General features: G+C 50.0%; 1 protein-coding gene, 2 long non-coding RNA genes and 1 pseudogene across 5 annotated transcripts; 2 read left to right on the forward strand and 2 right to left on the reverse strand.

Moving 5' to 3' along the window:
• Positions 1–211: 211 nt before the first annotated feature.
• On the reverse strand, positions 212–318 carry LOC121831975 (U4 spliceosomal RNA; annotated as a pseudogene).
• A 6181-nt stretch (positions 319–6499) lies between these two features.
• Positions 6500–69123, reverse strand: Cacng4 (calcium voltage-gated channel auxiliary subunit gamma 4). 3 transcript variants are annotated; one of them, XM_006970476.4, is made up of 4 exons: positions 68808–69123; positions 17163–17246; positions 10766–10906; positions 6500–9352 (listed from the first exon to the last, which is right to left on the reverse strand). In XM_006970476.4, exons 1-4 carry the CDS (start codon positions 69025–69027, stop codon positions 8814–8816), a joined length of 984 nt encoding a protein of 327 aa, XP_006970538.1. In that variant the 5' UTR covers positions 69028–69123; the 3' UTR covers positions 6500–8813. The 3 variants fall into 3 exon arrangements, with proteins under 3 accessions (XP_006970538.1, XP_042138943.1, XP_042138944.1); XM_042283009.2 differs by lacking the exon at positions 68808–69123 and adding an exon at positions 37141–37434; XM_042283010.2 differs by lacking the exons at positions 17163–17246; positions 68808–69123 and adding an exon at positions 14914–17024.
• On the forward strand, positions 18420–20949 carry LOC121831493 (uncharacterized). Its single transcript, XR_006074971.2, has 4 exons — positions 18420–18527; positions 18895–18999; positions 19456–19539; positions 20640–20949. It is a non-coding gene; the product is annotated as an uncharacterized LOC121831493 (long non-coding RNA).
• Positions 37444–52761, forward strand: LOC121831492 (uncharacterized). The gene is made up of 5 exons (XR_013041933.1): positions 37444–38436; positions 42644–42724; positions 44211–44277; positions 47104–47262; positions 52269–52761. It is a non-coding gene; the product is annotated as an uncharacterized LOC121831492 (long non-coding RNA).
• Positions 69124–143051: the final 73928 nt, after the last annotated feature.

The following is a 143051-nucleotide window of genomic DNA, read 5'->3' on the forward strand; positions in this document are numbered from 1 at the left end:
TCCACCAAATATATTATGAGAATCCTGGTTCTTGGTGCCACTCAGGTGTCATCCTCTGGCAAGCAAATAGCCATGTCCAGCAATAGGACACCGCTCAAATACTGTCTCTCTATTGTTGGTGGCCACTAAACTTTGGTGTTGAGTTGAGCCCATAGCTTAGCGGTAAAGCTCCTTCGTTCATGTTGAGCGTGCTTGAGGCTCTGGGTTTTATTCCCAGCACAGCAAAACAAAAATAGATTTTTGGGGAAAGTTTTCAGTTAGCAATAATCACGCCTCAGATAAACCTCGTTGGCTATGATACTGCCACTGTGCAAAGCTGCAAAAATCCATTTTTAAAGAATACTTGGGGGGGGGGCTGAGCATACGGCTCAGTTGGTAGAACACTCACATAGCATGCATGAAGCCTTGAGTTCAATGCCCCCTGCGTTATATAAACTGGATGTGGTGGTATATACCTGTATAGCCAACATTTGAGAGGTGGAGGCAGGAGAATCCGAAGTTTGAAGTGATCCTCAGCTATGGCTACATTGTAAGTTTCCAGGCCAGCCAGGGACACATGAAACCTTGTTTAAAAAAACAAACAAACAAACAAACCTGTAAGAAGAGTGTCATGATCAAAATCAGCAAATAGAAAAAGAGACAGCACCTGGAGCTGAGCTCCCCAGTCCCTTTTATAGGTGCTGAAATGTCAACTGCTTTGTTCTGGGGTAAAAGGACTTTCGACTGATACTTTTTCTTCTTTAAAATTCTCTCTCTCTCTGTTTTATCTCTTTGTATGGTGTATTTGTGTATGTGTGCGCACACATGCGTATGCACGCACAAGTATGTACACATGTGTACGCATGCAGAAACCAGAGGTCAGCCCTGCGTGTCTTCCTCTACCGCTCTTCATCTTTGTTTGAGACAAGGTCTCTTGCTGAACTTGGAGCTCACTGATTGAGCCAGACCGGCTGGCTGGCTGTCAAGCCACAAGGATCTACCTGTCTCAGCCCATCTCAGCCTTGAGGTGACAGGTACGTGCTGCCACACCTGGCTTTTTTTTTTTTTACATGGGTTTTGGGGATCCTAAAACTCAGGTCTCTTGACAGGTCAATCCCTTACAATTTTCTATTTTTTAAAGGTAAATGTATTAACTATAGAATTTTGAAAACAGAAGTATACTGTTGGTTTTTAGATGGACGTATCTATTGCAATTTTACTTGTAGGTTCTGGGCGTCCCAGGAGCCAAGGCCGGGCAGGACAAGCCCCTCCCCTGCAGACATAAGCACGTGGTGGTAACTCTCCTGGACTGCAGACTTCGGCTTCTGAGGTCGCTTCAGCAGTTTTGTTGAAAGCTGCAAGTTTAAAAATATCTCTACCCAAGAGTATCTACTCTACCTCCCCTCTGGATCCATCTTGGGAGCAGAGAAGCCAGGTGCTGTATCTGGGACCTGCAACAGGGACCTGAAGTCGAGTGTTTCATTCTGGGCTCTCCTCCCTCCCTAGAAGCCAGCTCTAGTGACTCCACTTGGGTGACACAGGACAGGTACGCTCCTGGTAAAGCTACCCTTCGGCCACTGCTGGGCTTTTTCAGCCACGTGTGAGATTTATAAAGCCAGAAGTTCCCCCATGGGATCACAGAAGTTTATGGACGGGCCCTGCAAGTCCCCTAGTCATTACAACCCCAGAGTCTCAGGGACATGGAAGTTGAACTAGGTATTTGTCCGTGGAACTGGCCACAGGAGGACTCAGCCAGATGCAGGCACACTGTCTAAGAGTTGGTGTGCACCTGCTGCTCTGGTCCTCAGACGCTCCCCCTCCAGAGCTGTTCTAGAACAACCCGACACTGGAAACTCTATGGCAGCTGTCAGTGAAGCCTCGTTTTATTTATTTATTTGTTTGTTTATTATTTTATGTGCATTGGTGCATGTATGTCTATGTGAGGGCATCAGATCCCCTGGAACTGGAGCCACAGACAGCTGTGAATTGGCATGTGGGTGTTGAGACTTGAACCCTGGTCCTCTGGAAGAGCAGCCAGTGCTCTTAACCACTGAGCCATCTCTCTAGTCCCCTCAGTGAACACTTTTTTTTTAATTTAAGAAATATTTTTATTCATTTTACACACCAACCACAGATCTCCCTGTCATCCCTCTTCCCATCCCCTCCAGCCACCCCCCTCATCTCCTCCTTTAAAAGAGTAAGGCCTCTCCCATGGGGAGTCAGCAAAGCCTGGTACATTAAGTCGAGGCAGGACCAAACCCCTCCACCCTACCCCCACCACACACATCAAGGCTGAACAAAGTGTCCCACTATAGGTAATGAGCTCCCAAAAGGCAGCTCATGCAGGAGGGATGGATCCTGATCCTACTGCCAGGGGCCCCTCAATCAGGGATGGATCCTGATCCTGCTGCCAGGGGCCCCTCAAACAGGGATTGATTCTGATCCCACTGCCAGGGGCCCCTCAAACAGGGATTGATACTGATCCCACTGCCAGGGGCCCCTCAGACAGGGATGGATCCTGATCCCACTGCCAGGGGCCCCTCAGACAGGGATAGATCCTGATCCTGCTGCCAGGGGCCCCTCAGACAGACCAAGCCACACAACTGTTGCTCATATGCAGAAGGCCTAGTCTGGTCCCATTCAGTGAACACTCTTGAGGGTTCAAATGCAGTCTTTTAAAAAATGATTTGGTTTATTATTTTAACTATGTGTAGATGTTTGTGTCTGTGGGTGGGTATGTGCACATGAGTGTAGGAGTTTGCAGAGGCCAGGGGCATCTATCCGATCTCCTGGCGCTGGAATTACAGGTTGTGAACCACCTTATGTGGATGCTGGGAACTGAACTCAGGTCCTCAACACAACAGTACATGCTCTTAACCATTGTGCCATCCTTCCAGACCCTCAGATGAAGTGTTTCAACTGGGTACTTTACAGCATTTCCTTGTTTAAAATCTAAGTCATTCTCTCAAAGGAAGGTCCTGTGGCAACCTCTTCCTTGGATGGTGGGAATAATGGGGGGCTGTGAGCTGCTCTTTGCTGCTGCCCCAGGGGGAAGGCAGGAGGACCTGAGGTCTTATTGGGATCTTTCCTGGCCTTTGGCCACATCACTGCAGCTGCTGGATGTGGGCAGAGGAGGAAGACACCGCCGTGCAGTGTGCCCATGTGTCATGCTGGGCTTGTTCAATTCTAACATTCTGTTCCTAAAATCCAGGGACAAAGACTTCAAGGAGGCTCTCCATCCTTCACCCACGATGGACCATTTTCCCATGTCCTTCCTCAACTCCCAATTTCTATTTTGGAAATGTATGGCTCAACAATGATGCAGAAATCCTAACGTGGTAGGAAAAAGGGACTTGAAGAATTAAAAAAAAAAGTGTGTGTGTGTGTGTGTGTGTGTGTGTGTGTGTGTGTGTGTGTGTGTTTTGTATTTTTCAAGACTCTAGAGATTCTCTGACAGTTCTGGCTGTTCTGGAACTTGCTTTGTAGACCAGGCTGGCCTCGAACTCAAAGAGATTTACCTGTTTCTGCCTCTGGAGTGCTGGAATTAAAGGTGTGCACCACCACTGCCCAGCTAAAGAATGTTTTATGTTCATGGTCTAGACTAGACACAAGTACCCCAAAGCTGCTGTGTCATCTTGTGTGGTGATCACCCCTTTCTGTGCCTTGGATTTCCGCCCTGAAGTTGGGCTTGCATGGGGCTCTTGGTCTTGGGTTTACTGATGTTTAAAACAGACCATTCTGAGGGCTGAGAGGCTATTCTGGGCACTGTACAAGATTTAGAAGCATCCCTGGTCACTCCCAGAAGACCCAAACACATCTGCTTCAAGCAGAAATGTCTCCAGACATTGGCAAGTGTCCCATGCAGTACAGAATCTCTTCTCCCATTGGGCAGGTGATGTGTCTCCCTTTTAATAGTTATGAAATTTAAAAGAATGCCTTCCCTTTATTTCTTCCACATTCTCTCTCTCTCTCTCTCCATCTTTGAACTTGATTCTTCTATGATGAGCAGGTGGGATGAGGTGAGGTCAGGCCTTCTGGTCATGTGTTCAATGGTGGTGTGCTCTTGTGTGATAAAGGCCTGAGCTCAAACCTATTCCTCACTTGGGAAGAGGGTGATACAGGCTCATTTTATACAAAGGACATCTGGAGCTGAAATGAGGCCAGATACTATGTAGGATCCCAAGAAGGGGCTTGGGACACATAGAGGTTGGTACTGTCACAAAAATTTTACTTCTAAGTGAGCATGCCTCAAAAAGTTTGGGAGTAGGAAGGCAGACCAGGGGCAGAGACTGGTCAGCTGTTCCCCAAACTCTTTTCTCCTCCTATAGATTACATTCCTACTGTGGTAGTTTAAATGAAAATGCCCCCCCCTCATAGGGAGCGGCATTATTGAAGGTGTGGCCTTGTTGGAGTGGGTGTGGACCTGTTGGAGGAAGCATGTCACAGGGGATGGGCTTTGAGATTTCAGAAGCTCAAGCCAAGCCCAATGTCACTCTCTCTTCCTGCTGCCTACCAATCCAGATGTAGAACTCTCAGCTACCTCTCCAGCACGTCTGTCTGCATGCTGCTGTGCTTCCCACTATGACAATGGACTAGACCTCTGAAACTGTAAGCAAGCCCCAGTTAAATGTTTTCCTTTATAAGAGTGCTGGTGGTGGTGGCGCAGCCTTTAATCCCAGCACTCAGGAGGCAGAGGCAGGTAGATCTCTGAGTTCAAGGCCAGATTCCAGGACAGCCAGGACCACACAGAGAAACCCTGTCTCCAAAACCCAAAAAACAAAAGTCCCCCCCCCCAAAAAAAAATAAAGGAAAAAGAAAAAAGAAAAAAAAGAGTTGCTGTGGTCATGGCATCTATTCACAGCAGTAACCCTAAGACAACTACTTTCTCTTGGATGTACCGATGGTGTTATTGAGTTCTGGATGACGGAGTGTAGAGAGCAGGTCACGACTTCCTGGTCCAATAAGACTCAAATTATCTACTCTCACCTTCCACCTGCCACAGGGGAACCTCCACAGCCTGGGCCTCTGAGTGTCTGTCTACACTGACAGCGTAGACCAGGGCCTGCTCCGCACTCCACTGGGTGCACTTAGTATGAGAAATGACGTTCTTTCATCTTCAGCATTTACACTCGGGGCTGTTGAGTGTGTGGTCGGCCTACTCTTAAGTAACAGCAAAGGCTAAAATGGTGGCCTACAGCTAGGCTATGAGTGTTTACTTTTCCTTCTTTTATAAATAAATGTCTGTGTGTGGGAGTGGGGGTTTACATGTGTGAGCGTATGCATGGAGACCATCTGCGGGAACCCTGTCCTCCTCCTCTGAGACGTGGTCATTGACCTTGGAGGTCACCTGATCAGCCAGACAGAGCACCAGAGATCCTCCTGTCTCTGCCTTCCCAACACTGAGATTGTCAGTGCCCCCCACCTTAGACTTGGGGTTTTTAAGTGGGTGCTGAGGATCGAACTCAGGTCCTCACACTTGCAAAGCACGCGCTTTACTGACTGAGCCATCCCCCTACCTGCACCTCTGGAGCTTATTTTCATTAAGGAACTACAACATTGATTTCTGTGTTGGTTCTAACAGACCTAGCTCTGCAAGTTATCGGAGGCAGCGATTTTAGCTGAACTAAACACGTGACCACGTGACTGTGGGAGGTGGTGGCAGGTCCCTAAATGCAGCCTGGCACGAGAGTCGGCCCAGGAGGGCTGGACAGCTTCTGCTGAGCCAGGGTTTCCTCCAGGCTAAGAATAAACCGTAGACACGGGCCTTTTGGCACAAGGTGCCAGCTCCAGGCAGAACTGGCTCCAGGCTGGCAGCACAGCTGCTCTTCAGCCTGGTCACTGGTGGCAGCCAGCAAAAGCCCGAGCTCCCCAGGCTGTGGGTCCTGGTGGCTCAGCAGACCTGGGGACATGCTTTTGAAAGAGGACTGAGAAGCCAGAACACAGTGCTGCCCCACACCTCTGTCCCAGCTTGTCTAAACTCACTGCCCTGGTTTCTTAGCCTTCTTTCTTCTGCCTTAGAAGGGTGCCTGGGGCCGGGCGTTGGTGGCGCACGCCTTTAATCCCAGCACTCGGGAGGCAGAGCCAGGCGGATCTCTGTGAGTTCGAGGCCAGCCTGGGCTACCAAGTGAGCTCCAGGAAAGGCGCAAAGCTACACAGAGAAACCCTGTCTCGAAAAACCAAAAAAAAAAAAAAAAAAAAAGAAGGGTGCCTGGGAAAACATGTGTCTCTGGGTTTGCTGAGTTCCCACGGCTCAGGGAGTTCAGGCTTTTGCCGAGTCCCACCAGCGTCTTGCTCAGCTGCTCCCAGCTTATCCATGGAAAAGCATCTTAGCGGTACCTTCGCCAGAGGTCAAAGCCCAACCTGGTCCTCAGAGTCAAGCCAGAGTCTTGTCCACACGGTGTCCGCCCTTACCCTGTCACCCTCCTTCTCTTGGAGGCCCCACACAATTCCTACACCTGGGATACCAGATCCCTGTAAGGACCCCAGGGAAGCACTCCCCCGCCTACCATATCAAAAAGAGAACATTTTAAAAATGTTTTTATTTAATTAAAAAAAAGAGAGAGAGACAGAACTAAGAACCCCAAATCACTGGTGGGTACAGGATCACAGGGGCTTAACTGGTGAAAGACACAGGGGAGGAGACGGGACAGAGGAGGGGTGGGAAGATGGGCTCAGGCCTCATGTCCCTTCAGAGAAGGAGCGGGACCCGAGCCTGTCAGCGGTACAGTCCAGCTCTGCTCCCTTTCCCACAGGAAGGGCAAGCCAGTGACCAGGGTCCCCGGAGTGAGGCCAACAGTCAGCGGGAGAAAGGCTGTGGGGGCCGGGCAGCTGAGGCTTTTCTCCGTGTTCTACCCTGCCTCTCCTTCCTTTTCCTTCCGGCTCTCTCCTGTCCCCGGAGTGGGCCTGTGTACTCTGCCTAGGACTGGACAAGAGGTAGGAGTCATCGGAACACAGCTTTCTCATGTGGAACCGTGGAAACTTCTGGAACTACACTTGGGAAGGTGGCTTGTGTGGAAGTTTACCATAGGCTGCTTTATTTCCAGAAGAGACATGAGTCTTGGTCTCCCTGGGGGTCCGGGGCTTCCTTCAGCCTCCAAAGATGTTGATGGTGGTAGAGGCGAGGTGGGGGAGGTGGGCAGGGTGAGGGCCTGCTGCAGGGATAGACCACACATCTGGACACTGGCGCTCACTCACTGCTGTGCGTGCTTTGACACACGCCGAGGAGCCCGCCTGGCCAGGAGGGGATGGTTCTGAGCAAGAACGAAGGAGCCCCGACATGCTCACATCTCAGCTCACCAGCTCATGGGCAGTTGGCTTTAGCTATGACATAGGATGTCTTGAGAGAGAGAGAGAGAGAGAGAGAGAGAGAGAGTGTCTTGGGGGGGGGGATGAAGGGCAGGCAGGGAAGGACAAATGGACCTGGGTCTGAACTCCGAGTCAGCCTAGGGGCTCCATGAGCAGGTGACTGAGGTAAGAACTGGCTTGTCACTTCTCGGTGAGAGTTACTGGGGTCACAGAAGACTGTTCAAGATTGGATTAAGAAGTCTCAAAAAGTAAGAAACAATTGATCCTTAGAAAGCACGCGTGTTATAGAAAAGGGGGTAAGTTCCACTTTCTGGAGAGTTCTTTCTAATCTGGACACACTCACACGGTGTTTGCTCACCTCGAGAGGGAAAGGGGATGGCTGGACAAACTGTAAAACACAGACCTCATCCTCAGATTCAGTCAAAGTGAGAAAACCCAGGACGGCCCCTTGAGTCAAATGTCCCCAGAGTCCTTTGGGTGTCGGCAGAATAAATTAGGACAGGAGTCGGGGGAGACGCCATTGCTGCTTTTTAGGATGAGGAGTTGAGTGTGGCTTGTTCTGCTGCTGTTGATTCTCAGTACGTCACCATTCAGAACCACTTGGAAACGGACGCTCTTTCTTTGTTCTTTGTCGTCTCCGCTCACCCTCCGGTTCCCCTTTCTCATACTGAAGTCTGTACACCAGTTTGGAAGTGGGAGTATGGCTCCGCCCCTAGCAGGGTCCCCTGTGGCTCAGGGGACAGCGTGGTTCCTCAGGCAAGTGGGGAAGAACACAGCAAGTGCCCACCTTTCCTCAGACCCATGGAATCCTCCAGATCTCCAAGTTTAGTGAGTACGTCCTGTCCATTCCGAGCTCGGCAGAGACTTCCGGAAGCAGGTAGGAAAGCCTACAGACTCTGCCTTTGCCCTGGATTCCTGGTCTCCTGAGGTGGAGAGACGCCGGCCACAGGACAGCTCAAGGCCGAAGCACCAGTTAGCCATAGAGCTTTCTCTTTAGGACGGATGATGTTTACAACCACAGGCTCCACCAGGCTGCCAGACAGAGGCTGAGAGAGGGAGGCAGAGGGGAGTGGAGTGAGATCCGGCTCATTCTGGGCTCCAGGACACAGGAACTTCTGGGTGGGAATCAGCTGATGGGAGCCCAGAGGTCCCAGTTCTGGAAGAAGCCTTCCTGTGGCCCTGTGCCCAGGGAAGGGGAAAAAGTTTGACATCTTCTGGCATGACTGGTTTCCTGGTTTCCAAGAGGCAGGCTGATGCAGCTTCTAGAAAATTCTTGGGCCTCCTGGGAAATTTCAGGAGGACAGCAATACACCCTGTCTTGGGAGAAAGTTAGCCTTCAGTTTCTACCCTATCCCTGATTCCAGTCTCCAGGCTTCCTTCACTCTTAGCCAGCCCATGGCATCTTTTGGAGGCCAGGGAGGGTTGCCCTTGGCTCTCCAGTTCACTGTCTATTATCTTAAGGGTCACCCTGTTGTGTGTCACACAAACAGCCACTCTGGGGGAGGCCGGTGCCGAGACAGGTGGGCAGGTCACACGGGAGTCGTCCGCCGGTTCAGCATGCTGACGTGGAAACCCTCCTTTAGGTCCTGTTGGAAGAAGTCGTGCATCTGCAGGAAGCCAGCATCCTGGTCCGGGCTGTAGCTGGCAGCCGTGGTTACCTTCAGGGGTTCCCTGGACAGCGTGTACATGGACAGCTCACCCATAGGAATGGCCCCGGTGATCTTCAGGCCCACGGGAGACGCATCCCTGGAGGGCGAGGCCTCGGTGGACCTTGAACTGGACCTGGACCGCCGTCGCCGGTACCTGTAGCTCGGCATCCTGGCGTAAGGAGAGGAGGAAGAAGGCTTAAGGAATTCCCGCTTGGTCTTAAACCTCAACTCTTTATTTTTCTCAATGTAAATGTTTACGGCCAGGACGCCCACGGTCTCGGCCACAATGAATGACAGGGCTCCAAAGTAAAAGGACCAGCCGTAGTTGTAATGGTTCTTTTTGTCTTCGTCACGCTTGTCACTGGGGTCGCCTGTGTTGCTGGAGATGTAGACGATGATGCCGATGATGTTACTGAGGCCTGAAAGGGAGGTGGGGCGGGGAGAGACTAAAGGTCAGACTCACAGAATGAATGACAGGACAGAGGACAGGCTGCTGAACGCGGGATGGTGGCCGGTCTTCTCCCTGATATCTATTAATTATGGTAACACTTTTATTTTTCAAGAAAAAGTCTAATGCAGCCTAAGCTTGTCCTGAGCCGAGGTAACTGAGGATGACCTTGAACTTCCAATTGATTCTCCACCTCCCAAGGGCTGGGATGACAGGCATGCACTACCACCCCTAGCTTGGTAACTAATTTTCCTTCTTTCTACCCTCCTTTCATCCCTCCTTCCCTCCCTCCTTTTTCCCTTCCTCTCTTTCCTTTTGATTGGGTCTCATATAACCCAGGCTGGCTTTGAATTCCTGATCCTCATTTAGAAAAATTATTTTGTGTATATGTGTATTGGTGTACTGCATGCATGTATGTCTGTGCACCGTGTGTCTGCCTGTAAAGGCCAGAAGAGGGCATCAGATCCTCTGGAAGAGGAGTTACAGATGGTTGTGAGCCACCATGTGTGTGCTGGCCATCAAAGGCCAGTTCTCTGCAAGAGCAGCCAGTACGCCTAACCATGGCGCCATCTGTCCCAGTCCGGAACTCCTGATTCTTTTGCCTCCACCTCCCAGCTGGGATTGAGCTGTGTACCACCACAGCCAGCTTGGTGGCTACTTTTCCCTCAAGTCCTGTCCCACCCCCACCCCCTCCCCGGGTGTCTGTGAGAGATAAGTTCTACATTTCCCAGCAGAACCAGAAATCAGTGATGACCACGTCTCTTAGAACATTGCAGCATTTACCTATAACCCACCCAACCCCCAATATACTTCAGTTCATCTCTAGCTAGCTTGTAACAGCCAACACAATCCTACGCTAAGTAAATGGATGTTATTCTGTCTTTCTACTCCAGCCCCTCACCCCGTCTTTACATGACAAACTCCCTTGGGATTTGGCATCCCGGGAATCTCCAGGTTCTTTCCTGACATCCACCAACTCAGCCAGCTTCCGACCCTGTTACAGGTTTGGAAAGCACCAGAACCTAGTGCTTTGGTTGTACTTCACATACCCGACTGTCTGAGATGAGGTGAAATTGGCACACTATCAAAATAACCTTTCTGAAGGACACAATCCAGTGGCATCTAGTGCACTTGCAATGTGTGCAACCCTTCACAATGTGTGAAATCCCCTTTGTCACACTGTCATCTCCTCCAAAGGAAACCCCATTAAGCAGTCACTCCCCATCCCCCGCCTCAGTCTTACACGTCTGTCCTCTTAATGGTAACCATGCACTGGTTTCGGACTGCCCTCCCACCAGGGTGCACACTCCTGGCAGTGTGTACACATGCTCAGGTGTGCCACTGTCGCCTCCGCTCATGTCCCCAAGGGGTAGCCCCCACTTACCTGCGGCCACAAAGAGGATGCCTGCACTGAGGACAATGTTGTTCTTGCGGCTGTAGATCCTCCCAGCGCCGATGCAGAGCCCTCCAAGCAGGAGCAGAATGGTGCTGAGGATGGGGAAGACACTGGAGGCTCGCACGATGCCTAGGCCAGGGTAGAAAAGAAGCAGAGAGGGCAGTGAGTCCAGCCACCCTCCCTGCCATGGCCATGGGGGTCTCTCCCAGGAGTCCTGCTGCCCGCCCTGGGCGCACGATGGCTCTAGGCTGGCTATTTACTCTTTCAGAAGAAGCCAAATGAACTATGGTCACACCTGCCTGCAGGTCACTGGGCCTCCTTCTAGGTGTAGGTAACACTTCTTTCAGGTGAGAGGGATTGGAGTCCCTCAGTGTCACTGGAGAGGCCACACTAACAGTCACTAATGTTCTGGATGGCATGACATTCATGCAACAGCTCACAGCCCACTAAGTTCTCTCCTGAATGGTCCCATAGGTTCACCAGAAGGCTGGGAATGGTGTGCCCAAGAGCCAGCTTGGATCAAGGGTCGGAGGAACAGGCTTTAGCACATTAAATGGGACTGGGTGTCATCCTGCTCTGTGGCATGCTGCGTTTTCTTAGACAACTTGCTTCACTCTTCAAAAACTCACTTTCCCCACTTGTAACACATGGTTTAATAACTCAGCATCTCCTCATCTGTGAGGAGGTACATTCTAAGTACCCATAAGGACCCTGTGTTTTCCTATACATATACACCCATGATAAAATTAACATTTAAAATATGACCTTATAATTCTCTGGATTTCCTCAATGTCTTTTGTTATGTCCCCCTTTTCATTTCTGATTTTGTTGATTTGGATTCTCTCTCTCTGGCTTTTGGTTAGTTTGGATAAGGGCTTGTCTATCTTGTTGATTTTCTCAAAGAACCAACTCTTTGTCTCATTAATTTTTTGTATTATTCTCTTAGTTTCTAATTTATTAATTTCACCTCTCACTTTGATAATTTCCTGGTGTCTATTCTTCCTGGGAGACTTTGCTTCTTCTTGTTCTAGAGCTTTCAGGTGTGCTGTTAAGTCACTAGTGTGGGATTTCTCCAACTTCTTTATGTGGGCATTTAGTGCTATGAATGGAAGCACATGAACTATGAACCACAGGCTGAGGGGCCCCCAACTGGATCAGGCCCTCTGAATGGGTGAGACAGTCGATTGGCTTGATCTGTTTGGGAGGCATCTGGGCGGTGGTGCCTGGTCCTGGGCTCGTTGCATGAGTTGGCTGTTTGAATCCTGGGACTTATGCAGGGACGCTTGGCTCGGTCTGGGAGAGGGGACTGGAACTGCCTGGACTGAGTCTATCAGGTCGATCCTGGTCCTCAGGGAAGACCTTGATCTGGAGGAGGTGGGAATGGGGGGTGGGCTGGGGGGAGGGGGAGAGGGGCGGGGGGAGAGCAGGGGAATCTGTGGCTATTATGTGGAACTGAATGGTGTTATAAAATAAAAAAAATTAACATTTAAAATTTTCATTTATTATTGTTGTCATGTGGGTGCATGTGCCACAGCCTCATGTGTGGAGGTCAGAGAACAATTCTGTGAACTTGGTTCTCTCCTTTCTTTATGTGGGCTCCACGACAGAAGTCAGGTCACCAGGCTTGCACACACAGCAAGAACCTTCATCAGGAGCCTTCTTGCCAGTCCGCCGTGATAAAATTTAATTGACAAATCAAATATATAGAAAGGGACTGATAGTGGCTAATAATAAAATAGAACCACTGGAACACACTATACTGTAATAAAAGTTACTTTTAAAGCCTATGGCTCCTTTATTTCTGGCACTTTACATTTCATGAGTTTGAACTGTTGTTGACTGAAATCCCACAAAGTAAAGCCATGAATGACTAAAATCTCACAAATTAAGACCATGGGTTAGTGGGGCCCACTGTGCTGTGGTTGGTTTTTGTCTCTGTGAAGTGATAAGCACAAGGCCAGCTGCACCACGCACTTTCTAAGTGACTAGTTATGTCCAGCAAATCACCGCTGTGCCTACAGATGAAGACATCCAGGCTCACAACACGTGCAAGCCACAGAAGGGGCAGCAGGGCACTGTGAGACACTGTCTACCACGCTGGCCAGCAGAACCTTGTCTGAATCCTTGTCCTACCCACAACCAGCAGTGGGGGCAGGGCCAGGGAACCTCAATGACCACCCGAGTTCACTTTTTCATAACTTGGCCACAGTAGTGATACCACGCTGGAGGGCTTGGTTGTGTCCTCTCCCTGTGGATGTGGCCTTCTCTGGAAAAAGGTATTGCATATGTGTTTAGGGACCTTAGGGGCCTCAAGATGAGACCATCCTGAATGGACCAAGAGGTCCCCGAGTCCAGGGATAAGCATCTTAGACGACGGATAAGGTTATGAGGATGGAGTCAGAGGGCAGAGACATGGTCAGGAAATTCTGGTGCTCCCTAACTGCAGTAGCGTCAGAGAAAGAGTCTCACTCCCTGAGCATGCGGAGGGGCAGAGTCCTGCCAAACGTGTCCCCTTTCTGACTTCCAGCTGCCACCCAGGAGTCAATTTCTGTTGCTTTCAGTCGCATGGTTCATGACGGTTTGCATAGCCCCTTAGGAAGTGAACGCCCACCAGAGCACACGGCAGGCTTCCGGTCTCCACCCTGAGCATCTGGGTAGATGGCAAGGAGGTCAGAGGAAGAGAACAAAGACATGGGAGACGATGCTCAGAGCGTGGCCTTCTCCGTGTCCTCACAGCTCTAGAGAAATCCAGTTACATGGGCCTTGGTGGCGCCGGCAGAGGACTGTGAGTCAGGAAGTGCGGGTAGGTGCCCCTCCTGAGCCAGCTGACTGGCTTGGGGCCTTGAAGCCTCTGAAGGCTGTGTTTGTCTCCTTTCTGTGCCCCCACAGTGTGAGCCCTTGCTCCACAGAGAAGGGATTGTGTGGGGCATTAAATGAGACGCCTTTCCCCGGCACTTCCTCCCGACTCCTCTTGGCTTTCTTGTAGCGGCCGGCTCTGGGAGGAGGCTTCCTGTGTGCTTCTGAAACAGGCCTCTGAGCTGAGATGGCCAGACTCAGGTCAAGACCCTGCCCTGCCTTCTGAAGACCAGTCAGGTGGTCCAGAGAGAAGGGCGCTCCAGTTCCTTCAAAGACAATGGAGGCCTGTGGCTCGGAGCCCTCCATCCAGGAGAGTCCTCCAAATACCTGGCCCTTGAGTGCCTTGCTGAACACGTGTCTGAGGGACGAGAGGCTAGAGTCAGTCATACCACATGACCACATCAAGCCACGGGGATGATATGTATCTGTCTGGAGGATGGGCCCTATCTTTTAACGGACTCCAGGCTTCACTGTGAACTCACAGACACCAGCACTGTGGCTTGGCACAGGCACCCTCCATCTAACTGGAAATTCTGAACCTAGGAGGGAGGTGCCAGGCCTGGGGTGATGGAGATAAGACACTAGATAAGACTCTGTGGAGGGTGTGAAGTGGTGACTCCCTCAAACCCCACGCTGTGAATGTGCAATGCTGGGGGGTCCCCCAGGAATCCAGTGACAGTGATGTGACTCAAAATGCAAATCCAGCTTCTCTGGGAGGCTTAGGAACTTGAGGGTCAGGGGTGACTTGTTTCTTGAAGTTTCTAAAATAGGGTGAGAGCTGCCTAGCCTCGGCCCTCTGGGCTGCTGTCTCTGGAGGCCTTCCCTTGCCATAAACCTTCTGTGATCTCCAAACTCTCATGCTCTGCCACCAGATCAGCACCTGGAGGGCGGAGCTGTCTCCATGCCATGGTGCCCCACGTGCTCAAGATGGTGACAGGCACAAGATACAGCCACAAGTTTCCGTTAAATGAATGAAGACATAAATGAGGTCATCATATGGGCCCCTAGAGGCCACTCTCCTGGGCTTCTCTACAGTTTGGAAATAACAGTCTGGGCAGAGACCAGAGGCTGAATACTGAGAATCAGGGAGACACAGGCCCCGTGGCTACAGGGACTATGACCTTCACAGGTCTCAGAGTTGCGTATACAGCTGGCTTCAGGTTGCTCTATGTTCTGGGGAAATCAGTTTTCAGGCCCAAGTGCCCCTATCTCCACAGCCACTGAATGGACACACACTAGCTTATTAAGAAGTCACCTCTGCCTCCTACCTGCAAACTCACCATTAGCCAAAGCCTGCAGACCTGGGGGCCATCTGCCATTCTTTCCCTGGGCACCTCTGGGCTTGTTATGAACCAGCAGGTCGCCCTGGGGATCTGGTACATTTGAGAACATGTCCTTTGTGAGAGAGGCAACTGTCACACTGATACTATCACTCTAAGGCACTCCCAGTCCCCTGGGTACCAGGGGTCACTGCTGGAGGGAGACCTGTAGCATCAGGGCCGGAGCTTCTGGTCACATGCTTTGTGTGACTCCAGATCCTTACTCTGTCCTTCTCTATCCCATCCTGGACCCCAGGAGGCTGACTGTGTGGACCAGACCACCAAGGCTCCCAATTCTGGCTTTCGGGAGACAGTGCCACTGATGGAGTTCTTCCCAAGGCTTCTCTCTGCCAAGCTGCCAAGTGAAGCTGCTACATTCTGTCCTAAGGGTCACAGCTCTTGCCACTCAGCTCTGTCCTCCCAGCTCCCTGTCACGTGCTCTGCCTTGCGGAACCAGAAGGATGTCACTCACACCGTAATTTATACAAGCAGCAGTCTTTGAGTGGTACACTGGGCAACCTCCTTGGAGATCCACGGCCACTCTAAGGGGATCTCATTTACCTGGGAGAGTGTGGCCCCTAATATGTAGAATCAGGACAGGAAGACGAAAGAGGAGAAGATAAGGGAGGAGGATTGGAGGCAGGGCTCTGGCCATATTATTTCAGGTTCTGGGCCTGGCTGGAGCAGCCTGACATGGCCTCGGCTCCATGGGAACCGCACACTGTTCTATTTCATCAGATGACTCATAATCCAAATCCTTTCTTGTAGGGAAAAAAAAAAAGAGCCATAATCAGGTGCACAGTGAATTGTGCTCTCTCTAAGGACACACTGGTATCGATTCTCCATGTGTGAGGCTGAGCCTGAGCGCCAGGGGTGCTGCGGGAGGCAGCTCTTTGTGTCTTCTCGCTGATGGGCAAGGAGGAACGGCAGGCATTCTAGCATCTGTGTCTAGCCCCTCTCTGGCTGAGGCTCCCCGCGTTCTGGAGAAGAGGTGTTCAGAGGCGCAGAGGGGAACTCAGCATAGACTTCAGGAGCAGGGAAGTTCATCCTTTGGGGCTCAGCGTGTACTGTGGGTACCAACTGGGAGGCATCACTCAGTCACAGGATCAGCTGGGAGCAAGGGCTTAAGGGCAGAGCATAGGCAGAGGTAGTGGCCGCATTTGTCAGGGCTGAAGGGACTCAGGGCCACCTGTCAGGGCATACCCTGCCACCTCCATCACCATCTCTGGGATTTCTAGCCCCTCAGGAAGCTGTCTTGGCTGGTGAGTTAATCCCTGCATCGTGTGCTTCAGATGCTCGTCGGGCCTGGGCAGAGCTTTTTTTAGCTTTTTCAAGACTGGGCCTCATAGAACTCAGGCTGGCCTCAGATCCATTCCACAGCAGAGGAGGACCTTGGCCTCCTGATCCTCCTGCCTCTGCCTCCTGAGTGCTGTGATTATTGGTATGAACAATCATACTGGACTCAGAGAGCTCATATCTTTTCTTTCTTTCTTCCTTTTTTAAAAAAATTAACTTTATTTTATGTTCATTGGTGTGAGGGTGTCAGATCCCCTGGAACTGGAGTTACAGACAGTTGTGAGCTGCCACGTGGGTGCTGAGAAGCTGGGAATTGAACCCAGGTCCTCTGGAAGAGCAGCCAGTGCTCTTAGCCGCTGAGCCATCTCTTCAGCCCCATCTTTTCTTTTTAAAAACTGGAGACAGGGGCTCATGTAACCCAGCCTGGCCTCAAACTTACTATATAGCAGAGGGATGACCTCACATTCCTGACCCTCCCCACCTCACGAGTACTGAGATTACGACATGTGCCACCAAGCTGGGTTTTACCGGTGCTGGGAATGGAACCCAGAGCTCTGCACATGCTAGGCAACCAGTCTGTCAGCTGAGCCCCATCCCCAGGGGAAGTCCCCATCTGTAACTTCCCTTGCCCCACCAGAGGTCCCTTGAAGCTGCACCCCACTGCTCGGGCCTCACGGTTTGTGGACCTGCGGCCTTGGCCATCCATCTATCCTGTGTACCCATCCACACACAGGGCATCCACATGCCAGGGCACTGTTGGGCTAAACCCCATCTTCTGAGCTCAGGACTTCTGAATAAAAATGCTCACAGTCTCCAGGGCAAAGAGCTGGGGCCAAGTCCCCCGGGGCTCACCTCTCTAGCCCCTCCCTTCCTTTCCCCTCCTCATACAAAGAGCTGGGGTACTTGTCACTCACGGAGGAGGTACTCTGAGCTGTCATGGTCGTAATCATTGTCCTCCGGAAAGTGGTTGATCCTGAAACAGTGTCCTTTATAGATGCCTGGAAGAGACAAGGGAAAGCAGGCTGTGAGTGTCCTGTGGGTTCACAGAACTGTTCACTCCAGACATGGAAACCTTGGGCAGGTCACAGGGGCAGAGGGAAGAGAGGATACCCACACGGAGAACAGATGCACCTCAATCACAACCGGATCATTTCTGGTTGAGCCTTGACCCCCTCAAGAATGAAACAACACACCATTAGTCACTGTCGGACAGAAGGCTCCAAACAGCAGGTGAGATCCCCAGACTCAAGGGGATTCTAGAGTTGCAGCTTGAAACACGACCAGGAATTTGTTCCTGACGAATGGGCAGAGGGCCTTCCAGGCAGAACAAGACTCACAAAGGCAAAGGTGGTGCATATACAGTAGGGTGCGGATCCCTCACGCCGAATGCTGGGATGGACTCAAGACTCCACTCCCCTCCATCTGGTTGATGGTAGAGAGCTGAGAAACTTCCAGAAGGGCTAAAGGGGTGGAAGAGCGGGATTCCCGGTTTGTTCAGTAACTAACTACAGAGGACAGGGCAGGTCTCCCTTCCAGAATCTTCCATCCATTTTCTCCTAATCCTCTGCTGCCCTGTAGCCTGGGAATGCCCATCACTGAACACCCCAGCAGAGAGGGAGTCACATGAGGGAGGGAGGAGTCATGTCCCTTCGTGCCTGTGTCTGCCAACTCCTCATGCCCAGTCAGCCGCCTGACTCCTTCCGTCCGAGTTCTTCCTCCCCCACCCCATAACTGGTCGGAGCTGCTGGTCTATTTCCAGCGGTAGCCAGTGCCTCATCATCGTTGTCGTTTCTCGCAGCTGCTGCCAAGCATCCTGCTGGCCTCTAGCAGCCCAGCCTGACCCCACAGTGGGTGGGAGCAGTGCTGGAGGCTGGGTGTGTGCCAGAGGCACATCTGTCTTCCCGTGTGTCCAACCAAGGGCTCCCTGCTGAGCCTTCCGGAAGCATGCCCCTTTCCTACCTGGCTACAAATGAGGTGCTGTCCAGCTGTCCAGCACCAAGCTCTCCCTCTGTCTCCCTTCAGCTGCTCCTCCAAAGACCTGTAATGCCCTGTGGCACCCCAGGTCAGAGGTGCAGGGTCAGACAGACTGAGGGTCTCAGAGGTGATACCTTGGTGGGGTGTACTTTCACGGTATTTTCTGTGGGAACACAGTTAACCTGGAGTTTCCCCCACCTACACAGAGCCAACAACCTCAGCTCTCGCCTCCTAGGTCCCTTAGAACATGAGATGGTAGCGGCAAGGCACTGAGGTGGTTCTCGGCCTGTGGCGATGACTCAGAGGTATGCTGCCGCTGGCCTCAGAGTCTCCTGTCTTCTACCTCGTGTGTCCCCGAGTGGTTGTCGTGAACAAATGCAGGGGCTGGTGAAGGGAGGGACAGACAGCTAGAATGGGTTGGTTCCAGGATGTCTGAGGACTGGTAGCCTGGCAAAGATTCGAGTGGGCCAGCCACAGCCTTCACCTCATTCCCAGGACCTTCCACCTCAGATTAAAAAAATGTTCCCACAGGTCCAGAACCAGCCCTTTGGCCGGGGGGGGGGGGGGAATGAGTGGAGGGAGCAGCGTTCCCAAGGGCTGCCACTGCCCACCCCAACACGTCTCTGCTGCTTTTTTTTTTTTTTTTTTTTTTGCCACTTCACGGGTCTGAAGAAATCACCAAGTCACACCTGCTTGTTGGAACAAGTCAAATAATAAGAGGTTGGAAAAGAAGAAAATAAGCTCTTGAGAGCGACAATCCTGCGGCTGACTTCTCAGGTTTGTGGTCTGTCTTCCCACATCCTCCTACGCCCGTGCATACAGGTAGGGTTCTCCTCCAGTTTTAAGGGCTGCTGGGAGTTGATCCCAAGTCTTGCAAAGACAAAGCATATATTCTACTCCTGGACCCCAGTCTCTATTAAAAAAATCATACCTTATTTTGAATTGCTGTAGAGTCATATGCCCTTGCAAAACAAAAATAGAGAGGGGGCGGGGCAGGGTGGGGCGGGGGCGGGGCAGGGGGATGGCTCAGTACTTGCCACTCAGGTAGAGACCTGACTCTGAGTCCCCATACCCGTGTAGAAAGTCAGGTGTGGGGGTACTCTGTAACCTCAAGGTGTGGGCTGGGAAGGTGGGCAGGGAGAGGAAGATCCCGAGCACACCAGCCAACCAGCAAAGTCTAGACACAACCAGCAAGCTCCAGGCTCAGTGAGGAACCCTGTGTCAAAAAATAAGGTGGAGAAGGCTGGAGCGATGACCCAGCATGCAAGTGTGAGGACCAGAGTTCAGATCCCCAGAAGGGATGGAAAAGTCGGATAGGTAAGGAGACCGGCCTGGAATCCCAGGTGGGGTGTGCTTGGGAGGTGTGTGTGCGGGAGGGGTGGGGTGGGGGTGGGGTGGGGTGGGGTGGGGTGGGCAGATGCATGGGATTCAGAGCAGGTCAGTCAGACCAGCACAAAAGGTGAGATCTGGCTTCGGCTGGAGACGGCCTCAATACATTCGGTAAGAACATGAAGGGAGACCCAACAGTAACTCAGTGCACATATACACACATACATGTGCACTCACACACATGAACACACACACACACACACACACACACACACACACACACACACACACACACACGTAAGCATGAGAGTAACACAGTTGAGAGACATCTCAAAGTCAACTTCTGGCTTCCACACATGCCCATGCTGGTGAGCACTCACATGTACAACCACACCCCCACACAGCCACAGCCACAGCCACATAAAGAGGAAGAAGTAATAAAAAGACATGGGGTGTCCTTTACTCAGTCTCCTGACCAAACTAGCATGATGTCACATCTAGGATGGTGACACGGACTTCATGTGATACAGAACCTCCTTCCATCAGAAGGATCTCTCCAGTTGCTCCCCAACCCCCCTTTTTCAGTCACACACATTCCTGTCTACCCCAGTCTGTCTGGACCCCACAGCAGCCTCCACAGGGGTCCCAATCGTGGCAGTTTTGCCCTTTAAAAACTGTTCTACGTAAGGGATCTAAGGCACGCTATGGGAGCCTTTGGGGAGTGGCTTTTTGCACGCAGCACAATTCTCCTGAGGTTTATCTCCAGCTTATGTGTTGGTGGCTTGTGCCTTCCATGGCTGGCAGAGCTCCATGGCGTGGAAATCCCATCCTCTGCTGAATCATGACCCACTGAAGGATGTCTGCTGCTTCCAGCTGTTCCCAACAGGGCTGCTGTGGGTGTTCATGTTCAGGTCTTGGGAGAAGATATGTCTATTATCACTCTGGCACAAATGCCCAGGGGTGCAGTTGTTGGGTCAAGTGATAGCAACATGCTTAGTTTTAAGAGAGACTGTCAAACTGGGCTCCGGTATGGCTGTAGTGCCCTGTGTTTAATGGAATGTAAGTTGCTATCCATCCAAACGATGCAGGAAAAGTCCTAAGTGAAGACCCCAGGAATGAGAGGTGAAGGAGCCCCTCCCCCCAGCATCGAGGTCACCAAAGGAAAAGAGCTTCAGCCTACGTAAGGGTGTCGTGAATCTATGTTCAACCTGAAGACAAAGCCGGGCTTCCGGAACACTAACTGTACGCTCCCAGAAACATCTGCTCCAAGCATCCTTCGGACGTATTTCACTGTTCTCCACTCTACAGATAGAGCATTATTTAACTAAATGAATGAGTTGATTTTTGTGGCACTGGAGACTGAGCCTAGGGCCTTGAGCATGCTAAGCAAGTGCTCAGCCACTGAACTGTGTCCCAGGCCTTTTACTTATTTGTTGGTTTGTTTATTTATTTTATTATATATATTCTATATTTACTTACTTATTTATTGGTTTTTTGAGACAGGGTTTCTCTTTGCATCTTTCCTGGATCTCGCTCTGTAGACCAGGCTGGCCTTGAACTCACAGAGATCCACCTGTCTCTGCCTCCCAAGTGCTGGGATTAAAGGTGTGCGCCACCACCGCCCGGCTGTTAATTTTTTATTTCATAAAACTGTAAACAAGATCGTGTAGTCCATTTATTAGCTTTCATGGCTTTTGTTTTGAGACAGGGTCTCACTATGTAGCCCTGGATGGCCTGAACTTGCTATGTAGACCAGGCTGGCCTTGAATGCATGAGATTCACCTGTCTCTGTTTCCTAAGTGCTGGGATTAATACCACCAGGCCTGGCCTGTGGCCTTGGTTTCAAAGTGTTGGGAATGGAACACAAAGTCTTGTGAATTTTAGGCAAACACCCTGACACTAAGCAATATCCATAGCCTGTTAACTCATTCTCATTCTCTGTCTGTGTGTGTGTGTGTGTGTGTGTGTGTGTGTGTGTGTGTGTGTGTGTACACACATTGTGTAATGGGTACATGTGTACATGTGTGGAGGCCAGAAGTCAACTTTGGGTGTTCTTCCTCAAGGACGATTGACCTTGTTTTTTTTTTATTTATTTATTTATTTATTTATTTATTTATTTATTATTTATTTATTTATTTATTTATTTATTTATTTATTTATTTATTATACAGAAGAAGGGCACCAGATCCCATTACAGATGGTTGTGAGCCACCATGTGGGTGCTGGGAATTGAACTCAGGACCTCTGGAAGAGCAGTCAGTGCTCTTAACCTCTGAGCTATCTCTCCAGCCCCTGACCTTGTTTTTTGAGACACACTCTCTCACTATCCTGGAACTTGCCAAATGGTCTAGGCTGGCATCCAGAGACCTCTGCTTCTCCAGGGTGGGGACTGCAGGCACGTGCCAACACTCTTGGTTTCTGATGCAGGTGTTGGAGATCGAACTCAGGTCATTAGGCTTGCCTAGCATTTTACTGGCTGAACTATCTCCCCGGCATCTCATTCTTTGGCATGTTCTTTCCAGGGGCTGCATGAATGTCTACAGTTCCAGATACATGACTTCTGTTTCTTGGGGTCTCTGCGTACATGGTGGGTCCCACCCTTTGTGGGATAATGATCCAAGTGAGTCTGAATTCGCGTACTCTGCAAGAGCTTTTCTGGTCCTCCCTTGCCCTTTCCTCCTTCCCCCTGTTTTCTCACATACCTAGAGAAAAACTAGCCTAGACTAGAGATCAGCATCTCTGTGGCTAAGCTTTGCTGCCCTCAGGCATCTTGCAGCCTAACCGGCAGAAGCTGTGAAGGTGCCTATGCCAGTCAGCTGTCCATCCCTGTGACATGGCACAGGAGACAAAGAATGGCGAGAGGAAAGGCTCATTCTGGCTCCCAGTGTCTGACGTTCCAGCCTGTGGTTCTCCGAGCCTGTGGTCCAGGGTCTAGTTGTACATTGTAATGAAAGCGTAAGGCTGAGAAGCCCATTCACTTCCTGGTGGCTGGGAGCAAAGGAAAAAAAAGATGGAACTAGGGTCCCGATCTCCTTCATGGGCACCCCCCCCCCCAATAACTAAGCTTGCTCCAACCAGCCCCATCTCTTAAAGACTCCACTGCTGCCCAACAGAGCCAACAGCTGGGGGCCAACCTTTAAACCTGGGCCTCTGAGAGAACTTCTGGATCCCCAACATAGCAGGTCCTTATTTTGAAAAGAGGGTCTTGCAGATGAAAAAAAGTTATGATGAGGTCATTCAGGGTTTTGGTGAGCCTCCCCTAATTCACATGTGGGGAGCTAGACACACAGCAATCAATTGTACCCCATCCTAAGAAGGGAGTGGATGATGGAGCAGGTGGTTACCCATTGTTTTTGTCCCCACTGACCAGACAAAAAAAGATTCTGCCATGTCCCTGAAGCTAAGAATTTGAGGTATTTCCCTTAAATGTCCTGCTTGGTCAGACAGCTTCCACCCCCACCCCCACCCCCCACCCCCCACCCCCACCCCACCCCGTGGCTCCAAGAGCCTTCGCCATTCCCATTCTCTCCTCAGGGACAGTGGGAAACTCTGTGCCTTGAACATAGCACCTTGTAGCAAACCCAACATTCGGGGTGCACTCCCCTCCTTCTCTGCACCCCTTGCCTCTGGTGACGGGACCTAACATTCCTGTTGCCTCAGTTTCCTGGGAGTTTTTCCACAAGAGCTACCTCACCTCCCTCAACCTGTTTATGGGGAGCGCAACAGTTCCAGTCCTGAGGACTTCACATTTATCTCTGTCAAGTTTAATTTTGTTAGCATTGGCTTGAGGCATTTAACAGGGAGAAAATTAATGGCTGATGAGAGAAGGCGGGGAGAAAGCCATTTCCAACTCACTTGAGTTCTCTTTCAGCAAGACGGAACACTGGCTGTGTTACCTGCTAAGCGAGATTTAGGGTGGTTCATTTAGGGACCCTGGAGTGACCCCACTACAAGAATATGGGGCAGGGTGGTTACTGGCTTGTGCTCACAGAGACACAGCAGCCTTCAGGAAGATCAGGAAGCTAATCATGTGGACCCCGATGAGAAGCCAGAGGGAGGGGCTGCCCCTGCTTGTGACCCCATGGTCTCCTGTGGAGCAGATGTGCAGATGTGTCAGCCAGTCCAGCCATTCATTCTACCACAGCCACTTTCCTCAAGAGTAGATCTACCGGCGCAGGAAACATCTGGAAAGAAATTTCCCAGTGTATGTCCACTGTTTTATTTCTGGGCGATAGGATGATTAGTGAGTTAAGTGTGTGAATTTCTTTGTGTTTTCTGAATTTTCTGCCATGTCTTCAATTAAAAGAGGCTGGGTCCTTTAATTTTAAGAGAAAACACCGTGATGGAGGAGGCCTATTTGAAATGATTACAGATGCCTTCAGCCGTGGAAGCCAGGTAAGAACTGTGGTGGCGGAAATGTGGTGTGTGTGTGTGTGTGTGTGTGTGTGTGTGTGTGTGTGTGTGTGTGTGGTAGGATGGGGTAGCTTCCCCTTCCATGATCCTTTTGAAGGCTGTACCTCAGGGTTATGCCTCCAGAGAGCCTAAGTGACCAACCCCATGGACCCAAAGTATTCTGGCGAAAGACTTTCAATACGAAAGCTGGGGTAGTCAGTCACTCTTTGAGTCATTTCAAGGATGCTGGCATCTGACAGCAGTCTTGGTAAGAGGCACCTTAGCAGCCCATTCTAATTAAGGGAATCCTAAGGAAAAGAATGCCAGCTGCTGACTTCATAATAACAATGATCCTTTATCTCCTACATAGCCTTCCCAGAGTATTACACCACTTGAGCCCCACAAGCATTAATAGCAGCTAGGATCCCCTACCAGAAGCATACAGACACCCCCCAACACACACACACCTCACATCTGCAGCAGCCATCAGTCTTGTGCATATGTCCTCTGTCCATGCCTCAACTCAGCTGCACCAATTACTTCTTGCTTTTTGCTCACAGCAATGGGTAGGTTGCCTGGGGGAACAGTTCTGCAGGCATCCCTCCCTGGTCACCCACCCAGTAGACTTCCTGTAGGGGAGGATCGGATGGGAGCAGGTGGAGGAACATTTCCAGTCTCTGTCCCTTGGGCACACGTTCTGTGGTCCACTCTAAATTACCTCTTTGAAGTTGGGGCCAGGGCTTCCTTCTTCTCCAGGTCTGGTTCCCTAGGATGGCCACCTTTAGCACAAATACTATCTGTAGAGAAACCTGGGCCTGGGCTCAAGTCTGGTGTGCTTTAGGTACTCCATGCATCGACCTCCTATTGCATCTCTAAAATGAGGCTCCTTTGGAGATGGAGGGAGGACCCACTAACACAAGCCCGCCCACTACAGAGGGCCAAGGGCGGAGCACTAGGCATTTGCCCCATTCTGGAAAGTGAGGCCTGCTGTGTGCTTGGCCGAGCCATTGCACGAGTCTATGTGCATCCTTTTGCTGACTGTTGGCTGCCTGACAACTGCCCTTCCCTAACCCTGCAGCTGCCTCCATCTACAGGGAGGGCAGGCAGAGTGGGTACCGAGCTCGCTTAGGAGAGACGGCTTCCTGACTGTGAAGCTGGAGGTAATGGCAGTATCCAAGTCTTGAGATAACAGGTAGCTTCCTATCTGCCAGGGAGGGCGGGGCAGGGTCAAAGGAGCACTTCAGGGCTCAGTGTAGATGAGGAAGGGGCAAGGGGAGGAGGGTACTCTGTGGGACGTATCTGTTCATTCCCAAACCATTTGCTCATTCTCTCCTCAACATGAATTCATTCCTTCATTTCATTCATTCCTCAATGGTATTTTCATTGCTTGGTCATGACCCACTCATTCACTCCTCAGCTGGTGTGTGTGTGTGTGTGTGTGTGTGTGTGTGTGTGTATGAGAGTATGTTCGAAGGTGTATGTGTGGGTGTGCCTATCCTTAGCATACAGGCTAAAGGATGACATCTGGTATCCCGCTCTAGCACCCTTGGCCTTGTTCCCTTGAGACAAGGTCTCTTACTAACCTGGAGCTAGGCTTGGAGCCAGCAAGTGCCCCAGACCCTCCTGTTTCTGTCCCCCAGTACCTCTGGGGTTATAGGTGTCCAGGTGGCCACCTCTGGATTTTTACGAGGGTGCTGGTATCAAACTCAGGCCCTCATGCTTGTGTGGCAAGTGTTCTTACCCACTGAGCCACATTCCCAGCCTCCCCTGTTGTATTTCTGCTGAGTGTGTGAGGATTACCGAACACACTGAGAGGTGCTGGAGAGGAGGTGCCCTCACAGAACTCCTATTGTGAGAGTGAACTGAGACCCAAGAAGACAACGTGAACAGTTATCTGTATCATTTTCCATGTGATGTGAACAAGGAGACTGGTGGGAGAAGCAGACGCAGGAGGGGTTGAAGGTTTGAGCTGTGGGCCATTGTTTAGAAACTGAGGCTGACTTCAGGGCTGGGCGGTGGTGAAGGAACAGGGGCCAAATGCAGGGAAAGACCCCTGCAGAGGCTACTCACCTCCCGGGGTCAACTCAGGAATTGAGGAAAAGAGCCCCAGATGTCATCCCAAAGAAAGGGTAAGTGAGGTGACAGATATTCTAATCATGCAAATGTAAGCATTGTGCGTAAGCATGGCAACGTCACACTGTGCCCCATAAATCGGTACAGATGCACCACTACATACAGGAGAACATTTAGCTAGGTGCAGGGGCATAGCCTGTAAGCCCAGCATTCTAGAGGCTGGGCCATGAGGGCTCTGAGTTTAAGGCCAGCCTGGGCTACACAGGGAGATACTGTCTCAAAATTAGCAATCATGGGGAAATGCTTTGCAGGCCAGAGGACCTGAGTTTGGTCCCCAGCACCTACATAGAAAAGATGGGCATGGTGGCACACTTCTGTGACCCCAGCACTGGGAGGTGGAGTGAGATGCAGATCTCTGAAGTTTGCGGGGCAGCCACTCTACCTGGATCCCCCGAGCCCTGTCTTGAAAAGGTGGATGCAGGCCAGGGAGAGGCCGAGCAGTTGAAGCGCTTTCTGTGGAAGCATGAGGACCCACCCGATTTTGGACTCTCAGAACTCACACAGATGCTGGTGGGTCTGTAAGGCAGAGGCAGAGGATCTCAGAGTAAGCTGGCTATTGAGACCAACCCTATCTGCGAGCTCTGGGTCGGACTGAGAGCCCCTGCCTTAGCAAATAGGGTGGAGGAATGATCAAGGATGAGTCCCAACATCAGCCTTAGGCATCAATATGTATACACCTGCATACGTATGCATTCATACATGTGCAAACACACCTCCATACCACACACAAGTATGTAAAAATGGGGAGAAGGAAGATGGATGGCCCCTAATGAATGACACAAGGTTATCCTGTTACACACACACACACACACACACACACACAGAGAGAGAGAGAGAGAGAGAGAGAGAGAGAGAGAGAGAGAGAGAGAGAGAGAGAGAAGAGACAGAAAGACAGACAGAGAATGAGAATGAGAACAAAAAAAGATAATTGAAAAGAAAGAAAGAAAACAAGACCCAGGCCCAGCCCAGTGCTAAGAAAGGGTACAGGTAGAGAATGCCCAGACCAGCCGAGGCAAACGCAAAGACCACGCCCGGTTCAAGATTCTGCCACCTGTGTCTGAGTCATTTTACCAACTGCAAACTTTACATGTTATGAATATTGCAAATATGTCCTGTTTAGGCAATCTCCAAATTAGTCCAAATTAGAGAGTTCACTGGTGGAGCACTGAGATGGGGTGACAATGTGTGGCTCACAGCTCTGGTACAGGGACCAAATGGCAAGTCTTTATCTCAGAGCAGTGCATTCTGGGTCTCTTGCTCCCATCGACCACCACAACTTTCTAGAGTTGTTCACCCATGGGCTAGCTTCCATCCTATTCCCAGAGGGAAGGAAAGAAACAGTGTGGCACCCCTGGGCAGGTATTTCCATGTTTTAAATCACCTGGGCCAGGAGCAATCTGGGACTTTGTGGGCAGGGTAGAGATCTGAGAGGGTGGCCAGGCTTCAGCAGAGCTGAGGGCAGGAGGAGGTGGCAGGGTTTCCTCATGGCAGGGTTTCCCAGGAGTGAAACCCAGAGCATCACTCAGCTTCTATCATATGCTGGGCACTGCTTGAAGCACCCATACTTTATCAACACAGCCTTCATTCTAATCCCAGGATACCCAGGGGATGACCACCATCCTTTGCTGCTAAGGACCTACCTGGGATTTGATCCCAGACCAGGCTTTTATACCTCTGGTACAGAGGCAGCCCATGCTCAACACCGTGGCTTTATTCATCATGAGCACAAGCCACAGCAGGCTGGTAGAATCAAAGCACAACTTTCGGGGGTCACCTCTCTCTTTCCACCATGCGTGTTTGGTCCTGGGGATCACTCTCGGGGCATCAGGGTTGGCAGCAAGCACCTTACCTGCTGAGCCATCTTGCCAGCCCCTCGGATCGTGGGTGACCTTTCTAAAGACCGTATCTCCAAACAAGGTCACATACTGAGGTACTGGAGTGATGACGTCAATGCAAGATTTGGGGGCAAGATTTTAAGTCGCCTAACCTGGAACAGAGCTGGGAGTGGGCGCACTGGCCAGGCACTCAGGCCAATAAACCAGAGTGACCGATCTCTCATTAGGCTCCGTCTCCTGTCTCGCTCCCCACCTAGAGGTCCTCTTTATAACCCACTTCCACGCCCATCTCCAAAGAAACTTCCTAATGACTGTGATTTCCCAATTGGCATGCTCTGGTCTCCTGCGGGCTGGCTGTTCTCCAGTGGCAGTGAGGCTGGCTGCTGGGAAACCTTTCCCTGGGTTCCTACAGAGAAATGCCAGGCTCTGAAAAGCAGGGTGGGCTGGGCTGCACTCCAAGCAAGCGCTAGATTCTTGGCCTTCAGTGACGCCTCAAGACCCTGTGAGATAATCACAGACTTCACTTTCTTTGTGCAATTTATACTTCCTGAGTACCTGCTATTTTCTAGGTGATGGCGTCTGGAGATGTAGCAGAATATTTTCTCATTATACCTGTTTCCCTTTCACTGGGCACGTGGCTAGTGCGGACTTCCAACTTTTCCCGTGGAAATGGCCATGGGGTAGGTGACCGTGTTGTCCTCTGGACTGGGAGCAGAACTGATACATGCCATGCCTGAAGCAGGTTCTGGAGCAGGAAGTGTACCCATTTATCTCCATGCCCAAACAATGGAGGAACGACAAGACGCCAGAGTCACACTGTGGAGGATGGTCCTCGGCTAGGACCGGTCACTTCAGACTGCTAACTCCAGCAGGTGACCAGCTATTGTATTAGCTGCTCTCCACATCTCAGAGTATTTCTGCTGTGGCAAAAATCAATGATAAGAGAGATTATGACAGACATGGCCTCTGCCTTTCAGAGCTTTCTCTTGACAGTTCCTCAATGGTGAGGAAGGAAAGGCTCTACAGGAGAGTCCAGGGCCTCAGAGAATGTACGGCTGAGGAGCCTGGCCAAGGCTGTGGTGCTGAGCTCAGAGAAGCTGTTTCTTATCTCAATGTCACGAGGAGGAGGAGGACAGTTTTCAACTCCCTACATCTCAGGGTTGTCTTCAGCCTGGACTGTTTTCTGACTGGAGTTTGGTGAAGAGCTGTCCATGTCCTCTCCATGGACAGCTATGAGGGGTTCGGTGGAATATTATTTTAAGATGTGTTACATTTGTTTATGTTCTGGAACATTTGTTTAATGATGCAAAGATGTGTTGCATTCTTTTATGTTGCATTTGTTTAGCTCTGTGAGGCTGTGTTACTTTGCCTGTCTAAAATACCTGATGGTCTGAACAGCCAGTAGCAAGGTAGGAGGAAGGATAGGCCAGGCTGGCAGGTAGAGAGAATACATAGAAGGAGAAATCAGGGAGGAAAAGAAGAAAGAGCAAGAGAAGGAGAGGAGGATGCTAGGGGCCAGCCACACAGCCACACAGCCAGCCACAGAGTAAGAGTGAAAGTAAGATTTACAGAAGTGAGAAAAGGAAAAAGCCTAGAGACGAAATGTAGCCAGGATAATTTAAAGTTAAGAAAAGCTGGCTAGAAACAAGCCAGGCTAAGGCCAGGCATTTATAATTAAGAATAAGCCTCTGTGCGTAATTTATTTGGAAGCTGGGTGGCGGGCCCCTCAAAAGAGCAAAAACAACCAACAACATTTTGGCGTCCAACGAGGGGCTAGAGTAAAAGAAAATCTAGCAACAGGGTTCAGAGGTTGGAAAGTTTCCTCAGCCAAACAGCAAGCCTAACACTAACGCCTGAAGAAAGCCTCACACTGCTCTCCCTACTATTGTTTAATATTTTTTCGAGACAGGATTTCTCTGTAGCTTTGGAGTCTGTCCTGGAACTCGCTCTGTAGACCAGGCTGGCCTCAAACTCACCGAAATCCGCCTGTCTTTGCCTCCCGAGTGCTGGGATTAAAGGTGTGCACCACCACCGCCCGGCCCTATTATTTAATTTTTAAATTAAAGAAAAACATTTAAGACAGGGTCTCTATAGCCCAGGTTGACCTCAAACTCCCAAGGTCATCTGAGCATGACCTTGAATTTATGATTCTCCTATGTCCACCTCCAGAGTGCTGGGATTACAGGTGTACTCCACCACACTCAGTTTATGCAGTGCTGAGGATTGAACCCAGGGCTTTGTGCACACTAGGAAAGGGGTCTACCAAACAAACTACACCCCCAGCCCACAAGCTCTTCTGAAAGCCTTAACTCAGCACCTGGAAGGTCTTTGTCCTTCTATGATCTTTAGGGATTTCCTTTTAGATGCGTGCCTTAGTTAGGGTTTCTATTGCTTTGAAGAAACACCATGACCACGGCAACTCTTATAAAGGGCTCAATCCATTATCATCATGGTGGGGAGCATGGTGGCATGTAGGCAGACATGGTGCTGGCTACATCTTGATCAGAAGGCAACAGGAAGTAGACTCAGAACTGGGCAGTATCCTGAGCATAGGAAGCCTCAAAGCCTCCCCCCACAGTGACACACTTCCCCCAACAAGGCCATACCCACTCCAACAAAGCCACACCTCCTAATAGTGCCACTCCCTATGGCACTATGGTATAGAGACCAATTACATTTACACTACCACAATGTGGTTCACTCATTTGACCCTTTATCCATTCTTTTCTTTAATTCAGCATTCCTGTATTGATGCCAGGCCCCGTGGGAGTGAAAAGACACAGATCCTGTCTGGGAGAACAGACACCTCAGATGGGGAGGTGAGTGGACCTCCTACCCGAAACAATGAGGGAGGAGCAGGTATATGAGGGTTCAAAGAAGTTCAGTGCTGGATGGGGTATATGGAGAAGCTGCAGGGGGCTGTTCCCCTAAGCAGTGCTGGGCAAATGGCACCCCAGAAAGGAGGCCCAGAAGACCCCGAGATTTGGAAGAGAAAAAGCGGGGGACTAAGGCTTAAAAATGTAGGTGAGACTCAGTTACAAAGACAGCCTTAGGTTCCCTGTAAGGGGGCTGCATTTAATGCTACCTGCTCCAAGGTGCCACCAGGAAGGAGAGATCATATTGTGAGCCCAGAGAGTGATTGGCAGCTAGAAAAACCCCTCATGACTCATACGGTGAGTGCTGCTCTTTGGAGGCTCTGGATGTCTCTGATGCTATTCCCAGCCTGCCTGGGCATCATTTGGTCTGTTAGGTTTGCCCTACCCTAGGACTCTTGGGTGTCTGCCTCTGGTCCCAGAGGAGCTCAGCTGCCTGGGAGAAGGCAGGCTGTGCTTGCCCGGGACTAACAAGCTCTCTCCTCATCATGTATCTCACATTGGAACCCCTCTGTAAGGACACATTTAACCCTGGCTCTAGGTCAGCAGCTTCCTGCAGCCGCCTGAGGACCCTGGGCAGCCTCTTGCTGGCTGCCGTCAGAGAAAGGGGCAGGGAGTGGATGGGTAGGTGGGAGTGCCTTGGAATCAGCCCATCTTTCCCCTCACAGGCTGTCAGTCACAGGAAAGCACTGATGGGAGAGGTGTTGGACCACAGACCACACTGTTTGCAAACACATCACAAGAGGGGATCCAGGGCCTGGGGCCTGGGAAGAAGGCATCTTCTATAGGTTGGCTCCCACAGTCATGTGTTGGGAACTTTGTGTTCTGTACGGTGATGCTAAGAGGTGTTGGGCTAGCCAGGTATGGTGGAACGTGATTATAATCTCAGCACTCAGGACCTCGAGGAAGCAAGGTCACAGCAAACTGGGAAAAAAAAATAAATTCATTCAAAAGAAGAGAACCTGAATTGAGACTGCCACCAAAGAGGTTTCCCTGCTTCACAACTGCCTGGAGAGGGGGTTTCCTTAGGTTCAGCAGTCAAGGCACACAGCGCTCACTACAGCTGTGGAGGTGGGGGGGCCACACTACAGCTGTGGAGGTGGGGGGGCACACTACAGCTGTGGAGGTAGAGGGGGGCACACTACAGCTTCAGCTGGCTCCAGAACCTGGCTGTGTCATCCACATGGGGCTGGCCTTACAGGCATGCAAAAGCCAAGAGTTACCATGTCATAGAGGCTTGCATCCACGTTCCAGAAAACTGCTGAGGTCAGGTTTCCTGCAAGGAAGTCCTCAGAGGACAATTTCCCGGTGTGAGCATGAAGCATCAGTTGCAATAGCAACTTCAGGAGAGTGTTGGAGACACCAGGACCACAGGACATCTGTGGAGGCAAGATGGAGGCCTGGGGGCAGAGCCAGCCGGAGAGACAGTCTAGGCATGCTGCCAGAAACAGAACTGGGAGGTGGGGCTACTCAATGCCCTTTGTGCCTAGATGATGACACCACCAGTTCCAGATGCTGGACATGGAGCTGCAGTAGTTAGTGTTTTCCTGCTGGGTATCAGTCATACATTGGCCCGGTCTTTCCCTGACATTCTCCCCATCCTTCTCCTTTAAGACGGGAATATTTACTCTATGTCATCAAACACTGGAAGAATGTAACCGGTTTACTGATTTTACAGGGACTCAGATTGAAGAGACTGCTTTGAGTTTCAAAGGCGATTTTATGTTTCTGAACAGTGTTGAAACTGCTGGAGTTATGGGCAGTTTTGAAGTTGGAATAAATGCATTCTGCATCATGAGATGACCGTAAACCTACTGGGGCCAGGGGTAGAATGTGATGAACTTAAAAGGATGTGTTTGGGCGTCAGGCTGGCAAGGGGTGACTGTGTAACAGTTAATCTCGATGGTCACCTTGATGGGATTTAGAGTCCCCTACGAGATAAACTTCTGGCCATGTTTGTGAGGTCGTGAGAGAGGCTTTAAGTGAGGTGGTAGGAAGACCCATTGTGAGCTTGGATGGCACCAGCCCATGGGCTGGGGGTCTGGACTGAATAAAAAGAAGAGAGATGAATCATCACTCTCCGCTTCCCGACCGCAGACGCAACACGACCAGCTGCTTCCTGGTCCTACAGCCGCCTCTTGGTTGTGATGGACTCACCCTCAAAGTCTGAGCCAAATCGAACCTTCACTCCCTGAGGTTGCGTTTGTCGGGCATTTTGTCATAGTAACAAGAAAAGCAACGAATGCAGATACTCACCAGCCCCTTCCTTAGAAGTGGGAGGCTTTGAATCAATTTTTACCTCCAAACCGAGGCATCTCTTTAAGGTCTTATGCTATGGACACAAGGTCAAGAAGGAGGCGAGCCATGCCGTCCTTCTGGGGTGTGACTTCTTCCTCTGGGAATAAGGTCCTCATACAGAACCACCCACAGTGGCTATATTTCATGGTCTTGACCACCACCCCTCCCCAGGGACCCAGGCTGACCAATCAGACACTCCCCCATGAATACAGATTTGAGTTTAGCCAGAGGAGGCCCAGGAGATGCCGGGGAATTCATAAGTGGGGTATACTTGAGTGGTTTATGATGGAGGTCCCCCGCTTTTCTCTTTGGTCTTGGCTGTACCCTTCCCTACATTCCCTACACCCTTAAGGACACGTCCACAGTCTTCCACTAAAGTCATTATCTATGCTTGTAATCAAGAGGATCCCAGTTCCCAGGCAGCTGAACCTCTGCTTGGGGGAAGGATATCTGGTCCTGGCTGGCCTGGAAGGCTGGACTCCACTTTACTCCATGGGAAGTTTGGGAACACTGTTCTGAGATTTGAAAGTAAGTGTAGATTTCCAAGAGATCACAGACCTCAGGGGACAGAAAGGACCCACCTTATCAGAAGACATCAATATTGCACGCCTTCACGGGAGAAGCATATGGCACGTGCCTCCCAATCTCTTTAGGTCTCAGCCTCCTGGAAGTTAACCAGCCCTGAGGTACTATCTCTGAAATAGGGGTATCCATGAACCCCATGGAGTTGCCACAGAAGAAATGAGATGATATAAGACCAAGAGGGAGAGGGGCCTCACAAATGGCAGGTTCTCTTCTATCACTGATTAAAAAAAAAATACAAAAGCCCTTCTGCTCCCTCACAGCCTACAACGAAAGCCCTGGCAGTCTCCTTCCTCAGGGTTGCCTTTTCAGGAAACACAGACCTGCCTGGGCACCGTCTTAGTTTTGTTTCCTGTCGCAGGCAAAGGCAACTTAGGAGAGAGGGCATAGCTGACGATTCCAGTTACAGCCAGTCATTGCTAGGAAGTTACAGCAGCAGGAGCTTGGGAGAACTGGTCACATGACACCCACAGTCAGGAGCAGAGAGCAATGGACGCATGCGTGCTGGCTAGTGCTCGGCTGGCTCTCTCCTCTCCATTCAGTTCAGGGTCCAGCCCACAAAATGGTGCCTCCCCCATTCAGGGTGGGTTTTTCCCACTTCAATTAACCCAATTAACAAAATCCTTCCCCGGCATACCCGCAGGCCAGTCTAACTTAGATAATTCCTCATTGAGACTTTTGCAGCCCATTCTAGATTGTGCCAAGGTGACAGTTAAAACTAGCCATCACAGGGGCCATCCTGGGACCCGGGGCCTCTGGCTTTCTCCATCCCTTCTGGGCTCAGCGAGTCCTTGGAGGGCAGCACAACTGCAGCCTCACCTCCTCCAGTGCTGGTCTGCAGAACTGCCGGGATTTTCCAGGCTTCCTGCCGAGATTCATAATTGAACAGAGCCAGAGCGATTCCCCAACCAATAGCCATCTTCTCCCCCAGCACCGGGGAATGGTGTTCTCTGTGATTTCTCTACTTGTATCTGCTCCATAACTACTGCCTGGATGAAAGCTTGGTATTGAGGGCTGGGCTTTTTTCCTTTCCTCTTTGCCTCCTTCTTTCTTTTATAATGAGGAAGAAATATGGTGCTTGGAAGGGGCAAAACAGCTCTCTGCAGATTCCAGACTTTTCCATAGCCTCACTTCTGCAGATCTCTGGAAAGTTATACCCCAGTAACCTGAGCGTTTTAATTGGAAGGCCTGTGTGGGGGAGGGACAATCATAGTGGAGACACACAAACTTCTAAAAGGAGCCCTCGGGACTGACTCCTTCATCTCCATCACTTCACACATCAGGAACCCGAGGCCTGGAGAGGTGAAAGACCGTTTCCATGGTGACAGGTTAGCTGGTGGAACAGCCACCAAGCCTAGATCTCCAGTCTCCGGACTCCAGAGTTCAGCATTCTTTTGCTCACCCACGGCTGCCTGCTCTGTGTCAGGGCGCTCCACACGTGACTCTACCTCCCCAGTGTTCCTGATATCTGGTGGCCGAGGGCAGCGACACTGTCAAACATTTTCTAAGACACTGCCCTCCCACTCCAACAAACTCCAACTTAATCCTAAATGTCAGACGCGTCCTTGTTGATGATGAGTCAGGGGCCTGAGGCGAGTTAAGTGACCACCCCCACAGTAGACATTGCTAACCAATCGTGGTGGCTGAACAGCGTAGACGTGGGGGCTTCAGCACTCTCGGGGGGTGGTTGTCTGGGCTCTGCTGCCGCCCACCAGCTGTGTGACGTCGGTCCTAGCTAACCTCCCTGTGCCTCATTTTCCCCACCTGTAAAAAGGGGCTCTTACACAGGGGTAACTCAGAGGGACTTTTGAAGGCGGCACAACAGGGTTGTGAAAGGTCACGGAGCCTGGCATACAGTAAGCGCCTCATACATGTGACCAGAAGGCATGTTCTGACGGAGAGAGCCCAGTTTGCCCGCCTCCTCCACGGACCGCCATGGAGTCCTCCCTGTCCTCACGGTTTGCCTGGCTGTGAGGAGGGCCGGCAGAGAGACTGCTTTTCCTTCAGCCCCACCGTTAACCGACTCACAAGAACAGCTTCCAGATGAGCACTAAGCCCTGCAAAACTCTTAGCTAAGCGCTTTCCAATTTCTTACTTAAGCCTTAAAAATGCCTTAAGAAGCAGGAGCTCCCACAGCTAGGGATGTAGCTTGGTGGTAAAGTGCTTGCCAGGCATGCGCAAAGCCCTAGGTTCGATCCCTAATATGACGACAAAAAAAAAAAAAAAAAAAAAAAAAGGAGGCACTCCTGTAAGCTTGTCACACACAACAAAGGCTCAGAGAGGGCAAGTCATTTGTTAGCAGAGTCCCAAGGAGCCACAAAACTCTCCAAGAGAGAAAGGAGGTGGGGGGGGGCAGCGTCTGGGAGGGCACACACCTGCCAAGTCACCGGCACCTTCTGGTAGCCAGGCAGGGCCGAGAGCTCAGATCTGCTCACTGAGTCCCCCTGGGGCTGGGGCAGCAATGCCAGCCAACTAGAAACCCAATCCAAGCCCGATTTTCAATGCCCTCCCCCTCCCTCCCACACCTGTGGTCCAGAGTGCCAAATAAACAGAGTCATCAGCTGGGGCTCTGGTGCTTACATGTCCTTTGGTGAAGAGCCACTAGCTCAAGGCTTGGAGGAGACCTCAGAGCTCTGGACTCATCGGCCACACCTGATGCCCATGTCCTCTGCCCAGCCTCCTGGGAACCCAGAGTCCTGCTGTGGTACAGCCCATTGGCTGCTTTCCAGGGGGAGAGTCACTATTTTTGGCCCTTACATGGCCCACTCTCTATGGCAGCAGAGACAAATGTCCCCTTATCTTACCTAGGATGGGCCTCCCAGCACTGAAGAGCAGGTACCTATGCAGCCATGAACTCAGTCTTGGATTCAAGTCAATGTCTACATGGCCACAGCCTGTCATGCGCCAGGTGCCTGGCCACGTGTGTGTGCCACAGCTGCCCCATCCCTGCCTTTAGCTTAGCAGTGACTTGGTGACTCGGACAAGGAAGCCACTTAGAGAAACTAATATCTGAACTGAGCCTCACACAGAATCAGCAAGCCAAAAACTAGGTAGATGTTCCGGACAGAGACACATGGCAGAGTCAGGGCCAGAGGCCGGCATGCCTTGCGAGGGGAAAAGGTGACTATGGACATAGTAAGATGCGGGGAGGAGAAAGCGGCATGACCTGGGGGCTTTGTGAACCTGGGAGAGCCAGGAAAGGTATTAAACTAGCAATGCAATGAGATCAGGTTTGCGTCTTGTCCTCAAGAGTCAGGGACAGAGAAGCAGAGGGGCCAATCAGAATCCAGACTCTGGGACAGTTTCTCCTGGATGCTCACCCGCTGTTCTGGGGCAGAGAGAGGATTCCCTCAGAGCAATGTGTCTCCCCAGCTCTGTCCACCATCTGACCGCCCATCCCCCACTCCCAAGCACTCTTGGCTTAGGGTCACAGTAGCTTTCCTGGGCTACTTCTTCCAGGTTGTACCCACACTTACGGCCTCTAGTGACCCTCCATAGTCTGTCCTTAAGACCAATACATCCCAGGCTCCCTGTTGGCTGTTCCAGATCAGCTGTCGCTGTTTGTGGTCCCTCTCCACGTTCTTTCATGCCCCAGTCTCAGCTCCCTCTCCTTCAGCTTCTTCTAGGAGGTCTGGAGCTAAGGCTTGGGGATTTTGCTTGCCAGAAGAGAAAAAAGTAGCAAGACTGTAAAAGCCAGCTTCCCCTCCCTCCACACAGGCACAGCAGGTCTATGAGCTACGGCTTTGGTGGGAGCCGGAGGCAGAGAAGATATGTTGGCCTGGAGCCAGGCTGCAGAGAAACCCTCGGGAACAGAGCGGAACAATTGCCATTGTGAGTTAAGCAGGCCGTTTATGGGGAGGATAAAAGTTAATGAGAAGCTGTACTTCAGCCCCACCATTAAGCAAGAGCAATGCTGGCAAATAAACCACACAAAGAGGTGGATTTGAAGCCGCAGAGAGCAGAGCAATGGCAGCTTGCTGGAGGAAGGGGCGGGGCCACATCCATCACCTCATTAGGAAGGTGGTCAAGGTTTGGACATCACCAATTTCATCTAAATTCTCCAGGTGGCTTCTTAACCTCTTACCCACTGTCCGCTTACTAGGGGCAGTGGAAGATGGTCAGGGAGGGCAGGACTCTTTGCTCATTCACCTAGATAAAGCTTTGTTTGGTCTCTAGAAGCCATCCAGGTGGACAGCGCAAACTCGAAGCCTTGGCTGTCCTAACACTTTGCACTAGCCCAGGCTTTTCCTCACAGACTTCAGAGCTGAGACAGGGGCATGAAACCAAAGCCTGGGGTGGTGTGGGCATCAAGGGTTGCTCTGATGACATTAGTAATGACAATACCAGCAGCTGGCACCTCGTGGGGACATCAGTTCTGAGTGCACTGTCTTAATTCTGTCGACCCTTGCTGTGAGCCTCACATGACCAAAAGGAGAAACTGAGGTCCCTAGAGGTTCCGTAAATGTACGGTTGTGTTTAGAACCCAAACAGTCATCTTCAGGACCCAAGTGTTTAGGCCACACTGCTCTGCTCTCTCTGGAACCAAATATGCACACATGCACACAGGCACCAGCTGGGAGTTAAAGGGTTAACATTGCCCAACATAGAAGATGGAATGTTCCACATTGTCTCCCCATTGGCCAGATTCTGAACCATACGAGGTACCCAGGAACCAAGGAGGAGCCCCAGGTCTCTCTGGAAATGTGCCTATTTTTAAAAAATATATCTACAATCATCATTGTCCCCGTTATGTGTGTGAGTGACATGAGAGGGTATGTATGCTGAACAATGCCCGTGGAGGTCAGAGCACAGCTCTGTAGAGTCAGCTCTCTCCTACTTTTTCTCTTTTCCTGAGACAAGATTTCTCTATGTAACAGCCCTGACTGTCCTGAAACTCACTTTGGAGATCAGGCTAGCCTTGAACTCACAGAGATCTGCTTGCCTCTGGCTCCCGAGTGCTGGGACTAAAGGTGTGCGCCACCACTCCAGGGTCCTTCCTACTTTTACAAGCGTTCTAGGGGTGGGATTCGGGTCACCAGGAATGAACCTGCTGAGCCAACCTGACAGCCCTGGTTTGTTTTGTTTTATTTGTTGTGGAGGTGGTGGTTTGAGTCAGGGTTTCATGTAATCCAGGCTGGCCCCAGATTTTCTGTAGAGTCAAAAAATAACCACAGGTCTCTGATCATCCTGTCCCCATCTCAAGTGCTGGGATAACAGGTGTACACCTCTCTCTCAACTGAAATCTTCTGGAGGCGTATTTCCCGGAGGACTCCCTCTTCGTCACTCAATCAATCCACCAGTCAGTCTTTCAGTTTTACATCCTGACGTTGCCTCCTTCCTCCTCTGCCCCTATTTGGATCTGCATGACTTTTAACTGGAGTCCTCACTCAAAATCCCCCGCTAGGGTGATTTGATGATATAGGACTTCAATGCTATGCTTGACTTCCCACCTCCTTCAGGAGAAGATCTGGGTATGCCAGGCTCTCCCCTGCTCCCCAGTCCTGTTGTGGGCACTACCCTCCAACCACACTGCATTGGGTGCAACCCTTATTGCACTAAACCGTTCCCAAGCATGTTCCCTTGTTTTGACCCCTGCCACATCTCCTTGCAAACTTTCAAAGGTCATCAGGGCAGGTGCCACACCTATGAAGCCTCCCAGCTGCCACCCCTTCTCTCTTTTCCCTATGGCCAGCCCTCTGTCCCTACGAGTTCTGCATCAACAGAGCCAACCAACAGCAGTTCAGAAATATGCAGGGGAAAAGTGCGTCTGTACCGAACACATGCGAACTTCCATCATTATTGCCTAAATAATACAATGTACAGAATCCTGTATGAGGACTAGACGCTGGAGATGACTCAACACAAAGAGAAGGCTTTGTGCTAGTGATATGCAAATTCGTAGCCATTTCGCATCAGGGACTTGAGCATCCTGGACTTTGCTAGCCATGCTGGAGTTGGGGGACAATCCATCTTCTCTGCACACCTCCACCATCCCAGCCTCTTGCATTATCTATGTGTAAACTGTTTCAGTTCCTAAGCCAGAGCCCTTGATCTGACAAAATCTGTCCTTGAGTACCTGCTTGATTCATGATGGTAAAAACCAAAGGACCCGTGAGGCTGGGGACGTAGGGAGCACTGGTCTCTCCTGAACCCATGGTTATGCACTCACATGCAAAAGACAGAAAGAAATGCTCCCTCCACACTCTTTCTTCCTTTTGCCCTGCAGTGAGAGAAATGCCCTGGACCTAGAATGCCCAACCTGGACAGGGAGAGCCACAGTTAGGACATCAATGTCTCTGACCAAAAGATGCCAGTGGACTGAGTTCTCTGTCACAGGCCTTCCTGAGTCCACTCAGCAGTGCTGGAAGCCCAAGTTGATGTGACATGATAAATAGAAATGTTCTGGAGGTGAAAATCCATGGGCTGTACCCCCAAGAACCACAGTGCTGGATTCAATGTGATCAGATGTCAGATGAGTACGATTTTAACTGACTTGTGTGCGTGTGCCTATGTACGAGTGCCCATGTGTGCACACACGTGGCGGTCAGAGGTCAACCTCAGGTTTCACTCCTTAAAAACTGTCCCTCCCACCCCCCGCTTTTGTGAGGCATTGGCTCTTACTGGCCTTTGGGCTCACTGATAAAGCTAAGCTAATGGGCCGCTGAGCTCCGGGGACACAGATGCCTGTTTCTGTCTCTCAGCTCTGGGATGACAAGCACATGCCACCAAGCCTGGCTTTGGGCACTGAACTCAGGTCCTTGTCGACTGGATTACGTCACCAGCCTTCACTTTACCTGATTTTAATGTCGAAATGAAGTAACCACCAATGAGCAGGATGGACGGATAGCTCCATGCACAAACCCCAGAAAACCCAGAGACCTGTCTGAATCCTGTTCTCGACACATTTTGTTCTCAAGCCCTACAGTCCGGTTGCTTCGGAAGTAAAGCGGGTCACCCCCCAAGATGGTGGCAAGCTGCAGGTAGATTCCCACGACTCAATCCCTGCCAGGTTCTACCCTGCCCTTTTCATGCCTCCCTCTGCCTGGCTGGAGCTCAAAAGCCAGACTCCTCAGGCATGGCGAGAAGCCACCTTGTGACCGCAAAGCTTCCATTATTCATTAAGCCATTTTTCCTCTCGCTTGAGATCCCTGCTCAGCCACACGGACCACGCATCTTCAGTTCTCCAGCAACCCTCTCTGGGTCACAGACAGAGGCAGTGCTTTAGACAGCAGCTGTAAAAAAGCAGTTTGCCAAGGTGCTGTAAAGCAGGTCAGCGGCCTGAGCGCCGTGGCCGGGAGCCAGCACCGTGTCCACTGAGGTCTGAATATTTTACACCTAGTGGCTCTGAGTTATAGGCTTTAGATCTTCAGCCACCAGATTAAACTCGATTTGAAACTGGCCCTGGAGGACATTTGTTAAAGAAAAATAAAGATGCTAGATGGAGCCTAATGTCCTCTGTAAGGCAGCTCTGTCTACAGTTGAAGACTGTGTACTTCTGGAAATATCCAGGTGCCAGCTCTTGCCTTCCCCCCACTTCCCCTCCTTGCCCTGGAAATCTGTCCCCTTTCTCTCCCCCCTCTCCTCGTCCCACCACCAGCCTCTACAGAAGTACCATGGAGACGTAGGCAAATCCCTTGTCCTCTTCTTTTGATGTGTCCCGTATGTGGTGTGCATGCATACTCGCATGGATATGGGTACATGTGTGCACAGGCAGGCGGAGGCCAGGGGTTGATATCAAGACTCTTCCTCAATCGCTCTTTCATCTTATTCATTGAGGCAGGGTCTCTCAATCAAACCCAGAGCTCACCAATGAGACCAGCTAGCTAGCTCCAGGGATTCCGTCTCAGCCTTTAGAGGCTGGAATTACAGATGGGCTGCCATGCCCACCTGGCATTTGCTTATGCGCCACCTCCTCAAGTGCCCCCAAAGCTGCCAACTCTGTACCGTCACAATAATCTGCTGGTGTATACCAATGGACCCCAGAAGTCCAGGAGATAGGCACTGCGGTTCCATTTCACAGAGGAGGCAACCGAGGCTCTAGAAAGTGATAGAATGAACAGACACAGAGAGCTGGTTTTCAAACTGCCTATACTTGGCTCCAAAGTTCCTGCTGCTTTCTCATGTCACCCAGCTTGTGGTCACTGATGGTCACAATCGGGCCACTTTGGGGACCAATTCACAGTCTGGTTGAGGCGGTTCGTGGCCACAGCGCAACCTCCTGCTCCCAAACCCATGCTTCACTTTCGTGTTCTGAGCAGCCAGAGTAACAGGATCGATCGCCTTGATTGCGGTTAGTTAGGGAAAACCAGGGAGTTCCCGGCACATAGCCCTGGTGTGCCTCCTGGGTTTCCAGACTAAGGAGGAGCTAGCACTTGGTCACCCGTGGGGCAGGGGTGGGCTGACTTCTCAGGCACAGGGTGAGGGGGTGCACAGTGGGCTCTGGCTGGCACAGCAATGGGGGCATAGGCAGATGAACGGCCTCTCACGCCCCAAATGTGTGGTGTTGGCGGCTTTGGGAAGGTACAGTGCTTAGGAAGTATGGCCCACAGTGGCAGCTGCAGCCGCAGGGACGATGCTGCTGGCAGGGCTGAAGAGGAAGAGCCTGGAAGCTGGGTCTTGCCCGCCCAGCCTCTCAGAGGCCAGGCCTCCAGCTGGGCCCTAATTCGCATGGCTGCTGCCAGGAGTCATTCATAAATGATGAAAAAGCTCTCAGCAAATGCCGCCTGAGCTCTGCATCAGACCCCATGGTCCCTGCTGGGGACCTGAGCGCCAAGCAGACTGAGTCCCAGGCACTCTGGGCTTGGTGAGTACCCTACCCTGTGTGAACTCTGAGGGCCATTACAGCCAGGGTCTCCCTGGGCAAGTGAGCAGGGCTGACTATTGACATTTGACTGTTGGAGACAGGGATGGGGCACACGCTGAGGATTTCCCTCCAGGACCTCAGAACAGCAAGGTCTGAAGGTTTCTGTTTGCTGACAGGGCTCGTGACAGCTGGCGCTGGAAAGGGCAGACTGAGGGCCATGTTCTCTGCTAGTCTGGGGAGACGGAGACCAGACAAAGGTGAGGAAACACATGCATGGCGGCCCTTACTGGAGGAGCAGACTTAGCCTTTGGAATTAAAGCCAGCTCTGTCCAGAAGTCGCCAACCCTACGTCTGGAAACCCGTGCTTAAGTCCTAGACGCCTGCTGTCCCCACCCTCAGAGGGAGACTCCAAGGGGGATCGTAGCTACATCCAGAGGGGGCATTTCCACAGTGGACCTCCACACCCCCTTTCCTAAATGGCCCCACAGAGCAGCCTTACTCTCATGGGAAGAAGCCTTTCCTGTTTATCTACAGTCTAGCCAAGGGCAGATGCAGATTTTACGGGCTCTTGCGTTTGTGTAACTGGGCGGATCCTCTTATTAAAAAAAAGAATACCCAATAAATGCTGAGCTGGACTAGGTCTTGTGGGGGCTGGGCTGCTGTTGAGGCTACATTTGGGCCAATCTGGCTGGGGCTCCCCAGCCACAGGACTGGTACTGTATGCAGAAGCATTGCGAACACAACCTTCCTATGGCTCGGGAAGCCCCACACCAGATGGGTGGGCTCTGAATCAAGGTCTAGGGAACTTTGGGACCTACAGCTTCCTGCCTGACACTCACTACGCCCCTCTCTCCAGCCACTCAATCCAACCCAGGCAGGACTGTTCAAGCTATGTAAACATAACTTTCTCTGAGAAATGGTGTGCTGGTGGGCGGGGGCGGGAGGGGATTTTAATGCTATTGGGAAAATGTTTTTTTAGGTTTATTTTTAATTTTAATTATGTGTGCATATGTGTGTGACTGTGAGTACAGATGTCCTCAGAGGTCTGAGGCGTCATATTCTCCTGGAGCTGGAGTTACAGGCGGTTATGAACTACCTCATATGGGTGTTGGGTATTGAACTCAGAACCTCTGCAAGAGCAGTTCATTGGTTCTTAAGCCCTGAGCTGCCTCTTTAGCACAGTTTCATATTGCTACATGCTGAGTACCTGGGAGTACCCAGGGTTAGAATGAAAAAATGACGGATGGATGGTCATGACGGATAGGGGGCTTGTCAGCCACAGACTCTGCCTGTCTCAAATTTTACAACTTCACATAGGGAATCTTTGATTGACCTAATGTGGGGTTCCGGGAGATGGCCCTTTGTATCTGAAGATTTTTCTTCTGTATATTAACCACTGTGTTATATATATATATATATATATATATATATATATATATATATATTATATAAAATAGTATTTTATATAATGTGTGTGTGTAGATGGTTTCCTTATTATTCCCTAAACACAACAGCATGACAATGCTTTACACGGCATTTATATTGTTTTAGGTACCGTAAGTCATCTAGAGACGATCTGAAGTACTCAGGAGGATATTTGAAGGTTTTACACAAATACTACCATTTTATACAAAGGGCTGAATATCCTTGGGTGTCTGCAGGGGTCTGGAACCACGCCCTGTGGATAACGGGTGTACTGAACAGTGGAGAACAGTAAGGTCCCTGCTCTTATCTCCTTTCCAGGTCCATTGGCACATTGGTTCATCCAGCAAACATTGACTTAGACCATGGACTTGGATGCTCTGAAATTGTGAGTGAAGGCCACTATCCTTGCCCTCCAGGAGCCTTAAGCAGATATCTGGTGACATGGCAGATACATTGTGCCCAAGTTTAGGCACAGATTTGGGATTCTGAGAGCAGAGTGAGGAAGTGTCACCATAACTAGGGATGGCTGAGGCTTGTGGATGCACGGAGTGGGTAGGCAGTCGCTTCCCTGAATGAGTCCATTCCAGGCAAGATGACAGGCTGAAAATGTAGAGCAGACAGAGGCATTTCAAACCATAATTATTCTTTGAAATTGGAAAGCAAGCTCAGCCTTCAGATCCTTTACTTCCTGCTTCCTGTGCTCTTGGACATCACGGCCTGAGATGTGCACGGTTTCTGGCCATCAGCTAGAGACGACTTTGATTTACAAGCAAGAATCTTAAGTGTGTAGTTGGCAGTTATCAGGTCGTATCCTGGGCTTTGCATTTGGGGGGATGGGTGGGTGGGGGATTGTTTCCTTTCTGGATGGGGATACCCTCGTAGGCTGGTGTCCTTACACGTGATCAGGAGACACTGATAGCCTAACAAGCTTCTTCTAAGGGTCTGAACCAATATAATGGACCAACACACTGATCACACAGGGGCAAAGATGTCTGTCACTAGCAGGAATCCAGAGCCCCCTTGATTCAGCACCAGGAAGTGTCCAGGATAGAGTCCTCTGGCTCTGGATGCTGAGAAGGGGAATGGTAGCCCATCACAGTGGAATAAGTGCTTCTAGACTGAAGATCTCAATTCATCTTCTCCTTTCTCCAGGCAGAGCTACTGTGGTTCCCATCATTGGAAGAAACAGAAAGGTGTGGGAAATTATATGATTTTTTTTAGGTGAATCTCACCCAAGACCAGGCCGGAGTCCCCAGGCCTTTAGGCTCCAGGACGTGGTGTCCTCTGTGTGAAACACCAAGCTGATGTTTTGTGAGATCTGTTTGCACAGGGCAGGACGGAGGGGGCTGTCATTTATGAGCATCTAGCAACTGCCTGGGTTTGTGGTTGAGCTGATCTAATCCTCACAATAGCCCTTTAAGTCTGGTATTATCATCTTCCTTTTATAAATAGGGATACTCAGATTTAAAGAGAGCAGAAGCAAATTCCCTGAGATCACTCTCCTAATCAAGAACAAAGGCAGACTTCATAGTCAAGTTCACCTGCCTGGGAGTTACCCTTTGTAACAAAGTCCCTCTATCTGTGGCAGGCAAATCCTAAGGTGGCCTCAAGACATCTCCTGGAGGGTGGGTAGGACCTAGGAATATGTTAATGGGATTGTGTATTATAGATTTCCCATGTAGGCTGGAGAGGAAGGAGCCAGGGAGGTGTGTCCCCTCAGTTCCCAGCCTGGAAGCAAGCGAAGGGTCTTGTTTGTGAACTGTCAATGGGGTCACGGGGCAAGCCACCATCGATGGCTTCAAGGCCCCTGGGTGATGGCTAGCAGGTTAGCAGGCCCCCAATGGACAACCACAGCTGACTGTTTTCTGTCAGCAACCAGCAAGCTTATAGATAGAGGACTCCACACTCCACGAAGGGGCGTATCCCGTCTGTGTATCTTTGGGACACTTGAGCAGAGGGGCTATGGACATGTTCCCATTCCCAAGCCATGGAAACTGAGATAATGTCTATACTCTTTGAGATTTTGGTGATGTGTTAGGAAGTCTCTTTTTTTCTTTTTTACATGAATATATGTTTCACAGAAAAAGTTCATTTTGCCTTTGGGAGCTCAATCCAGCCTTGAAAGGAGTTGTGGCTCCAGGAAGAAATTCACGTCACCTTTGGGAAACTATTTCATCTAAGACTCAAGTTTTTACAACTGAAATGAGCCTATGATCAAGACTTATGTCACCAGGCTGATTGGAGGGAGTAATGAATACACTGTATTCATGTGTATGCATTCTTAGACTCCACAGCGAACTGTGTGTGTGTGCGTGCGTGCGTGCGTGCGTGCGTGCGTGCATGCGTGTGTGTGTGTATGTGTGTGCGCATGTGTCCATGTTCACATGTATACGGGTGCACTCATATATACAGGCCAGAGGACCTTAGGCATGGGTCTTCAATTGCTGTCCACTTCTTTTTTGAGACAGGGTCTCTTACTGGCTTAGAACTTCCAAGTAGACCAGCTTGTGAACTTCAGGAACCCACCTGTCTCCACTTCGCCACTCCTGCCATTTTAAGCCTGAGTCACTATGCCTGGCTGTTCTTTTCTTTTTTTTGAAGACGGGTTCGGGGGATTGAACTCAGGTCCTTGTGCATACAAGGCAAGTACTTTTACTGACAACTATTCCCCCCGCTCTTCCACAGGGAGCTATCAATGCACGGTGGCTAACAAAATTGTGAGAATTTTAGTCTCTTGGAGTGTGATGCACAAAAATGTTCTGGAGCCCACTTGACTTTGGCAGTCATGTGTAGGCTGAGTTCATCTTGAATTCACTTCCCGGGGGTGCTGCCACTAAGGACCACACATTGGGTGGGTGGCTTCAAACATCTGACTTCATTCTCTCTTGGACTTGGGAAGCCTGAGGTGTGGACAGGGCCAGGCTCTCTGGCTCGAAGAAGACCCTGCCTCCTCCTCTCTCCTCCTCCCACACCTCCTCTGTTCTCATAAGCACCCAGGCTACTGGTTCAGGCCACCTCAACAGAGCATGACCTCAGCTTAACTTAATTACATTTGATTCTAAAGTCCCACTCAGGTACTGGAAGTTAGGACTCTAATACATCTTTGAGGGGGGGCACAATACACTCTACAACTGCCCCCCCTGCTACGTATGATGTGACTAAAAAGCCCTTGGCAACCCCAGTTCTAACCTGCCACTCCTGCCCCTTTCAGATGGTATGATATGGGATACCTCTGCCAACAGTTTTCCGGAACATTCTGACCCCTGATGTCTCATACTCCTTACCGACTTCTGGAGAACAGTGGATGGCATGGGTCCTCAGGGACAAATGAATGACCAAGGCAAGGGGCAGGTGGAACTCAGCAGGCGAGGTGGGTTAGAGGTGTGAGTGTGCGTGGGTGGGGTGGGTGGGTGGGAGACGGGGTTCGGGCTATGGCAGGGAGCACCGTGAGTTCCCTGGTTAGTTTTCTAAGGACAACAGGAAAGCTGCCCCATGGCTTCAAAGGAGTACGGCATTGTCGGTCCCCACCCCCCATCCCCCCACCCCCCCAATCCCCCGGCTCCTCTGCCTGCTTCTCTCTGGTCAGCAGCAGAGTGGAAATGGAAGACGCTCCCCAGGGTGGCTCAGACAACCAGAATGGCCAGGTCACAGGTCACCACAGGGAGGAGACGGCAAAGTCTCGATGCCCATACTCCAGCCTGGGCTGTCCCACCACCCCACCTGAGTGTGGGTGACAGATTCCAGGCAGACACAGCTACAGGTGCCCTATGAGGGGCTCGTGTGCTCCTTGGTGGGCACAAACAGGGAGTCATGTAGCCAGGTTGGGGACTATCAGGACAGTGGCTTTGCGGCCACGCACTTTCACATGTCCTATGTATGAAAGAAGGATGCACAGTTGTGAGGTGTCTACACACGCATGCACACTGCAATTGATTTCCTGCACACACCAGGAGCTTGTGTGATCTGGGGCACGCCAGCATGCATGAACTGGCCCAACACCAACAGGAAATACTGCTCACCAACCGCCTGCCTACTGACATTCCCTGTTCTCCAAGGAACTGCACTTCTGACTTTTCCCTGCCTCTGGTGCTTGGCCAAGGGAGGCAGTATCTGGAGTCTATGACAAGAGCCACCCGGCCCCTGGTTCTGTCATAGCAGTACTGGTTAGGGAGTGCAGCACACTGTAGCCTATCCTTTCTACCTGGCCTCATGGGTTTTAAAGTCACCCAAGGGGTGACCCTGTTTCGTTATTGTGCTTGGGCTTCTCCAGAGACCAGAACCAGTGTGCTGACAGAGTTCTTTAGACAGTTTGTGGGGGCCATGCTGTCTCCCAAGCAGTACTGTGGGAAGGAGGCATGAACAGGGTGGGGAGGAGCACTGTGCAGGGTGGGGAGGAGCACGGAGCAGGGTGGGGAGGAGCACAGGGCAGGGTGGGGAGGAGCACTGATAAGGGTGGGGAGGAGCACAGGGCAGGGTGGGGAGGAGCACAGGGCAGGGTGGGGAGGAGCACTGTGCAGGGTGGGGAGGAGCACAGGGCAGGGTGGGGAGGAGCACTGATCAGGGTGGGGAGGAGCACTGAACAGGGTGGGGAGGAGGCATGAAAAGGGTGGGGAGGAGCACCAGCTTGTCAAATTCTTCCTGGAAGCAGAGCAGGCAAGCCTCCCGAGAAGCCCCAAGTTTTTCCATGTCCCACCAGTGGGTTCCCGCAGGACAGTGCCACCTGCCCTGTGTCTTCCAGAATCTCCTATCACCGCCCCAGAGTCGTCATCCTTTTCATCCAATATCTGGAGGGTAACGGCCTCCCTGGACAATGGTTAGGGACATGGCTCTGGGACCAGACTCCCCGGGCTCAAACCTCAACCTTAGCCCTGTCACCCACTTGAGAGAGTTCCTGATACTCATGGTGTTTCAGTTTCCATATCTGCGAAAGGAAGATAGTTTGTTAAACAGTTAAGAAATTAGCTAAGGCACGAGAGCCTTGCACAGTCTGGTCCAACTAGACCAGGGTAGTCAAGCTGGCTTACCCCTGCACATGCCCACACTATGACACACCATCCACTCTGTCACATTCCTGCATCTAGTCTGTTTTCCAGATGAAAAACAATGAAATGCCATGACTCTCCCTCAGCCCCTTGTCCCGATTCACATCCCACCATACCTACTCTGGATTCTTCTCACGTGTTCCTAAAGATGCCCTGCCCTGGGCCTTGCTCCCTTTGTCCCATTCTGCACGGTCCAGAGGCAGTGAGCACTGTGTCACGGAGCACTTTCAGCCAGGAGGGCAGACACAGGCTTCTCACAGGACAGGAGGACAGGACCATCAGCCTCTGCCTCTGCCCAGCCTGACTCCTGCGCCTCCTCTGCTTGCGCTGTCTGCTCGGACATCGCTCCATTTCAAGCAGTCCGTGGCTTGTGTCCACACCTTCCCAGAGACTCCGCCATGCTCAGGGCTGCAGTTGTTGCTGAATGGCCGTAGATGCCTAGAGCACCCTCCATGCTTCCTCACCCATCCTCTGCTCAGAACCCCCTTTTCCCTGTTACCCCGACAAATTCATGGTTAACTCCCCAACCTGGCTCACATGGGTGTCATCTACAAAAACTTCCACAACACCCCCATCCCTTAGAGGACTTCCTTCTCCCTGTCTTGCTACTGAAGCTCCTTGTGTGTACATGGTCGTGTGTGTGTGTGTGTGTGTGTGTGTGTGTGTGTGTGTGTGTGTGTGAGAGAGAGAGAGAGAGAGAGAGAGAGAGAGAGAGAGAGAGAGAGAGAGAGAGAGAGAAACCGTGACTGGGATGGCTGTCCCTCTCTCCACACTGGATGCTCATGCTCTTTGAGGACAAGGCCAGCATTCTACGTGTCATTGGAAACTCCTTTAAGAGTCAGCTGAGTGAACAAGGGGGTCAAACTGTGTGAGTGAATGAAGACAGGTGACTCTGTGTGGTCATTCCTCCTGCCTAAGGGACACCTGAACGTTCTGTAAGGCACAGAGGCAGTGTCACCTCCTCCATGAAGTCTCTCCTGATTTCCCCCTGGCTGACAGAAGCCAAATTATTCTAGACTTGAGACGTTAGGGAATTTCTCCTAACCAGGGACTCCGGCAGTTCTTCTCCCACTTAGGAACCATCCAATGGTAGGCCTCATGCGAATCACGCCATAGTGGCTGAAAGGATCCCGTTGGAACTGAGGTTAGGACATACCTGGGTGAGCTCAAGTCCAATTCTCTTCCTGCCACATTACCTTCTGAGGCTGGTGGGCCCCACCTTCCACGGGGTTTGTGAGAATTCCATGAGGCTACAGATCCCGAGGCATGAACCCGTGTGTGGCCATGCCATTCTCAGCAGCACTACATCCCAGAATTTGTTGACAAAGACCCTTTTCTCCCAGGTTCCAGTTTCCACACAAGGCAGTGGAATGAATGAATGAATGAATGAATGAGCAAGTCCTCACATCCCCAGAACTTAGCACAGGGCTAGCTACATACACCTCCAATGAGCATGCGCTGAGTGTATCGGGTTCAAACAACAACAACAACAACCAGAAGACCCACACTAGCAATCACTGGGGACAAGCATCTGAGGGCTGGAGCAGGCCACCTGGGGGCCTTTGTCACCCCAGATGCCGTTTTTTGTGTGTCGGGGGAGGGTAACTTTTATTGAGGCTACCACAGAGAAGAGTTAGATGGACGTGTGTCTACACCCATGTAACTCCCACCCTGGTAGAGACAGAACATGTTCACGGCCTGGCAGACTCCCTCTACCTCTCCCCATCAATGGCTCCCAAAGAAGCCATCTTGCTGCTACTATTTAGACAGTCTTGCCTGCCTTTGAATTTGATCTGAATGAAGCCTACAGTATGGTCACACTGTCTTCCGCCAGTCAGTAGGTGAATGCCATGGTTGGAAGCCGCATGTGAAAGTGTGTGGTACCTTCTCTGGGGGTTTGATGTCTGTGGTGAAAGTCTACTCAAAGAGATGTCTTAGCAGACTGCTTGCTCCCTGTATCACTGAGGGCACCCCATCTTCAGAGCCGCCCCCAGTCTCACAGTATCCTCCGTCCTCTGTGGGCTGCATGAGTCAGATCTGGACCCAGCATCAGGCAGAGTTGTGGTCCCAGAGCTCTACCTACCTCCTCCGTGAAGCCTGCCACGCCAGCCTGGCCCACAGCCAGCATGGAGCAACCACTGCCCTGTGAGTCCTGCTCCCTGATTACACTCAGCCTCCCCCCGTGGTGTTCACTGCTTGTACCGTGACCCCCCAATCTCCTAGGGTCACTGTAGGTTCTTTGGAATATTTCAGAAACAATGCAATCCCCTTCTCTTCCTTATGACAGCTTTTAGCAGAAGGCTGACAAAGAGATCAGAGCAGGCGCTGGAGCCAGCGACCTGGGTGTCGACACCCACTGTGTCTCAGGCAATCACAGGAATATGCCATGCGTGCTGCATTGCCAAGATGAGGCTTGCTCTGGATGCCTGTGTCGCAGTTTTGAGAGGCTGTAGCCAACACTGTCATTGGGAGGTGGTACAGCGGAGATAAAAAGGAAAGCTAGAGGCACTTACCCTGAGGTCACTACCTGCTGGTTCTGGGGCCTCAGGCAAGTGGTTTGACTTCTCTGTTCCTCAGTTTCCCCATCTATGGAAAGCAGTGGCAGTGCCTGCCTCGGAGGGAAGCTGAGGACTAACCAGGTTAATGTATACTAATGTGTATAAACCACTCAGGGCAGCTGCTGGCACACAGTAATGACCATTGCAACTACTAGCTCTTCTTCTGCCCACGAGCTACCTGCTATTACTTGGTAGTTAATTCAATAATTAATTAAACACTGTTAAGTCCTAGCTGTTAGGAGGAGAAAACAGACTAACATAAGGGAAACACACGGAATGCGAGATAATAGACATTGTGCTCAGTCCACAGAGAGCACTCGATAGTTGTTAAAGGATTTGTAATTATGCTAAAGAGAAAGGTGATCAGGAGAGGGTGGGGTGGATAAGCTGCCATGGTGGAAAAGAAGGCACACACCATCAGGACTGGAATGGGCTAATCTGGACTTCTTCCTGCTTGGGCTCACTTCTAAAAGGTAAGAGGGTCTCCTGAAGGGGTCCGGTCTCAGCATCTCATTAGTGCTTGGTACCAGCCCATGTTTTATAATATGTTGATTTTAAGCCAGAAACGGGCAAACCACACACACACACACACACACACACACACACACACGCACACACACACACACTGCAACCAAATATATATAATCTCTAACACGACATATAAGCTATAATGCAACCACCATATATTTTACACACACACACACACACACACACACACACACACACACACACCAAAAAACCAAAAATCCAGGTAAATTTCCTTTCCTATATTCCAGAGATGGGCAGACTCAGGAGAAATAACCACTTCCAAGAATCTGAAGGGCCTTGAAGGGCCAGAGACAAGTGCTTTGTTTTCAGGTTCCAGGAAAGGCAGAAGGCGAAAGGAGTGACGTCACTGCTGAGGGACGGCAATTTTGATCAGAATCAAGAATAACCTTCCCAGGTCAAGAGCTGGAAATGAGAGCTGGAGAGCCTGTGCTGTCGTCCCCTGCCTCTCCCGCTGTGTTCATTCACACCTTTGTCCTAACTGAGCCCCCTGCTAACAGGGAGCAGCATGGTGACCTGGCTGTCAGGAAGGACAGAGAGCTGATACTTCTGCATCAAGCGGCATTTCAAGGGTCAAGTGACTGTGAGACCAAGAGAGAGAGGTCACGTCACTAGCATGAAGAGGCCCCGTGGAAGCTGGTTTTCCTCCTGTGCACTCCCTTTGCACAGATTTGTCCAAACTTTACACAAATGAAATTGGCAATGGCAATTTTCTTTCTTTCTTTCTTTTCTTTCTTTCTTTCTTTCTTTCTTTCTTTCTTTCTTTCTTTCTTTCTTTCTTTCTTTCTTTCTTTCTTTCTTTCTTTCTTTCTTTCTTTCTTTCTTCCCTCCCTCCCTCCCTCCCTCCCTCCTCTCTCTCTCTCTCTCTCTCTCTCTCTCTCTCTCTCTCTCTCTCTCTCTCTCTCTCTCTCTCTCTTTTTGACAGAGCCCTTTACTGAAAGAGTGTGAGCATTTCCGGTGCAACGAAGCATTGTTTAATCTTGTCACTGGGGAAGAATCCCAGAGGCTGGGGGAAGCAACAGATCGAGGCTGCCTCTGTCTCAACGTCACTCCGAGTCCTATTCTGAAGGAACTTGGTCAGTCTGGCTGTCCCCTCTGGAGGTCTCAGGGCCTTGGGGCCCTCTCTGAGGCACTCAGCTTCACATCTGTGATAGAAGTCTCCAGGAGCCCACATCTGCATTTCATTTTCCCCTCAATTACTTTGGGCACTTTGTATCGACGGAGCCAGGTCTCTTGGATGAAAACCCAGAGTATAAACTGCAATGTACAGGAAATAAAAGATTCAACTCTGGATGGCTCTTGAAAGCTTTGATCCAGGAATCAATTTGGTTATAAGTCAGGGGCGGCCAGTTGTGAAACCCTGGCCAGAAGCCATGGGCGTGGTGCCTAGATGCGTTTAAGAATAAAGAGACGGAACACCGTTGGTGGGGAAGGAACACATCCATCCATTCATCTGTCTGGAGTCAGGCCCAGTGGCTCCCTTCCATTTAAGCATGAGGTTTATACCATTCTCCCCCAACATAATAGAAAATTTGGAAACCATAGGAGATAAGATAAATCGTTCCTGGTTGCTGTGACTACTGCATTAACATTCTGGTGAATTTCCTTCCAATATTTTTCCCAGCCTAATAAAACAGCCATCGCCACAGTCATATCTACCTTGTACTAGATGATTTTTAAAGGTCCCACAACTGTGGGGTTTTCACTCACTCAATTTGCTATTTAATAGAATTCTCTCTGTGTTTAAGAACCCTCCTAATCAGGGCAGAGTTAAAAGAATACTTTTTTTTTTTTTTTAAATCTAGGAAATGCTTCAAAAACTTGAAAAAGGCTGTCTGTCTTGCACAGGAAGCTTGCGTGATTTAAAGAAAGAGAAGAGGAGAAATTATTAGAAATAAAAAGGAAAAGAAAGAGGGGGAGGGGCTGGGGAGATGGCTCTGTGGGTGAAGTACTCACCATGCAAGCACCAGGACCCAAGGTTGATCCCCAGGACCCACACAAAAGCCTGGAGAGGCGGCATGCGCCTGTCACCTCAGCGCTAGGGAGTAAGACAGGCAGATGCCTGGGGTGCTCTGGCCAGCTGGTCTTGCTGAATTGGTAAGCTCTAGGATCAGTGAGAGACTCTGTCTCAAAAAACAAGGTGGAGCAAGACCAAGAAAGACCCCTGACATTGAACTCTAGCCCCCTCCTCTTTCTCTACACACACACACACACACACACACACACACACACACACACACACACACACGGTGGGGGCACACACACACAGTGGGGACACCCACACATATACACACACACACACACATACATACACACACACACGGTGGGGGCACACACACACACACACACGGTGGGGGTACACACACACAGTGGGGACACACACACACATATACACACACACACATACACACACACACACACACACACACACACACACACACACGGTGGGGGTACACACACACAGTGGGGACACACACACACACATATACACACACACACATACATACACACACACATACACACACACGGTGGGGGCACACACACACACACACACACACACACACACGGTGGGGGTACACACACAGTGGGGACACACACACACACATACACACACACATACACACACACAGTGGGGACACACACACACACACACACACACACACACACACACACACACACACAAAAAGAGGACCCCAGAGGTGGTCAGGCATATAAATGGTGGGGATGGTGGCCATCTTAGCATAGTGGCCACCCAGAAAGGAACCTTTGGGACACATCCAACGCATTCATGGAAAAAGGACCTGACTAGTATGAGGATAGGAGAGAGAAACTCGGAGGCCAGAGGGCAACAGCCTCAGGGCCTCAGACTCCAGGTTGCAAGTGATCACCAAGGCGGGAGAAGAGAGCCCCTCGAAACGGTTAGGCCAGTGGGACCTCTCAGTCACCAGGCATCTGGCCCGGACTCACGTTCAGGAATCCTCGGGCTCCTTGGACTCAAAGACAACAAAAACCATTTTTCATGCAAGAGGAGTCAGCCATCAGGAGGAATCAGAGCCCCTTTTGTATGACAAGCCAAACTGTTGAAGCGAGAAAATGTCTCGGGCGAGGGCTCAGATGCGAGCTGGGGACAGCGTGCTCGCCTGGGGAACCCTTGCTGTCAATGTACACTTGTTATCGGGGCTTTTCAGAGTGAGGCCCGGAAGCGGTGCCGGGGGGCCTCAGCCCACACCCACAGCATCTTAATGACAAGCTGGTGGCATGGCCTTGGCTGGGCTGTGCAGCCCCTGGATGGGCGCCTGGGTGTCCTGAGATGTCCTGAGGGAGTCTTGAAATTGGGGGGGGGGGGTCGCAGCATTTTTCCGTGCCTATGGTTTGGGGTATGGATTAGGAGTGAAGTGTGCAGAAGTCTTGGGGTATAAATACCAAAGATGTCTGTTTCTAAGACCCATGCTCATTCTGGGCTATCACAAAATCTCCAGGTGCTGGGCATCCTTTATGAGAGAAAATGAGCTGCAGATGGTTACATGGCCACAATTCCAGCGCCATGCCAAGCTCTTGCCTGTCCACCCTTCACTCCTGCCAGAAAATGAGCAAGGCGGGGATTGCTACCAACCCATTTTACAGAGAAAGCAACTGAGTCTCAGAGAGGGTGGAGTGGTTGGCTTAGGGTTCCCCAGATAGGAGGAGGAAGTCTGGATTCAAATCCTGACTTAGACCAGGTCTGGGTTTGCCTCACTGCTCTGCCTTCTCTCTACAATGCCAGTTACAAGAGTACTGTGTAGTCCCAGCCCATTACATGACACACTCACACCACACCCCATTCTGTGAAATGTCTCCCTTGTTGCAGGTGGCTCTTGAGAATCAGAGGGGAAGTATTTGCAGGCTTTTTGGATCCATAGTGCCTAGCCCAAGACCAGGTACTCAGCAGGGCCCCTCCAAACGCTTGGTAGTGGTGTTTCCCTTTGAGGCAGCCCCTGATCCTGATGGGAGGTGCATCCTGGTGATAGTTCTTAGAAAATGCCAGACAAGTGAGGTCTAGCTTCCACATCTACCTCTGTCTCTAAGCAGCAGCCATCGCCACGATCCTCTCCCCCCAGCACTAGCTTTTCTATACCCCAAGGCCTTCTTGAAGCAGAGCAGGTCACTCAGGATCACTGTTGGCATTTGCCGGGTCCTCTAGGTCAGAAGTGGTTAAGGAGCTGGGGAGTTGGCTCAGAAGTGCTTCTCATACAAGCACGAGGCCAGAGTTTGAGTCCCCAGATCCCACCTCAGTGTCAGCTTGGCTGGGTGTAACTGTCATCTCAGCCTAGAAAGGAAGGGACTGAGGATTCCCAGAGCAAACAGGCTAACAAGACTAGCCATATAAACAGGCCCTGAGTTTGATGGAGAGACCCTGCCTCAGTGAATGAAACTCGTGGCGGGGACGACTCCCAACATCAAACTTTGGGCCTTCACATAGTGTGTGCATACACGCCCCTCTCCCCTACCATGAGAAAATGAGCTCTGTCTGTCTGTCTGTCTGTCTCTCTCTCCTCTCTCTCTGTCTCTGTCTGTCTCTCTGTCCCTGTCTCTCTGTCTCTGTCTCTCTCCTCTCCTCTCCTCTCCTCTTCTCTCCTCTCCTCTCCCTCCAGTCTTTGAGGTCTAGGCAGTCCTTGAACTCTGTAAGTACCTGAAGATGACCTTGAACTGGTCCTGACCTTGCCTCCCTCTCTCCCAGGTGCTGGAATTACAGATGAGCACCACTACACTTGGTTTGTGGGGTGCTATGAATCACACCTAGGGCTTTGGGTACTTTACCCAATGAGCCATATCTCCAGCCCCTGGCATCTGGGTTTTTCTAGCCATCCTGATGTCAAATTTCCCAGATGTCTCTCCCTTTCCTACCCAACTAGGAATGTCAGCCTTCCAGGATCCCTACAGCACCTGTTGTATCGCAGGTTAACATCTACAACAAAAGTCTACCGCCAGGCCTCTCAGCCAGAGTTTTAGTTCAGAAGTATCACTGGCACCTTAGCCCAAAGCACTGGGACTTACTTCACATCACCAGGGGGAGCTATTTTCATCCATCCATCAGGGCTTCCATATCTATATTTCCAGGCCATGGCTGCCACAAGCCCAGGAGAGGGGAGGTCTTCAGCCAGATACACAGCGAAGTTGAACCCTCCTCTCCCCACTCAGCCCTGGAAAATAAAATGGCTCTTCTGTGGGTTTCCTGGTCTCCTACTTCTGGACCTGTTCTCCAACTGCCACTTACGACCCCCAGCCGGTTGGGCAGTCCTCCTTCAGCCTTTGGAACACTCTTCTTTTTGGATATCCAACAGTTACTGACCTCCCTCAGACCACCATCTTGGCTTCGACTCTCACCATTTCACCTCAAGGACAGCCTTGGTGGCCTCCCAGCTTCATTCCATCTCTGCCCCACAGGAGGTGTGCACCCACAAAACCCACTTGATGGCTGCCTACAACATGTAAGTCTAAGCTACAAGCTCTCAAGCTTGGCAGGTAAAAGAGTGACTTTAAATTTTTAAATATATATTTGCTTATTGTGTGTGTGTGTGTGTGGGGTGTTGTCTATCCCATAGCACGATCATGGAGGTCAGAGGACAATGTGTAGGAGTTGATTCTTTTGTCCTCTCACTATGTGACAATCAGGTCTTAAACTCAGGCTTGGCAGCAGGTACCTCTACCCACTGGGTCATCTTACTTAGTAACTCTTCATGAACTGGTTCAGCTCCTGGTCAGAGCGGGGTTCCTTGGGTACAATCCCATTTGACCTTTGTGGCTATTCTATGACATGGGGACTGCCTAGCATCCATACCGCCATTTCTCAGATGAGAAAACAGAGGCTCAGAGAAACAAAGGAACATGCCCAAGCAGACCGGAGCAAGATTCCAACACAGGCCTTTCCGACGGCCTCCAACCTCTCCTTCTCTTCGGCATCAGGGGGTTCACTTGAGACTCCGGGAAATGTCAGAGCTGGACAGGGTTAGAGCTGGAGGCATCAGGGCCAAGCCTGACTTTTTCACAAGTGGGTGCGTTCTCACTGGAGGGAGCTGGGGAGTGATGTGATCTGACTGGTAGCTTGGCAAGATCTCTGTGGCTGCATGCAGAGAGAGAGCCGAAGGATGAGGAGGGATGCCACCGCAGGCGTCGAGGTGGAGATGCAGGGGCGGGCTGAGCAGCAGCCCCACACAGAGGAGAAAGCGGCTGGGAAATAAGGTAGAAGCTGTGTTCTGGAGGGAGCCCAGACAGCTAGCAAGCATCAGGAAAAAGGCTCTCCCCTGTCTCTGCAGCGGCCAGTGCCATGCCGGGCACAAGGCAGAGCCCCTGATTTTTGTCGGAGGCCGATGACAACCTGTGGGAGAGCGAAGGGAGACTCCTCCGGCTGGCAGACAGCTTGCCCCACACCTCATGCGTGAGGCTCTCATGTGCAAACCTTTCCCTGTCAAGGTGTGTTGGGGGTCAGGGGCAAGCCCAGAGCGTTTCCAAGAAAAAGATTCTGAAGTCTCGGTTCCTGACACTATGGGGGCATGGCCACCATCACAGGCCTCCCCAAATCTCTTCACACTGCATGTCTGCACCCCACTGGGGGAGGGGCAGGTTAGAGAGAGGAGGAGAAAGGGAAGCTAGAAAGAAGGGAAGCTGGAGGAGGGAGACGCAGGAGGGAGGAGGGAGGAAGCATGGAGGAGGGAGACACAGGAGGGAGGAGGGAGGAAGCTGGAGGAGGGAGACGCAGGAGGGAGGAGGGAGGAAGCATGGAGGAGGGAGACACAGGAGGGAGGAGGGAGGAGGGAGACACAGGAGGGAGGAAGCATGGAGGAGGGAGACACAGGAGGGAGGAGGGAGGAAGCATGGAGGAGGGAGACTCAGGAGGGAGGAGGGAGGAAGCAGGGAGGCAAGGGTGGGTATCATTTTCCAATCTGATGACTGAGCAAGTCAAGAAGGTTCAAGAGGTTAACGGATCAGCTGAAGGGTGTCCAGATGGTTAGTGACAAAATGGGAACCAGTCCACAGCTCCGCTGACCTTCTGCAATGGTCTCCGCATCCTGGGACCCAGCCATGCTTTATCTGTCCCCATCCCTGACACTGGGAATCGCAGCTGTAGCTTTGGAGCCTGAGCTGAGTTTGGCTCTAGGCAGGAAGAAGGATGCATCGGGCCATCCTTAGCTTTACCCCAGATGTTGTCTTTTTGTTGCGGGATACCAATGGCCATTTACCTTCTGCCTCAGCCATCAGTTTTGGGGCTCTTGGCAGGCAGCCATGTGGAGCTCTGTCTCCTGGAGTGATGAGGTAGCACCTATGAGCTCCACTAGGGGAGGCTGAGCCTCCTCCATCTCCAGACCCTGGAGGCCTGGAAGCTGACCAGGTAATCTGCCCAGGTCAGCTGCAACATCTGGGAGATCTATTTCTACTGTGAAGACTTCCAAAGTTCAGGAATTACAGAAATGGGAAAAAAGTGGTGGCATGCTTCAAATGATTACCAGGTGCCAGGCACAAGGAAAGGCCGTTTGCATGTTTCATAGAATAACATTAAAACAACCCCAGGAGCTGAGCTCACAATACCATGCTTTATACTGAAAGAACTGGTATTCAGAGAGACTAGGTAATTTGTCTGGAGATACACAGCTGACAAAGTGGTGGCGCTTAGACTCGAACCCAGATCTCTGTGACTTCAGTGCTGCTTCTATAGGGACTGATGTGAGGAGAAAGGGTTGTCTGTGATGAGCATTTGGGTCTTGCCTCTGCCTCTGCCAGCCAGGAAGTAGAAGGCTGGTGGCAGGTGAGGCAGGCAGGCAGGCAGACTGACAATTTTTACTCATTCGTTTCTTTCCTGGGCTCTGTGTGGATGGAACTCTGCTGTGTTAAGGAACTTCTTAGGCCCTTCAGTTCTTTCTCAGAGACGAGGCAGCCATGGAGAGGGTAGCAGGGACTCACAGCACTTTGCAGCAGGTGTGGTGGTGTGCACCTGTGATCCCAGTGCCTGGGAGGCTGCAGAGGAAGGCTGCAAGAGTGCCCGAGCTATGCAGTAAGGCCATCTTACGGAACCCAAACAGGCCGGGGATTGTAGCTCCGTGGTAGAGTGCTTGCCCGGCATGTGCGAGGCCCTGAGTTACAACAGAAGCAACCTGGGCCTCACGGTACATATCTGCAATCCTAGCACTTGGGAGGCAGAGGCAGGAGGATTAGCAGTTCAAAGTCAGCCTTGACTACTAAGTGAGTTCATCCTGAACTACATGAGCCCCTGTTTCAAATATCCAAAAATAAAACCCCCAAACAATAAACAAATGCAATCTTGGCTTAACACAGAGACCATGGCTTTTGTCTCCAGGTACCTTTACATCTGTATGCACTGCCTGAGCGATTGGGGGTGAGAGGCGTTGTGGCTACAGTCCAGATCGGAACCCATACACCTAAGAGGTCACCAGTGTCTGGGGACACCCAGGTGAATGTCTGAAAATCCCAAGGAGGGGCTGACTGATGGAGTCCCTGCACCCATCTTGGGTCCAGGTACTCAGCGACACTGGGTATGGCTGAGAGTCCACTCTGCTGTCTGGAAGCCAGAAGAGAGAGAGAGAGCTTGGGGTCTGGGAGGGACAGACCCTTGAGCTGCACTGGAAGGGTCTGCTGTGTATGCTGGAGGCTGTCACCTACGTCCCCCACCTGCCTAGTTAGACTCACAGGGCTCACCTCTGGGGCCTCATGCAGGAGCCCGGGACAGTTCTACATGGCAGCCCCCTCCAAACCATCTATTTGGGAATCCCTACTCTGTAAGTGTATGCTGGCTGCTTTCTTATTCACTGCCCTACTATCCCGTTTCAGTGAGACCTGGTTTCAAGATAAAAAATAAAAATAAATAAAAAGAGGGCTGAGGATCCAATTGTGGTAAAGCAGTTGTAGTAAGTGTGGGGTACCATAAGAAAAAAATAATTAGAGGTGGGGACTCGGGGGTGGGGGCAGGTCTCCTCCTGGAAGGATGGAACCAATGTGTTCCCTTTTGAAGGTGTCTCCTGCACACATACCAGGGAGAAGGGCCTCACGAGGCTGTGGTGGAGGGCAGAGGCTGCCATGGTAGCAGTGATGCCCCGAGACATGGAGCCCACAGCCGTGAACTTCCCAGTGGCTCTGCATTTATGGATTCTACCCTGATGCATATGCTGTGGCAGTGGCTTATTGCCCAAGTGGAAGCTGTGCTGGGGACAGACCCTGGCAGGGTGGCCTCGGCACTCACTGGCGTTCTGTTGTTCATGACCCTCGTCACTGCCATGTGACCTTGGGCAAGTCACTCTGCCTTGCTGGTCCTGAGGTTCCTTTGCCTGCTGTGTGTGAGGAGTGACCTCCATCAGCAGCTACCAGGCTGGCTGAGGTCTCGTGCTGGGTGGCACAGGCAGGTGAGCCTTGCTATTAATAAAGGAAGGAGCTGGGCATTTAAATCAGATGCCAGGTCACCCCATTAATAGACCTGCCCCACCCCTCGCCCGAGTTCCCTGTGTGTCTCTGAAGGTTAGAGAACTGAGCAGAGCTTCTATCTGGAATCAGGCCTGCCTGCCTCACCCCATAGCCATCAGACGAAATGATGCCTCCCCTAGACCAATGGGACCAGAGGGACATGGTGACATCTGAAGGCACTTTGGTCACAACAGGAGGAGACGTGCTACTGACTCCTAGTGGTTCAAGGCTGGGATACGGTTAAAGATCCTACAACGCAGCCGGGCAGTGGTGGCGCACGCCTTTAATCCCAGCACTTGGGGGGGGGGGGGGCGGCAGATCTCGGTGAGTTCGAGGCCAGCCTGGTCTACAAATCAAGTTCCAGGACAACCAGGAATGTTACACAGAGGAACCCTGTCTCAAAAAAAAAAAAAAAAAAAAAAAATCCTACAACACAGGATAGTGACCACAGTGACATGGCCCCAAACACCAGAGTGCCCAGGTTTAGAAACCCTGCCTAGCAGTAAACCGCTGGTGGCAATGAACCTTGGGCCTGGTTAATTATCAAAGACCCCTGTGAGGTCCCATGGAAACTTCTAGCACTGCTGCTTATTATGAACATGGAGGTTTGTGATGTCAAAAACCTGATGGGCCCTGCATCTGATTTCTTACAATTTCTTCAGTCTTCCCGCTTTTGGATATGGTACCATCACCCGGCCAGCTGTGAAACATCAGCTCTGGGCCGTGGCCTTGGCTCCTCATTCTCTTCCCCCTACCCTTCCTCCATACCTCCTATCTCTGCAGGTGCCATCTGGCCCCAGGACTCTAGTGTGGCCACCTACCACAGGTCCAGCTGGGCCTCCTAGCCTTCCGGAATCCTCCTCCTCCACATAGCTCCTAGAGGAGCTAAAAACACAAATGGTCTCAGCCAAGTATGTCTGTGGGGGTGCACACCTGCAGTCATACCTGTAATCCCAGCACCTGAGAGGCAGAGGCAGGAGGCTCAGGTTCAAGGTCAACCCTAACTACATATAGAGTTCTGGGCCAGCCTGAGTTACATGGGACCTTGTCTCAGAAAAAAAGCCATTGGATACCTTTCCACCCAGCCTGACTAGCAGCAGCAATCCTGGGAAAGGAGGAAGGGCCCCTAACCTGGCCTTGAGCATCCCTGGGCCACCCTCCCTAGGCTGCCCACCTGGCTGATCCGCCTTCATCCAATCAGGTTTGGTTCAGCTGTGACTACAACTGGATGACAATCTCTCCCAGGACACTCCTCTGATTCCATCAGAGAACAAATTAGCACAGGACTGTCAGCTGCTCCATTAGAATGTGTATCCTGCTTGCATCAAGGGTCCAGGGCCTCCCAGGCCCGAAGAGACCGGGTGTTTAGTGAACTTGTGCTGAATTAATGAATAAATGAATGAATGAATGAATGAATGAATGAATGAATGAATGAAGTGTGCCAATGGGCAGGAAGCTTGTATCGCAGGTGGGGGTCCAAGGACAGCATAGCTGAGGTATTCTGATGGAGCTTAAAGCTCCTGTCTCTGACAGCTAAGTCTGGCTCTGGGAGGTGAGAAGGTTCCAGATCAGGAGACAGAGGCCAAGCAGTCTGTCTTTCCCACATCCAGTGACTCCAGCCTGGCTGTGTTGGTCTTTGTCTTCCACATTTCTGAGACCCTGGGTCCTAAGACCACAGGCCCCTTTCCCACTCTGCCTTTCTGGGACCGATTGCTTCCTGGAAGTCCTAAGAGGCTGAGCTCCCTGGGAAGACTGGCACACGAGATTGATTGTAAACCTGTAGCTTGCACTACCGAGGCCACCTGAAAGCCTGTGGCACCCGGCTTCTCCAGAGCCAGGTCTGTGGTTGCAACCCTCAGACCAGGGTCCACCAAGATGTATGGCTTTCCCTAAGTTATCCGGCTCCAGTGAAAAGGAGCTGGTATTTTCCCCAGGGAGAGAGAAAGGAGGGGGCGTGGGCTGCAGCTCAGCTGGGGATTTGTCCAGCATGCACAAGGTCCTGGGTTCGATCCCCAGCATCCGCATACACTGGGCATGGCGGTGCACGCTTGTCTGTCATCCCAGCACTCAGGAAGTAGTGGCAAGACAACCGGGACTTCAAAGTCATCTTAGTGTGTCGAGTTCAAGGCCCGTCTGAGCTACATCAGACCCTGGTGTGGGATAGAGAGGTGAGGTGAGGACAGAGAGAAACAGGAAAGGCCAAGACCATCTGGCATTATCAGCAAGTCGATACGGGAGAGGGGACCTCCAAATGACTGGGGAGTGGGTGCCAGCTGCTGAGTGGGGGCAGGAAAGAAAAGCAATGTTGTCATGGATTAGCTGCTGCGTATCCCCAAATTCATATGGTGATCCCCTAATCTTCAGCATGAACAGCGGTACATGCAGATGGGGCTGGGGCATGGTTAGATTTAGATGAGACCATAGGGGAGGGCTCTCTTAGAAGGGATTTCACAGACAGCTTCCTCCTGTTATGTGAACTCTCTAGGGCAAGCAGCCATCAACAGCCCGGAAGTTGATGGCTTCCCACCGGAAGTCCAGGAGCCAGCCTCTCTACTTTGGTCTTCCTGACCTCAGAACCATGGGAAGGAAATGCCTACAGTTTAAATGGCCTTGCCTCTCATACTTTCAATCATTCTTTTAGGTTAGTTGATATGGTAAAACAGCCCCCCAGCTGCCCTTTCCCAAGCCTGAGTGGTTCACATAAAGGATCCAACCCTGACACAGGAGCTCCACCCATCTGGAACCTCAGTTTCTCCACCTCTGAAAGTCAGAGAATTAATATTTACCCAAAAGTGTTGTTGGCAATTACAGGCACCTATGAAAGAAAGTCTTTGGTGAGTGATGACGACTGTTAACACCAGAGGATCAGGGGACCAGAAGGTGGCACCTCAAAGTGGTAGGGATAGAGAGCTTGCCTTGGCCACTACCACCCACCTTAGCTGGACTGGGATGGGCTGTGTATGGGTTACTGCAAGTTAAAGAAAAACAAACAGAAAAGGCAATGCTCCCAGTGCCATGCAGGGCCTGGCATCTGTCCACGGCAAAGCTACCCTCTGGATGTAGGCTCTCTGAATGGTCTGGTTCATCCCAGAGTGTGGTGTGAAGGCTCACTTCCCAGCTAACCTACCATGGAAGAACTTGAGGTGTAAGAAGAGTACACACCCCTCCCACCTGTGGGCAGGCGGACAGGGCTTAGGATAGCTGGAGCCCATGGAGTAGGCACCCTAGCTAGGCCCTCCCTTCTCACATGCAGGTGAGTGCTAGGAAATAAATATCTATAAATATATATATTTTATATATAGATATAAATTTATCTATATATATAAATAAATATATATAATATATATAGATATAAATAAATATCTATATCTATATGTGTGTGTGTGCATGTGCATATATATAATCTGTGTGCCATTGTGGGAATAAAGGCTGGGGACGCTAGTATGAAAGATTCTGGCCAGGTAATGGAGGTGGATGTGATTAGGGCAAAGGATTTGCCTATCCTAAATTCTTCTCTATACCTTCTCCTTCCAGTGCCCAGCACTGAGCTTGCACAAAAGAGGCATAAGAGCCACACCCCCGGTGTCAAGATTGTCTTGTTCAGGTTCTGACAGAGTCGTGAGTGTGCTGGAGGCGGCTTCATCTATGGGTGATGTGGTGATGGGGTGGGGGGAGGGAAGTGTGCTGCTCAGGCTCAACTTTGCTGTGATGGTAACACAGACTCTCAGGGGTCTGGGCCTCAGCAGGCTGCGTGCGCTTTGGGATGCGTGGTGGAGCCTTGATAGATGGATCTACACTTGTGCTTCTGGACCCAGCGTTGTCTTCTCCCTCTGCATCCAAAGAGTACTTATGCCTTTGAGCAGGATGTGATCTACACCTTCCACATTCCAAAATGACAAGGAATCAAACCAACATTTGTCGATGACGCCTGGGACAGAAATGACTTTGTTTCCTCTTCTCCCTGTCCCTGGCCTCAGCCAGAGACAGACAAAGAGATGCACAGTGGGGTGAGGATAGGGTGGGGAAGGCAGAGCAGCATCTGGTGGGACAAGCTAGTCCAGAACCCAGTGGAAGGAGAGAGGCCGAGAGAGACACACACAGGGAAAGAGGGAGAAGAGTGTGTTATGCAATTTATGCACGGGTTGTACATCCTCGCTTCCAAATGCCTTCCTGCCAGCCACCCAACCTTCGAGCTGGGCTCCACTGAGTAGCCAAATACTTGGTTCTATTTTTAATGGCGACCCAGAAGCTGCTGGGGGAAAGGGCAGGGGAACATGGCGGGAAGAACTTCGTAGCGATAGAGGCTCAAATCTAGCCTGGTTGCCTCCTGTCTGGCTGGGTGCCTCTGGGCAAGTCCCAGAACTGTTCTCTATCGGGGACTATGGGGGCCCAGCCCCTCGAGAGTCCCCTCCCAGGGTCCGGGAAGTTCTCTCTTGGCTGCACATGTGGGTGAAGGCAGTACCTCACAAGGCTCTGTGAGCCTGCCGGGGAGCACTGTGCACCCGAGTCTTCTGACATTTGTCCAGTGGACAGTCAGGTGGGTGGAGGGAGGCTGGGGCAAAGCCAGCTCTGCTGAAGCTGGACACGGCAGTTGTCCCTTTCGGATGTCTCTGTGGACAGACACCTCAGCATGGAGGGCTGGGCTCTCCATGTTCAACATGCATAGGAAATATGCAGGAAATGGAACTGGCCGTTAGTGAGTGGCCAGCAAACCCATCAGACTCCTGAAGCTGCACTCCAGCTATTCACTGCCCTCTGCAGTAGTCCATTTTAGCCCAAAGGTTTCATCTTTTCATCTGCTCCACCTCTTAATTTAGATGTCGTGTGTGTGTGTGTGTGTGTGTGTGTGTGTGTGTGTGTGTGTGTGTGTGTGTGTTTGGGGGCCTGTTGCTAGAAAACAGGAAGAAATAGTGTATTTTACCCACAAAAACTAACAGAAGTAGCAACCCCCAAAACACCTCTTGGTGTCCCTAGGGAGTGTCCCGAGGTTAACTGTACTGTCTTGGTCTCAGCCCCCGGCCATGTGCTGGCTGGCATCACAGGAGGCATCAGTGGCTCTGGGCGCTGTCAGCCTCCATGCTGTGTTCTTATGAGATAAGCTGGCAGTTCCCGCCCAGTTATGGATTTGAGCACTGGACAAGGAATCCTGAACTAACTCTCCCGGCGCTAGGTCTCAGGAGGCTGTTCTGACCCTGGGAGGTAGATACAGCCTGCTTGTCCCTCAGAACCCCCTGAGCTTTGAGGAATAACAGAGGCAGCCCAGTTCTTCCCGTGAAGTCCCCCAGATGGCTCTCTCTGCCAGGCAAGCCAGCTGCCCTGATCAGCTCCGGGCTCTCTTGATGAACAGTGAGTTCAAACGGCTCGAGGCAGCTGGCAAGATGCTAAGTGCAGCATCAATCCTAATTAGGATGAGGAATTAATACAGAAGGCACTGGAGTCACCATGCAGGCCAGGCTTGACGGTGGCGTCCAAGTTTCCCTTGGGAAACGGGAAGGTCCCAGCTCCATGGGTTTCTTGGGGGTGGGGGGTGACGGTGGCACGATCCTCTGTGCCACACATGGCATCCAGTGCAGCCTGTGAGGTAGAACCCAGCCCTGCAGCCCTCGCTCTAACTCCAGTGCTGTGGCAGGTAGTGACGTGGGTACATTCTCCAGATAAGGAGTAGGTGTGCACGACCTGAGCAACTGCATACCCAAAATGATGTTTTTCAGAAGAAAAGAGGGGGGTGTCATCGCGGGCCCACTAGCTCCTTTGTGAGGCATGCTTTCCCCCCCTTAACTGTTAATCTCACACTTCTGTCATCGACAGACTGCTCAGAGCCCTGGCATGAAGCGCCAAAGTGCAGAAGTAGCCCTGATCTGCAATCGGTGTTGGGGACAAAGGTGGATAGGAGTCCGGGGTCTGGCGGGGACATCGGGGGGGCGTCAGGGAGCAGACACAACCTCACAAAGCCTCCTTTCAGATGGCTCCAAACGCAGCCAGGAAGGGCCCTCTTTCTAAGAGCCGGATCCCAGCCTCCTGTCACATCCCACCACACTTAAGTAGCGGGAGGGGTTGTAGCTGCGGTTAAGAAGAGGATGGAAGAATTTCCTCAACCACCCAGGGGCGGAGTGAACACAAGACAAAAGGTGACAGGAAAGAAAGAGGAAATGCTATCCAAGGATTTCTGAAAAAATTAAAGCAATGATCGCCAACTCCCGTTCTGCGTCCCCCCCCCCCCCCCCCCGTCTCAGAGCCAAGACCAAGCAGTGGATCTGACGACAACCTGGCAGAACCAGACCGCCCCTCTGTAGACACCTGTTAGTTCGAGTTTCACAGTTGGGCATGACGGCGCCAGGAGGGCTAAGAAGCTGAGAGCATTTCGGGGCTTCCGAGGCATCTGGTCCGCGCTCCTGGAGGCTGTCCCCACAGTCCAGGGAACCCGACCGCGATCTCTAGATGCATTTCAACCTCAGCACACCTCTTTGAGGCCTCTGTATGCTAGGGGGTCGCAGAGCCCCGCCCTGCTCTGACAGAGCGACCACGCCCCTCCCAGCCCACTATGGGTCCGCGGACAGCTCTACGCTCCCAGTGTGGTTCCTATAGGGGTCTCTTGCAGCCTTGGTGCTGAGGGGCTGTGACCCAGGGCTCGCTGCTTCAGTTACGGGAGACGCGATGTGGCCTCCCCTCATGTCCCTATCGCTCAGGGAGGAGAGGGTCTGTGGCCTCATGGAATATGAGAAGGGCGGCCGGCTGGTGCTACCTGGTTCCCCCGGACCCGCTGGAGGCCCAATCTGTACCCCGCCCTCACTCCCTCACTTAGGGGCTTGGAGTGAGCACCTAGATGCCCCGGGGCTCCCCGCCCCCGGCCGGCCCCGCCCCAGGATGGCCAGTTCCCATAGCAATCGCACAGACACCGGTTGCCAAGCAACCCCTCCCCCTCCTCCCGCGTCGGCTCCCCCACAACCCTAGACTCCTCCCGCCCCCACGCCAGCCTCCACCTCCCCCAGGGGCGCCGGCGAGGCCCCTGGGGATCGCTCAGCTCTCGGGTTGCGCGCGTGTGCGTGAGTTTCTGTGTGTTTCATTGTGTCTGTGCGCGAGGGGGTGTGCGCGTGCGACCGGAGAGTTTGTGGGATCAGTGTGTTGGGGAAGGTCCCCAGCCTGGAGGGACCCGAGGCTGCTGCACCCATGTCCACTCGGGGACCCACCCTCCCAGCTTCAGGTTCTTTGTGTCTCGCGTGGAGCCATCGCCGCGCCCACCCCTCCCCCGGCCCGCTCCCCGGGGCAGTGTGTGCGTGTGCATGTGTGCGTGTATGTGCGTGCGCTGGGGGCAGGGGTCGTACCTTCGATGCAACACACCCGCCACAGTCCCGAGTGGGTGAGGTCGCCGCGGGCGCGGCGGGGCGGGGGCCCGTCGTCCATGGTCAGGTTGGTGCCGTTGCAGATGTGCGCGCTGGAGTACAGCCAGTAGTCGGTGCCGATGGCGATGGCCATGAGCGAGAAGGCAGCGAAGGCTCCGGCCGTGGTCAGCAGCATCTGCAGCCCGCGGTCGCATCGCACCATGGTGGGCGCCTCATAGTCCGCCGCCCGCCGGCCCGGCCCGCCGCGCCCGCCCGCCCTCCTCCCTCGGCGCGCAGCTCCGGGGGCGCCAGGGGCTGGGGGGCCGAGGGCCGGGGGGCGGCGCCGCGCTGCGCGCTCCGACCCCGCGCCCCGGGCGTGCCTGCGCTCGGGCTGCGCGGGGCTCAAACTCCGAGGCGCGGCGGCGAGTGAGGGCTGCGCGGGCTACGCGGGCCGCCGGGCGGGCTGGCGGCGGCGGCGGCGGCGGCGGCCGGGGGCTCCTCCCTCTCGGCCCGCCCTCCCCTCCGCGCTCGGCCCGCGCCCTCCGCGCCTCCACCCACCGCCCGCCGCCCGCTGCGCTCTCTCGGCGCCGCCCCTCCGCCTCGGGCCCGGCGCTCGCACTCCCCCGGCCGGGATTTTCCCTCCCCCCTCCGCTCCCCTCCCCGCGCTCACGCGCGCTCTCTTTCTCTCCCAGGCTTCATTCACATTATTAGAGCGGAGGAAGCCGAGGGAAAGGTTGGTTCCCTGGAAGGACCCCGGGGAAGCCGCGTCTCCAGTCACTCCTCTTCCCAACCCCGGGGATTCTGCAATCTGTGGAATGGGAAGTGTGTTCCTTCCTCCTCCCGTGTGCCTGTACCTGGCTGTGAGGATCTAGGCATGGATGTCGAGTGAGACTCATATCAGGTTTCCAAAAGCCCCAGATATGGGTCACAGATCGGAGGCATTCTTTACAGGCTAAACCGGACACATCACCCCCATCCCAACCCAGGCAGCCTAGGGGTTCTGGCAGGTGCTGGGAAGCTCTGGACTTCAGAGGGGGATTGAGGATGTGACTCACCACGGTCACACTTCTGATGGTCCATGCTAGTTAGAGGCAGGGACACCGCAACTGTATTGAAGCGGAGCAGCCTAATATTGCAGCCTCCAGCTGTTTCCCTCTCCTCTCAGCTCCTTCTTGGAACCTTTACTTTTTCTTTGGTTGGCTCTGCTTCAGCTTAACAATGCTTTTTCTCACCTCCCCTTAACAATGCTAGACTCTGCATCGGGCCCGCTGGCCTCTTCACTTAATTGCCTTTGGTGTTGGCAGGGTCCCAAGCGGGATATTCTCCTTTTTCCTCGGAGCCACTCCAAGCTCCTTTGTCAACACCCAGTCCCACTCTTCCCCCGCAGGGGGCCTGAAACCCGCACTGGGAGGCCCCGTGTTTCCTGGCTTCACACCCATGTTCTTATTGCATCCTTGAGGGATGTCCTGTGGGTTGCTATCCTGAATCCCTGGAAATTGAAAGAGGTAATATGGAAGGCTGCTGCCCTTACAATTTATTCTCTGTAGTACCTTCCCAGCACTCCTCAGAGAATGTTAATGACCCCAAGCAGGAAGCGCTGTTCCTCCTCTGAGAGTGTGAGCCCGTGTCGTTGTCCCCCCCCCCCCGCGCGGCCCCCCACACGCCCCTCCCCCGCACGTGCTTGTCTAACATGTATGGTAAATAGTAGCAATGTGCAAATGTTTGCTCCGGGAGAGTTATCTTTTGTTGGGGGATAGGAACATAAATAAATAGAAAAAAACCGAAATAATAAAGCTCGAGGACCAGGTTGGCTACCCTCATCAGCATTGCTGGCCCTTTCTTCTGCCTTTGGGGTTGTCTGCTCTGCCTTCCAAAGTTTCAAAGCACAAGGGCCACTGCTTTTTCTTCCCTTTCAAAAATGTACTGTCACCTAGTCTGGTATTCTGCACACAGCAGGTGCCTGATATATGGCTGAATGGACTGGAAGGCATGTGATGGTGTCTCCTGGCTCAGAACGAGGCTCTCTCCAGTAACCTCCACGATGAACTCAAGGTTCTGTGTTTCGAGAGAGGTGATTTTCAATCTTCTCTTTGGGAACAAATCGTTGTTTCAACAGAACCCCAACACAAATTAACCTGGTCTCCCACCTTGTTGTACGAGTTCCCACACCCCCACACCCCACCCCACAGCTGCAAGCACCTTTGTGGTGCTAGAGTTCCATGGCACAAGGTGTTTGCTAGCTGCTGGGTTACATGGAGGCATCCATGGCCGTTCTGCTCAGAGCCTTCCTCCAGACCTTGGAAGAAACCAATGGAGTGGCCTGATTGATCTTGAGGAGTGGGGTAGAGAGGAATAGATTTCCCCATATCCCTTTTTAGGTAGCTATGAGATAACCCCTCCTTCAAGCAAGCAATCCTGAAATCCCACAGGAGATGGGACAGAAGTCTTTGGTCCCAGGATGCAAGTTTGGACCAGCTTTTGCACTATACCCACAGAGGAACGTGAAGAGTGTGGGAGAGATTTGAAATGGAACCTGGGCTGGGCCTAAGATGATTACCATTTGGAGTACTGAGCAGACGATCTGGACAAGCCACACCCACCAGGGAGAAAGCTGCCTCTCCAGTCTGCCTTTCAGAGTTGATTTGAGGGTCTCAGAAATAGCTTTGGACACCCATGCACTGGGCAGCCATTTGCGGGATGAGCGGCAAATCCCTGTCTCCTTTCTTGGAGACAGGGATCGGGATGTGCTATGGGAACCTACAGGACATTCTGTGAATTTTCACAGCCACCTCCCCACCCCCTAGAACACCTGGCCAGTAAAGACAAAGAGAAGCGGAGGAGCTTGCTTAAGCTCTCACACTAGAAGGCAGTGGGTTAGAACCTTGCTCAGGTCCTGGCATTTCAAGGCTAGAATTCTCAAGGATCATCCACCTTGGCTGTGTTGTTATTTCTTGTTATGTCGGGAGGACCCTAGTGGGGTGGGGTTGATGGTTTACCTGTCTGTGGACACCCAACCTGCAGCCACGCTTGGACTTGAGCTCATGTGGATGTAGACCGTGGAGTCAAATAAGGTCTTGACCGCCGGCAGGGAAGCTGGAGCAAACTCAAGGCTGTCTGAGGCCATTCATCATGCCTGGGTGAGCACAATTGAAATCTGGAAATTTCTGCTCAGCTAGATTTGAGACTTCTAAATAGCAGAGTTTTGCTGCCTGGGGACCCTAGAGTTTTCAGCATCTCCTGGGTTGCTTCCAGACCTGAGAGAAAGATGTATCCACCCTTTGCTTGGGAGAAGATTCTGGACCAGTCTTATTCCAAAGAGATATGACACTTTTTCCAGGGAACCACCCAGGACAAAGTGTACAACTAATTACATATTTTTATTGCCTCCCTCTATGGTCAAAAAGTTGGGGTGTGAGACTATCAGTTAAAGGGGTTCTCTAGAACCATCCCCCCAATTCCCAGTGGTTCCTTCCTCATTGATTCTGATAATTGCCTTCAATCTTTACTTTTCACAGCTGTGAAGGTGAAGCCATCATGAGTGAAATTTTCAGTCTCAGGTCCAGGGTTGGGCAGCCACACCAGGCAGTTAGCGGGGAGGAAGAGGAATACAGTTCTAGGCTGCATAACACCCATGCCAGAGCATGCATGTCAGAGTGGCTGGTCCGGTGGAGCAGGCTACCTCTGCAGCTGGAGGAGGAGGAAGAGAGGCCCCCTCCCACCAGGAATGCAGCCAGTGTGTGTGTGTGTGTGTGTGTGTGTGTGTGTGTGTGTGTGTGTCTGAAAGCCTTTATTAGGAGCTTTCTTCCCCTTTGTCCTCCCAAAAGAACGACCTTTATGTGGCAACGTTTTGTGATAACTCTTCTCTATGCAGATGGTTGTTGCGATTTGAGGAGGCTTAGCTGGGGGGGATTTTAGGGAGCCCGGGCAGCGTCTCAGGCACCTAGGCAGAAAGAATGATTCTGAGTTTTCATAGGCAAAGGTTGGGGATGAGTCTCGGAATGTTCCAGGGCTTGACTGGGGGTGGAGGGGGCTTATCTGCTTGGAGGCTGCTTAGCGTCCAGAAGAATGCCCCCTCCATCAGATTATGCAAAGTCGAAAAAAATGACTTTCTATTCTTCCTTCTTTCAGAAGGTTCCTCCGAGGGAGAGCGAAGATCAGAAAATGCCGCTTGGCTTTGTGGATTCAAGTTTATTCCATTTCATTTGCTTATCTCTGAGATCCCATTTGAGCTGGATACATAGCTTTCTTTTTCATCTCCACCTCAATAAGCTAGAAGCCCCAGAGGCAGCCCCCCATCCCCCGCAGTATAGCAGGAAGGGAAATGGCATCTAGTGGGCGCCTTTTGGGTGAGGGTCACTTTATGGCCTTATGTAAGTTCATCATGGTATCAATCGTAGAAGGTGGATGTCTTTACCCACATTTTGTAAACAATGCATGGGTGGATAAACAGTAAACCTGGAGGTAGGATTTGAACACAGCTCTCTGGAGCACAGCCAGGCTCTGATAATTACTATATTGTACCCTGCTTCCAGGGGGTGCTAACGCCACTCTGCCTACCCCGGCCCCTCCTCCACTTCTCATTCACCTATACAGTTAGATGAACTCAACTTCAAAGCACTATTGAAGTTGCATGGGGGTGGAGTCCAGGACTTCTATTGATTTCTTTCCCTTGCTTCAGAGAGGGTAGGCGTGGGTTGGGACCGAGGGCAAGTGCTAGAAGCCTCTGGTCTTAGAGCTCACCTTCTTCTCCTTCCTTGGACCTTCCCTAGGTGCTAGCCAGGGCAGGAAACGGAGGCTCAGCTCTGTAATGTAAGAGCCCTGTGGCTCCCCCACCAGACAATGCCAGCCTCTGGCTGCTGCCGGTCTCCTGGGTATTGCCCGTGGGAGGAAAACCCAGCACATTGCTGTCGGTGTTAAGTAGTGAACCAATGAACTGTGAGTGAAGTCCCCGTGGGCTTCTTCGAGACCAGCGTGCTTTCAAAGGGAATCACATTAGGGGCCGTGCTGGGTGAGCTCCCTAGCAAGAGAGTGTTCCGGTTCCAGCGCCGCCGATGAGCTTATTGATATGAAGGGCCAGCTTGGCCAAAGCTTCCAGCCCAGCACGCTGGCGAGTGAAATGGTTATTCTGAGAACATTCTTTTCAAAAACACTCAACAGGACAAACAGGCCAGAGGTTCCTTTGTCCTCAGCTAGCCTCTGAAACTGAGCTGACTCTTAAAGTTGGAGATAACTCCAAGGAAAAATGGGTAGGCACTGAGAGACAGGAAGCCTTTGAACACTGGGCATGAGCGGCAGGTGGGGAGGGTGGTCAGTGAAGGCACATTCCTCAGCTAATGCGTGTGGCTGGCGCTTTTACCGAGCACAGCTTTAATTCCTAAAATATAACAGCCCTGTGAAGGAGCTGGGAGAGAGGGCAGTGCCTTGTGCAAGACTCTGCTGCCAAGTGCCAGCTGCGCGAGGTTGGCTCTGGGGGAAGGTCCAGTCCCCTGGCCTCCTGAACCACGCCTGCCTTTTCATCTCCTGCCTCCCACAGCTCTCAGCTGCCTGCTGGGGATGGAGGTGGGCTGCTCTTGGCCCTCCCGGAGCCATCTTGCTGTGGAGTGGGAGGGCTTGCTTTATGTTACAGGCGTCTTTCTGAATCATGCATGTCAGCAGAATGCTTGCCCTCTCCATCTGCTCTCCCTACCCACTTGGTCACTGAGAGGCCCTGAGTCTCTCATGCTCTTCTCTCTCTGAGTGGAAAAGGAAAGTCATCCGATTCATGCTAACCTGGGGCTTCTAGTCATGCTTTGCCACCTGCACTGGGTGGCCTTGGACTAGTGGCTGAACCACTCTGGTAAAATGGGACCCAAGTACCTGTCTTGGGTGGTTGTGTGGAACAGAGGCTAGGGGAAGCAGAAATGCTAATTAATAGTGTTTAGTAAGCACTGCCAATAGTCTAGATGCTTGGCCTCGTGTTGACTCACCATCTTTCCCAGTTCTTCAAGGTAGGCACTGTTATAACCTCATTTTACCAAAGTGATAACGAGGGTCTGAAGCAAGCAAATGACTTGCTAAGGATGCTGTGATTTTTGAGACTCAGCAGTCTGGCCTTAGAGCCCACCCTTACCACTTCAACTTAAATATATACTGAATGAACAGTTATTATCTTGTTTGCTAATACCTCTTAACAATTAGGCTTAAGTACTCAGCTTCCTTTTCTACCAAAAACCAGGGGCATTGCCAGACCCAAGCATCCTTTGCAACACAAGCCTATTAATTAACCCAGGCTAGAAATGTTGCTTGTCATCAATGAATCCTTCTCTGTGGTCCATATTGTCTCCTGGGAACCTATGAATGAATACATATATCCTGGGTGACAGGCACATCATTAAAGTCAATGTTTTCAGTCACTAAAACGCTCTTGGAACTCTTCCCCCAATCCAGAAGGCCGTGGCAACGCATGGCACAGGAGAAGAGAAGCCTGAGTTACATCCCACTTCATGGACTCATGAAGAACTGTGCCTCCCAGCCATGAATGACATGGTAGCAGCTGTGTGTAGACAGCTGTTGTGAGATCTGGAGAGGAGGTATGAGGTCTCCAGAGCAAAGGCCAGCCGTTAGGTGTCTGCCTGACCCAGACAGAGTGGCCTGACATTAGCTCACCACAAGGTAGATGCTTGTAATGAGAATCAGTATTTCCTGCTAGGCATGGTGGAGTACTCCAGTAAGCCCAAAACTCAGGAGCTGAGACAGGGGAATTATTGCAAGTTTGAGGCCCATTTAGACTTCATAATGGATTTTGTGCCGGCTTGGTGCACAGAGTGAGATCGTCTCAAAAAAACAAAAACAAAAAACAAACAAACAAAAAAAACCCCAAACAATTGATCAGGGGAGATAGATGGGTCAGTGAGTGATTGTTGTGAAAGCACGTGGACTTGAGTTCAGATCCCCAGAACGCAAGTAAAAGCCAAGCATGGTAGTGGGCATCTATGACCCTTGTGCTTGGAGGCAGAGACAAGAGGATCCTGGGGAGATGCTACCTAGGCAGTCTAGCAAAAACAGCCTTCAGGATCGTTGAGAGACCCTGTTTCAAAAGGAAAAAGAAAAAAAAAGCAGAGAAGTAATTGAAGAAGAGATGCGGAGTCAACCTGTACCCCACCACCACCCCTCCCATGCAAGCCAGCACTCAGCAGCATTGCTAAGGGCGTCTCCAGTGTGTCTGTTCAGAAGCACCTGCCCACTGGCATGGGTCCTGTGTGTCTCAGCCTCATCCCACCTTGGCTCACAGCAGCCAGAGTTCTTAGACACCACAGTGTGTCTCTGCTCCTGCTGGATTTCCTGCTAGCCTGGAAGGCAACTGGCTGCCTGGATTGACAGTTTAGATGCTCCAGGTCACTTGAAATTCCAAGAAAAATACTCTCGGGTTTTGTTTCTGAAGGGAGTATTGTCACTTTGTGGGCAGTACTGCCCAGTAACCACAGTGACTCCTACAGTGTCTGTGCGCAGACCTGGGGCCCCACAGTAGTTCTGTGGGTAGGAGAGGTGACCCACCTGTAATAACATCTTGTGATTTACCAGAACCAGGTGTGACTGTTCCCACTGACCTGGCCAGCCATTCCAGACTCCTCTGAATATGCCACGAATAACCTCTGGTCCCAGAAGCTGGGGTGCCCATAGAACTTGATCAGCCGAGCAGATGTTTCTGTGGGTCAGGCCCTTCATCATGGGAAAGGCAGTGCTAACCCCATTTACTGGCTGCTGCTGCTGAGGCCAGGTTCTCGGAGAAAGTGCTTGGTTTTCAACTGAGTCTATCATGGGCATGCACAGTCTGCCTCAGTCTCTTGGTAATTGACAGGGACTAGAATGCTGGGGGCTTTCAGAATGAACATGATTCGCCGAGTCTTCGGGCAAGCAGACAGGGTAGCTGTCTGGCTGCGGGAGAACTGGGGGATTTTGCCTGGCTCTGCTTTACCCTTGCTATGCAGCGGGCTCCTGGGTGGAACATGCTTTCCTACTACCATATTTCTGCCTGTCCCCTACCTTGCATGCAGGGAAAGCTCCCAGGCCTAGGTGAGCCTGGGGATCTAGACCCAGTCAGCATGTTCTTTACCAATCTCCCCCATTAGGATGGTCACCAAAGACCCACTGGAAACACAGTCACTACCCCCGGAGGTTTTCCTGGAAGAGTGGGGGCTTTCACATCAAGGTAGTGAGGGACAGGAGAAGGTACTCACAAGTGTCCCGAGTCCTGGCTGGCACAGGGTGTTAGGACTGTGGAATGTCAAGTTCCAGACATTTCGTTCTCTTGCCTTGCCCCAGTGCCCTCCACCAGGGCCTCCCAGAGCCAGGGAATCCACACTGAGGCTGTGGGGCTACCGGCCTACCGTTTCCCCTGTTCTGCCTCGGCCAGTCCTCAGGGAAGGCCCCAGTGCATGTGCCAAGAGAGGCAGCTGCTGCTTTGGGGAAAATACCTTCTGGAGTTTGTTGTCTGAACCCTCCCAGCTGACGCCCACAGGGGAGAAGCCGTGCCAGGATAAATGGGAAATCTCTTCATAAATATTTGAAAAAAAAAAAAAGACAAAAAGGAAATGGAGGAAAAAAGGACAAAACCCCTAAGTCCCAGTGTTAGGGAACTGCAGTGATTGCTCCGAACAGATGGAGGAAGCCAGTTGCAATGTTCATCATTCTGGAAAGCGATTTCAGCAAGAGCGCTTTTCTCGATCCTCAGTGGGAGCCCTGAATATCCATGCTTGGTTCCTGGGGCTTTGGGTATCAGGCATGATTTGTCCACTCCTGCGGACCCCCCGAGAAGTGAGGACAGGCCTGCCAGAACCCAGTGATAGGAGCCATGGAAGCAAGCATGGATGAAGAGCTGGCTGACATGTCGGGGAGGGGCCGCTCTTTCTTTATTTCTTCTTTAACTCAATTGCTTTGGGACATCATGACAAGTAGAGCATAGAGAAAAGCGGCTTTTAGGGGAGCCCTTGAGGGATGAGCAAAGAGGCCCCAGGAGACTGAAGAGCTAGCTAGACAGGTCTAGCAAAAGACAGCAGTATGCCCCAGGTCAGATGGCTGGGTATGGGTAGAACACCTCTTGCTCAAGAGTTGTCTAAAGGGAGATTGGGGAACCATAATGCTGGGGTGCCAGGTACCCCAATGAGAAGGAGGTCTTGTCAAAGAAACTCCACACCCACAGTGAGTGCCTTAGCCTTACCCATGACATTCCAGTTCTGGTCACACCCCTGGGCACCCCTGGAAACCCAGCTGGTATCTTTGCGCGGTGGGTTCTGGCCTTTTGGTCTCTCACACATTCTGGCTGGTCCCACTGTATGTCACTTACCTGGTCCCTATCCATCTTGGGGTCAGGACACACAGACACTTTGTGGGACAGAGACAGCAGTCAGAGGCTGCAACAGGGGCAGCATCTGTGGGAGACAGACCCCCGTGGACATCAGCCTCAGGTAGAGAGAAGCTGTATTCCTAAATCTAGGTGTAACTAAATGCAGTTGTGTGCTCTGTAGACAGTCACCTATGCCTCGGGACTTCTTTGCCCAAGTGAATAATCATGCTTCCCCCCACATCTTCAGCAGCTCATAGCAGATCCTGTCTGGGATTGGTGCCCTGAAGATGGAGGGGGAATTCAGCACTGGCTGTCCAAGTTGAGAGGTGTCTACCTAGAGCTGAGATGTGTATAAAGTGTCTGACTGCAGCACCAGTGTTGGAGGTCAGATTGACCTTGGCCAAGATGTGTTTTAATCATCATCTCTCATGGGCTTCCCTCCTCCAGGAGGTTGGAAACCACCACTGCTTCTGGAAGATGTGGGGATGACCGTGCAGGAGGATGGAGAATCAGGAGCCTGTGCAGGGGGCCTCAGCTGGGAGATGGTACCTTTGCTCTTCTTCATCTTGGGAGGAAAACACAGAGGCAGCTCTGGCTATGGGGATAGATCCATGTTTACCTTTGGAATGCTTCACCTGCTTCTAAGTGTGGCTCCCCTCTTCTCCAGTGTATCCATCATGGGTTCTGCCTGGAACCCCTCACTGTGGAATTACAGCTGACCTAAGAAACTGTTGGTGACACAAACACCCTGCAGAAGACTGGGTGGAAAGCCAGAATTTATTTTCTGAATTACCCTTGGTTCTTCTCTTGACCAATGAGCCAGCCTGGAGCTTACAAGTACCTGGCTCTGGGTTACTCCCCCTGTGAGTAGGGGGTTATGGGATTCAGTCCAATCATCCTCTCAATTGATGGACTGACTGTCTCAAAACATAAGCCCAAGTCCAAACTCCAGAATCTGTAAATGTGAGTTCATTTAGGGAAAAAGATCTTTACAGATAGAAACAAACTTAAGATCCTGAAGTCATCCCAAACCAAGGGATGCTTGAGGTCCAAAGGTAAGTGTCCTCATGGAAAGGAGGGCTGGGGAGGTAGAATGGATGCATGGTGGGGCATGCCTGTCATCCCAGCCCTGGGAAGGTTGAGACAGGGGGATCCTAGAGACTGCTGCCTGGCCAGTGTAGCTTGATCAATGAGTTCCTGTGAGAGATTCTGTCTCAGAAACAAAGGTGGACTGCTCCTGAGGACTGACATTCAAGATTGATTTTTGGCCTACACACACACACACACACACACACACACACACACACACACACACACACACACTGCAAATCAAGAACGAACATATGATTCAAGAAGGGAAGTGGAAGGGAGGAGATGTAGAGGGGAGCGATGTGAAGACGGACTGATGTTACGACCCAAGACCCACCAAGGACTGCCAGGAGCCAGTCATGCTGGGACAAGGTATGGAGTGTGCTTTCTCTAAGGACACCTTGATCTAAGGCTTTTGACCTCCAGAATGCAGAGAGGGTTAGTCTGGGTTAGTTTTAGGTTAGTGATTGTTTCTTGTGGTAGCCCCAGGATTCTCAGGTACCAGGGCCCAGGTGCTGCCAACCAGGACAAAGCTGTAAACTAAGGACATGTGATCCCCAGCTCTAATGGGACTTCCCATTCATTTGGAAGGGGACAGACCTGACTGTGACACTGGAGAGGGATCTAAGGACTCAGGCCACACAGAGTCTCTCTCCTTTTGGAAACTGACTCCTCCTTCATTTTTTCCATCTCAGTAATGTGTAGCTGTCAGCTCATTGCTCACGCCACAAGCCCATCAGTCACCTCTATATTCCCGTATCTCCTAGCCTCCCATCAACTCTGCCAGTCTCCCACATAGGGTACATTTAAAAGTTTTCCGTGTCCCTTGCTCTGACGCCTCACCGGGCTAAGCCAATGCCATCTGTCCTGTGGATGACGAGAAGACCCTCAAGCTAATTTGCCTCCTGGTTCATGATGGCTCTTCCGTGTCCCTGTCCCTCCACAGGGAATATGTGTGAGTCTCAGTGGTGGATGCTCAGCTGAGATCCCATTGGAGCTTTTCACATGCTCAGCATCAGCACCAATGCCTACCCTGGTCACTTGTTCTGCTCCATTCCCAGATTTCTCCTCCTAAGAAGCTACCCTCCTGTCCTAGCAGCCATCTTCCCTTCTTCCAAATGTCCCCAACGTTGAGCTTTTACAACTCAGAGAAGTCACAGTATAGCTCTGGGCACATCTGGAAAGTTCCCCCTTTGCTCTTTATTTCACATGACCTCAGAGAGACCTTTCCAGATTCCCCAGTCTGGTTAACGGTTTTAGCTGTGTTCAGGCCCCATTCCTTTCCTTTTGTCTTCCTTCCTTCTTTCCTTCCTTTATTTTTTTTAAAGACAGAATCTCATTATATAGTTTTGGTTGGCCTAGAACTCAGTATTTGGACGAGGCTGGCCTTGATTTCATGGCAAGCTGCCTGCCTCTGTCTTCCCAATGATGGTATTAAAGGCATGTACCATCATCATGCCTGGCTTCTTCCTTTTCCTTAGCCCAAGAAATAATATAAGGACTTCTGACTGTCTGTAATGCTGGGGATGGAACCTAGGACCTGTGAATCCAAGGTAAGTCTCTGCCACAGAGTCTCAGCCATAGCCATGGCCAACCTGTTTGATGCCTATCTTCCCACTTGCAGCTGGTGGGCACTGTATTAGCTTCTGGTCTCCCACGCAACCCACAGGGCCTCAAATAGAAATGCTCAACACACATTTGCTGAAAAAATTAAATGAAGATATTTCCTGAGCTATATGAGGGCAGAGGAGTAAAGAAGAAAAGCCAATAACTGTGTGGTGAGCTTTCCGGTTCCCAGATCTTACAAGTTCGATATTGCATGGGTAACAGACTCAGCAGTGTTATTACTTCGGTTTCCTCTGTCCTCAGAAAGCTGTGTTCTTAAAATTGATTGCCCCCCTTGAGTAAATATGTATAATCGCCCTCAGGGCCAGAAAAGGGGGAGGGCCCACACACTTCATACAGGGTGAGCAGGTGCCCAAAAGGAAAGGGTTCCTGAGAAAAGTGGTTAAAATGCACTCTCAGAAGAAATGGGTTGCTGTAGCAACCACCCTTGTTCTCCCTCAGAAGAAAGACAGAAGGAAGAGGAGGGCAGAAAGTCAGCTGACTGTCCTAGGTGACAGAACCGTAGGACACGGCTGTGGAATGTCCCCTTACCAGGGTAAGGTGGCACTTGGCTTGCTCTCCTGGGCAGGGAACACCTACCTGATCTGATTAGTCTTTTCCATCGCTTTTGGGCTACCTCATACAGGTGGTGGTGGGGGTTAAGGCTGCTGGACCATGCCTCTTGGATCTTTTCAAAGTCACATGCCAGCTTCCCCAATAAAGGCTCCCAGTAACTTGGTCTTTAGGAAGACCCTATGTTGGGTCCTTGACTAAAGAGGGATTGCCTCTTAAATCTGCAGGCAATGCAGATTTGTATCTATAAATGGCTTCCTAGAGGAGAAGCCACCCACCTGTGCTAAGAGAGTTCACCAAAGGTATCAGAGTCGGGGGCTGACTCTCCAAGGTGGCTTCCCATTGTGCAATCAGAGTTCCTGGGGCACAGTCACCAGGCAACCTGTGTATGTGGGAGAAGGGGGCAACGGGGCCCAGGTGTGGCTGAAGTACACGATGAATATGCTATCCACCCCAGCTTGTCTCCCCGGCCTCCTAGCAGCTGACCTGTTGATGGCTACTTTTCATAATGGCCAAAAGGTCCATGACTTTGGTAGGTTCACTCCAATCCTCCATCTCTGCAGGATGCATGTGCTGAACCCTCTCTGTGGTAGACAGAATAATGGGTCTCCGAAGATGCTTACATACTAATCCCTAGAGTCCATGATGGCTATGACACGTGATCAAGGGACATGAGTAAGCAGATGGAGACTGCTGCTCAGCCTGGACAGCTCATGGCAGGGGTCAGCTTGAGTAGGCCAGTTTATTCCTCATTCTGACACCTTTGGTGAACTCCTTATGTGCATGAGCATTTTGTCTGCCTGACTGTATGTGTACTCTGCACATGCCTAGTACTGGAGGAGGCTGGGAGAAGACACCAGATCCCCTGGGACTGGAGTTCTAGTCAGTTGTCTGCCACCATGTAGGTGCTGGGAACTAAACCCTCATCCTTTGCAAGAGCATCAAGTGCTCTGAACCCCTGATCCATCTCTCCAGCTCTTCAGTGATATACTTTCTAATAAATTAGTAAGCCTGTTTCTATGAGTCTTGTGAGACATCCTAGTAAATCTGGATGTAGAAGCCCCAAATTACACCATAGGCCAGGGGCACAGGCCAGACAACTTTGGACTTTCAGCGGACACAGGAAATGGTGGGCGTTCTTGGGAATGGACCCCTCCTGCGTAGGATCTGATGCTAACCACAGTTAAATAGGGTCAGAACTAAATGCACTAAGGATATCCAGCTGGTGTCCTCTGTAGAATCCCAGGGCTGCTGGCAGAGTAATCCCCCACATAGTTCTTGGTGACCGCAGGTCTCAGAGGTCCTTGATGCTGTGAGACTCTAGGAGAAGCTGGGTTGCTTACTGCTGTTTTCTGGGTTGGACACGAAGGGCTAGCTTATGGAAAGAGTGTCTGGAAAGTGATGTGGGCTGTATGCCCTGAGGCCGGGTGTATAGCCAAGAGGTGTTGGGCTGGAAAGGCAGTCTCACGGGGGAGCAGCCTTGGGGCACCATGGGCTGACTTCGGCTTGGCTGACCGGCTGGAATCTCACCCAGAGCCACGGGGAACCTCTGAAGGATTTCTAGCTAGGAACTGACATGTTTTGATCAGCCTGACTGGAGATGTCAGCCAGAAGTTGCGCATGTCAAAGATGATGGAGCCCAGTGGATCAAAATAAAGGCTTACTAAAGCTCGGAGCTGAGAGGGTTCAGCTTGCTGGGGAGAGGTGAGGGGGCCACACACTTGGCCCTTTCTCTTGAGGGTCCTTTCTTCACCTCCCACTGGCTCTTCATGCCAGTCAAGGTCTTCTAGATATTGTTCGACCTGCTTCAGAGAAATTTCCAGAACCCCACAGACCGATCCTGTTGCCTCCATCCTGTGTCTTTCCTCTTCTTTAAGGGATGGGCACCAAGGAAAGAAGACAGATGGAGAACAAAGTTGTCGTCCCAGGTGGGAATGCTGGGCCCATCATCCTTTTGTCAATTAAATGTAAACTGTAAAAACTGATTATTTAAGGGATAATTGCCATTATTTTCTAATGGGAAAGGGATGGTGAATGCTGGGATGGATTGCTGCGGCTGAGTGATGAGAGGCAATTAATTAATTTCGGGACATCAGCCGTGAAACCAAACTTCGCCTCAGGCCATGCCATGCTGTTGCCAGCTCTTTATGGCCTGGCTTCAGGTGCTGGGATCTATCCACAGAATGGTAGGTGAGTGGAAGGTTAGAGGGGGACCAGGGTCTGCGCTGTGGTCAGGAAGGTCAGGGTCCAGTTGAGACACCCAGGGACCTCCTATTCCTGCCCGTCCTCCTGAGCAAGCTCCACTGCCCTCTTGAGTTCTGGGTGTTGCCTTGTTCCTCCTGTCCTAGTAGTCACAATGACCATCACATTTTATTTACAGCGTACTCCACCCTGCACTGAGACGCACTTTCTCTCAGTGCCTTCAAAAACCCAATTCCCCATGGCACAGACGTGAAGCCTGAGGTCCAGGGGAATCTAGCAGTTTCCCAGCCACCCTTGAGTGGCAGAGTCAGGATTAATCTAAGGCCCGGGAACTGAGGAGATGGCTTCATTGGCAAATTGCTTGCAGCGCAAGGATGAAGACTCTTCATCCATAAAGACCCAACATCCATAAAGAAAAACAAAGTCAGGCAGTGGTGGCACTCATTGAAATCCCAATGCTGGGAAAGCGGGGATAGGCAGAGCCCTGGAGCGCACCGACCTGAGCCAGCCTAGTCTACTTGGGGAGCCCCAGGCTATTAAGAGACTCTGTCTCAAAACTAAAATAAAATTTAGTTTAAAAAATGGCAGCAATAGTACACAGCTGGGCAGAAATGGAACATACTTTTAATCCCAGCACTTGGGAGGCAGAGCCAGGCGGATCTCTGTGAGTTCAAGGCCAGCCTGGTCTATAGAGAGAGATCCAGGACAGGCACCAAAACTACACAGAGAAACCGTGTCTCGAAAAAACAAAACAAAAACAGCAACAAAAAATGACAGCACCTTAGGTATGACACTGGAGGTTGTTTTTGAACTGCACACACACACACACACACACACACACACACACACACACACACCCATACACATATGGGCACACATACATACACACCCATACACACATGCACACACACACACACACACACACATACACACATGCACACACACACGCCCATACACTATGGGTACACACACCCACACATAAACATGCACACCCACAGGCACCAAACAAACCCACGGAGAGCCCATCATTCCTGTCTACCACAGATCACCCAGGCTCTGCCCCGGAGTCCCCAAGGTTCTCCTCTGACAAGTTCTAGATGGGGTGGAGCCAACTAGCAGGGGCTGTTTCTAGCTTGGTGTGGCTACTTTCAGTGGCAGCATCCCCCAGTTACCTTTAGAGTGTCTGTCTCCCAAGCACACTGACTTCACACATCCGAGATGGCTGAGAAACTGAACTACAAACAGACAAAAGGACTGTCCCCACCAGACCTCCTCTACTTTCTCTGCCTGCTCCATATACACACTCATTTTCGTCCTCAATGCCAAGCCAGTAAAGCACAAATGTCCTTGCACCAGAAGCCTCGACCTGCCCTTGTCCCAGCTGCAGACACAGCATGAGTCACTTATAGGACTTTGAGCTAACCTTGGAGTCAAAGCCCCCGTATTCCCCCTGGAGTATCAAGCAAGTAGGGGGATGATTCTATATGATTTGTGTACGGACCAGGGAACTCCAGAGAAGGAGGTCATGATCTGGTCTAGGGAGCCAAGATGCTTCCCAGAGTAGCAGCCATTTACTAAAACTCTCATAATGGTGATAAAAAAGCATGGGAGAAGCTTCTGGGCTAAGAACACACTGCATCCATGCAGCTGCTAACTTTAGGGAGTAGGAAGGGACAGATAGGAACCTTGTTTCTGTGTCTGCAGAGTGTTGGGAGGGGACAGCCAAGCCTGATCAGAGAGAACTAAGGGTTTAAGTGGCAAGGTGTCCCCGTCCTTTCTTGGAAGCCAGTGTGTGTGTGTCATGGAAGTGATTTAAAAGGAAGAGATGGGGCTGGGGGTGTGACACAGTTGATAGAGTGTTTACTTGGCATACCCAGCATCACATACACTAGGTGTGGGAGCACACGCAAGTCTAGCACTTAGGAAACAGAAGCAGAAGTATTAGGGGTTCAAGGTCATTCTCAATTGTGTAGTAGGTTCTTCAAGACTAGCCTGGGATACACGAGACCCTCTCCTTTGAAAGAAAAAAAGTCAAGAGCAAGGAACTGAGGGATGTGGCTGGATCTCTTTTCAAGAAGCAGTCGGTGTGTGAAGCAAAGTTCCAATGGCCTCTGAGGGGAGGCTGGGTATGAGGGCTAGAGAACGTGCTTCTGGGCCCAGAGCAGAGGCTGGGAGGGAGGTGGTGATGGGAGCCTTTCTCTGATGTAGGCGTCCATGAGAGCCAAACTAGAGAGGAGAGGAGACGGAGCAATCACTCGCCCCACAGTGCCGGCCGTGTGCCTTTCACAGTCAGCCACGACCCCTTATGGCTGTGTCTCCTGGAAGTGAGCAAACCACACCTTCCCGACACTGGTGTGACACTTGGTCCCTGTGACTGGCACTCAGGAAGCTGGCATCTAATTAACTGAACACATCAGCCAAGGAGCCGCTGCTTCCAGAAGGAAGGTTGAACTCATGTGAACTCCCCAGCCGTGGTAGAGAAGGACCCTGCTCCAGCAGTCCCAAGGCAGGAGTGGAGATGGCAGTGGCTTAGAGCAAGAACAGGTCCTGGGGATGCCAGCTGTGCCTCTGATGTTCTCAGTGGGAGCTGGGATGAGAGTCTTTATGTCGGGGGGGGGGGTGGTGGTGGTGGTGGTGCAGAGCCACTTGTTAGGGGACAGAGTCTGCCTCCTCCCACCCTCCCTCTTACAGTGGGGGTGACAATAATGGATGTTCTGTGAGCAGTGCTCCTCTGAAGAGAGCTGATTGTCTTCAATTTTCATTTTACTGGGCCCCATAATTCTTTATTACCCCTTGCTTTACGACTGGGAGGCTTTGGCTCCGAGCTGCTGTGTAACAGGCAGGCCATGTAATTCACACGACAATCATTCATTCGCCGGCAGGATGAACGGTGCCTTCTGTCATGAAGGGGATGTTCAGACTCTCATCTTGTCACTCCTCTGTTCCCATCTAAGACAGGTGTGTCAGTCTCAGAGCTGTAGCAAGCCTGGTACCCCCCCCACAACCCCCCTCCCACCTTCTGTGAAGACGGATGGGAACAGGAGTCCTCAAAGGAATCTCAGAGATGATCCAAAGTCAAGGCCACCTTCCCTCTTGTGTTCCCGAACAAATGGAGTGGTTGGGGAGAGGAACCATGCTTCAAGATGGTTCCCTGGTGGCCAGTGAAAAAGTGTCACCAGGAGAAGCAACCCAGCTATCGCCCCATGTGGGTAGGGTGCTCTCCTCCCCTAAGCTGGCCGGGCAGAGTTCCAGAAAGCCAGGGCGCTGGACGGCTTTTCAAAGGCTTGGGTCATCGCTGCCCTCTCTTCTCTGCAGAGATACAGAACAGAGAGCCAGCACCTCCGGCAGCTGCCTCCCCAAGCTCCCAAATGCATGGCCTCATTCATTCACTCACTCATTCACTCTCGTACTCCACACGCATTTATCACGTCCTCGCAGCAGCGTGGCAGGCACTGGGGACACCGAGATGAATAACACCCGCAACGCTGTTGTCAAGGAACTGGCTCTCTGGGAAGGGAGGAAACCAACCAAATGCAAGCTTGGAAGAGAGCAGCAGAGCTCAGAGACAACTAGGAAAGGGGCAGGTACTACCCACCATGGTGGGTAGAGGGGAGGTGAGTAAGGAGGGCCGGGGAATTCTGGGGGTGGGGGCGGGATGGACATGCAGAGGGTGTGGGGACTCATTAGCAGCCTGCATGGCTGGAGTGGAGATCAAGGGGAGGAAGGGCTGGGTCTGGTGAGTCAGCTCACGAGGCTGGCAGCCTAGCTAAGCAATTTAGATTTTATTTTGGAAGCACTGGGGAGCCAAGGCAAGCCTGAAGCCCCAAAAGAGACACCAGCTAATTGTGTGATGTTTGCATTTTAGCAAGACACTTGCAATGGAGAGGGGTTTAGGAGGTGAGTGAGGATTGGTTAGGGATAGGTAAGAGCCTGACCTACGAAGTGGACAGAGATCATGGGGCCCAGAGAAGAAGACCAAAAGGACATCCCTGGGTCTCAATGACTGGCCGATGGACATTAAGAGGTTTGAGGAGAGATTTTTGCCCATGAGATCCTGTGCTGGTTAGTTTTATGTGAACTTGACACAAGCCGTAGTCATTTGAGAGGTGGGAACTTCAGCTGTGAAAACTCCTCCATAAGATTGGGCTGTAGACTCTATAATGTAGGGCATTTTCTTAATTAGTGATTGATGGGGGAGGGCCCAGCCCATTGTGGGTGGTGCCATCCCTGGGCTGGCGGTCCTGTGTTCTATAAGAAAGCAGGCTGCTGGGTAGTGGTGGCTCACGCCTTTAGTCCCAGCACTCAGGAGGCAGAGGCAGGCAGATCTCTGTGAGTTCGAGGCCAGCCTGGTCTACAGAGTGAGTTCCAGGAAAGGTGCAAAGCTACACAGAGAAACCCTGTCTTGAAAAAAAGAAAAAGAAAAAAAGAAAAAGAAAAAGAAAGCAGGCTGAGCAAGCCATGAGGAGCAAGCCATTAAGCAGCACTTCTCCATGGCCTCTGCATCAGCTCCTGCCTCCTGGTTCCTGCCTTGCTTGAGTTCCTGTCCTGACTTCCTTCAGTGATGAACAGTGATATAGAAGTGTAAGCATGGTGTTTCATCACAGCCATAACTAAGATAGATCCTGATGTGGGCACCTCATCTGCATCTGGGCACTGCCAGCCCCAGTGCCAGCAGTGACTCCAGCTATGGAAGCATTTGACTGTTTCACACACTAGGAAGTCTAGAGCTAGTTTAAAAATCTCAATAACATCGTCGAGACCTAAGACCTGTTTTCCATTCTGTTCAACCATCCAGGGAATACTGGTTCTTTCCCTCATGGTTGCAAGATGGCTTCTGTAGCACTGGTTATTTTTTGCAGCAGGATAAGAAAATTGGGTGGAGGTGGCCACGTTTGTATCTATTCTCTGTAATCAAGGGAAACAAATCATTGGCTACTCCATCGATATGGAGGCTCAAAAAGTGAGGCCTTTGGTTTGTTTGTTCTTCCTTTGTTGTTTGTTTGTTGTTGTTGTTTTAGAGGAAATCTCACTGTGTAGCCTAGGCTGGCTTTGACTTCAGACTCCTATTGCCACAGCCTTTCCCTCTCCAGAGTGCTGGAATTGTGAGCACACACCTCTACACTGGCTATGGGAAATGAGTTTTTGCTTTTAACTGTTCCAGTTAGGGGAGGTGAGTGAGAAGATATGCATCAGCCAAGATGGAAGAGCTAAAGGGAAAAGCCAGGAGAGCCCTGAGCTCTGGGACAAAAAGCAAAGCCCTGCCCAAGCCGGTCATGGGTAGTGGGTGCTGCATGGAGGAAGCTCAGGCAGATGAGCTTGGGCCAGCTGCTCTCCAAGGTGGCCCTGGCTCTTCCACAGTCTTGTCCAGCTGACTATCTGGGTCTGTGTCAGCTGGTTCTGGATCATGCTGCCAGTAGGAGACTCTTACAGGAAGGGTGTCTCTTGCCTCTATCTGTCTCTAGTGCCTGTCTCTCTCTCTCTACAGGCTCCAGTTCTCATTAGTGGTAACTCCAGCTTTCTCTGGCTGTCCCCAGGTCCTCTCTCATGTGTCCTTTCAGAGAGGGAGACATTTGACTTCCTTCAGGTTCTCCACTCTGGATAGCCTGGTCACTTTTCTCATTGTGAACCAAGACCCTAGATTAAACTCTCTCTGCTGGAAACACTCAGGTTTCAGCTCTCTAGGCAGAACCCTCACTGATCTGTTGTCCTTGAGCAGGGTGATATTCTGTGTTCTCTAGAGAAGCAGAATCCATAGAGTAGATTTATGTTGCAAAGGGGACTAATCAGTTTGGCTTACATAGTAGGGTGTGGTACTTCACCAATGGTTGTCTGTATGCTGGAGAGACAGAGAACCTGGCAACTACTTAGTTCACGAGGCTGGGTGACTCCACAGTCCCAATCTGGAGCTAGAGACCTTGAGGGTTCCTGGAGAGCCACTGTCATGGAAGCCCAAAGAAGCTGAGTTTTAATGTTGGTGAAAGAAGGCATCAACAGTGGCAATGGGAAAGATGCTCTCATCAGGAAGAAGCGAAGACAGACAGGCAAGTGAGGAGCCCTCTCTTTTCCTCAGTTCTCTGTGTATCTGGGCTGCTGTCCGAAGTTTCACCCACTCTGGAGAAGGGGCTTCTCCCCTCAGTTAATCCTTCCTGGAAATGCCTTCACAGATCCACCCAGAAGCATTAGTTGATTTCAGACCCCATCAAGTTGACAATCAAGATTGACTATCACTTGCTGTAGTGGACTTTCTTTTCTGAACTAATAGACCCAAGGAAGCAGAGTTAGAATCAGAGGGTCACAGATGAGTGTCCAGCTATAGGAGAAATTGAGAAAGGGCCGAGGAGGGAAGACATCTCTTTGGTGTCCTGAGATTGGCAGGATGAGAAGAGGCCAGGTCAGAAGGGAGTCATGGCTACAGTGGGCTGGAGGACTGGGGATTCTGGACATGGATCCAGCTGCTGTCTCTAGGCTGCTCTGGGATCTGTGGACATTTGATATCCAGAAATAAGTGCTGCTGTGGCCACTGTTTACAGGGAGTGAAGTCACAACATGGCACTCATTGGGTACACTTGATAGGTAGATGAATAGATGAGGCAGGCTTGCAATGACTGTCTTCTGCTGAGTGATCTGCTAAGAAATAACACAAGGACTAGAGTACGGAGAACTCATTTGGGTAGGTCAGTGTCTCTGTCAGTAGATGCTCAGTTATGTTGCTGTAACAAGCATCCCCCCCCACCGCCTCAAAAAAAGTCTCGTGAGGTATTACTTCAAACACCCTTCTCACTCACAGGACAAGCCCACTGTCAGTCTACTCAAGAGCATGCCTGCTCACAGGGGTGCATCCCTTGGTACTTCAGCTGTAAGAGAGAAAACATAGGAAGCTGTGTCCTGACCCTGAAAACTTCCACCCAGGAGACAGGCCATGTCTGCTTCTGTTGCCTTGGCTAAACAAGGCACACATTCACTTCCTCACACTGCACATAAAGAGGAGAAATAAAAATCTCTGTGAACAGAGCTAATGAATGAATCCTGACACGAATGTTCTGGAACTGTGAGGTTGTTATGTTGCTGCGGTCACTGCTGCTTGGAGAAGAAAGTCATACTTTAGTAGTGATTAGAGTGTAGGAGGGTTCAGAAGCATACTGGAAATTGTACAATGCTGAATACATTGGCTTAGACATCAGCATTGGGTGGGACTCTGTAGGTCTTGTTCATGGGGCGGGGCGTGTGTGTGTGTGTGTGTGTGTGTGTGTGTGTGTGTGTGTGTGTGTGCTTGTGTGTGCATGCAAGCACCAGAAGTCAATGCTGAGTGTCTCCCTCCATTGCCTTGTGATCTAATTTTTTTGAGGCAGACTTTCTCACTGAACCTAGAACTCATCAACTGGCTAGGCTGGCTGGGCATCACACACAGGGTTCCTCCAGGCTGGCTGGCCATCACACACAGGGCTCCTCCTGTCTTTGCCTCTCCAGAGCTGGTGTTTCACGCCCAGCTTTTTATATGGCTGCTGCAGATCCAAATTCATCTCCCCGGCCCCCCAAGGTTACCCCCTTGTCCTCTGCCCACACTTCTGTGTTTGGTGAGATGCTCTCTCACCTGCATGGAGGGTGCCTCCTCACAGTGAGAAGTGGGGTAGTGCCATTCTTGGCACCTATTCTGGATTTATTCACTAGCAATGTGACCATGTTCTCCTTCCTCTGGTGATTGGTGGTGCCCATCCTGGTCGATCCCGTCCGTGCACGTGCTTAGAGTCCTGGGCAGGTCCACCCCTTGCCTTACAAGCATCGGATCATCTGTGACAAATGGGGACAAGGAAGAGCTCCCCTGCTGTGTCACACACCGTGTTATGTCATCTTCCCTGTCCAGTCAGCATCCCTTAAAACACTCAGGAGTGGACACCGCTTGGTGTTGGCCTTGACATTGGAGGAGCTCACAGCCCAGTGGAGTCGACTCCTGGAGAGAAGGGAAAATCCAGCACCACGGACAGCAGCAACCGCTAAGGAGGGCAGCCGTTCTGTTAAACCTTGATGGCAGAATCAGAGCAGGGAGCAGCGGTGTGGCTTAGTTGGTAGAATGCCCGCCTGCCTGTCATAAAGCCCTGGGTTCCATCCTAAGCACTGCAAAAACCTGGAGTGGCTTATGCTGTGATCCCAGCACTGGAGAAGTGGAGGCAGGAGGACTAGAAAAGCCATCCTTAGGTACACAGCGAGTTCAAAGCCAACCTGGGTTACATGAGACTGAGAGTCGGTGTTTCTGGGTTCTGGTCATGTCATGCCAGGTGGGGGATGGTTTCTTGGCCCCGAGCCATGTCCTCCATCCTTGTGGGACATGGCACCCATTCAGCCCATAGAAGACCTGCCATCCCTGGTCGCAGCCTGGTGGGACTTAATCCAGGTCCCACACCTAACGCTGGCCAAAGGCTGGGTGTTGACATGGAGACGTGGGCCTGTAGTTTCCTGAGGAAGGAGTGCAATGGCGTCTTTGCTCTGTTCACAGACTTTGTCTTGTATGTCCCTGCCTTCCTAGATCGGAGTGCCCCTCCTCACCTCCCCACCTCCCCACCTCCCACCTCCTCATCTCCTCACCTCCTCACCTCCCCACCTCCCCACCTCCCCACCTCCCCACCTCCCCACCTCCACAGCTCCTCGCCTCCCACCTCCCCACCTCCTCACCTCCTCACCTCCTCACCTCCCAACCTCCTCACCTCCCCACCTCCCCACCTCCTCACCTCCCCACCTCCTCACCTCCCCACCTCCTCACCTCCCCACCTCCTCACCTCCCCACCTCCTCACCTCCTCACCTCCACACCTCCTCATCTCCCTACCTCCTCACCTCCCCACCTCCCCACCTCCTCACCTCCCCACCTCCTCACCTCCCCACCTCCTCACCTCCCCACCTCCTCACCTCCCCACCTCCTCACCTCCCCACCTCCTCACCTCCCCACCTCCCCACTTCCTCATCTCCACACCTCCTCACCTCCCCACCTCCTCACCTCCCCACCTCCCCACCTCCACAGCTCCTCACCTCCTCACCTCCTCACCTCCCCACCTCCTCACCTCCTCACCTCCCCACCTCCTCACCTCCCCACCTCCTCACCTCCCCACCTCCTCACCTCCCCACCTCCTCACCTCCCCACCTCCTCACCTCCTCACCTCCCTACCTCCACACCTCCTCACCTCCTCACCTCCCCACCTCCCCACCTCCCCACCTCCACAGCTCCTCACCTCCTCACCTCCTCACCTCCCACCTCCCCACCTCCTCACCTCCTCACCTCCCCACCTCCTCACATCCACACCTCCTCACCTCCCCACCTCATCACCTCCCCACCTCCCCACCTCCTCACCTCCCTACCTCCTCACCTCCACACCTCCTCACCTCCTCACCTCCCCACCTCCTCACCTCCTCACCTCCTCACCTCCCTACCTCCTCACCTCCCCACCTCCTCACCTCCCCACCTCCCCACCTCCCCACCTCCCCACCTCCACACCTCCTCACCTCCTCACCTCCCACCTCCCCACCTCCCCACCTCCTCACCTCCCTACCTCCTCACCTCCACACCTCCTCACCTCCTCACCTCCCCACCTCCTCACCTCCACACCTCCTCATCTCCCTACCTCCTCACCTCCCCACCTCCTCACCTCCCCACCTCCCCACCTCCACACCTCCACACCTCCTCACCTCCCACCTCCCCACCTCTTCACCTCCTCACCTCCTCACCTCCCACCTCCCCACCTCCTCACCTCCCACCTCCCCACCTCCTCACCTCCTCACCTCCTCACCTCCCCACCTCCCCACCTCCTCACCTCCCCACCTCCTCACCTCCCACCTCCCCACCTCCCCACCTTCTCACCTCCCCACCTCCACACCTCCCCACCTCCTCACCTCCCCACCTCCTCACCTCCCCACTTCCTCACCTCCTCACCAACCCACTTCCTCACCTCCCCACCTCCCTACCTCCTCACCTCCCCACCTCCACAGCTCCCCACCTCCCCACCTCTCCACCTTCTCACCTCCCCACCTCCTCACCTCTACACCTCCACACCTCTCCACCTCCTCACCTCCACACCTCCTCACCTCCCCAGCTCCTCACCTCTCCACCTCCTCACCTCCCCAGCTCCTCACCTCTCCACCTCCTCACCTCCCCAGCTCCTCACCTCCCCAGCTCCTCACCTCCCCAGCTCCTCACCTCCCCACCTCCTCATCTCCTCACCTCCCACCTCCTCACCTCTACACCTCCACACCTCCCCACCTCCTCACCTCCCCACCTCCTCACCTCCCCAGCTCCTCACCTCAATACCTCCCCACCTCCACAGCTCCTCACCTCCTCACCTCCACAGCTCCCCACCTCCTCACCTCCCACCTCCTCACCTCCTGTCTGTGTAACTAGATGAGGTGTCTTTTGCATCCCAGATAACCTAACCAATGTAGGCAGGCATCCAATACGGCAGCTGGAGGATAACATGGAGACCACTGTCCTAGTCCTTCCAACCTATAGCTCAACAAACTGTGGTCCATGAGTTCATCAGAGCTGGGGATGGGGTAGGGATGGAGGAGCTGGATGCCCAGTCAGCTGTTCCTGAGCATCTCTGACCTCCTAACCTTGTAATAGAAAGGCCTGCACCCCTGGCCTGGACAGGAAGCAGCGTGTGGGAGGGCTGAGCTGCTCCTGGACTCACTCAGGTTCCTGGGAGAGCCTACACCATGTGACTCCAGAGCTGTGCTGCCCTCAGGATGCTTTCTTCCTCGTGTGGCTCAGCTAGGGGAGAATTTCCAAGGCTTGGGCTTCTGGCTTCTGCACAGAGCTTAACCACAGCATCACCCTCTATGCGGCTGATGGTCCACCAGCTCCGTGCCTCCCGCCTCTCCTCTTGTCCCTTTTGCTGTGTGTCAGGCGATGTCCCCACTTCCCTGGTATTGGGGGGAGAGACTAGTGGTGGAGCGCAGGGCTCTGCACATGCCCGGTCAGCTCTGTAGCTCGGAGCCCCATCCCACACCTCCACTTCTGTGACTTGGGAGCTGTTCCTTTGGGCAGTCAGGACGTCATGTATCTAAGCCTGTCACATGCATCTCCCCATGTCATAGCCCAGAGCAGGAAGCCTAAAAGGGCAGATCAGGAGAAGCCCTTGCAAGAGCCTTAGGGATCTTTGGCTCAAACAATGGTAACAGAATCTACTTGGGGTAACTTCCTGGCCAAAATGCCATGGGCTCTACCATGCACCAGTGAGACACCCACAGGTTATGAAACTTCAGAACTTGCAGTGAAATATCCTGACTACTTGGTTTCACTGGGAAGACCTCACTTCCGCCATGCCTCTGCCTGGATGATGCAGGCCATCCCACCAGCAGCTCCTCAGCCTGTGCTCTCCCAGTGTTCCTCTCTGCTGTCCTGCCACACTGCCTCACTGTCACATAGACTCAGCCATGCAGGCCTTGCTGGACGCCTCTTTGCTCTCTCTGGAAATAGTGTGATGGCTCAGGCTCCCGTGGGAATGGTTTTCTGTGGGGCTACAGACCCCAGTTCCCACCTGACCCAATAAAGGAGTGGTCCCTTGAGTGAGTCACTCATATAGGAGGGGGCTTCCTTCAAGCTTGGATGTTACCTTAGTGAGAGACAAGTTGTGTGTGTGTGTGTGTGTGTGTGTGTGTGTGTGTGTGTGTGTGCATGTGTGGAGGCCAGAGGTGACGTCAGGTATCTTCCTCTATTGCTCTCCACCTTACTTTTTGAGGTAGGATCTCTCGCTGAACCTGGAGCTCACCAGAGTGTCTAGACTGGCTAGCCTACATGTCCCAGGAATTCTGCCTCTGCCTTTCTGGTGCTAGGATTATAGGTGTGTACCATCACACATGGCTCAAACCTGGCATTGGACATCAAGGGACAATGCATTGTTCTAGTGTCGTTGCTAATCTGCACGAAGACTCGTTGGTACCTTCCAAAGTCAAAGACAGAGCCAAGTGGCTGGAACTCCATGCTGCCCCTCTGGGGAGGTTCAGGAAGGCCTTTTGGTACTTTCCCCGCATAGTCATTCATTTGCTGATATGGAGGGGGAGATGATAAGGTGCATACTAATGCTTGAGACAGGGCTTACCTCTGTGGGCACCAAGCAGAGCAGATGGCATTAAATCAACAGTGACAAGCAGGCGTGAGGAGCATCCTACCACATCGCAGCAGCTGGGCAGACCTGGGGCAAGGAAGGCTGCCCCCAAGAGGGAGAATTCTGGGAGACATTAGTGTGGTTTCAGGTTAATCAGGGCATGTCGGAGACAGAGCTACACAGGCCGAATGTGGGTCACCTGCTGACCTCAACAAAGACCACAGTGAAGACCAGGGTTAAAGAGGAAGAGGAGCAGGCCATTTGTATTCAGTGTCCTCTCTCCCCTCGTGTGTGTGTGTGTGTGTGTGTGTGTGTGTGTGTGTGTGTGTGTGTGTGGTGCTCCAGCATCAGCTGCAGATATCAGAATCCCAGGATGCTCAAATCCATTATCTATAATACGGTTGCATTTGCAGGGAACCCACACGCAGCCTTCCGACACTTTAAATTGCTTCTAGATTATGCACAATACCTAACACTATGTAAATACTTGTTATAGTGCATTGTTTGGGGGATAATAACAAGAAAAAAGTCTGTGCATGTTCTGTACAGATGGAATTTTTTTTTACCCAAATATTTTCCATCTGCAATTGGTTGAACCCACCTGTACTGAACCTGACTATAATTCAATAATTGACTGACACCTACTGTGCTCTCTGTGCAGGGAGAGAGAGAGAGAGCTGGAGGCTGGCCAGACTTGGGGGAGGGGCTTGAGAATCAGGTGGAGTGTTTCCAACCTGGTGTATCCCTAACAAGGGCGAGGACTGTAAAATTTATTATCCGATTTAAAAAAGCAAATGTGTGATGGCTAATATTGCCAGTTTGACAGAAGACACACCTCTGGGCATGTCTTGGGGAGCTTCTGGATTGTGCCAGCTGGGGTGGGAAGACTTGCCCTACACACGGGTGGTACCACCCTGTGGGCTGGGGTCTTCCCCTGGAGAGAAAGCAGAGGCAGCAGCCTTCATCCCTCTCTGCATCCTGGGTGCTGATGTGAGGAGGGCAGCTCCCTCAAGCTCCGGCTGCACCATCTTCTCTACCATGATGGAGTGTACCTCCAAACCAGGACCCAAACAAACCTACTTCCTCCATGCCACAGCAATGAGGAAAGCAATACAAAGTGCCCCAAAAAGATGTCAGGAAGAAAATAATACAACCGCCTGGGTCAATTTTTCTTCCTCCCTATCCTTTCCTACCTTTTCTCTCCATTCCTCCCTTCTCCCCCCATTGCTCCATCTTCTTTGCCATAATAGAAATTGAACCCAGGACTTTGTGCATGCTGGCAGGGATTCCACCATTGAGCTACACCCCTCATCTATAAATCCTGCTTTTAAGAGAGGCACCTGTGCAAATCCAGGCCCAACCTTCCTGAGTCCAACCAACCCCAGTTTCTGGCCCCCTACAGCCTCTCCCACCAACTCAAACATCTGCTCCTCACACAAGTTCAGCCAGCAGGTGACTGGCCCCCCAGTGGGTGGAGAGAAGCCCCCCCCCCCCCCGCCACCGTGCTTAGGTGTGCTGTCCATCTCTGACAATGCGGCTCCAAACAGCTGCACCCCCCCTCGGTTCCTGGCCAGCTGGGAATGAGCTGGGGGAGAGATACAGTTGACAAAACACATTAGCATCTTCCTATCTGCTAATTAGTTTTTGTGAAAAATTATTTATCTGTTTATTTATCTCCAGAGCAACTGGAGATGCAGAAAAGAGGGGGCATGTTTTACACGAACAGGAAAACGTCTCTCCCTGTGAAGCTCAGATCATCTCTCAGGTGGGTAATAAGCAAGATATCCCGAGGTCAAATCCAGAGGGATGACTGGAGAATTGTCTAGAATCCCTGGGTGTTATTTGGCTCTTGGGGACAGTGTGCCAATCTCTTTATAAAAAAAAAAAACCTTTGGAATATGAACAAGAATACAGTCATGTTCTTGCATTCCTAAGGGATGAGGAAAGACTGTGGCTTCCGGGTTTGGCTCATGACTAAGTATGCTTGTGGTCCACGAATGCTGGGTAGGAAAGAGATGACTCAGAAGCAGCAGGTTCTGCAGGTCATGCTCAAGAGGGATGGGTCACTAGGGGAGGAGGCTTAGAGCTGGGGTGACAGTGAGGAAAAGATGTGTCCAGTGGCAGAGAGACACTACTTAGGGTATGTCACCAGCTGGGTCACTTACACGAGGTCTTCTCTGCCACACTCACTTTCCTGAAGGCAGGTGTGACAGTGCATTTGACACTGTGTTCATCAGAAGCATCCAGCCTAGCTAGCATGGGTGTGTGTGTGGAGGATTTGCTGAAAGAACAGAAATACTGTGATACAACCAAAACCACTGGCCTAGAAGTTGGTCAAAGTGAAGATATTGGCCTCTCCCTGGGTTTCAATACCTTGTCCGTGGTCTCTAGAGTTCCTGCTGATGGTTGAGTTGAAGATTTTTTGTGATGGCTTGGATGGGAAGTGTCCCCCGTAGGCTCACATGTTTGGACACTTAATCCCTTGGGGGTATCAACTTGGGGAAGTTACGGAACCTTCAGGAGGTAGACGCCTCACTGGGGGTGGGCTTTGAGGTTTTGTAGCTTGCTCTGTGCCCTGTTCCCTCTCTCTGCTTCCTGGGTGTGGGTGAAAAGGTTATCAATCAGCTTTCTGCTCCTGCTACCATGCTTACCCTGTGTCTTAGGGTCACTATTGCTGTGATGAAACACCATGACCAAAGCAACTTGGGGAGGAAAGGGTTTATTTCCATTTACAGTTCCAGGTATCAGTTCCTCACTGAGGGAAGTCAGGACAGGAACTCACACAGGGTAGGAACCTGGACACAGGAGCTGATGCAGAAGCCATGGAGGAGTGCTGCTTATTGGCTTGCTCCCTGTGAATTGCTCAGTCTGCTTTCCTTCCTCCTTTTTTTTTTTTAAAGATTTATTTATGTATCTATCTATCTACCTATCTATCTACCTATTATGTATATGGTGTTCTGCCTGCATGTATGGCTACATGCCAGAAGAGGGCACCAGGTCTCATTATAGATGGTTGTGAGCCACCATGTGGGTTCTGGGAATTGAACGCAGGACCTCTGGAAGAGCAGCCAGTGCTCTTAACTTCTGAACCATCTCTCCAGCTCCCGGAGGCATTTTCTTAATTGAGATTCCCTTCTCTCAGATGATGAGTTGACATAAAACTAATCTAGAACATCCTACCCCTTGTCATGGTTTTCCTTCCATGATGGGCTCTATCACTCTGAAACTGTCAACCAAATAAACCCTTTCTTCTTTAAGTTGCTTTTTATCAGGGTATTTTATTATATCAACAATAACAACAACAACAAATACAACCAATACTCTGCTCTTCCCATGTTCAGGATGTGAGGTCATCCTGGCTGTAACATGTAACCCACTGATTTTGAGGGTGGATTGGCTGATTTTGCTGGTGAGGCTGGTGTCCCTCCCGTTCCTCCCTTACCACTCCATGTGCATTCTTCCTGACGCTGCATACTCCTCCCTTGATAGATTAAGACAATTCTTCCATCAAGGGTACATAAGCAGTTGTGCTCCAAATGAGTGTGTAAGGCCCATATTTGGAGGGCTTCCTCATTATGAGCCTCCTCCCACAGACCCAAGAAGGAAGCAGAACTCACTTCCCCAGCCTCCCTTGCAGCTATGATGTTGTCATGTGACCTAGCCTCCACCAATGAAAGACAGGGAGTATAAGGCAATAGAGAGGCACCACTTGCAGGTTACAGTGTGTTAGAAAGGCATGAAGCTTTTAGGAGCAACAGTAATGGAGTCCTGGTGGTATCACCCATACAAGGCACATTTGTGGTCAGAGCTGAGGTCCTTCTGTGGTGGCAGGAGGGTCTCTGATGGGAGCCATGAGCAGAATGTGCTGCCTTCTATGAGCCTGATTCCATGATCTCCTTCGGAACCTATGATTTGCTCTGAACTGACCTCAAGCCAGTAGGCTAGAGACCTGGTCACTTGGTGCTCTCTCTGAGATGAGGTTTTTAAGTGGAGCCTGAGTAGCAATTATCCATTATTGATTTGCACCTATGTTAGCCTTCTTCTTTTGCCCACCAGTGGTTAGCATGCAGATTCAGGTCATTTTCAAGAACTTGGAAAGCTTAAGTTTTGAGGGACCTCACTAATTTGGAGGAAATATCTCGGGCACTGGTGCTAACCCTCATGTGCCACTCAGGGCCAGGATCAGTGCCACATAGATTTCTGCTTGAGCAACACATGTGACCAGAGACAGAGCTGTGTTTTGCCTCTCCTGGAACCATTTCTCTACACTTAGAGACCTCAGAGCTTTTGTCTGGGCTGTAGAGCCATTGAAAGCAGCCTTTGGAATGTGACAGCCTCATGTTTAAATCCCAAGGTAGTTCTATGCCAGCTTCATGACCCTGGCCACATACTCAGCCTCCCTTAGCCTTAGCTTCCTAATAAGTGAAATTGGGACAATGATTTCTTTGTGTTCAATGAAATAATGTTTGTATGTCGAGGGAACAATTTTGATATGCTCTCCCAAGTTCATTTCTATCCAACATGAAGTCACTCCTGCACTTAATATCTTAGAGTGGCAATCATTTATTTGCTTCTAACTCAGTAACTGCATGGGGCTCAGGAGTGTCAGCTCATCTTGAATGCCTCCACATGGTGATGCTGCATCCAGTAAGCCCTCATTCATATGCTTGATCCTGGCTAAGCTGCCTTCAGCAGTTGGTGCTGGCTGGGTCTGTTCCCTCATCTCTCTCCTCTCTCCCACTCCCCCCACCCCAATCTTTTATACTACGGGATTTCTCTCTTGCTCTGTATCTTCCTGGACTTGACAAGGCAGCTGAGGTCAAGAGGAGAGTGGCAAAGAGAAGCTACAGAGAGCTTACAGAAATGATGTGGGTCATTTCCACTGCCTTTCATTGGTTCTGGCAAACTGAAATCAGTGAAGAATCGATCCAGACAATACCATGACAGCAGAGTGGGGGTAATTGTGGGGGCCATGGTGAAAATCACAGAGCAATCTTGTGGGTTTTTTTTCTTGTCCTTTCCCCACCTCCCTCACTGAAGCATCCAGGCTCAGATATGAAGGGCAGCCAGCAGGACAGGAAACAAAGAGGGAAACAAAGGCTCTTCCTAGAAACTGCTCTTGAGACTATGACTACGAAGTCAAAACGAAGGAATCTAGGCAAATTAGGAGCCAGCTGCTGTACCAGGCTTTTTCTTTTTGGCCACCAACCAACTCCCAAATCATGACACAGAGACCTATTAGTTATGAATGCTCGGCTTAGCTTAGGCTTGTTTCTGGCTAGCTCTTTTAACAAACTAACCTGTTCCTCTTTATCTACCCTTTACCTTGGACCTTTTAAACCTTTCTTCCTTCTGTATATCTTATGTCACTGCTTCCCATGTCTGTTACTTGGGGGCTGTCTGGATGGCCCTGGGGGTCTCCCTCTTTCTCCTCCTTCTCTTCTCTCATTACTCCTCTTTCTCCTCCTTCTCTTCTCTCATTACTCCTCTTTCTCCTCATTCTCTTCTCTCATTGCTCCTCTTTCTCTTTCTTCTCTCTCCCTGCCAGCCCCCTATGTAGCACGAATCTTAAAAGGTCTTACAATAAAAAACCCAGAGCCAGATATTGGGGTGAGAGCTGAAAGATCAGAACAGCCAGCCACTAGCTTACCTCTACGAAATCCTCAGCCTCAAGAGAGAGAGAGAGAGAGTTCCTGTTTCCTCACGCCTTATATACCTTTCTGTGTCCTGCCATATTACTTTCTGGGATTAAAGGTGTGTGTCACCACTGCCCGGTTCTGTTTCTTTCATGTAGCCTAGTGTGGCCTTGAACTCAAAGAAATCCAAATGGATCTCTGCCTGTCCAATGATAGGATTAAAGGTGTGTGCCACCACTGCCTGACCTCTATGTCTAATTTAGTGGCTGGCTCTGATGCCCAGGTAAGCTTTATTGGAGTGCACAATATATCACCACACACCTATCCTTTCTCCACTTAGCTTTTGGCTGTTCAGCTCTTTGTTAGACCAATCAGGAAACTGACACAGGCAACGTGAAACAAATGCAACATATCTTTACATAGTTAAACACACATCCTTACATCATTAAACAAATGCAGCACAAACAGATGTTAATGCACCTTTATACACAGTTAAAGTAATATTCTGCAGCATAAACAAATGTAACACATCTTTACATAATATTCCACAACAAGCTGCCCATGCTCAAAATTATGATTTTTAGTCTTTATACTTAATTTTTTGAGTTGGTTAATACATCCCCATGATAGAAAATTCAAAAGGTCAGAATGCATATAGACAAGAAGTGTCCATCTGCCTTCTAACCATAGCCACCCAGATGTCCTTGTTGGACCAGCCAGTGTTCCTCCATTTGTATGCATCCTTTCAGAGGTAGGAGGATCTCTGAGTTTGAGGCCAACGTGGTCTACATAACAACTTGCAGGCCAGTCAGGCATACATAGTGAGACTCTGTTTCAAAACAAACAAACAAACAAACAAACAAACAAACAAACAAACAAACACATCTCAGAGATGATTCAGTCTCTGTATATAAGACCTTTGCTTTTTTTTCTGTGGTCACACAGTACTCCATTATGTATATGTATCATAGTTTAATGAAATCTCTATTGATTTTTTTCTAATCTATAGCTAATTCAGATAATGCTGGAAGCATAATCCCAGATACCCATCATGTCCACATGTGAAATTCCAGTTTTACAGGTAAGAACAGTTATCACTGTCAGGGACCAAAGAAACTCAGGACAAATGGCTGACTGTGGTGCCTATTAGCATGCTAAAGTACACACTGGCCTTCAGGCCCTTTCAGAGTCTCCTTCCCTACCCTAAACTTCTCCAGCTCAGGGGCTCCCTCCAGCTTCTCATTCCTACACAACTCTGCTGTTTCGGCCATGCACTCTCTTGGTCCTCTTGGCCTCTCTCTCTCTCTCTCTCTCTCTCTCTCTCTCTCTCTCTCTTGATTCTCTCTCTCTCTCTTTCTCTCTCTCTCCCCCCTTCTCTCTCTCTCCCTCCCTCCCTCTCTCTCTCCCCCTCTGTTTTCTCTCTCTCTCTCCCTCACTCCCTCTCTCTCTCCCCCTCTGTCTTCTCTCTCTCTCCCCCCTTCTGTCTTCTCTCTATATATCTCTCATCTCTCTCTCTCTCTGCCACCTCTCCTCTTTGCTCTCTGTCTCTTCTCTTCTTCTCCCATTCTCCCCCAGTTGCTCTTCTCGTGGCCTAGTTCAGTCTTCTGGCCATGTTTAGTTTACCACTTTCTCTCCTTTTTCCAGATGCCCCTGGCTGTTCCCTTCCTCATGTCTGCAATACAAACCTCTCCCTCAGTCATATCTTGGAGCAGTTATGTCCTCACTTGATACATTTGGTGCCCAAACCCCCGATTTATACAACCACCACGTGATGGGGCACAACTGTAATCTCAAGTGTTTATGAGGCTAAGCCACTAGGATGGCAAGTTTGAAGCTAACCTGGGCTACGTAGCAAGACCTTGTCTCAAACAACAGCACCCCCAAAAAGACAATGAGACAAAACAAAACACCAAGAAAATGAACTATTCTTTTCCTTTTCTTACATGTGTCTATGTAGTGTGTATTGGGGGTAGGCAGAGGTGCCACAGTGTACTTATGCAGGCCCGAGGACAACCTGCAGATCAGTTCTTCCCTCCCACCTTGTGGGGCCTGGAGAGCAAACCCGGGTCAGCAGCAGGCCCTTTACCAGATGAGCCACCCCAGTGGCCCCTCCTAAGGCGTTTTGAAGATTCTTAGGCTCCGCTTCTCCACCTGACTTTAACCTCCTACTGTCTTTCCTCTTTTTGGAGAGTGTGCAGATTTGATACTATCCCCAAGGCTGCCATGTCCTGTTGCAATCACCAGAAAACATTGGTTTTCTTTGGCCACTGACCAAGCATCTCACTGTTCATTTCTGCTTGGCTCTAGAAGGAAGAATTCAGTCCAATTGTTAGAACTGGCAACTTTGCCTTCCTGTGCAGAAAGTCCACTCTAAATGAACCGTGCTCTGGGATGGTGGGGAAGCGGAGCCAAAGAATCTTCAAAACACCTTAGGAGGGCCAATGGGGTGGCTCATCTGGTAAAGGGTCCTGCTGCTGACCTGACGACCCGAGTTTGATCTCCAGGCCCCACAAGGTGGAAGGGAAGAACTGACCTCTGCAGGCTGTCCTCGGGCCTGCCTAAGTACACTGTGGCATTGAACATCAGCTGAGACACCCCTTCTTTGCTCGCGCAGACTCGGAATCGCTTCTATGAAGCCATGGTTTGAGTGAATGGTAGTTCTCCCCGGAGGTCAGCTGGAGTCACAGGCTCTGTCCCTGTCTGCATAGAAAAGCTGTGACATTCCTACACTTGGCCAACGTCTGTTGGATCTGTTTTCTCATCTTGATCCACTTGGAAGTTGGTTGACTGTTAGAAAAAAAAAAGATGAAGAAATCAAGATGGTGAGTGCTGACACGTTAAACACGGGACCTGGAAGTTCCCTGCCTGAAGACAAGCTCTCACAGTAGCAGAAGGACTTATGCAAGCCGTCAAGAGAGAAAAGCAACCAATAGCCCTACCCAGCTGTAAAGCCTGTGAGCCACAACAGTGATCACATGGTACGATATTCTGAAAAGTGTAACAGTGCCACTTACATCCTGGGGGTGACCAACAGCCGCCTAATTGGATTTAAGGCCTGATTAACGGAAGGAATTCACGCCTGGCACTTTAAACAGCCTATACTAACCATGGTGCTGAGGCCATGGGACCTGGAGGAGAACCTACTACTGCAACTTCCTTACATCAGCGTAATTTCAAACTACATGCTGACTACTGATCCTTAGACTCACAGGTAAGTGTGGCTCTTACCCTGCTTCTTTCTGCATCAGAGATCATTACAGAAAGCCACAACTGGCCAAAATGCAGAGACCAATCGAATGTGGGTGCCTAGCCCCAATTAATGCATTCACAACACAACCCCTACACATAGTGGAAGAGGGGGTAGAAAGACTGTAAGGGCCAGAGGACCAGGACATCTGCTGCCACATAGTTTCTTCTAAATTTAAGATAAAAGAAAAAGAAAATATGAAGGGGGCTAGGGAAGAGGAGGTAGGCCTGAGAGGAGATGGTTGGGGGAGGGGAGAGGAAATGAGTATGATCAAAACATGTAAGAAACGATAGAAGAATTAATAAAACATTATGTTAAAGAGGTTACGAGTACTGAAATAAATAGGGATAGACTAGTTTTTTAGTCTGAATTTGAAATGCCCCTCACAGGTGTGTATATGAAACCCTTGGTCTTCCAGTCGGTGGCACTGTTTTGAGAGCTGTGAGAAATTGAGGCGGTGGAGCCTAGCTGCAAGAAGGAGGCCCCTCCGGCTGTGTCTTGTCCTATCCATTTCCTGCTGCTGTCCCACTCTCCTTGTCTGCCGTGGAGTGAGCCGCCTCTCCTTCCGTGGGGTCCTGCTGCCCTGATCTTCTGCCCAAGTTCATGGAGCAAGGTGAGAATAAGTCTTTCCCCTGTTATATTGCTTCTGTCAGGGATTTTGGCCCTAGTCATGGGAATGTGACTAATAAAACTGGGCATGACTCAACTCTCTTAGTAATCCCATTTTCCTACTTTTTGAAGGCCTAGGCACTGAGGACCAGAGACATCCAATAGCTTCTACCAGATCCAATATCCTGCAGTTGATACGCGGAGAAGCCAAGACCCGACCTCACAAAGTCCAGTGCCAGAGATAGTTTTGCTTTGCTATAATTCATCTCACCTGGTGCCAGCTGAATATTTTTGTCTGTTGTCCTCAGGAGAGACAGCGACTATTCTGGAAATGGCAGATTGGCTCCGTCGTGTGTGTGCAAACTCTGATGACTTTGCCATGGCTGCCTGGAGCAAGGGGTTGAAGAAGAACCAGCTTTGGCAAGAGGCGGTTGATTAGTGGTGTCTGCCATTCGGGACAAGAAGTAGCAGCTGGGGTGCCTCATCTCTGCTGTCTCCGGACTACTCCATTGAAACATGTAGATTCCGGTTCATCCAGCCATTCTCAGTGTCCCTGGGAGTGAGATCTCACTCTCCTCCAACTCCACCCTCTCCTCTAACTCCGCCCTCTCCTCTAACTCCACCCTCTCCTCTAACTCCGCCCTCTCCTCTAACTCCGCCCTCTCCTCCAACTCCACCCTCTCCTCTCCACCCTCTCCTCTAACTCCATCCTCCTCTCTAACTCCACCCTCTCCTCTAACTCCGCCCTCTCCTCTAACTCCACCCTCTCCTCTAACTCCGCCCTCTCCTCTAACTCCGCCCTCTCCTCTAACTCCACCCTCTCCTCTAACTCCGCCCTCTCCTCTAACTCCGCCCTCTCCTCCAACTCCACCCTCTCCTCTCCACCCTCTCCTCTAACTCCATCCTCCTCTCTAACTCCACCCTCTCCTCTAACTCCGCCCTCTCCTCTAACTCCACCCTCTCCTCTAACTCCGCCCTCTCCTCTAACTCCGCCCTCTCCTCTAACTCTACCCTCTCCTCTAACTCCACCCTCTCCTCTAACTCCGCCCTCTCCTCTAACTCCGCCCTCTCCTCTAACTCCGCCCTCTCCTCTAACTCCGCCCTCTCCTCTAACTCCACCCTCTCCTCTAACTCCACCCTCTCCTCTAACTCCACCCTCTCCTCTAACTCCGCCTTCTCCTCTAACTCCGCCCTCTCCTCTAACTCCACCCTCTCCTCTAACTCCGCCTTCTCTCTAACTCCGCCCTCTCCTCTAACTCCACCCTCTCCTCTAACTCCACCCTCTCCTCTAACTCCACCCTCTCCTCTAACTCCGCCCTCTCCTCTAACTCTACCCTCTCCTCTAACTCCACCCTCTCCTCTAACTCCGCCCTCTCCTCTAACTCCACCCTCTTCTCTAACACTACTCTCTCATCATTCACCTCTCCACTTACCCACTGTATTCACGTCTCTGTGTTCTCTATAACACTGTCTCCCCTCCCACGCCCCGGCTGTGTATGGCTTCTTCCTACAGCATAAATTTGTTTACAATACCAACCTCATTTCTTTTCATTTTCTCAGGGTGTCTCTGTGTCGTGACGTGTGGTTCAATACTTCTGGAAAAGTCAGGTGGATCCCAAGACTTCTGCCAGACTCTGAGCTCGGAGGTGGGCAGGGAAATTCATCCTTGGTCCCTGTCTACTCCAGAGTCTCATGCAGTCTGTGAAGTTTGATACTTGATCATTTTTGGTTGTGAGTCTAGCCTTACATAGCTGAGCCATCTCTCCAGCCCTTTGATAAAATGTTTACTAAATAAGTAAGTGAAGGGATGCCTGGACGATGCTCTTTGTTTCTTTGAACGTTTCCCACCTGTACATCTTTGAGTCTTCCCGGGGGTCATTTATTTCTGGGTCCTCCATGGAACTATTGTGATAGACAGTGCCTTCTTACAAAGCTGTGGAGACAGGATTTTTGTGGTTGGGCCGTCTGAGTGGGATACAAAGTAATCAAGGGTTCTAGCACAAACACTAGCGACAGCAGCCATCATGGCACTTACTGAGTTAACAATCTTAACTGAACAGAAACTGTCTATTTACTTATTTCATACAGGCTTGCAATATATACCTCAGCTGACCTAAAATTTGTGACTTACCTGGGACAGCTGAGTGTTGGAATTATTGGCATGGCCCATCATGCTAAATGGAAGCTTTTTCTTTAATCTAGCATTTCCATTTACAAAATAATTTACTTTCCCAGGTGTGGTGGTGCACACCTTTGTTTACAGCACTCAGGAGGCAGAGGCAGGTGGATCTCTGTGAGTTCTGAGTTTGAGGCCTGCCTGGTCTGTACAGTGAGTTCCAGGCTAGCCAGGGCTACAAAATGTAATCCTGTCTCAAAAATAAAAAAAAAGCAAAATAATTTAACCCAAGAACAGAATCAGAGCTGCCCCTCAAGGTATCTCTATAAACATGTTAATCATATTATCTAAGAAATTAAATATGAAAATAATGTAAATGTCCACCTATAGGGGATTGTTCAATTAATTATAATAAAGTGCATTTGACTAATACAAAACAATACCACAAAAATGTGCACAGTTCATTAAGTTAAAAAAAAATTGGAGGGGACTGTAGAGATGGCTCAGCCGTTAAAGGTGGCTACTGCTCTTTTAGAGAGCCCAGCACCCATGTGACAGCTCAAAATCATCTCAACTCCAGTACCAGGGGATCCAATGCCTTCTTCTGGCCTCCCCGCGCACCACACACACACACACACACACACACACACACACACACACACACTCATGCAGAAAACATTCATACACGTAAAATTTAGAAAATCTTCCAAATACAAGAGATTACATGGTCTTTTTTTTTTTTTTTTTACATTTTTACATTTTTACAATGAGAACATGATTCAATGTAAAGAATAGCGGATTTCTGATCACATTATGAATTGCAGTCTACAGGACACAATGCCTCAACGTATGAAGGGCTAATGACCCGAAGGTAGTTAAGAAGCATGCACTAGAGAACCCTCCAGCCTCCTTCCCTCCATTTCTGCTCCTACTCTGTTTGCCTGAATGTGGGACATAGATTTACAAAGACATCTCTTCACCTCTACCAGGGGTCAGAGAACCACTGCAGATAGCTTGCGACTTTCATTACTGGAGATAACACCAGAGGACATTAAATTAGCAGACCTTCTGACCTAGTTGATAAAGAACAGCTTTTTCTGTAAGGGACTAAGAAGTTTATTCTGAACCTCAAGTGACCCATAGCCCAGGAACATGGATTCAGGTTCCCTCAAATGGTGCATTCCACCATGCAAGCAGTTAGATGAACCTTCATAGCCACAGAACAAAGACAGCTGTGCATCGATGTGTCTACCTAACACCCTGACTGGGAGAGGAGGCGGGTGATTGGCGGTGACATGCTACAGCAGGTTTCAGGAGCTTTCTGATGACTTTCTTAGATTTTGGATTGGTGGAAGCTAGATTAGTGGAATGTTAGGTCAGATACTGATGTAGGCCCCCCTCCCCCAAAAAAGTCTATTTCGAGGGCTAAAGACATGTCCCGCCCCCTGGAACTTTAGCTCATATCAGCCTTGTATCTACCATGTGGCCTAAGTTTCTGCCCACAGACTCAGTATCATTTTTCTTTGTCTCCTAATTTCTCTGAAGATGTATTGTTTTTCCAGATGTGGAGATGCATACCTGTGGTCCCAGAACTCAGGGGGCACAGGAAGGAGGATCACAAATTTGAGGCCATTCTGGTCTACCTAGAAAGTTCCAGGTTGTTCTAGGCTATATGAGACCCTGTCTAAAGCCAAATAAAACATAAAGGAAGAGGAGGAGGAATAAAAAATATAATACTATTCTTTCTTGAATATACCATATAATACAATCTTCAAAACCACCTCTTTGCTCAGTGGTTAGACGTGCATACCATTCTTACAGGGACTCAAGTTCAGTTCTCAGCACCCAGATCAGGTGGCTCATAGCTACCTGTAACTCTAGTTTCAGAGATACACCTCCCTCTTCTGGCTTCCTTAGGTGCTGCACCCCCACATACAATAATAAAATACTACTACTATGACTAATAATAATAATAACAGCAACAACAACCACCACCCACCTCTTTGAGATCTACCCATTCTCTCTCTCTCTCTCTCTCTCTCTCTCTCTCTCTCTCTCTCTCTCTCTCTCTCTCTCTGTATGTGTGTGTATGTATGTGTATGTAAAATATACATGTTAACAAGCCTGTAGTTTTTTTCTCATTAACCTATTTCTGGTACTTTTCAGTAGTTAGCTAGATATTGACAGGCTTGGAGATCGTTGGGTGGATCCTCATCTATTATCTACAGCTATAGATACAGGAGCTGAAGCTGCAGGACATTGATTTCTGGTCAAAATCATGGGATCTGAGTTGTATTTTGGTCCTGGGTAGAAGCATGACATACTAAACTGCCCTGAAGCTCATAAGATTACTGTGTAGCTGGAGGCTTTTAGGTACCAAACAGATATCCCATTTCTTCTTCCCTCCCCTGAGTGAATCCAAATAGACCTGCCAATCACCTGTTCCTTAGGGGAAGCTGTCTGTCTGAGAGATTCTAGGGATAGAACAAAAGGCTACCTAAAATGCAGATTGACACACGGCTTTCTGGCCGCAACCCACTCATACTCCATGTAAGTCTTCTGCTCTGTGGTGGTCTCTTTGGTCATTGACCACTATCACCCCTACTCCGCAATCAACTCTGGGGGTCTTCTTCTACCCACCACTCTCTGTGTCTCATCTTAGTTATTTCAGTTGAGATAATAAGGACTGGGGAACCAATGAGAACCCAGATTAAAATCCTGGTGTCATCTTTTGCTGTCTCTTGGTTACCATTAGGCTTTCTTCATCTTCATCATGATTAGGCATGGACTCCTCTCTTGTGGATTGAGACCATGGAATTCTTTGCTCTTTCCTACCCACAATTTCCCTTGGTGGATGTACTTCTGAGCCTGGCTCTGGGGAATCTCCCTTACTTCCCAGGACTATATGACTCAGGTCGCTCTTGCTCCATTTTGTACTCCTCTTACATCCATGCTAATCCATCTCAGGTACTTTTTCTTCTTCAGAAAGAGATGATTATACTCATGTAATATATTCCAGATGTCCCTATCACCATGTGATAAAGTCAAGACATCCCATATCAGATTTAGAGGCAACATCAGACTGCAAAGTGTAGGTGCCAGGTTTTGAGACACTTACTTTGCATAATACACTAACTGCATCCTGCGTTCCTCGTCAGCCACCAGGCTTCAATGCGGTGTCACCAGGATACGTGACTAGTTGTTTTTGGGTTTCCTCTTGATCTGTCCACATTCTTACAGGAAGGAAATCCATGCTATGTCAGAAAGAGATAATTGTATCTTTATCATGTATGAAGAGGGTGAATCTTGGCCCCTGCCTTCCAAGGCAGCTGCAAATCAGGCAGGACATAGTAAATATGTAATGCAAACAATATCAGGTCCAGCTTGTATTATTTGCTCCCAGGGTTACGATTCCCGGTGACTTTGCAAACCTGGCACTTGTTGGCCAGGAACTTAGTCCCCACTGGCCAAGGCAACTTTGGAATGGGCAAGGCAAGCTAACCCTGATTTCCAGCTTTTGAGCCAAGAGGGATACCCCAACCATCCACCGATGTCTCCCTGTCTCTTCTAGATGAGTAACTCCCCTTTAATCCCTATTGATTACACTCAGATATACTGTTCAGGGTTCAGACAAATCAGATTCCACAGATCTTAAAGAGAAAGAAATTAACTTGCTTCCACACAACCAGTGTAGTCAGACAAGTTAAATTAGATGTTAGAGAGAAAAGTCCAAATGAGAAGAACCATCGACCAGTGACCTCATGATAAACTTATTTGTCTTTTAGAGTTCCATAAAGAGGACATATAAAAGTATACTCCAATTGATTCTTCCTCCTTTGTAGGCAAAATCCTACTAGGTTAGATTACTTACTAAGTCTGCTCCCAACAGCAGAAGAAAATGACCACAGTTGTCACTGGGACCCAGGAGTCCCAACGATAGTCTCCTAAGTAAAGCAGTATGGAAAATTCTGTTTTATATAACCAGAATCTAGAGAAGGAACAGAGGGGAGAGAGAGAGAGAGAGAGAGAGAGAGAGAGAGAGAGAGAGAGAGAGAGAGAGAGAGAGAGAACAAAGGCATACAGAACTTCTTGTAGTCTTACTTAAGATCTCTCATTGTAATCTTACCCAAAGGAAGCAGACTGTTGGAAGACAGGTCACCGGAAGAGAGTGAGCATCCTTCTAAGTCTCCTTGCCCTAAACATGGCAAGACAGACACTAGAGGACTTACTGATCCCAGGATGCCCTGGATGGGAGCCCTGGATTTTGTTCCTGGAATCAATAATCAATGGTGGTGACAGCCTCGAGCAAACCTTATAGTGTAAAAGTCTCTTGATACTGTGGCCTCTTACTCTGTTGTCACCTCATGCTCCAGACAACTGGTCTCGACTTTTGTTGTGGGCGTCAATGGGTTTTCATGACCAAACATTTCACTTGACCTTTATGCTCTTTATTGAAAACTTATAACTTTTTCAGAGTTTCTCACTGAACCTGGATCTTACAAATTCAGCTAGACTAGCTGACCAGACTACTCCAGGGACCTTCCTGTCCCCACATTTCCAGTGCTGCTTGGATAGGTGTGTGCTGTGGGATGTCTTTCTGTATGCTATGAATATCTGTTGTTCTGATTGGTTGATAAATAAAGCTGCATTGGCCTATGGCAGGGCAGGATGGAGCCAGGTGGGAAAATCCAAGAGAGACAGTGGGAGGAGAAAGGGGAAGAAGGAGCCACTGGGAGCTCCAGGCAGGAGAAGCAAGATGTGAAAATATCAGCAAGCCATGGCCACATGGCAACTTATAGATTAATAGAAATGGGTTAATTTAAGATATAAGAGCTATCTCATAAGAAGCATGAGCCATAGGCCATCCAGTTCATAATTGATATAAGCCTCTGTGTGTTTACTTGGGTCTGAGAGGCTGCAGGATCAGTCAGGACACAGGAGAACTTCCAGCTACAATTGGCACCCAATGTGGTAGCAAGAATTTCCACCAAAAACCTGAGAAAGCTTTAAAAAAAGATTTTAAAATGGATCTAAAAACAGCTTCCTAAATGTGTCGCTCAGGCAAGCTGTGAGCTACACTGTGGTGGGTTCTCAGTGTGTGGGCTTGAGCTCCAGCATGGTGATTCCCGCCAAGGTACACAGAGGTTTCTCCAAGCCATGCAGTGCACTGCATGCAGATTTAGCTTTTACTTGTACTAAAAAACATCATCATCACCAGCAAAAACAACAACAAAACAAAACAGGTTTCTGGGCTACATGCTGCTTCTTGGAGACATAGACACACTGCTTCCTGGAATTGGTGGTAGGTGCACCTTCACCGTATTGGTAAGTGTAGGTGCACAGAGTCAGCAGCTAAGGCTGCCATGTTGGTCCTAGCCATGCAGTTTAGCAGTTTGAGATCTCTTCTTGTCAGAAAAGGATTATAGATTCACAATGAGACACATTCAGATGGAATAAACCTCTAAATGGTTTGTTTATAGTGTATATAAAAATGTACATAGGCTTGGAAGAGAGAGGAAAAGGAGGATAGACAGTTATATAAGGAGATAGTTTTAAAAAATAAAGTCTCTAAAGAGACAATAAGAATAATACAAAAAAAAGAGCCACGTAAAGATGGAAATTACAGAGAGAATCTGGATTGTATTGTCTTTGGAATTTTTTTTTTTTTTTTTTTTTTTTTTTGGTTTTTCGAGACAGGGTTTCTCTGTGTAGCTTTGCGCCTTTCCTGGAACTCACTCTGTAGCCCAGGCTGGCCTCGAACTCACAGAGATCCGCCTGCCTCTGCCTCCCGAGTGCTGGGATTAAAGGCGTGCGCCACCACCGCCCGGCTTGTCTTTGGAATTTTTAACTGCAGCAAAACATTTGATTGTAAAAGCTGTTGAGCTAAACCAATATGTATATTTTAAAGGTGTCTTAATTTCAAAGTTTGTGTCTAAGGATACGTTGCTTTGAAAAAGAGGTTCTGCTTTTGTTTCCACAGAAGATGAGAACCTGTGGATTGCTTCCAGGCTAATATGATTTGATCAGCCAAGACCCTCTGAAAAGTTTCTAATGACACCATGGCCCAGACAATCTAACATCCAGAATGGCTTCAAGGCAACTGATTCAGACAGTGCAGCCTCACAAACTATTCCAGTCAGGACTTGACCATAATTCTTAATTTTCTCAGGATCTCCATAAGATTGCCAGCATCCTCATGCAGCAGGAAGTAGTATGAGAAGCTATGCCAAAATTCCTAAAATATTGTTTATAAATGTTTATCTTTATTTAAAGGGGGTTAATTATAAATACAATCTCTTTGTAAAGAAACAAAGGGGATAATATATAATATAGATATGATATGATAAAAAGGTAGATTATTGAACCTACTTTTAAAGAGCAACAACTTGTTTAAAATGTTTTACATTGCTGTAGATTTTAGTTTATTATGAATTTAAAGTTAATTTTGGTATACTGTATATATGTTTCTACTCTTGTTTAAGGTATTATGTTTATGTAACTCATTTAAATTGTAATGGATAATTAAGAAATACAGTTATGATAGTCAAACTTATAGTCATGTTAGTTAACTTATCTAGGTATACATAGATATATTTCAATTAGGTAGATAATCTTCATACTCTTCAAAGACCTACAGAATATGGCATTTAAAATGTTTTCTTTTTAAATTTTTTTTTCAAGATTTATTTATTATGTGTACAGCATGTATGACTGCAGGCCAGAAGAGGGCACCAGATCTCATTACAGATGGTTGTGAACCACCATGTGGTTGCTGGGAACTGAACTCAGGACCTCCGGAAGAGCAGTCAGTGCTTTTAACCTCTGAGCCATCTCTCCAGCCCCTAAAATGTTTTTAAAACTTAGACTTTCCTAGACAATGAGACATATCTGCTCCTGGCATCACTGATTTACTTCAGAGAGGAGGATGGGCATCAAAGACACTCTATATGGAGTTTATCTTCTTCTTGGAAAAACTGGCCATTTGGGCAAGAAACTGTTCTTGCCTGGACTGACTGACAAAATGTTGTATAGACTGGACATTCAGGATGCATGGAAAAATGACCACTAAATTTTTCCCAAACAAGGCAAGATGGTCCTTCAGGTTCCTGCTTTGTAGAGGAAACTGCAAGACATTCTGCAGGACACAGGGAGAAGTGACTGAAAAACTCTAGGTCTATTGGCTGAAGATGGATGCCCCAATGTTAAAGGAACTTTGGATGACTGTCCAGGCAGGCAGCTGTCTCTGTCATTTCCAGAATTTTGGAAGTTGTTTACAATGCATTTCCTGTTTACTTAGGTAATGTTATATCCTTCTGAGGTCTTTGATGTAGTTGAAGACTAGATAGTTATAATTATAATTTTCCTTGGTTATGATAAAAGAGAAATTAGACATGAAACTTTAGACTTACAAATATAGGATAGACAGAATATTTTCTTTAAATTTGTCAAATATAAATAGACTAGATATTGTAACTTTAATTCTTGCTTGATAACTGTTTTGTTATATGTAATTTTATTAGGTTAAAGTTAAAACCTTCCTTTTTGATTAGACAGAAAATGGGGAAGTGCTATGGGATGTCTTTCTGTATGCTGTGAATGTATGTTGCTCTGATTGGTTGATAAATAAAGCTGCATTGGCCTATGGCAGGGCAGGATGGAGCCAGGTGGGAAAATCCAAGAGAGAGGGAGGAGAAAGGGGAAGAAGGAGCTGCTGTGAGCTGCTGGCAGGAGAAGCAAGATGTGAAAATACCAGCAAGCCATGGCCACATGGCAACTTATAGATTAATAGAGATGGGTTAATTTAAGATATAAGAGCTATCTAGCAAGAAGCTTGAGCCATAGGCCATCCAGTTCATAATTGATATAAGCCTCTGTGTGTTTACTTGGGTCTGAGAGGCTGTAGGACCAAGTGGGACACAGGAACACTTCCAGCTACAGGTGTGTGTCACCACACCCACATTTTTTATGAGTGCTGGTGACTGAACTCAGGTCCTCATACTTGTATAGTGTATTTGTTACTTTTTTTTTTTTTTTGGTTTTTCGAGACAGGGTTTCTCTGTGTAGCTTTGCGCCTTTCCTGGAACTCACTCTGTAGACCAGGCTGGCCTCGAACTCACAGAGATCCGCCTGGCTCTGCCTCCCGAGTGCTGGGATTAAAGGCGTGCGCCACCACCACCCGGCCACTTTTTTTTTTTTTTTTCTGTGACAAAATACCATGACCAAAAGCAACTTAAGGAAGGAAGGGATTTATTTGAGCTTACAATTCCAGAGGATTAGATCCAGGAAGTGGGGTAAACCATGAACTCTCAAAGCCTGCCTCCACTGACATACTTCCTGCAGTAAGGTGCCACCTCCTCAAGGCTCTAGAACCTTCCTAACCATCACTTCCAACTGGAGGCCAAGTGTTCAACAACATGAGCCTACAGGGGACATTCTGCGTTCAAACCGTCACACGTGGCAAGCATTTTACTGACTGAGCTGTCTTCCCAGGCTTGGACATTTTACTGTCTATACATATCCAGTATCGTCTGCCTGGAAGTGACCTCCCTTTATCAGGTAAATGACAAAAATGGGGACCCAAATTATCTTCACCGTCAACTAAATCTGGCCACAGCCACCTGTTCTAAAAGGACAAACAACGATTCTGTCTTTATAAGTCTCTCCACTAACCCCCAAGGATGGACTCCTGGTATGTCAGATAGCTAGACCAGATCACAGCCACAGTGACCATGCTCACATTAAAAGACTCTCATGCTTTTTCTAACCATAAACAATATTTTCTCAGGCCTAAAGCTGGAGTGAGGCTTAGACCCCAGCCAGTAAATTCTTCTGTTACAGACTTTTAAGTCCTTGCCATTCACCCAATCCTACCTCAGTGCTGGCCATTAAAATTATTGCTCAGTTGGTCCTCCTGAGATCACTGCAAAGTGGTAATGGTCTTTCCTTAATTTCCCAGACCCCTCATTCTCTAGCTAAGTCTCTGGGCATTAGATATTATCTTCATTTTTCTTGCAGACCTCAGTGCTCTGGAAAGATGGAATGAGCTAATCGGAGCCCAGGATTTTCCATTGAGAAACTCTACCATGGGACTGGCGAGATGTCTAAGTGTTCACTGTGTCAGCTTGAGGACCTGAGTTCGCATCTCCAGGACTGACATAAAAAGCCAGGCAGGGTGATGTAATCTGGTAATCCCCCTGCTAGGAGGTGGGAGCAAGAGGAACCCTGAGGCTCACTGACCAGTCAATCTAGCAAATTAGTGAGCACCAAGTTCAGTGAGAGATCTTGTCTCAAAGAATAAAGCACCCAACATTGACCTGTGGCTTCCATATATGCATACACTGGTATACCTGCCTATGTACACACTAGCACAAATGGTTATACAATATACACACACACACACATACACACACATACACACACACATACACACACACACACACAGAGAGAGAGAGAGAGAGAGAGAGAGAGAGAGAGAGAGAGAGAGAGAGAGAGAGAGAGAGAACACTTTGCTAGCAGAGTCTCACTTAGGGAGCAATATTGCAGTAATCCTTAGGTCTTCATCCAGAGCTCTTGGCTTAAGCATCTTTGAGACATTTTATGGGCATAGTTGTTGTAGGTTTTTTTTTTTTTTTTTTTTTTTTTTTTTTTTTTTTTTTTTTGGTGTTTTCGAGACAGGGTTTCTCTGTGTAGCTTTGCGCCTTTCCTGGAACTCACTTGGTAGCCCAGGCTGGCCTCGAACTCACAGAGATCCGCCTGGCTCTGCCTCCCGAGTGCTGGGATTAAAGGCGTGCGCCACCACCGCCCGGCGTAGGTTTTTTTTAATGTATTCAAATCTGCTTCCAGATAATGAAGCCCAATCTTTAAGCCAATTTGTCTCTAGTCCCAATGAATTCCATCAGGCTATCAAAATTATGGGTTAGAGGAACTGCCTAATCTATCTGGAACCAAAACCTGTTTCCAATTTATGGGGAGGGCCTCAGGGCCAAGCATCGCTTCCTCTTTGGAAAAGTCCTTTTCCCAATACTTTAGCATCTCTGGTAGCCATCAAGGTCTCAAGATTTGCCGGGTGGTTCATCATTCCCGAGTTAAACCTTGGGAAGGAGACCTTCCCATTGGAACATCTCCTGTAGACCCTTGAGAAACTTAACAATAAGTGACCTTAAAAACCTATTCAGAGCCGGGCGGTGGTGGCGCACGCCTTTAATCCCAGCACTTGGGAGGCAGAGCCAGGCGGATCTCTGTAAGTTCGAGGCCAGCCTGGACTACCAAGTGAGTTCCAGGAAAGGCGCAAAGCTACACAGAGAAACCCTGTCTCGAAAAACCAAAAAAAAATAAAATAAAATTAAAAAAAAAAAAAAAAAAAACCTATTCAGATGAGAGGAAAAATAGTTTGTTGCCTTCTGTCTTATTTCAAAGCCACCCTTTGCTGTTTGTATTGGTTTCCAGGCAGCCTTCTGTTTCTGCCTTTTTATACATCCAAGATAAAACTGCCAGGTCATGCTGCTAATCTGTTAGTGAACTCAAAGCATTCTCTGTTGGCATGGTCATCTAGCTTCCATTTTTATCATATCTGTAGGATTAGAAGCTGTCATTTGATCAGGGTTAAATGCCGTATCAGTTACTTTTCTATTGCTGTGATAAAATACCACAACTAAAAGTAACAGAAAGTTTATTTTGGCTTGTGGCTCTAGAGGGAGAGGGCATATTGACCAGGAAGGCATGGTAGCAGAATCAGGAACTGTTTCATTACATCCTATCCATATAGGAAGTGGGGTGGGGTGGGGGAGGGGGGATGTCAGGAAGTGGACTGAGGCTACAAACCCTCCTCCCCCAGTGATGCGTTTCCTCTCGCAAGGCTCTGTCTCCTGAAGATTTCATAACCTTCCCAAACTGCACCACCAAAGGAAAAACACGAAGATTCAAACACGTGAGTCTATGGGGGCCATTTTTCATTCAAACCGCTACAGACGCTCTGTGTATATTCCTGATGATTCCGCTGAGGTCTTCTGTTTCCCCTGATCTGCAAAATCAGATCCAAGCCATGTCAGGAACCGCCATTCCCTGGGATGTGTTGCTTTAGAACTGGACCTCGGATTTTCGTGGTGGAAATAGGCTGTACTTAGTGGCGCTCCTGTCAGTCTTAGAACTTTGCATGCTTAACTGCTTCTTAACTGCTTCTCTTTTTCTTAACCATTAACCTACCCTTGGATAGTACTGTAGCATTCTAATTCTGTCTATCTGGGCCTTCCTTATCATCCTCCAAGGCCTGAAAGTCAGCAACAGTGGAGACCTTGCTTCGTTGGGAAGTAGATAGAGTGACTTGTCTATCTCCTAAATAATATTGGGATCTCAACTCTTGATCAGGGGTTGTTTGGTAGCAAGTGAGATATTAACAGGCTTGAAGGTCATTGGTTGGACCCCTCACTTATGTCAACAGTTGTGGAACCAGGAAGTGAAACTGTAGGACTCCGATGAGTGTCTGAGTTCTATCCCTGGTCCTAGGTAGAGGCATGATATTGGAAATTGTCCAGAAAGCTTTAAGACTACTGCACAGCTGCAAGATATACCATTATCCCCAACCACGAGTTAATCCAAATGGCCCTGTCAATCTTCTAGAAAGGATAATGCCTCTCAGGGGTTATCTGTTCTAGATACTTTAAGAAATGTATCTCTAGGGGGTGGAGGTTGCACATGCCTTTAATCCTAGCACTCTGGAGGCAGAAGCAGGCAGATCTCTATGAGTTCAAGGTCAGACTGGTCTGCAGAGTGAGTTCCAGGACTGCCAGAGCTACACAGAGAAACCCTGTCTCAAAAAACAAAAACAAACAACCAACAAGAAACTAGCAGTATCAAGCCTATGTAAAGGCCGATCCACATGTGATTGTCTACTCACATACATGGAAGTGTTCTGCTCCACAATGGTCCTTTTGGTCACTGTCCACTCTGACCCCTTGAGGATATGTTGACCTACCCTCTGCAATAAACCCTGGCTATTTTCTATATCACACTCTGTTTCTCTCCCAAATTCTTTCTGTGGAGCTCACAGGCCTGGGGAGTGAGGGGGTTACTGAGGAAAATCCCAGTAACACTACCAGGGTCCATAACAAAAAGAGATTCTAGTAGGGTTTATCTGTGTGTTGTCAAATGAAGTCTCCCTGGGAAAAAACACAACCTGAAAAACCTTTGTTTTCACAGTGTGGAGTAACCTGGGTCAGGGAGCAGCCTGGTCCCGAGAGTTAAGGCCACAGGATTCAACCTCTGTCGTCACTTCAACTGTGGCTCAGGATTTCCAAAGCAGAAAGGTTTTCAGCTTGGAAATCACATGCCACTTTTGTCTCATTGCATTGGTCCAAGCAAGCCAAGGCTAGCCCAGATTGAAGGGAGAGTGGGTGAGAGCTCCGCTTCTGTTTCTTGATGGTCAGAGCAGCACGCGTCAAGGGCTTTGTTTGTTGTCTGAGGCGGTGTCTCATGCAGTCCAGGCTGGCTTCAAACTCTCTCTATAGTCGAAGATGGTCTCGGACTCCTGGTGCCCCGCCTCCACTTTCCAACCAGATGTGGTCATCAGAGCATTTCTACAGCTGACCCGAAGAACTACTGACTTGGCCAATGTTTACCCTCTATGGTGCACTAGGCTAGACGCATGTCTTCGCGGGAGACACACATCTCACTGGGGCACAGGTGCCAAACACAGGACAGGCTGGGCGATGTGTGGAGGGAGAGATGGAGTCGACATAGCTCCGCGCCCCCCCCCCCCCCGCCCCCAACCACACTAATAAGCTCGGTTATTATCCCCCACGGGCATGATAGGCCACCACATGACTGAAGTTTTCAGAGGCCAACTCACGTGAGAGCAAAGGAGGGCGTCTTCTAGAATGAACAGCATGCTGGGTTGTCATGGGCCTCAGTCTGATCAGAACATGCAAACTGCTCATGGCTTCACCTTCTGCACACATGAAAGGGAAAAAGTGAAGCTCTAGTCATTTCAGAGAAAACAAATCATTATTCTGGGCTTATACATAAGTAGACAAGCATATGAAAGGAATCTATTTCTTTGATGTTATCACTGATCTGGAGTCTGGCTGCTTTGAAAGCCAGCCTTGCTTGGCCTAACATCTCAAAGCAGCTAGAGAGGAAAGTAGAGAAGGTGTAGGTGTATGGTGTGTGTGTGTGTGTGTGTGTGTGTGGTGTGTTTGTATGTGTGAGAGAGTGTGTGTGTATGAGGTGTGTGTGTGAGTGATGGTGTGTATAAGTGTGTGTGTATGAGAGGAGTGTGTTTGTGAGTGTGTGTAAGAGAGAGAAGTATGGTGTGGATGAGAGATGTGTGTGGGAGTGTGCATATGAGTGTGTGTGTATGAGGGAAGTGTGTGTATGAGAGGGAGAGAGAGAAGAACATCTTTTCATCTCTGAGTACAGAACACAGATGTTGGCTTCCTTTCTGCTTTGTGCTGATTACATCAAGAACTTGGTCTCAGGAGTCTCCCTCCTCCAGGGAGAAAGCCGTGCAGTAGCTTGGGGTGGAATCTGGCAGCAGCACCTGTCTCCTGACCCTCCATCTTCAGCAGCAGCAGCAGCGCTTGCTGGGGCAGAAAGCCTGACCACAGTCCATGTCACGCAGAACACGGCTGTCCTTCCCTCTGAGCAGCACACAGCATCTCCGCCATCACTGCAGAGACACCCAGGGATGACCTTGTCTTGTCCTGGTCCTCTTGTGGTCAGTGAACACAGAGATTCTTGTAAGGCAGAGGAAGAGGCTGGTGAAGAGGGATCCAGATGGCGTCATCTCAGCCTGTGAAGCGTGGTGTGTGTGTGTGTGTGTGTGTGTGTGTGTGTGTGTGTGTGTGTGTGTGTGTGTGTGTGTAGTTCAAGAGCATGGGCTTTGAGTCTAATAGCAATGCCACTTGCAAAGAGGGTGAATTTGGGGCAGGTCACTAAATGTTGCCCTACTCTGGCTCCTTACCTGTAAAATGGGGCTAATAATTGTGTATTTCATAGGGTTGTGAACTTGGGTATAATATAGCTAAGCTGTTTAGCATGTGATAATTACTTAATAAACAGTAGCCATACTTCATTAAGGACAACACTAGGTGTTAGAGTGTGGAGAAGAGCGTCAGCAATCTTAAACCCCAAGAGCCCCTCTGCTTGGGTTCTCACCCTAGATATTCATTCTCTCCCTCCCACCCTCCTTCCCAGTGTCTACAGGGTTTCCAGCTCCATGGATAGAATGATATTATAAAGGGCGACACATTTTATAGTGTCTTCAAGCAGAACATAACTCCCTCGGCCAGGAGAGTCTTGTCCCTGGTAGTATTTGAGCAGAGTCAGTTGGCAGGGATATGCAGAAGGGGTCACGTGAGAGGGTAGCCACTGGCTTTGAGGGCCTCTGGATGCAGAATACGGTGTGGGGGTTTGAAAGAAAATGGTCCCCAAAGGGAGTGGCACTATTAGAAGATGTGGCCTTGTTGGAGGAAGTGTGTCACTGTGGGGGCAGGCTTTGAGGTCTCTTTTTTCTCAAGCTTCCCTCAGTGTGACCATCAGTTGACTTCCTGTTGCCTGCAAGATGTAGCCGGCACCATGTCTGCCTGCACACTGCCCTGTTCCCCATTATGATGATAAAGGACTGAACCCCTGAAACTGTAAGCCAGCCTCAATTAAATGTTTTCATTTGTAAGAGTTGCCGTGGTCATGGTGTCTCTTCACAGCAATAAAAACCCCAACTAAGACACTGTCCACTGTCCAGGCAGCTGGCTCAGAATGGATCTCACACCAGAGATATGTACATTCTCTATTAAGATGCCAAAGGTAAAAGACACAAGAACCAAATGGTGTCGTGATTTCCTTTCTTAGTAACTGAACATGCTCTTAGCTATGACCCAAGTAAGGAGCTATTGTTTCTTGAAACCTAAGTGGGAAGACTTCCCTCACTTCCCCGGTGAATAACTGTGGAGGTCCCACCCAGTTCTGCCAGTGACTGTCTGCGGAGGTCCGACCCAGTTCTGCCGGTGACTGTGGAGGCCCCATTCATTTGGTTCCTCAGTGATGGTGGGCTGCCTCTCTATGGTCTCATCTTTGAAGCCCACGTGGCTTCCTTTTGCTCCCTGACAGTACCAGGGCATTCTCCACACACCAGCGAGGGACTTAGCAGAGGGTTCTTCACTCCCAGGCTCTGTGCCCAGACTCACTTCATTTTTGCCATTATCTTTTTTAGATGCCGTGGCAAGGCAGCAGGCATGGTGGGGGAATTAAGTTTAATTAAGCTAGTTGGCTCCTTCCAAGCTAAGAGTTGTCATTTATTTTCTGAGATAAAATGTTGGTATCCTTGGGGCTTTCCCTCTCCTAAAGACTTTTCACCACAAAGTCTGCATGCCGGAGCAAATTATACATAGTTCAAAGGTCAGTCTCTGAAGCAAGATGGGTTGTTCAGATTCTCTCAGTATCTTCGTGGTACTTGGGTGAGTCCCTTGCCCTGTTCCTCAGTTTCCCTGCCGGTAACCTACACAGAGTCAACGCCAGCGGTCGCCATTCTGTTTGCCGTTAGGGAAACAGCCGGAGGCTGTTGTGTTCTCCAGGTAGAGGAGGCTTTTGTTTCTGTCAGCAGCATGTCACTGTACTTTCTTCCTATGAGGCTTCAGCGATGTGTGTGGCCTGGGGGCGCCCAGGGGAGCGAGCCACTCAGGTGAGTGGATTTGAGTCAGAGGTTTTTTTTTTTTTTTTGGTTCTATGTGACAGATGCGTGCAATCGAGCCTAAGCTGAAGGGATTTATTTGCTTTGTTGGAGCTGCTGCAGAGCTCATTGTGGAAGTATAGGGAGGTGGCTGGGGTCTCGGCTTCAGAGGCAGCCGGATTTAAAGCTCTGAATGCATCAGAATGGCCCAGCCACAGCCATCACTGCTCCCTGCCAGTGGCTTCCTTCGAGCAAATGTGTATGTGGTGTGTGTGTGTGTGTGTGTGTGTGTGTGTGTGTGTGTGTGTGTAGGGGAGGAAGGCAGAGATGTTAACTGTCACCCCTTAGGCTTAGGTTTATCTTGTTTTTTTGAGTCAGGAGCTCTCACTGGTTTGGAGCTTGCTAAGTGGGTTAGACCAGCTGGCCAGCAAGCCCCAGGAATCCTCCTGCCTCTGCCTCCCTAGTGCTAGAATTATAAGTGTGTCCCACGGGCCTGCCTTTTAATCTGTAGGTTCTGGATGCTTGCATGTTAAACTCTTTACCAGGTGAAGCATCTCTGCAGCATCCCTGCCAGGGCTTTCTTCTTTATGGCTAGCCAGTCTGTGATGGGCAGTCTTGGGTCTGTGTTGGCTCTCAACCTGCTATGACTTCTCAATTTAGGTGCCTCTAGGCTCTGGGACAAATTTTTGTGTGTCAGCCCCATGAGCACCCACAGGTCCATCCTAGCCATGGCCACCCTGGCCTAGAGTGTCCCTCTTTGTCCCCACCTTACACATCCACTCTGCCTATCGTGAGATGAAGTGACAGTTGCCAGCCTCCTGGGGTAAGGTTTGGAACTATTAGAAGCATGTGCTCACCAAGGATGTGGCTCACACCCTTAGGATTCAGTGACCCTAACCTGGGGTCTGGCACCTGCTTCCTGGTGAGGAGGGGCCTTTTACCTCCAGCCCCGCATCCTCATCTTACCATCCACTCTCATTGTCAAGTGAAGCAGTTGCTGGTCCTGCTAAAGAAGAGAAGACTGAGCTAATGTTGTTCTCTGTCTTTCCTCTCCCACTTGGGGAGTCTCGGTTTCCCGACTCATCTAAATTTCCGTTCACCTTCTAAGGCTTAATGGTCCCTCCTCTGTGACCGATCCTGGTAGAGCTGACCAGTTTCCGGGTGCTGAGGTCACCAGTGATCTCGCTTCTGACCGGCATCTGCCTGGCTCCCCACTTCTTACTTGATAGCTTTTACTTCCCTCACAGCCACACCCTCCTGAATGCATCTGACCTTGGAAGCTAAGCAGGGTCAGGCCTGGTTAGTACTTGGATGGGAGACGGACTGGGAATAGGTGGTGCTGTATGCTTTAAAAAAAGAAAAGAAAGTGTGGTTTAGTGGTGTAAGTTAAAGCCCAGCAGCTGTACCTCAGCTCAATTTAAATTTTTTAAGATTGATTTATTTTAATTTATGCTCCGGAGTGTTTTGCCAGCATGTTTGTATACCACATGCACACAGAGGTCAGAAGAGGGCATTGGATCCTCTGGATCTGCTGTGACAGTTGTGAGCCATTGTGTGGATGCTGGGAATCAAACCTGGGGTCTCTGCAAAAGCAATAAGTGCTCTCAACAGCTGAGCCATCCCTCCAGCTCCTTCAGCTCCTAGTTCAAAAGGCACTCCTTGTGTTTGTTACCTGCCCCTTCACTGTGACAAAACACTCAAAGAAAGTGACTTGAGGGAGTGTGATGGCTAATCTTGGTTGTCAACTTGACCTGATCTGGAACCAACTCAAATGCAAAACTGGGCATTCCTGTGAGATGCTTCTTGATGCGATTATCAGAAGCAGGGAGACCCACTCTAAGTGTGGGTGGCGCCCTCTGCTGGCAGCCCAGGTGATAGAACATGGAAGAAGGAAACTGCTTTGGGCCCCCTAGCGGGCAGCTTCAACGACAGATCACCGTTGCCCTCCTTTGCTGTTACAGAACCGACTTCTTTGGGCTCCTGGCATAGGCTGAAGACCAGCAGCTCTCCAGGAATCCTTCAGGTCTAGCACCAGACAGCTAGAGACATCCAGCCTCATGGGCTGGGCAGCTTCCAGGTTCTCCACCTCACCAGTTGAGACAGCCATTGTTTGGCAATCTGGACCACATTGTGTGAGCCAGTCTAATTAATTAATCTTTTAACATGAGCATATTCATTCTATCAGTTCTGTTTTTAGAGAACCCTGGCCAACGATACGGGAGGAAGGGTTTCTTTTGGCTTACAGTTCTTGGGGACACAGTCACGCAGACCGTACAATGGCAGAAGCAAGAGGTCATGTTGCAGCCACAGTCACAAGTCAGAAAGCGCTGAATGGATGTGCTCTGCTCAGTTTCTCCTTTTGATTCAGTCCAGGGCCCCAGCCCATGGGATGAGGATGCCCATGGTTAGGGTGGGTCCTCCCACTTTAACTGACATAATCTGGACAATCCTCTACAGACATGGCCAGAGATTTGCTTCCATGGTGGTTCTAAATCCCATGAAACTGGCAATCGAGGTTAACCATCACATTCCTTAGGCAGCGGGTGGTGGGGAGCTCTGCCCCAGGTTCCAGGAGCGGCTCTATGACTGCTCTAAAGCAGGGGCTCTTTGGTGTGTGTATGTGACAGAGCAGCCTGGGGATGGACATCAACTGATTGCCGGGGGGTCCAGAGTCCAGGTGGAAAGGCAGCCTTGCTTACAGGGTAAACACTATATCTCAAGCATATGCATTGGGCTCACTAGATGTTCTTCAGCCACAGGTAGAACATACTTGATAAAAAGCCAGGCAGGGCAGTGCGCATCTGCAATCCCAGAACTCAGGAGCCCGAGGCAGGAGGATGATGAGTTTGAAACCAGTTTGGGTTGCACAGCAAGGCCTTTTGTTGTTGTTGTTGCTGTTTGTTGTTAATTTAAAGTTAGCTACAAAATGATGGGTGTTGTTATGGCTTAAAAACAAACAAACAACAAACAAACAAAACCAAAAACCAGGGTCTCACTCAGAAGTCCGGGCTGGCCTAGAACTCAAAGAGATCTACCTGCCTCTGCTCCCGAGTGCTGGGATGAAAGGCGTGTGCCACCATGCCCAGCTGCTACAGCATTTTATACATCCGTGCCACTGTGCTTGTTCTGATTCGTCATCCTCCTTGGTGCTCTCCCCCGCCCAACAGTCCACTCCACTCCTCTCTCCTAGTCTCTCCTTCTATTCCTGTCACTTACGTTCCATCACTCTCTCCTTTCCCTCTCTCTCCCCTTAAAAACCTCACCCTTTCCTCCATGGTCTCATAGTCCCCTTTCTATTTCCATGGCACGCACACAGACGACAGACAGACAGACAGAGTCTGTATTTGCCATATGAGAGAAAACATGGCACAGGGCTGTGGAGAAGGCTCAGCTGTTAAGAGCACTTACTGTTGTTTCAGAGGACCTGAGTTCCGGCCCCCTGAGTGACTCACAGTCACCTGTAGCTCCAGCTTCAGGAGGTTCATCACTATCTTCTGGCCTCTGTGAGCACCTGCACTCAGGTTGCACACCTTACCTCAACAAGCACACAAAACAAAAATTAAAGCTTAATAAAATAACATAAAGTGTGGCAGTTGTTTTTCTGAGTGTGGCAGGCAAGCCTGTGTCTTTTCAGAAAACAAAGACATGGAGGAGGAAGAGGAGGGAGAGGAGGAGGAGAGGGAGGAAAATGCAGAGAACGCACCTACAGTGAATACACACACCTTTTCCTTGTAATTATTATCTAGGTGATTCAGCAGCTGTTTAACTGTTCGAATTGTGTGAGGTGGTTTAAAGTGTAGAGGAGGATATGCCTGGGTTGTAGGCAAATACCGTGCCATTTCATGTGCATCCCTGATCTGGGTGCCTGAGAAGCTTCTGGAACCACCACTGAGGGACAGCTGTACAGACAACTGGCTTCTGGGGTCTTGTGGATGCTCTTGTGGTGAGCGAACCCCGAACCCCAGATGGACTTCAGGACTCTGAAGTTGAGAGCACTCCTCTGTGGATCCTGTGGTTCGCAGTCAGCACCCGCCAAATGCACAGTCCTTTGTGAGAATGAGGTTGGCACCTGCCAAGTTTGGAAGCAATTCTCACCTGGCCTGGCCTGCCTTCCTCCAGGACAAGGGGTCAAGAATGCTGTCCCTCTGAGTGTGTGTTTCCAGGGAAGAGTTTTGGCAGGCAGGAGAGCAGATGAGGCCAAGGAGATGTGGAAATCTTATTACCCATGGTGCCACCGTGCTGAGTTCCCCTGGCTCTGAGAGGAGAGGCCCCAGGGAAGGCAGGAAAGAGTCATCCTGTTCCAGACCACATTTCCATGTTCAGATGAGTCACCCAGGTAACCAGGCTTTCCTTAGCCTTGGGATTCCCAGCTTGAGCTCTGCCCTCCCCCGCACTCTCCAGCCTGCCCTCACCTCCATTTTTTAATGCTGTGTCTGCCCCTTCTGCGATTTTTCCTCATCAGATCTTTCTGAGCGAACCCAAATGCATTCTCCTAGCCAAGAATGGCACCTGGAAAGTGACAGATTAGGGACATCTGGCATCGATAAGTCACAGCTGTCTGCACGGAAGCGCCCCCTACTCCAGGTTGTTATCTGGGCAGCTTCCCCCCCATCCCCATGTAGAGCAGACTGACACTTGTTTCTGTCAATGGACCAGAAAAGAGATTGTGAGATGAATTTTGCATGTGACAACTTGTCTGAAAATTCTACCTTGAAAAAATTAACTATGGATAATACTACCTCCTTCACGTTCACCTTGACCAGTGAATCACAGCACGGCACACTTAGCAATGCATGTTCAGAGAATCATGCGTAGACTTCAGATTTCAGAACTGGCATTGGAGGGGGCAGCACTGCACGAAAGGGGGACTCTGAGGCACTTTCAGGACGGCACTGGCCTTCCTGGGCACAGGGGGAAGACAGAAGGGCACTCTGGTGGCCTGCCTTCTTTTCAAGTTTACCATCCCCAATGTGGTCCTTCAAAAGTCATTTAACCTCTGGGCCTGGGGGCTGGGATTGGATACTGGTTCCCAAGGCCATGGATTCCACACCTAGACAAGCAAACAGTCATAGCCCTCTGTTTTTTGGTATCACTGGGGAATTGAGCCTCAGACCTTAAGAGGCCAGGGGCATGATGTTAAATAATCTCCCATCTCTCAAAGATAAAATTATTGTTTGCTTCAAGTCGTTCAAGGCTTTTAGCTAAGGCAAGCCTTGGTCCACCATGTCCCTCTGCCTCTAACATCCCAGATCTGCGGACTGATCCCCATTTGTGACAATAACAAGGAAAGGTGGGGTCCAGAGAGAGCCACACTGCCATTTGGCATGTCACCTGTTTGTTTCCATGGCTAGTACCTGCTTTTGTTTGAGCATGGTGTTAGATTTTCTGCATTGTCAGAGATGGCAAAAGATTTTTCTTCTGTTTTGAAATATTTATTTATTTAGTGTGTGTGTGTGTGTGTGTGTGTGTGTGTGTGTGTGTGTGTGTGTGTGTATGTGTGTGTGTGTATTGTATGGGACTATCCTCTGAGCCAAACTGCCTCCATCTTCGTCAGATCAGCTGAGCCTGGAAGATCACCACAATGAGGCTTATGGACTGCTGGCTTTTCCTCAGGAGAGGGTGGAGAGGATCATGGTGGGACCATCACATGAGTATCAGATGACATTCTTCTGAACCAGTTGTTTGCAGGTCTGACGTAGTTGCACATGGCCCCAGGATCATGGGAAGGGCTAGAAAATATAAGAGGGGGAAGACTAACTAAGGGGGTACTCCATCTACACAGCCATAGGGAAATCATCATCCATGCTAAGTGAAGACCTTCCAGAATGACTGCCTAGGGCTGCCCATTACCTCTCACTCACTGCTCTGTAAGTACACCTAATTAGCTCACTGGTGTAGATGAACGGTCTTGTTAAATAAGAAACACAGAGCCAATGCAGAGATGAAAGCCCAAGAGGTCAGAGCTAAAAACCTTACCCTTCACTGCTGCTGCTGTCCTCTTCAGCAAGAGAGCTACTTCCTGTCTGTTTGTCTTTTTTATAGACTTTCTATTCTGCCTTCTCATTGGTTGTAAACCCAACCACATGACCTCCTCGTCACTGCCTGTCTGTACAGACCTCCAGGTCTTCCATGGTTGGTATTGAGATTAAAGGCGTGTGTCTCCATGCTGGCTGTATCCTTGAACACACAGAGATCCGCCTAGCTCTGTCTCCCAGGAGCTGGGATTAAAGGCGTGCACCACCACCGCCCAGTTTCTGCTATGGCTTGCTATTAGCTCTGACCCCCAGGCAACTTTATTTATTAACATACAAGTAAAGTCACATTTCAGTACAATAAAATATCACCATACACTGGTTCCCCGGACTGAACTCTGGTGGAATTGTAACTTGTACCTGGGTTTATCATTGGGGCCTTAGGAGCAGAGTAGACACTTTACAATCTCCTCTAGGAAGGGATTGTAGTACAGTACATGTTGGCTGGGGAGTGCCATTCCATGTCTGTGGAAGTCAGAGGCTGACTTGTAGGAGTTGGCTCTTACCTTCCAACCTGTCAGGTCTGGGAATCAAATTCACATCATTGGGCTTGGCAGCAAGTGTCTTTACCTGATGAGTCATATCACTAGCAGATTTTTCTTTTAAACAAAATGCATTTAAGTAATTTGTTTATCGAGAAATATTAATTTCAAAGATGGTACTTAGATCCTGCAAGAAAATATGGCATTTGCTCGTAAATGTGGACACACAACTCGCCTTCCAGAACTACAGGTTCCCATCTGTGGATTCAACCAAACTCAGACTGAAAGTGTCAGAGACAGCAATTTCATCTTTACTTAACATGTAGCCTTTTCTCCTTGCCAGTATTCCCTAAGCAATACAGTGTAACAACCATTTGCATAGTATTCACATTGTACTAGATGTAAGCAACCTAGCGATGATTAAAAGTCTGTTAGAGGATGTATGTAGGTTATATGCAAATTCCATCCAATTTGTACAAGGAATTTGAGCATCTGGCTTTTGGTACTCAAGAGAACTTTGCCATTAATTGCCTTCCAACAGTGAGGAAACATCGTATGTGTAGTTGGAGATATTTATTAACAACCTCTCTCTCTCTCTCTCTCTCTCTCTCTCTCTCTCTCTCTCTCTCTCTCTCTTCCCTCTCTCTCTCTCCTTCCCTCTTTCTCTTTCTTCTTTTGTAGGTTAATGATACTCATCACACTGACTCTAAATGATATGGTGGTTTTGAAAAAAAATATATAGTATTTTTTGTTAAAATCTTTGAGAATTTCATACAATGTAATTTGATCATATTTACCTCGTACTGCCCCCTTAACTCCTCCTAGATCCATCCACCCACCCTCCAACCTCTCCCAACTTCATGTCCTTTTTTAAAAAATCTTTTTAGTTATTATAATTACATGTATACATGCCTATAAACATATAAGCACAACCCACTGAGTTCATTAAGAGTCGCTGGGTGTATATGTTTTTAGGGATGGTATCAGGTAACCAGGTAGGGGACTCATCTCTGGGGGAGACTGATTCTCCCTCTCTTATCAGTCACAAATTGCCTGTAGCTCCTCATTGAAGGGGTGGGGCATTGTGAGATTTCTATCACCCATGTTGCATGTCAACTAGTGTTGTTCAGGTCTTGTTTAGGTAGCCATGTTGTTGAGATTTCATGTCCTGTATAGAAGGTAACCTTGAAATAGATGTCCTTGTCACATCTCCCTCTTCCATAATATCCCCTGAGCCTTTGGGGTTATGTTGTAGAAGTATTGGGGCTGGGCACCCCATGGTCAATTGCTCTCTGCATTTTGACCATTGTAGCTTTCTGTAATGGACTCTGTCTGTTGCAAAAAGAAGCTTCCTGCTGAGGTGTGAGAGCCACACTTATCTGTGGGTGTAAGATCAGTAGTTAGCATGCAGTTAGGAGTTCCACTGGTTCAGGAAAGTAACAGTGGTATGCCCTCTTCTAGGTTCCGAGGTCTCACAAGCCATGAGCACTTGGCTTAGGTTTACAACGTCAGGCATGAATTCCTTCCTATTGAGCACGCCTCAGGTCCAATTAGACAGGTAAGACCATGTTGCTGAAGACACCACTCACTTTGGATACAGGACTTGAGATGGAACTTTTGGATACAGGACCTGAGATGGAACAGACCTGGAAGCCTCCTGCCTGAGGACTATCCTTTAATAGTATTGGAAGGTGCTGTGCAGGCTGCCAAAAGAGAAAAAGCAACCAAGAATAGTCCTACTCAGCTGTGATGCCTACAAGGCACAATGACCCGCATGGCAAGGTATCCACAAATGTACAATATTGGTATTTCTATTTTGGGGTTAACCAACTGATGGGGTGTGTATTTACTTATTTACTTATTTATTCTACCTACCTATCTCTATCTACCTACCTGCCTATCTCTATCTATCTACCTATCTCTATCTGTCTGTCTGTTTGTCTATCATCATCATCTATCAAAATAGGGTCTCTCTATTAATCTCAGTTGCTTTGGAACTCACTATATAGACAAGACTGGCCTTGAACTTAAAGAGATCCACCTGCCTCTGCCCTCCCTACCCTAAATTCTAGGATTAAAGGCATGCACTACCACATCTGTCCATCCTGGATGTGTGTGTGTGTGTGTGTGTGTGTGTGTGTGTGTGTGTGTGTGTGTGTGTGTGTGTGTGCGTGCGTGTGCGTGTGTGCGTGTGCGCGCGCGCGCATGCACATCTATGTTTTAAAGGAACTCTGTGCCTCTCTCTCCTTTATTTTGTGGATGTAGAATTTGCCCAAGTTCTGAATTTCCGTGGGCTTAGTTCCATGCTGTTGCTACATCTGGCCACTAGATGGGGCTTCTCCCTTTGCTTCTGAGCGGGCTCCTGGCACTTAAAATGTCACCATTTTCTGGACTTAATCAAACTTCATTGTTGGTAGGTTCCACAAATGCCACCCCCCCCCCAACATTCAGGTCTCAACGTAAACGTCACCTCCTCAGAGAGACTCGCTCTGGTTCTCCTCCACCTGGACCTATTTTACTGGTGCCATTTTTCCTATGGCAGGTGTGTGCTGATGTGGCCCAGTGCCCCCAGGGACAATCGGGATTCTGCTCAGACTAGGCCCTGGCTCACAGTAGGTACTCCAGAAGACCGCACTGGTGGTGGAGATGGGAAGGTCTTTCAGTGGCAGTGTAGAGGAAGAGTCAGGCAAGGATGCACGAACCTCACCCCAAGCATTAGCCCCTCTCCCCAGCAGCCAGGTAGGTGGTTTGGGGTAAGTCATTTGGAGTGACCAAGATTCTGTTTTCTTATGTATGAAATGAGGAAAATAGTCACTATTCTGTCTGGTCATCCGTGTGTGTGTGTGTGTGTGTGTGTGTGTGTGTGTGTGTATGTGAATGCGTATGGGCACATGTGTGTATGAGTGCATATGTGTGCAGGCCCGGAGCTAATGTTGAGTGTTTTCATAGCTGCTATCCACCTCATTCACTGAGATAGGGTTTCTCAATTACCAAACCCAGTACTCACCAATATAACTAGTCTAGCTGATTAGCTTGCTCCTGGGAGCTTTTGTCTCAGCCTTCCAAGGACTGGAATTGCAGGTGGGACATCGTGCCTACCTGGCATTTATATGGGTACCGGGGAATTGGAACCCCAGTCCTCACACTTGGAGACAAGCACTTCCATTCATCTACCTGGTCCCCACTTTTTTCTCAAGACAGACTCGCTCACTTGCCTGGAACTCATCAATTCAGTTCAGCTCCCCATCGAGCCTTAAGGCTCCGCTTGTCTCTGCTTCTCGGGCACTGGGATTGCAGGCATGCACCACTACGCTGACTTTTTAAAAACAAACAAACAAACAAACATGGGTTCTGGGGTTTTAACTCAGGTTTTATGCTTGCAAGGTATGCAGTTTACAACAGAGATACCTCCATTACCCCTGCCCCCCATCATTCTGAAAACTTACCATGAGACAACTTACATAAAGTATCGAGTCCAACATCTGGCACATGACCGGCATTCAGCTCGTATGAGTGGCTTCCCAATCTTTCTGGAGAATAACTTGAAATAAACACAGAGTGCATGCTAAAAACTTGACCTAGGGCTAGAGAAATGGCCCAGTGGTCCAGAGCACTGGCTGCTCTTCCAGAGGACCTGGGTTCAATTCCCAGCACCCACATGGAGGCCAGTAACTGTAACTCTAGTTTCAGGGGATCCAGTGCTTCCTTCTTGATCCTGTGGGCACCAGGCATACAAGTAATGCACAGATATACATGTAGGAAAACACTCCCATACATAAAATAAGTAAGTAAGTAAATAAATAACTGTGGTAGTTTGAATGCTATTGGCCCCCATAAGCTCACAGGGAGGAGCACTGTTAGGAGGCATGGACTTGTTAGAGTAGGCATGGCCTTGGAGGAAGTGTGCACTGTATAGGTGGACTTTAAGGTCTCCTATGCCCAGGCTATAGCCAGTGTCACAGTTCACTTACTCTTGCCTGCAGATCAAGACGCAGAACTCTCAGCTCCTTCTCCGGCACCGTACCTGCCTGCACACCACTATGTTTCCTGCCATGATAGTAATGGACTAAACCTCTGAAATAAGCCACTCAAATGAAATGTTTTCCTGTATAAAAGTTGCTGTGGTCATGGTGTCTCTTTACAGCAATTAAAACCCTAAGACAATAAATTAACTTTCTTTTTTTCCTATTGAGAGCTCTGCTGAGTGTCCAGAAATAGGTTATTGACTTAGAACACCTGGGCAGAGGCAGGACAGCCATTTGGCCTGGATGAATATGGAAGAAGTTTTGACTTGAATACTTTGATGGAAAATGACTCTCTGAAACTCCCTTTTCCACCATTGAAAAAATACCGAGTAATGAATACAACAGGTATTTTCTGGACCCTTGTCCCACCCCAGAGCCTTTGCATACACCTGTCCCCCAGAAGGCCTTTGCTGGGGCAATCACTCATTCCTCGGGGTTGCTTGTGAATGAATGCCTCTTCCTCAGGGAAGCCTTCCCAGATTATCACCCTTCCCCTATCAATATCCCTGTGTGTTCCCTTGCTCATTTGTTACATTTTATTTGTGTGGCAGTGTGTGTAGCTGCTCATCTGTGTGTGTATCACATGTGTATAGGTCCCTCAGAGGCCAGAAGAGGGTGTTAGAAGTCCTGGAACTGAAGTCCAGGGGTTTGAGTGTTGCCTGATGTGGGTGCTGGGAACCCACCGTGGGTCTTCTGCAAGAGCAGTATACCGAACCCACTCTGAACCTGCGAGGCGTCTTTCGTCTTCCCTCGCTCATTTGTATCCACCCACTGTCTGGCGTCCCCATTATTTGTTGACTGAGAACTCATCAGGGGACAATAGCTGCGAGATGAAGTCATTTGAGCTTCAGTCACAGTCAGAGAGTCCAGAGCAGAAAGATGACTGCGCAAAGCAGCAGGCTAGATACACTCAGCCCAGAATATGCCAGAACCCGCTAGAAGAGCATCTGTACTCCGTGCGTTTCCATGCCAACCAGCTGAGCCCTGGCTAGGGGTACTTGTTTCCCTAAATGACCCCCCAAGTCAATTGCAGATGGGTTTCTGCTAAGCCAGAAAACCTGTTTTGAGGCTGAGGAGCCCAAATCCATTGAGCTGTTTAGAAATAAATCCTTGAAGAAGGCTAAGTCTAGGAGGTGAGTGGCACACGTCCAGATCGGGGGCTGAGGGATGAAACTGAGAGAGCCTGCCGCACACTCTGTCTCCCAGCCTCCTGACCACCATCTCAGAAGCCCCAGGTTGACCCCGAGGCTGGAGACCTGGCTTTTGCCCTGTTACCACCTTCGCCAGCCCACCCTCATTCATAGAGTCAGTTGGTAGTGAAAGGCTTAGGAGTGTGTTAGAATCTCCATACTTTTTCTTCTCCTTGACTAGAGATGATGGTAGTTTTGGAACAATGCACCATGTTATGTTCTCTGGACAAATAAGAGCCTCTGTGCAGGTTTTCAGCTTAATTATGATGGCATATCTTCCCAGCAGGGTGTACCTGCTCTGCTCTGAGAAGCTTGGCAGTGTGTGTTTGTATGCATGCAGATGCATGTGGTGTGTGTGTATTGCAGCTATTTTGTTTGTTTATGTATTTGGGACTTGCAATTCTCCTGCTTCAGTCTTCCTAAGTGAGAGAATTATAGGCTTGTACCACTGTGCTCGGCTGGTCAGTAGGAGATTTTATTTTAATTGGTTTCAGAAATGGGGTCTCATATAGATCAAGCTAGCCACCAACTGGCCCTATAGCTAAGGATGACATTGAAACTTCTCAGCTTCTTCCCTCTGACTCCTGAGTGCTGGGATTACAGATATACACCACCACATCCAGTTTATGTGGCACTGGGGACAGAACCCAGGACCTCATGCATGCTGGTCAATTGCTCTATGAACTGAGCTATAACCCAGTCCTCTAGGATGTTAAGAAAAAGCGTGCATGTATTTATTTTGTGTATGCATGTGTGTGAGCACACACATATCATGGCACACATGTGGAGGTCAGAGGACAACTATGTGGGTTTTGATAATTGAACTCAGATTTTCAGGCTTGGTGCCAATCCCTTTTACCAGCCAAACCATCCTCCTACCCCCACACGGAATTTTTTAATTGTCTGAGGAAAACACAGAAACATCTACCAGACTTCCATGATTAAACTGTTCCCTGGTAATGGCCATCTAATGCTGTGGGATGGTCTGTATGTCAAATTACTCTGATTGGTCAATAAGTAAAACACTGATTGGCCCGTGGCTAGGAAGGAAGTAGAGGCAGGACTACAGAGAGGAGAAAAGAAAGAACAGGAAGGCGGAAGGAGTCACTGCCAGCCGCCACCATGACAAGCAGCATGTGAAGACGCCGGTAAGCCACAAGCCACGTGGCAAGGTATAGATTTATGGAAATGGATTAATTTAAGCTATAAGAACAGTTAGCAAGAAGCCTGCCACGGCCATACAGTTTGTAAGCAATATAAGTCTCTGTGTTTACTTGGTTGGGTCTGAGCGGCTGTGGGTCTGGTGGGTGACATAGATTTGTCCTGACTGTGGCCAAGGCAGGAAAACTCTAGCTACAATCTAAGGCTTGCTATGGGTCCCTCCAAAACTTGACAAAGAGGTGGCTGTTCTTAAACACTTAACCAGGTCAGGCTTTTAAAGAATTGTCTTACTCATGGTTCTATTGCTATAAAGAGACACCATGACCACAGCAACTCTTATAAAGGAAAACACTTAATTGGGCCTGGCTTATAGTCCAGAAGTTTAGTCCATTATTGTCATGGCAGAGCATGGTAGCACACAGGCAGACATGGTGCTGGAGAGTGGCTGAGCGTTCTACATACAGGTCCTCAGGCAGCTGGCAGAGAGTGACACTGGGCCTGGCTGGAGCATCTGAAATCCTAAAGCCCACCCCTAGTAACACACTTCCTCCAACAAGGCCACACCTACCCCAATGGGGCCAGCAGTGCCACTCCCTGGTGACTAAGTGTCTTAGTTAGGGTTTTTATTGCTGTGAAGGGACACCATGACCACAGCAACTCTTTTTTTTTTTCTTTTTTGGTTTTTCAAGACAGGGTTTCTCTGCGTAGCTTTGCGCCTTTCCTGGAGCTCATTTGGTAGCCCAGGCTGGCCTCGAACTCACAGAGATCCGCCTGGCTCTGCCTCCTGAGTGCTGGGATTAAAGGCGTGCGCCACCACCGCCTGGCCCGACCACAGCAACTCTTATGAAGGAAACATTTAATTGTGGTGGCTTGCTTAGAGTTCAGTGGTTCAGTCCATTATCATCATGGCAGGGAGCATGGCGGCTTGCAGGCAGGCATGGTGCTGGACAAGTAGCCGAGTGTCCTACAACTTCCAGGCAACAGGAAGTCGGATGAATGGAGCTTGAGAAAAAGACCTCACAGCCTGCCCTCACAGTGATACACTTCCTCCAACAAGGCCACACCTCCTAATAGTGCCACTCCCTTTGGGGGCCATTTTCTTTCAAACCACCACTCTAAGCATTCAAATACATGAGCCCATGGGGGCCGTTCTTATCCAAACCACCACAAGGACCTTCACATCCTTGGAGCAGAGGGAACGCACAAGGGTTCAGAAAGAACAATATGGACATTGAGACCACTACTTGGTTTGTATCAAAGATGAAGGCAAACTCAAGAATGGTTCTCGTGGCAGGGCTGGGGGAATGTCACTCATGGGTATTATTGTCCATCCACAAGGGAATGGGAACTTCCGTTCCATAGGAGATGTGCAACTTCAAAATGGAATGAGGGTTGGCTGGGTTTGTCTTTGGGTTAGGAGTGCTGTGAAAAAAAAAAAAAATCACCAAGGCACTAGAGGTTTCATTTGCCATTGGGTTTTGGATCCTCCAGTACAGGAACAAGGTCTGTGTTTGGAATTTGAAAGTTTTCTGGAAGTTTCAAGTTGCCTCAAGATAAGGTGGGAAGCACGGATGTTAAGCTAGACAGAGGTCTCTTGGGCCGTCTCGGCAGCCATAACTGCCAAACGCAGTACGTGGGTGTCTGGGGATGGGGCCAGGCTATTGAAATGACCACATCACCTGCATTTCCAAGAGCAGCTTTGCCTCATTCCAAAGGGAGCACGTGCATCACAGTGTCAGGACTGTGAAGGGAATCCCTTGGCGCCACCCCAGTTCAAGGGAAGAGAGAAAACAGCAACACAAACTGGCCATAAGAGGGCAGAGTTGTTACTTTTTTCCTTCTGGAACTGGGGAAGCATTTGGAAGAAGAAAAGATTCTTGGATGGTGCACATTCTGTGTTGAATATGCACAGGCATAATTTGCTAGGGAGCAAGTGCAGAGTGTTGGCTTCAGATTCCAAAAACCTATTTCCAAAGTGTCTGTACGCACTGGATGACAATCCACTTACTATGTCTGTGTATGTGTAGGTGGACATATGTGGGTGTGCATGTGGAGGTCAGAGGGCGACCCACGGGACTGCTTTCTTTCCACCATGTGGGTCCTAGGGATCCAACTTGGGGTGCCAGGCTTGGCCGCTTAACCTGCTGACGTCATCTGGCCAGGCCTAGGCCGGTTTCTTTCTTTTCTTTCCTTGTTTTTGTTTGTTTTGCTTTTCAAGACAGGGTTTCTCTGTGTAGCCCTGGCTGTCCTGGAACTCACTCTGTAGACCAGGTTGGCCTCGAATTCATGTAGATCTGCCTGCCTCTGCCTCCAGTGTGCTGGGACTAAAGGCATGTACCACCATGCCTGGCTGATGTCAGTTCCTTAACAAACAAAATGAACAAATGCAGGATGGCCCTGTCAAGGAAAAGTTATAGCCCCCAGCATTGGGTGCTGGAGTTTGGGATAAATTCTGAAATCACACTGTGGGCCCCAGAGATGGCTTACTGGGTAAAGTGCTTTGCTGAATAAATGTGGAGACCCGAGTTCAGATTCTCAACCTTCGCATAAAAGCCAAGTGCAGCAGCGAGCATCTGTTATCCCAGTGCTGGGGGAGACACAGAGACAAGAGGGTCCCTGGGGCTGGCTGGGCAGTTAGTCTAGCTGAAATGGTGAGCCAGGTTCAGAGACTGGGCCAAAATGTGAGGTAGAGAGGGACAGAAGGGCACACCCGACACCAGCCTCTGTGAACAGCTCACACGTGCACACACGTGCCTATCACACACACACACACACACACACACACACACACACACACACACACGGGGGGGGGGGGGGTTCTATAGAGAAGGTTCATGACCAGGATGAATTGTCCCCGAATCCCAGCACCTGCAGAAGGTGGGAGTAATTAATGTAAAAAAGAAGTAACCACCAGTGGGCACTGGAGCTGACTGTTGAATGGGAAGCTGCAGAGCTAGGGTTTGCCTGTTTTACCACACTGAAGATTAAAACCAGGGCCTCGAGCATGCCAGGCAAGAGCTGTACCACTGAGCTACACTCCCAGCCTACAAAGCCAGTCTATTCTTAAAGACAGGGCAAAATCAGGAGACTGAAGTGACTTGAGGCAGAGCAAGGATATCAGGTATCGGAGGTACCTGACCTGAGCCCTCCCCGAATGAAAAAGTCAATGGGATTCTGGGGACATCAGCCACAGGCCACCTGAGACACAGGCACAGGGAATATCACCTGGCATGTGGACTCTGGAGAGATTGAGCTGTGACCATTGAAGTGGGGTCGGGGAGGGAAGCATCACCCACTCAGCCTCTTTTTCTCACCTCCCTCTCCCTGCCTTCACTTTTCTAGGGACCCCTTGAGTACCCAAGAGCACCCAGAGTCCTTGTGACAGAACTGAACTGGTCAAATATCCATAATCTACCACCTTTTAGCTGTGTAACCTCAGACAAGTCTCTCAGTTAGTCCTGTGAGATAACAGACAATGATATAAAGGGGCCTGGCCAGGGCCTGGCTTAGTGCCCAGCTGCCCAGCCCAACCATGCAGCCTGCTTGGGGGCTATAGCCGGCCCTGTCTGTGTCCCTTGTCTTCCCTGTCACCAGAAGACAGTGAGAAGGACGAGGGGACACGTAGGAATGAGTGATGCTCTCTGTGGTCCACTCCTGTGGCTGCCAGCCTGCAGTCAGCCATGCAGGCAAGCCTGCTGATCTCATGAGAAGTCCCACAGTTCTAGTGATAACGTATTGCAGATGAGATTCCTCGTGAAGCAAGCTATGAGATCAAAATGTCAAGCTGGCATGTCTTGGGGCAGCATCCTGGAGCTCAGCACTTGGAAATGGACAGGTAGGGAGGAATAGCTCCCCAGAGAGCAGCCTAGCTATGGTACAAACTCAACCCCTAGGGGGCGCTATAGGCTGATGCCACGTAGTGTAGCTGTGAGTTGTTCTGATTTCAGTGCCATGGTATTCCCACTGGATGTGGGCTGCCCAGGGAGGGCTGAGGCTCCCCAAGGAAGGAGGTGCTGGCTGAGGATTGCTATTACTGATAGTTCTCTCAGCAATCAGCTAGAAGTTGGGGTGCCAAGACCCTCACTGAGGGGATTTCCTGGTGCTGATCATGACGTCCCCAAATGGTGACCATACCTATCAGTCTCATTACCATGGCTTCTCTGCTTGACTGTGAACATCTAGGGGGCAAAGAGTCATATGTGGGCTTGACTGCTGTCTTCACCCCTGGCCCCAGCTGAGAGCAGGGTCTTGGGAAGGCCCAATGGCCACTTTTGATGTATATCCTCTGAGTAATACGTTACATTTGTAGTATCTAATGCAGAGGCATCACAGGAAGATGGAGACTCAGAGAGAGGACAAACCGGCTGAGGCAGAGGGAGAAGCAGGTTGCTGCTATGAGCACAGGACTCTGTGTGCTGGCCTGAGCAGCCTGGCTAGGGTGTGGCAATCGGAGCTGTTAGTGAAGTTACCTCTTCTTGATCCTCCCATCTCCTGGTCTGGACCTCTCGTCCCACTTGGCCAGGAAGCCGGTCTCTCCGTGATGCTCCCCCCCCACCTGCTCCATTTTCCTTCAGATATCTGCCCCATGCAGGCCCAGGGAGACAGGCCAGGACGAGCAGGAGGCCGAGAGTTCCCTGGAGTAGTCATGGTTGCGTCTCAGGCAGGTACAGGTTGAGGACCAGTAATCTGAAAATCCCCAAATCTGAAGTGCTCCAAATAGTGACACTTTTGGACATGATAGAAAAGTCCCTTATCTGACCTATGTGGCAGTACCCAGTCAAAACACAGGTTTTGGTTTTGGTTTTTATTGCCACAAAGGGTAATAAAAGGACGCAGGTACCTGGATGACACCAGCAGGCTTCCAGTGATGTTCCGCACAGGATCAAGGCCTTTGCGTGTGACCCACTGTGCCTTTTGCTGATCCTCCCTCATCATGTGAAAATATTGCTGCAAATGTCAGTAAGGCCTTTGGGTTCGGTATAGGTCACAGCACTAAGAAAAAGTGTTCACACTTGTCCATAGCCCAGGAAGCTAAGCTGCTGGGAAGCTGGGCTGTGTGAGTGTGACGTCTTTAAAAAATATTTTAACTAATTAATCAGTTATATGTGGCGGGGTGGGGGGTTGAGGGGTGTGTGCCAAGGGTACACGCGGTGGTTGAGGACAACTTGTGGGGACTGGTTCTCTCTCTCTCCCATGTGGGCCTTGGGTTGGTGGCAGGAGTCTCACCTCCTGAGCCACCGAACGGGCTGGAAGGTGGAGTCTCTCAGAGGAATATGGTATGACCGACCTCCAGGCATGGCTCAAGGAACAGAGGGCACACGTGTGAGGTCTGGGCTGAACGTATGGAGCTGCAGTTAGTGGGAAAATATGGGAACCCCAAATCCCAATGAAACTATCTTCCCGCGACGGGTGTAAGAGTATATATAACACATAAGTGGATTTTGTGTTTAGATTTGGATCTCTTCGCCATGTACACGTGAAGATTCCAAAATCTAAAATTAAATCAGAGATCCCAGCACTTCCGTCCCTGAGCATTTCACAGCAGAGATGTCAGACTGCATTTTGATTGGAGAGCTTTCTCTGTAGAGGAGGTTGAGGGATGCTGGGCAGTGGAGTGTGTGGAGCATCGGAGACAAAGGGCAAAGGGCTAAGGTCAGTCAAACCCAGGCCTGTGTATCTCTGAGGTGAGGGACCGAGACAGACAGCTTCTCTTGGACTCAGTGTGCACATGGGTTAAATCAAGTTCTATATGCACTGAGTAGGTGTTGAAGACATTGTTTTATCCCCCGTCATGTTTCCCTAGGAGACGCGGTTCTGGGGGTTTGCCTTGGAGAGAAGGAAGGCCCGAAGGAAAAGGAATGGCGACAGCCCTGTATTTAGGGGGTGAAGAGAAACGCACAGAAAGCTGCAGATTGAGCTACTGTACGGGGGTAATTACGGCTGCTATTTCTGCACATTTGTTTAACAATGTTAATTTGGCGACAGCCTGGTATTATAACATCCTCTCCCACACAGAAGTGGCTTTAGTTCCCAGTCACCAGAATCCATTTGCATTTTCTCTGGAGGGTTTGGGGCTGGGGAGCTGGTGACTCACAGCTGTGGTGGCCCCAGGCAAAGCTCTTCTCCCTGTGAGACTGGGACTTAGCTCATGGCACTGTCACCCTGGGATGGGGGGAACTTGACCCGCCCCCCCAGTCTCCCTCTCAATGGCCTGCTAGCCTCACTCCAGGCTTCTTCTCTCCTGGCAAAGGATTGACTATTCCGCAGTCATTCCGCCAGAGCAGATTTTTGGAGAACTCAGGAAGTGGTTGTTTAATGTCCCAGGAGCACAGGCCCAGAAGGAAGAGCATGAATATTCATGAATTGAGGGCAAGATCCAAGAATGGCTTCTGAGGGAGGGCCAGCTAAGTGTCACTACTAGACATTTCTGGAAACAGCTCAAATGCCTCTCTGCTGGGGACCACACATGTGGGTACCAAACAGGATGGGGAGCAAGACAGAGAAGCCTGATAGATAGATTCTCAGACAACAGTCTCTCACCTCATAAATAAAGACAGAATGGTATCGGAAAAATTACCATTTTAAAGCCACTACAAAACGAAACTGGGCTAAGCTTGTCAATGGCCATGATATCCTAGGTGTATATCATAGGCCCCATGAAAAAGCATTGGTACTGGGATCTTTGTCCAAGAAAGTGTCTGGACTCACCTATCAATTCACAGGAGATAGAAGGACCAGAAAAACAAAACCACCAACAGCCTAGGGATCTAGTCACAAAACTCCAAGCTGTGGGATGCTCTGTGGGTAGACAGACAGAGAATAAAGAGTATGACCCCAGTGACGAGAAGAAATGGGTTCTGGTGATGGGAAGATAGTGTGGGACCTCACATACTCTAAGACGTGGTCACACATACATCTTAAATAACTGAGCAAGTCAGACGTTAACGTGGGTGTCTGGTGAATTAGAAGTCACATGGCTCACATGCACAAAGCACTGGTCCCATTTGCAGCACTGGCCCCTGAAATATTTTCACTGTTTTCCGTGTATCATGGGCATTGTGAGGTTGAAAGAACCCATGTTTCTTACAGATACACAGCGAACAAGTTGCAGGGGACATGACCTGATTCTAAAGATTTACTTCTAAACAATCTCGAGTTGAATGTGGTTGGTCCTCGTGGAGCCTGAATGAGGGGAAAGGGGACGACACTG

This window comes from Peromyscus maniculatus, chromosome 8 (assembly GCF_049852395.1).
Source record: "Peromyscus maniculatus bairdii isolate BWxNUB_F1_BW_parent chromosome 8, HU_Pman_BW_mat_3.1, whole genome shotgun sequence".
NCBI classification, from domain to species: Eukaryota; Metazoa; Chordata; class Mammalia; order Rodentia; family Cricetidae; genus Peromyscus; species Peromyscus maniculatus.

Excerpts from the sequence above, each read along its gene's own strand:
- Cacng4 (XM_006970476.4), bottom strand. The coding sequence starts at position 69,027 with ATGGTGCGATGCGACCGCGGGCTGCAGATGCTGCTGACCACGGCCGGA. Across the intron at positions 17,247-68,807 it reads GCGGGTGTGTTGCATCGAAG|GCATCTATAAAGGACACTGT; the intron begins GTACGACCCCTG and ends TGTCTCTTCCAG. Across the intron at positions 9,353-10,765 it reads CATCCTCTTTGTGGCCGCAG|GCCTCAGTAACATCATCGGC; the intron begins GTAAGTGGGGGC and ends CCTCCCTTTCAG.